Source organism: Numenius arquata, chromosome 5 (genome assembly GCF_964106895.1).
Source record: "Numenius arquata chromosome 5, bNumArq3.hap1.1, whole genome shotgun sequence".
NCBI lineage: Eukaryota > Metazoa > Chordata > Aves > Charadriiformes > Scolopacidae > Numenius > Numenius arquata.
In genome coordinates, this window is record NC_133580.1 from 70,820,861 (window position 1) to 70,964,112 (window position 143,252).

The 143,252-nt window shown below is 43.9% G+C and overlaps 2 protein-coding genes across 2 annotated transcripts; one reads left to right on the forward strand and one right to left on the reverse strand.

Moving 5' to 3' along the window:
- The first annotated feature begins 41,473 nt into the window (after positions 1 to 41,473).
- Positions 41,474 to 96,604, forward strand: BMP2K (BMP2 inducible kinase). Its single transcript, XM_074147488.1, has 16 exons — positions 41,474 to 41,783; positions 63,836 to 63,954; positions 65,674 to 65,779; positions 67,492 to 67,634; positions 67,925 to 68,046; positions 69,016 to 69,097; positions 69,757 to 69,889; positions 71,715 to 71,818; positions 72,385 to 72,464; positions 73,883 to 74,043; positions 75,386 to 75,555; positions 76,531 to 76,626; positions 77,347 to 77,534; positions 79,476 to 79,633; positions 85,531 to 85,644; positions 95,172 to 96,604. The coding sequence occupies exons 1-16, from the start codon at positions 41,621 to 41,623 to the stop codon at positions 96,602 to 96,604; spliced, it is 3,372 nt and encodes a 1,123-aa protein (XP_074003589.1). The 5' UTR covers positions 41,474 to 41,620.
- An 8,024-nt stretch (positions 96,605 to 104,628) lies between these two features.
- Positions 104,629 to 109,365, reverse strand: PAQR3 (progestin and adipoQ receptor family member 3). The gene is made up of 6 exons (XM_074147732.1): positions 109,181 to 109,365; positions 108,934 to 109,096; positions 107,556 to 107,711; positions 106,603 to 106,800; positions 105,060 to 105,150; positions 104,629 to 104,771 (listed from the first exon to the last, which is right to left on the reverse strand). The coding sequence occupies exons 1-6, from the start codon at positions 109,363 to 109,365 to the stop codon at positions 104,629 to 104,631; spliced, it is 936 nt and encodes a 311-aa protein (XP_074003833.1).
- Between the last annotated feature and the right edge of the window lie 33,887 nt (positions 109,366 to 143,252).

Consider the following 143,252-nt stretch of genomic DNA (forward strand, 5'->3'; position numbering starts at 1 on the left):
CACCAATGCTCACTGCAGTTGGTTCTCAAACAGTATGTTCACTGGCCTGTATTTTGGTTATATTTGTAACTGAAAATTGCTCCATTGAAACCTTAAATTGTGTAAGCAAGAGCGCTTCAGTACGATAATCCTAAGGATCCTGTGTTCATTTTAGGGGCAAATCCTAAAATTCGGGCTACCGGTTTCATTACCACTGGTACCTGGTGCCTGCTACCCCTTCAGCAGAGCCTGCAGGAGGCATCTGTGTTTATTCCTGAACTGGAGAGATTTTGCTTAACTGACCTGTACTAAGCACTTGGGAACAGCTGGACTTGTTACTGAAGCCGCTGAAGGTTGTTTGTGTATAGCGTTCTGTTGTTCCTGAAGCAATGAGGACGGTGGCCTTCAGCAGAGGTAATAAAATAAACTAACGAATAGAAAACCCTAGAGAACATGTGTACTAACACAGGTGTTGGCTTGGGATTTACTATGGCCCTGAATTAGACAGCCCCTCTCCTGGGGGGAGCACTGCACCATGAGATTAGTGAGGTGGCACCTAAGCCATGAGGTGACTTGTGCCTCAGAGCAGGGTGGCTGTTAATGCTGATAAGCAACTATGGCATGCTGTTCCCTCCAGGGCTCCAGGTAGGGCTTGTGCTGTAACTTATCTCTGGCAGAGGGACAACTAGACTGCACTTAACGCAAGGCAGAAATTTCCCTGGAGGACTTATGTAAGTAAGGAGCAAATGACTTGTACTTCAAAGTAACAGTGCTGCAGGGACAAAGCTAAAGGAGCTCAGAATGGCAATCAGGGAGTTACTCACACCTTTGATGTATCCTTATCTTATCAGGATATGCAGATAGAAGGCCTCCGTACAGGCTGGCCAAGCAGAAAGTTGTTGGTTGTGTAAAAACTGAGTCGATGGGTCTTGGTTCCTTAAGGTGAGTGAGTCCCAGAGGACTTTAATCCTAGAGCATTAAAAAAATAAAGTGACGTTGCAACCTCTGAACTGTAACTCTCTGCTGTAAAGCAGCAGATACAAGTAGATGGGGCAAAGGCCTGGGTTGGGATACACGCAGCATGTTGCACCCTTGGGGATGTTGCAAGTCCTCCCAGTTTCTGAAGTTCGAGGTCACCATCTCCAAACTCAGGTGGCTGCTCTTTGTAAACAAGATCCTGATCCCCTTGCTTCAGTTATTCCAGAAGAGCCAGCTCTGTGGCTGCCTGCCAGCCAAGGGACTGGATTGTGCTATGCTGGAATTGAGCAACCCACTCTTCAGCCTTCAGGACAGGGAGACTTGTCTTTAGGCTTCTTGAGGCACTTGCTCTTGAATCTGTTTGCTTGTTTCAACCCTCCAGAGGAGAAGTGGTTAATGGGGGGATAACCACTAGAAGGCTTTACTTTTTTTTTCCGGTTTTGTTTGTTTTTTTTTTTTTTTCCCTACATTATCTGCTTAGCAGCTGAACCAGGGAGGTTCTGTCCACCTTTGTGCCTTTGTGATGCTGCCACCCTTACTCTGTTACAGGCTGTGTCTGTGCCACCTCTGGGGATAGCTGTTTTTTTGGGAGACAAAATGGGCCTTGGAGCAACATCACTTGTAGACACGTTACAGTGCTCTTCTTTAAGTATCCTAAGCTTGCGGTGGTTTATTTCCATGATGTCAGGAATTGCCTCATTATGTTTGTTAGAGGTCTGTTGTTTCTTCATCTATACGCTATCAATATTCTAATCTTGTACTATAATATCAACAGCAACTTTGGGAGTGACAGTCCACCAAGAAAGGGAGATATCTTACTAGTTCTCTATTGAAATTATTTTTGAAGGAATAGCAGTGGGACCTTAATGATCAAGGAAAAGTAATGTACTGCTGAAATTAATTTTACTCAATTTACATGCTCAAGCCAAATTCTCAAATAGAGAAATACGTAACGTTGCCCTTTCTTTCCTTCAAAAAGGGAAAAGCCCACAAAAAGATGCCTCATCTAGGTTAAACCATTTCCCAGGAAGAGATGGCATACATCTGAAGCTACCTTCTGAGCATAAGGATGGGCATTGTGTGCTTTATTGCCACAGAAGCACAGCCTTCTGTCCGAAGTGTACTTTTGACAGATACCATGCAGGGCTTGGCAGCCTGATATGGGAGGTGCTCTCACTTGCCCTCCGACCTTCTATGTGAGAAAAAAGGATGGTTAATCAGAGCACTTCTGAAAAGAGAATGTCCTGGTTATCTATGTTCTTTCAGATCAGCTTAATTTTTCAAGTGCCCTCCAAAGATAGCACAAGTGACTCTTGAAACCACTGTGTGATCGACTCTTGAAACCACTGTGTGATCGACTCTTGAAACCACTGTGTGATCGACTCTTGAGCTTATGGTTCTTTCTCTGGTTGCCTTGGCCTTTGACAGCTGAATTGGACCAGAAGCTCTCAGTTCTACTGGGCATTGAGTTCTTGGCTAACCACTAAGCCCAAGCAGCCAAGTTTATATGGGGAGTCGAGAGCCGAGGGAAAGGCTTGATACCTGTTGCAGTGCAGGGTACAGAATCCCTGCCTCAAAGCCTCTAATTTTAAGGCTTCTAATTTCTGTCAGCTCAGGCTGTCAAAGAGCTTCAATAGTTTATTTTTCTCCCTTTGAATTGTAAGGGAAAAGGCCTTCCCTTCCAGTTTGTTGAATCAGTGAGTCCAGTACAGGCTGAATTAGTGGCATGGCACTCGAGTGGTTAACAGGCTTATATTCCCATCCGCATGGGAAAATGACTGTTCCTCTAAAGCTGTTGCTCTGTGCAATAGGCCGCTGTCCTTCCTGACTCTCTGCATCCGGCAGTAACTTCCTCCCTTCAGATAAAGTGAAGTTTATCTATAGAATTCTTAGTAACTGGAAGAACAGGCGAGAGGGGCAGTCATGAGATCTGCTGGTAGGAGCTAGCCGCACACAAGTGAAGCTGAGCACGCCTTCCCTCACCAGTGCCCAGAAGAACAATTTCCTCTTCTAAAGGGGAAATTGATGTTGGGGTCACCCAGCTCTAGGTTCTCACGCACAAGGTTGTCATGCAAAAAAAGTTTAAAGCAGCATGTTAAATTCGATGCAGCAGAAATGTTAACACTGCTGTCTCAGACTTGGTTTGTATACTGACAGTGGGGTCAATAAATGAAGAACTTTGGGGCTCATGTTCTGCTTTGTTACATTTGGATTTTGTGACATGTTTTATAGACCTTAAAATGCACTGCTTTAACCACATATATAAGCACAAATTATATGTACATGAACTGTGCACTTAGCTTCTGGTCATACTGTTTGGTCAGGAGTCAAAGGTAGGGTTTCTGGATGATGGTACAAGTTCTTTGTGGTTCCAGCTTTAAATTATGCTCTGAAGGACTTCCCTGTGTGTTTGTGCCTATTTGGAGGCATTTCAGTACTAGGTAAAGAACATTGGCTTTTCATTACAGAAGGGAAAAAACTGAAAAGGAAAACAGTTTCAAAATGCTATATAACATAAGTAAGATTATTTGGAAAATGGATTTTAGAGTTGCTTTGCTCTGGTAGTGGCATGGGCTGCCTGAACCCTCAGGACTCATGACCTGCCTTTGGTGAGCCAGACAGTTGGAACCTATTTCCTCTTAGTTCTCCACCTCCCATATAGAAACAAATTATTGTCTCTAGTCATGTTCCGTGTCCTCACCAGGAATTTCAGTTTGGTTCTGTATTCCTAGGACCATTGGGTCCTCTTTGCAGATCTTTAACAGATCATATGTCACTTAACACTAGTCTGATTCTGCCACCTCTTCTCTGTGAAGACTATCAACTCCTTGAGACAGGTGTTTCTTCTGCTGTGATAGAGCCTTAATGTCCCTCTAAAGTAGTAAGTTGTCTTAAAAAAGGTAATTTACTTGACGGAAAGAGAGTGTAAATCAAACAGTGGTGTTCTGGTATTGCTCTTCTATGTCTGTCAGAAAACGAGTGGCTTTGTTCTGATGATCGAGCACTCATACTCATTTTCTGATAGTGGTATGAAGGGTTGTACATGACATGGTGTTGTGCAGTGGATGATCAGTACCTGCTGCACCAGGTGCTATACATGGCAAAAAGAGTAATTAGATAGTAAATAGCTCTGAGGTCCCTGTGGCTGTGCTCCAACGCTAACAAATGTCCATTGTTCTCTACTGTCTGACAAGCTGAAAGCACTTTAGTGGGGACTATGAAAGGGTCTCTCTCTCCACTGCCCCTAATAATAATGAAAGTGCAGGACCCTGAAGTCTTTGAGACACCTGTGAAGTGTGAGTTCACCTTTCCAGCCACACTTCATAAGGGCCTCACCTCTGCCGGCAGTCAAGGTAGGGACTTTGGTTGGGTCAGTGTCAATCCAAAGTGGGAAGGAAGCCAATGGGCAGCTTGTACTTGTTCTTTTTGTCCCTGGGTAGGCTGGATTGGTGAGTTACTGAAGAGGGAGGGGGAAGAGGTAAGAAATGAAAACAGCTCTAACCAGCTGGAACTAGATCTCCCCTAGCTGGACAGTTACAATTTGTCACACAGAAACAATGCCTAACTGTTTGCCTTGCGAGTAAACACGATGGGAACAAAGCCTCAGCTGTATGTGTGTGTGCTTGTGAACCTCCTTGCACTTACTTTACTGGCTGTCCACGTGCTGGTCAGTGTGTGGCTTGGATCTTTCATCAAAGACAAAAGGAGAAGGATGGGCAGGCAGCGACAGGCAAACATAACCCTTCCACGCACCGGGAAACCTCCCGTTTGTCCATGCTGGGCCTATGTATGTCTGAAATAGATTTCTGCATGTAGTCCCACATGCTAGTAAAAGCGAAGTTGGAAGTAAGCTCAGAATAATTAGGACCAGCTGGAATTACCCCGTGGAGCTCTACAAACAAAACAGCTATCCTAGTGAGGCTTATGAGCATAGCTAATTTGGTTACCAACATGGTCATTAGGACTGCATGGCAAGAGAGGGTGCAATTAGCAGCTTGGTGCTGCCTTTACGTGTGCTGCAGCGCTGTTCAGCTGCCCACTGTATCCCCTGACACGCTGGGGAGCTGCTTTGCTGCCTTCATCTGAAATTCCCCTTCAATTTTGTGCAAGGGAACATCTCAGCCGTTTATCTTCATCTAGTAAGGCGCAGAGCTGGGGCTGGTGATAGAGAATCTGCTCCCCTGCTTCCTTGCTCTTGGCTCACAACACAGCTACTCTGTTCTGATTGTGAAAGCTGGAGACAGTGAGGTTGATGCTCTATTTTCCAATGTTGTTTTCCACTGTGGAGTCTCAAAACAGTAACAATATGTAACTCGTTTGTCACTGCTCCTAGTGATGGGAGGGAAGAATGAGGGGAATGTGTCCCATGGTGCCAGACTGAACTGGAAACAGAACAGTGAAGTTCTGGTGAAATGAAATAAATTTGTTTAATTAGCCTGTCTGCTCTCTTAAAATTATTTTCTTTGTGTCAGTTTGTCCAGGCTAAATGACATGAGGGGGAAGAACTGATGTATGTCTAGCAGCATCTGGAAAGTGATGACATTAGGGAGGGAAAAGAGGTGGTCAGGGAGTGGTGAAGTGCAGAATGGGGAACAGAAATGCTGGAATGAGAAAAAGAAGTGATGGAGATTGGATGCTCAGTTTGTTCACTTGCAGACAGTGAAGGATTTCTCACTCTGGGAAAGACAAGATGACTTGATGCTTCAATCAGGATACAGCACTGAGCACAACATGTAAAGAAGCTGCCCTCCCCACAGGTGCAGGGACAGGCTGTGTGATTAAGTCCCTGCAAATGGAGCATTAAAATCCTCGCTCATTTTCTGTCTGCTTTCCAAGATCCCTGAGGAAGCTGAAGCACTATGTTCCCTAGTTATGCTTTAGCTATTCTCTTAGAGCCTTTCAGTGCTGAGGTCTCTGCTACAACCGTGGTCTCCTCAGCTGCCACCTTTCGGTCTGTTCTGACCATGAAGACGGTGCCAAATGGCAGCATAAACTGATCCTTGGCTCACAGTACTTGGCAAACCAACCCTGGAACTGATTAGCCTTTAACTTCACTTATCTGCTTAACAGCCCAGCTCTCTGAAGTAAGAGATTGGCAGTGGCGCCAGTAGGCTCAGGAAGGTGACACTGTATTGGCTCATACCGAGTCTATATCCAAAAGGTTTCCTTTAGGGGTATAAGGAACGCGCTTCACCAAGGCTGAAGAATGAATGGCTTATTTCCTGATGTGCATGGGACAAAGCTTGCCAATATCCAAAGGCAAGTGAGGTTTTTGAAGCCCTGTATGATGAAACAAAGGCCTGGGAGCATGGGTATGCTTTAATGGGCTATAAAAAGTTCCCAGCACTAATGAGGCTAACGTTATGTTGTGTGCACTAACCAGGGCCCAAGCTTGTTATCTTAGAATTCAGGAGATGCAGCCACAGTGCTCAGGCAGCGAAGGAGTAGTCCTTGATCCATCCGACACAGGTCCTTCACAGTGCACCTCACTAAGTTCCCCTTAGGTCAGCCCTATCCTTTAAGGCACCTGCATCCTTTTTCCAGCCTGTGTGTTGCAAGGCTGGAGCTGTGCGGGCTGGGGATTTTGCTTGGTTGATCATTGTGGAAAAAGCAAAAAGCTTTTGAAAACTTCCAAATTAAAAGAGGTAATTGTGTCAGAACCAAGAAACAGGGCATTGCCAGGCTCCTGTCATTGAGGGGAGCAAGAGCAGGACAGGGGAGGAGGGGGACATGGAGAAAGAGCACAATGGCAGCTAGTGGCGAATCCTGGTGTGGAGCAAGACTGTCTCCTGGCAACGGGTGGCAATCGGTGGACAGAGCGAGAGGAGCCTGAATGAGGCGCCAGGGTCCATTTCAAGTGTTTTGGAGAAATTTGCTGTTCACTTATTGCAGACCTGCCTAGTTTATTAATAACGCTTCCTTCTGATGTAATCCTCCCTGCTACAGAAGTGCTGACAAGAAGCGTATGTAGGGCACAGATCTGCCCGGGGAAGAGTTGGGCAGCGCTTTTGCTTGGCCCTCTTCTGGACCTGTTCCTTGGCCGTGACGCTGCCAAGCGTTTGGTTGCCATGCCAACTTTTCAGCATTAAATCATAATCTAAGCACAGCAGGAGGCCAAAAGCCTTTTCAGGTCTAGCTCCTGCTCTCTCCCCGTTGATCGTATAACTGGTGGTGTGAGCAGGACTGGCTGGACGCTTTGATGGCTTGTCATCAACAGCGCAGATGAAAACTTACCAGCAGGAAAATGACAGTTCCCTTTGGGAATAGGTACAGAAGTTAACGGGAGTTACGGCTGGAAGATTTCTGGCTCCCCAGCTCTGCCACCTGTCTGAAACCAAGCCCTCTCTGTCACTCAGCTCATGGTGCTCCACTGACACGAGCTGCTCTCGAGTGCCAGGGGAGCACTGTTGCTGAAAACCTGCTCGCGTGCAGCTGAGCTAGGAAGGGATTCCATTTTCCAGGGTCACCGCCTTCATTAATGCCTGTTTAGCATTAAGTAAGACTGTTACTGGACTATTAAAGATGTACTTCAGATTGTCAGGATCAAGGTCTTAATGCAAGAAATACTCTGTTGATAACGATGTGTATTAGATCATTAAAACGTTGAAATAAGTTGAGTGCATAGTTCATGTGTATTTCCCTTCCATAATGGGCCAACAAAGAGGCACGTAGTAATGCTGAAATGGCTCAAAACGAAGAATCTGCTCTGGGAATGAAAGAACTGAAAGGATGGTTAGGAAAGTAAGTAAACTCAGTAAGTTTGCAGATGACACCAAACTAGGCAGGAGTGTTGATCTGCTTGGGGGTCGGCAGGCTCTACAGAGGGACCTGGACAGGTTGGATCAATGGGCCAAGGCCAATGGGATGAGGTTTAATAAGGCCAAGTGCCGGGTCCTGCATTTCGGTCACAACAACCCCAGGCAACGCTACAGGCTCGGGGAAGAGTGGCTGGAAAGCTGCCCAGCAGAAAAGGACCTAGGGGTGTTGGTGGACAGCCGGCTGAACATGAGCCAGCAGTGTGCCCGGGTGGCCAAGAAGGCCAACGGCATCCTGGCCTGTATCAGGAATAGCGTGGCCAGCAGGAGTAGGGCAGTGATGGTGCCTCTGTACTGGGCACTGGTGAGGCCTCACCTCGAGTGCTGTGTCCAGTTCTGGGCCCCTCACTACAGGAAGGACATTGAGCTGCTGGAGCGTGTCCAGAGGAGAGCCACCAAGCTGGTGAGGGGTCTGGAGAACAAGTCACACAAGGAGAGGCTGAGGGAACTGGGCATGTTTAGTTTGGAGAAGAGGAGGCTGAGGGGGGACCTTGTTGCCCTCTATAACTACCTGAAAGGAGGGTGTAGAGAGGTGGGTGTTGGCCTCCTCTCCCAAGGGAATAATGGCAGGACCAGAGGAAATGGTCTAAAGTTGGGGCAGGGGAGGTTTAGATTAGATATTAGGAAGAATTACTTTACTGAGAGAGTGGTCAGGCACTGGAACAGCCTGCCCAGGGAGGTGGTGGAGTCGCCATCCCTGGAGGTATCTAAGAAACGTGTAGACATGGCACTTCAGGGCACGCTCTAGTGCCTGAGATTGTTGGGTTGTGTCTGTTTGTGGGTGGGGTGGGGTGTGGTTGTGGGCGTTTGGTTTGGTTTTAGTGTTGGTGTTCTGGGATTTTTTGGGTGTGGTTTTTTTGTTTGTTTGTTTTTTGGTTTTTTTTGTTGGTTGGACTCCATGATCTCAAAGGTCCCATCCAACCAAAAATATTCTGTGATTCTGTGAAACCTCTGAGCTCTGTTTTAGCCAGACAGGATTTCATGTTATTCTTATCATGCAAAGGTAGCTGAACATATATCATAATATAACTCTGAGCTTGTAAGAGCAGGCTGCTTAGTAAGTGAGGGGTAAACCACTGAGTGGACTCGCAGCAATTCCGATGAAAAAGCACTTGGTTTAAAGTAAGGCTGTGTTTTGCAGAGAAGAGATGGGACCCGAGTTCTCCCACCCAACTACATTTTTTAACTGTTTGCAGCAGAAAGCTTTTTGTTTGTTCCTTTAATGAAACTGAATACCCACAGCTCAGAAATTATCAGGTGCATCAAAACACAGGTCAAAAATAGAGAAGCATTATTAGACAAACTTTGTCAGGAGAAGCAATTTGACTGGCCCTGTCTAAGCCTTAGGATTTCCATCTGAGGTGTCAGGCATCACTGGGGAGCATTGCATAAGAAGTCTCTATTTTTAAAATACTTCAGCTCTCACCCTTAATTTTTGTATTTGTTTTTGTTTTTTGTTTTTGTTTTGTTTTGTTTTCAATTCAAAAATTAATGGAAGATTTCTCTTTGCCTTCCTCTGGTATCACAATATTGGTGTGAAGAGCATCCCAGCAACACAATTACATTAAGTTTTTAATTTTGCTGTAGAGAAATAATCAAACATAGAATCATAGAATCATAGAATGTTTAGAGGTGGAAGGGACCTTAAAGATCATCGAGTTCCAACCCCCCTGCCAGGGGCAGGGACACCTCCCACTAGAGCAGGTTGCTCAAAGCCCCATCCAGCCAACATGACTTGGGCTGTTCTTTCCCTGCAGTGTGGAGTGGAAGCAGAGCTATTTTCCCGTTTACTGTGACGTCGTTCAATAATGATCAACATGATTTCCATGTCAATCTGCCCTAGATTTTACCTGATTTTCTACTTCACTAACTTTGCTAAATCTGTATTTGGAACTAAGGACAGTGTTGGGTAATGCCTGTGCAAGAAAGAGCAACAGCTGTCCTGGCATTCCAGAGACTTCCTTCTCTGTTGTGAGGGAGATAGGCTCCTGGGTAGCTGAGGGAGCCTGCTGATGCTGTTGAACCAAACAGAAAAAAGGTGATGCTGTATCTAAGTCTGTGAAGGACTGAGGGAAAACTGAATCCTATAGGTCAGGGGTCCTGAGTAAGTTTTTGTGTGCTGACTGAGTTTTTCTGCTGTTTGACATGCAGAGAGCACACGTGTGTTGCAGTCCAGTTGATGGTATTTGTTTCCAGCTTACAGACTGTGTGCCATACACCTGACCCTCCACTACCCCTTATGCTGTCATTTCAACCTGCTCAAAGAGGGGGCACAAAGCACTCGGGCCACTTTATGCTCCCCCTGTGCTCCAGCAGAGCCAAATACCTTTCACTGGCATGATCTGGCATGGTGGAAAGCACTGGAGAATCTGGCCCTTGTGCTGTGGGGAATAATGATCTTTTCTTTTGCTCTCTTGTCCGAACTGTCATCTTAGATGTAAACAGAATGAGACGAAGGACTGATGAATACATAGGACAGAAGGGTTAAGTGAGTGTGTGTCAGATGTTACCACTCTGATCCAGATAAATTTTCATGCCTCTGTGCTGGTACAAATGACTATACAAAAAATAAGATGCACCACTAGAGGACAAACCTGTTAAATACCAATACTCACAGAAGCCTAATATTTAAGGTCAAATGCGAACTGCTAACTTTTGGACCTGGCCTGCTGCCTTGGGTCACTGAATTCATGCCATGTTTACAATGAATACTATACTTAACTTGTTCTCACTCTCCAATTCTGTTCAAGAATATGCTAGTAACTGCTGCATTGAAATATCAAACTGTCCTGCAGGCATCAAGTGAAAGGGAGCCTAACACTGCATCTTTACCAAATGGCACCTTTTATTTAAGGTATTGGTAAATGAAAGGGCTCCGTTTGTCCCTAAAAAGGAAATAAGAGTCATGCAAAATACAGGATCCTCTAAAGGACATAATTCCCACACTGGTAGATGACACTGGGAGAGTTTTTTTAAGAACAAATACTGTGGCAGTTTACAAGAGCTCTGGTTGTGAACCAGGACCCATTGTACTGGCTGCTATACCAACACAGAACAAAGACAGTGCTTTGAGTGTCCAAACAGTTTGGTTTTGAAGCTAAAAATACCTATTCAAAGGTTCCAAAGATGCTCTCACTTAAACACATGTTCTTAAAGAAAGTACTAATTATGTGGTGGATGTTAACTGTAAAGGCACATGTTGGGAAGCTCTGATTTCATGCTCTCTAGATAAGTATAGTTCAGTAGCTTGGACATGATTTGTTCCCTTCAAAAACAGAAACAGTCTAGTGAAGCATAAGTTGCAAAAGGATTTGGTAGTTTGATCATAATTGCAAGTGAAAGCTTGCATGCTAGTTGTACATATATTTTTATCTCCCTCAGCTTTCATCTATGATCTACAAAGGGTTTCAAGCAAAATAGTAATTTCTGTTTGACTCTGTATTCCACCTGTACTTTTATACTGTTAATCTTGACATATTTCAATGAATATTGAATTATTAACATATTTGATGTATTTTAATGCAGTACATAGAGTTTTTTATTACATGAATTAAGGGGGATTTTGACTTCAAATGCTTGAAGTCATAATTGCCAGCCCTTGCATGTCATTGTGTAGTTCTTCAGTGCTTGTCTTACAGACTAACCTTCTGTGTTAATACACCGATAAGAAAACCATAGCTACCATGTTAAAAAGAACAAGGCAAAAAGGTTCAGAAATGTGGCTGATGCTTACCTTCAGGGCTCCAAAATCAGAAGAGTGCTAGAGGGAAAAAATCCCTGAATTTTTATTAATGTTGTTTAATTGTTGTCTTCAATGACTGTGTTCTGAAACGTTGATATTGGCAGTACATGAATGTGAGCCCCTGGAAGAGACCGCTTGGAGTTTTGCCACAGCTTTTGGCACAGCAGAGTCAGGCTTTGGCCATGGCTGACTCTTCAGGACAAGGTTTCCTACTTGACTTTAATTACTCTTCAGCTGTTGTGCAGCATAACAGGGTACTGAAAATACAGTGAGAAATCAGAGGAAATACCTGTACTGCAGCATGGAGTAACCACTGTTTGGACTCATGCGTGTACGTTGGAGATCACATATCACAGCTGGTCTGCACTCTTCTTTATTTTCCTGGCGTCCAGGAGACGGTCTGTGCAGCCCCTAAAGCCAGAGAGCAATCTGGGTTACTCAGCCCTGGTTTGCTTTGGGGGAGAATTTCCAGGCAATGTGCTAGGCAAACGCGCAGCAACCGGCTGTGATTGTGTAGAGGTCTTAAGCAGCATGAGGGAAATGCTCAATTTTTCAGTTTCATGACTGGCTGGAGGCATGGCTGGCAGTGTGAGGGTCTCCTCACTTGCAGACCAGTGTCCTGTCTCCCAGTCAGCCCCTACTTCTCTTCTACTCCTACTTCTTTGAGTCAGGGTTCCCATGAACTTAAACAGGAATGCTGCAATAAAGAGGCAGACACTGTGGAGAGGGAGGTGGGGGGTTTTCTTACTGTATAAAAAAAGAAATGTCACCAAGCAAAAACTCCATCAGAGCAAAAAAGGAAGTGAGAAGGAGATTGCCTTTATGTAGCAGCTCTGTTGCTCTGTTTTGCAGAGATGTTGGCATGATTACAGAAGTGTAAGGAGGATCAAAGAGGCAGTCTTGCAGATGACAGCAGCTCTTGCCAAATCCTACTTCTTTATAGCCTTTGCTTCAGGGAACTCTGACAGCAGCTAAAGCTCTCTACTTATCAGGTGGTAGGTTAAAGGAGAACTTGTCTTGCAGGCTTCACGCTGTAAATGCAAGTGCTTTCTTTGCCTGTGGAGTGTGGTGCCTGCCTTAAAGGTTATAGACTTTTATACACCTGATTACAGGGACAACTTAGATAAATTTTCCTGGAGGACTAGGGCTCCTGGACATGGGACCTTCAGGAGAAACAGGATGACAAGCAAGAGGCACCAGGAGGCAGAACTGTCCTGTGGGACAGGGCTATTTGAGTGGTTGGCCATTGGTAATCCATCACTATAGCTAGCTTCAGGACAAACTCTCAGATCTCACGGGGGCAGAGCCAGGCAGAACTGCCACAAGCTTTAGCTAGAAGTTATCATAACCCTCGGTGTGAAAATGGAACAGATCTGTCAACAGAAACGCCATATCAGTAAGGAACCACGGGTAACCTGGATGACAGTTAGTATCTTGGTGGGCACAGGAGATGACTGCAACTGGTCAGACACCCATCCTGGAATGGGTAGGAATGCCTTGCCCAAAGAGGCCCCAGTTAGCAGTACTGCTGCACCTCACATCACTAAGAGGCAGTCCAGTACCAGCTGGAGGAGGGGGTTTTGCAGCATCATCTGTAATGAAACAGTTGAGCTACATGGAGATGGGACGATTTTTGTTTTGTCAGGCAACATGGCTGAAAAAGGACTGTCTCTAGCTGGGTACGGAGTGCTCGCTGTACATTAAGTTCCAGAAGGCTTTTTTGGACAGCAGCTGTTGGAAATGTGTACCCGTTCTGTTTGTAAGTGCTTCCCTCTGTCTTTGCAGCAGCTGTCTGTGAGGCTGTTAGCAGGCAGCAGACACAGCCTGACCACAGAATGCTAAAGAGGGGCAACTTCCAGAGCAGGAACAGAAACACTGAAAACCACCAACGGATTCTCAGTGACACTCGCTTAGCAAAGAGGAAGCCATCCTTGGGCAAGGCTCTGTACTCTGTCAGCCAAGCCAGGAAACAAGTCCGTTTTTCAGCCCTTGCAAAATGCTGTGCGGCACTGGACCTGACTGGTTCAGGTGGGAGTGGGAGGACAGCACGTAGGCCCGGTAGCGGTGCTGGTCTAGGTTCTACCTGAGCCACACAGTGAGGAGTAGGTTGCATCTTAATTGTGCAAACTAATATCAGTGGACATATAATATCTCAATGGTAAGGCACATAAGGCTTTATTCCAGTTTGACACAGAAGCTGTAAATTGCAAAACCAAGCAGGTTGCCAAGCATTGTACAGGACACGTAACCTGTCAGACCCTCGGAAGTTAGCTGGTTCTTGCGGGATAGGTGGGGTGGTAATGAAGTAGTTAGATCCTCAGGGAAGGAGCAAGGGAGCACTGGGAAAATGCAAAATTCACTTGGAGAATGTGAAATAACCTAAAACTAATATGCTTGGTCTTGAGCTAGGGAAAGGAGGAGGAAGGGAGAGGCTGGACCAGCCAGGTAAAGGGGGAGTATAGGGCTGGTCAAGAACTGCATTCTAAAAACATACTTGCACCCTAGTTTTCATTTGTAGAGGAAAGGAGGAATTGAAGCTGCTCACCATTCTCAGCATTTCCTCTAGACTATAAGGCAAGTCCCAAAGGGATCTCACAAGCTCATCCTGTTTCTTCTCCTATCCCAGAGCAGGATTAACTACACCCGTTTGTCTAACCTGTTATGAAAACCTCCCTGTGCTGGAAACATCACCATCTCCCCAGGCAACTCATTCAATACTTAATTATCCTTGCAGCTACAAAATTTGTCCATGATGCTTAACCTAAATTTCATTTGGTATAATTTAGGTACACCTTTATCTGCCCTGATTAAAGGGACCATGGCTGCACAGACTTGCTATTTTTGTAAATAATAGACTATGTACTGACTCTGTCCTCTCTTTTCTGGGCTGAACCACTCCTTCCACTTGATATTTACTCACAGGCCCTGCGGTTTCCAGACTCCTGACGGTTCTCACTGACATCCTCTGGAGTTGATCCTGTTTGTCCACACTTCGTTTTGAAGTGCTACTTGGACACAGCACTCCTGTGGATATAGAATAGAGGGGAAGGGTCACTTCACACCTCTTGCACACTCTATTCTTGTTTAACAAGTGCTTGCCACATGTCAAAACCACACAATACAGCTGACTTGGGTCCCGTCTGATTTGCTGTAACCCCCTGAGCCCTTCCTGCAGAACGCTGGAGTGACCGGTTGCCTCCCTTCCCCTGCTCCACTGCAGTGAGTACTTTACTCTCATCTGTACCTACTGCCCCTCTTGTTTTTCTAGTCACACTTAAATCTAGTTCTTTTTTTCTTTCTGTGGTAGGCCTCCTGGCTCAGTGTCAGGTTTTACGGGCATGACCTCTTTTTTTTTTTTTTTTCACATTAAAAGTATTACCCAGGTTTTTTTGTGGAAATATGTAACAGCACTGGGACAGGAAAATACCCCTCTGGAAACTTGCAAAATACATTCTTCCATCAGGACAGTGAATTTTTAATAACTAGAGTTTTGTAGCAGTTTTTGCACTTCCATTAAGGTATTTTCCCATATGCTGTTTCTTTTGCTTGTTGAGAACATAAGAGCGCCAGGTCCTGGGCCAGAAAGGGAATGCTGCCCTGTCTTTACTTATCTGGACCCTCTCTATGGAGTTCCCAGGATATGATTTGTCGCAGCGGCTGCTTTCCAGGCAGCACTGTGCTGACTGACCCTCGCATGCCTACAGACTTCAACCTGTCAGGATTTTCCTGAGGTGTGAAAGCAGGAAAGCAGTTGTTTGGGGAGTCGTGGCTCTCTTCGCTATTCATATCCCAGCTGAACCTGATGGCAATTTTGGGGGGCTAGGAAAAAGTACTTCTTGGGCCACAGAGTGCACAACCTGACAAATAATTTGGAAATGCTATTGTGCAATAGAAGTATGAGGCCTTCTTTAAAGGTGGATTTGTCATAATGCAATGTACCAGGCCAGCCTGCTCTTCCGTCTCTAGAGATGTGAGTTAGTACAGATGTTGTAGCACTTCTTGCTGAACTGTGATACTAGTATTATTATTTCTCCTAAGCTTAAAATAAAAACACTGTGTGGTTGCCCAAACTAAATGGGAAGATGTCACTTTGCAGCATTTCTCAGCAGCTGGATCTGAGAGCAGTTTCTTTTTGTGGTTGCTGAGTAATGGGTTCAGCATTTCACAGAATCCTTGGAGTTTTTCTTAGCCAGTGTCTCAGGCTTCTCTAGAAATAAGTTTCTCTCTCCCAGCAGTCTGTCAATGAGGAAGAAGACCTTACGGGACTGGTGAAGTGGAGCCCCATCCCAGTCCCCTCTGTTACTGGAGTGGCTCTGGGTAAGAAAAAGGAACATGTTGGTTCCGTAAGAAATTCCCTGCCTTGTGCAGATCATTTATCACAGAGAGCTGTATGACCAAGGCCAGAGATGCCTATCTAGTGTGGCTGTGGAGTTAGGGTTTTTACCCTCTACCCACGCCCATGGAGCAGTAGGGAGGGATTTCATGCTTGTTTTGTCTTGCAGAGTAGGAGTGATATTCACACCTGCACCTACAAACCGACCGGTCCCAGGCTCATGGCTGGGAGGCACCCCTCCTCTGGAGACTCTCAAGGCTTTGATCATGGATGGGCTGGGTGGGGGGAAACGTGTAACAAAACTAATCTGTAGTGATGGGCATGTTCCTCAGCTCCACTTTCATATGCTGTTTCTGGCTGTGTGTTGTCCTGGGTTTCCCTTCTCTCCCTTCCCTTAACGCTGATGCAGAGATGTGGTATAGGACTGGATGGCGCTCACTTGCCAGGTCTTGCCCTATCTTGTTGGGGTGACAGGCAGCTCTGGCCTGTGTGCAACCCTAGGACTCTCTCCAGGTCCAGGAGAGTTAAAAGGTGGTTATGGGCTCGACTGACTAGTTTTCTTATAGGGAAGTACCAAAAAAATGCCAGAACCTTCCCTGTGCTTCCCAGTACTAGGAACTCTTCTTCAACCTAACACCGAATGCACGGTAGGTTGGACCTTGTGCTAATAAAGATGACTGTGAGAGGGGTGTGATGCAAGCAGTGCTAAATCTGAGTGTGCATTAAAAAAGCAGCACAACTGAGAGGACTGGCTCTGCTGAGGGGATGCTTCTGACCTCCCTCTGTAACACACTGTAGAGTAAACGTCTGCTCAGGGGCTCTGGAGCCGAGGGGGCAGGCTGTATCCTCCCTCCTGCCCCTGCCTTCCCTCCTCTATCTGAAGTGTGTGCTCCCCCAGCCAAATAAACTCGGAGATCAGCCATAAAGAAGGGAAGACAGCTATGAGTTGCTGGTCTTTCGCACCCCACCCCGTTCTCACTCTGCTTGCTTTTGTTCATTTCCAACTCCAGTGAGTAAGGCTATGGTTGACCTTAAACCTCCTCAGAACTAGGGCTGTGGGTTGGAAATTGCTTTAGGATCTTCTAAAGTACAGAACCCAGAATCCAAATAAAACAGATATTTCTACAGCAACACATGTCACTATCAGTCCCGTAAGAAAGTGATGATTCGTTATGCCTCTGTTTTGTCTTTTATGTGACACTCCTGGAACTTTCTACCTGTAAGGCTTATAATAATCTTGATGGTTGTCTAACACACCCCAGGTAATGCAGGAGGGAGGGTACTAGATGATTTCCATGTCCGAGATAAAAGGTATCTGCCTCCCAGGGAATGGTCCTTTAATTGGAAGGCAGTCAGCTATGTTACCTAGAGTGACTGATACTGCCTTCTCTTTCTGGCAGCAGATGATCTCATGCAGCTTTCACTTCCATTTCTGGAGGATTTTGTGCTTTACAGAGGAAAAAATATCCTTTGTTATGTCAGTTAAAGAATGTGAAGCTACTGAGGGGTGTGGCAGGTCGGTATTGTTGACTCTATCACTGTGAACCACAAATCTCATGTGAGCTGTTCCTTGTTTGAAATAGCAGCTCTGGGAATCTTATAATTAAGGGAGTGTTTTCTGGGGGATTTTGAATAGGCCTCTTTCATGATGGTGAAGAGAAGCTGAAAAAGCGAATCCTAGAAGCACAAAATCTTGTAAGCTAGGAAATATGCCAGCTTGAAAAAAAAAGAAAAAACACTATGATTTGGGTGGGAGTTGGGACTCCCTGGCTTAACAATTACTTGAATACATGATCTGCCTACTTAAAGCACATTTGAGTCATTGATGCGAGGATGTGGGCATCGCGGAATGGGAGGAACAGGCTAATGGTGTAATGCTAATCAAGTCCTCTCATACTGTCTGCCATTTGCCATCAGTGTGCAGTCCCGCGAACAGAGCACACCCTACTCTTTATATTCAAGTGTTATGGCCTTGAGAACAGGCAGAGACCTGAAAAAATCCTTTTTGCCAAGAGTCATTTCCACTAGGTAGCAGTGAGGATGTAGAAATCTGTGCTTTAAAGCAGAGAGATAATAAACTAGTTAAGATAGTAACACCAAGACTTTTGATGCAGGGTAAACGATTTCTTGGTTTATTATTTTTGTTTTTAATGAAAAGCAGTAGCTCCTGAAGTATTTACATAACCCTTGCTTAAGAAGCCACCAGGCTGTAGTGAATTTAACCATCTGTAGGGTTTTAACATTTCTGCTCTGCTACAGCCATCAATGCAGAAAATGTTACCCATGCCTTAGGAACGCAAATTGCTCGGCCAAGGCTGGGCTCAGAGCTGAGTTACTGCTCCGTGACACTGCTCCTCTCTCTCCCACAGTTGCTTCCAGCTGTCCCTTGAAGAAAAGGATTTCCATGCCATTTCCAAGCTGATGGGCAGCTGGGATGGCCAAAGAATGTCTCTGTCAAAACAAGCCAAAGACCCCATCATGTTCATTTTCTTACTCACAGTGGGAGTTTTGCACTGTGCTTTATTGAATAGTTTCTCAAAAAGCCTATTTTTAGTCAGGCACTTATGTTAGAAGATTTTGAAATGCAGTCCTAGTCCTAAAAGAGACTGGTTAAAAAAAGCGGGGGGGAACCCCATGTGGAACCAAAGTGTTGAGCAGTTTCCTGTGTGTCTCCCTGAAGCAAACCCCAGCAGCTGACAATGAGAAAGTTTTCTTTTGTTTTGTTTTTTTTTTTAACTGTCAATGTTGAAATGTGGGAGCTGACATTTCAGCTCGGTTCTCTTGCGCGCATCCTGAAGGAAAAGAAAAAAAATCTTTCTGAATTAATTAGCATCTCTCACAGGTGAGATGCCAGTGGAATAAAATTCTGCATGCTGTGAATAACAGGACAGCAACCCATTCCTTGACAATGGGAGATGAAAAAAGCCTCACTCCTGTTACTATGTTTGCTCTTCAGCTCCAAGAGGAGTAGAGAAGTAGGAGATTCTCCTTTTGGTTAGTCAGTGGCTCCGGAGGCTCACAGAAAAGAAACAAACACATACGGACTCACTCTGCTGGGTGAAGCCTCCGCTCCAAATTGCACAGGGAACTTATGGAATGATTTTGTACGGAAGCAGGTGTTAGGCTGAAGCTAAAGTCCATGGTCTAGATAGTTTTTTAACAAGTTATGCACATTACAACATGACATGAACAGCTGATGTGTTTCTGACTGGGACTGAACACTTTTGCCTCCCACACGTTGTAGTTCTGGGAGTTACTTCCGACAAAGTAGTTGCTCTAATGTAAAACTTGCTTCCAAAGCAGTACACCATGTGCAAAGTGCTTTAAGATGTGACTCTGATTGTCCACTCTGGAGTTGTTGTAAAATAAAATTTCCCCATGGAAATGGTGTCTGTTTCATTTTAATGCTTTTATTTTCACCAATGTGGACTTTATTACTGATGGAGGTGAAACATATGAAGTGTTTATGGAGATGTTTCTTTCTGACAGATCACTAGAAAAAGCCTCAAAGGAAATGAATCTGGCCCTACTTCTTTCAGTGTCTTTTTATGCTAATGCAGGAAGCAAATATTTTTTTTCTTCTGAAAAGTTATAAAACAATTGTGAATTTTTGCAGGGAATCAAACACTGGAATCGGAGCATTCTTTACAAAAGAGACTTTAATTGTGTGTCATCAGTTTTTCTTTGCAGCACTGCTCTAGCAGACCTTCAGTTTATCTCCTGTCCAAACGTGACACATTGATGTGTCCTGCCTGGCTGCACATGTACATTTGCACATGTTTTATAGCAATTAGCTGTTCTTCTCTTTTCTCTCTCCCTTCCCCCTTTCTTTCCTTTCAGTGTTGAAGCTTCTCAAGTCATCTGCTTCCTGTCCAAAACTCACAGAGCAAACTTTTGCAGAGCACTCTAATAGAAACAGGTATCTAAAAATGCTGTGGATCTGCTGCCTTCCCAACTGTTACAGCTCAGAGCGCACAAAACTTCCAAATTAGCAGATCAGATGGAGCGTTGCTATTTTTCGACTGTTTTTACTGTGTGTCAAATCTTGACACTGAGCCAGTCTGAATTGGCAGCAGATCTCTGGAATAAGCCACGGGGAAAGCAGCAAAACACAGTCATTTATCTTTGAAACAAAAGCACTGAAGATGGAATGTCTGATTCTCTTCTCATTTAGCATGGTGTAAAGCAGGCAAAGCTCCTCCGAAATGGAGAACAGAACTGCAGGAGTAAAGAACTGAGCTCTTGCACTGTATCCTTCGGCAAAGGTGAAAGGGTGATTTTGTATGACAGAGAAAGATCTACTGCCTCACTGGGTGGGAGGGGGAATGGTGAAAACCAAAACCCTTCATCCCTTAGCAAGCTTTTTTAGATTGATTTGAGTTTTTTAAGATGTATGCTCCCTACCTGCCGGTGTAATTCCATGGTCAGTGAGAGCTTCTCTAGATTTCTGATGGTGACAGAGTTCTGTTAGTGCTATTCACTTCTCTCGAGAGCAGGATTTCTTGTCTTAAAAAGTGACAGACTTGAATAATTTGCAGAATGGTGTTTATACTTTCTGACAATGAATCTGGATCAGCTTTTCACCTCTTCTGTCCTACTAGCAATCCAGAGTAACTATTGAGTTGGTGTTTTGCCGTCTGGGTGCTAGTGTAAGATCAGCCCCGGTGCTGAAAATGTCCCTGCGTTCAGCAGGGTGCTATTTTGGAACAATTTGATCATGACTGCCAGGACGTATAATGCGGAAGTGAGAAAATGCTGAGGAAGTAAAATGAGCTGTTGAACGACACAGATCTCATCAGATCTTAAAGGGAAACTCCAAGGTTTCAAAAGAGCTGCTTTGAATAGCTGATGACTTGGAATAACACCTGTGAAACGCAAATCATCTAATACAGGGTTGCATCCTATATTTATTCAACTTGTTATGAAGCGCAGTTCCTACTGAAGGCAATGAATGGGGCTTGGGAGATAGGCATCACTTTCATTTCACAAATAGACGGTCAGGGACTCTGTGCAAGAATGAGGTTTTTTCCAGCATCATCCGGTGAATTAGCAGCAGAGACCAGGCAAACTCAGTCCTGCGTCTCACTACTCGCAGTACAGTCTACGCTGCTGCCAGATTTATAGTCCCAGCACACGCTGTGGTGTGGTTTGCAGTATTAGCTTGTTTCAGCTTCTGTGGTCACCTTGTTAGGTAAGAAATGTAGCTTTTCTCTGCCTGTTTATATACATATGTGTTTGTATATACACACCAGGGAAGTGAGTACCAGAGGAAAGGAAAAACCTCAAATGCAATTCAAGACAGATGAAAGCAGAACCAAATTTTCAGTTCAAATAAGCCATGTATGTTAGATTAAAAATAGCAAATATTAATGAAGAGTCTTAAAGCAGCTCGACCTTTTTTGGGGCTTTAATGTGATCTTTCTTTCTAGGATAAGTGATAAAGGTGATAGAACTCTGGTGACAATGCTGTATGTCATACTTGAAAAGAGAAGAAGATAAAAATCTCTTTTATTTTGCATCTTATAGGGAACTGAGCCACAGTTACAGTTTTTTTCCTAGGTGCTGTGAACTGGGCTGAAGCCTGGGCTGTATGATCATATCATCACTTTCAGCAGGGTTGCCTTGCCCAGTAGACGAGAATCCATAAGACACAAAGACCAACCACTAACAGGCAGACTATGCTTTCCAGTGGATAATTGTTTTGCTCATCTCCAGCATGAAGAAACTGAGGGATTTTTTCTCCTCTTAACTGCCTTTTTTACAGAAATGCAGCTATGCCAACTATGAAATGGGCCCTGTGCTAAGTGCTGTACAAACAAGTGGAGACCTTTTGCCTGAAAAAAACCCCATAGCTAGGTGGGCACAGGAGAAAACAGGGGTTTTAGAACACAAATAAATCCAGGAAGGTAGCAGAAACACAATTTTTGTTATGTCCTAGTTAAGTTTTCTTTAACTCCACAACTGGGTGGGAGATGGCTTGATTGAGAGGAGTCTCTGCTACAGAGTGATGTAAGCTGAAGGGAAGCAAGTAGAATGAAAAAGGCAGAGAAGGCAGATGTGGATTATTTTCTGCATCACTATTAGGTTATTTACATTAGGGAATAAGAAAAATGGGTTATTTAAAAAAAATTCCAAGATTATTTTTTTCTTTCACAGCATTTCCAGTTTAATTTTAAAGAAATTGTGGCTTGTCTACCAAATTAGGAGCTGTGTGGTTACCTAGGAGAAAAACCTGGTCCTACCAAAGGAAGGAGGAAGTCTGCTTTGTCCTGTCCATGCAGCAGACATGCATAAGCCTAATCCGGAGGCAGTTAAGCTGCCGCAGCTTCTCCCATGGAGGTTTTTGGGTTCAGAATGGTGTCAGCTACGTTCAGCAGCTCAGTTCCCAGTGCCATTGCCTGGACAGTTGAACTAGCCTAGGTAAAGGAAGGTATTTCACAATGTGAGAATTAAATCCGGGATGTGAAAGCCTCAACAGCTATACCTTAGAATGGTATTGCCTTTGGCAATTTTTGTACTGTTAAGCTTAAGTCTTACTTTGGAAATGCCTACTGGACCCTGAAGTTTTAAGCACAGACTAAGCTGGGAAATCAGAGCTTGGTACTCACACTTTATACTCTCTGCCTCATGGTACTGAGATCAGACAATACACATGGTGAGAATTAAAAAGGAATAAGAAAAAGATCACGTGCTTTAGACATTTCAGACTAAGCAGATGTATATGAGTTGATGTATGTTTGCTTAAGAGAGTAATCTACTGGTTTTGGCTTTTGGGGAGGGGAGAAGAGGATGCTCTTTCCCTGAGGAACTGTCTGTGGCTTTTTGCATTTTTCAATCTTGAACAAATTTCTTATTTACAATATAAAAATAATAACTAAGCTGCACGTTTTTCATTTTGACATGTGAAGGCAAAAATAATTGTGCTTTGCATTAGTGGCCAAGATGGTAATATGCTTCTGTTGTCTGGGTTCATTTTTAGTTCAGGTTAAAGAAATTCCTTTGCACTATGTCGGGTGGGTTGAAAAGCTCTATTACGGACTTATCTCTGTTCCCAGTACAGTGTCAGTAAAGACTGAGAGTAATTCTGGCCATGTCTAGACAGTGGTGTAAGACATAACGTTGGCATGTGCCATGACAACCTTCCATTTGAAAACAAGGTCAGTGAGTGCTGCTGGCACTGCTACAGATAATTATCTATCTGAAAGTAGATAGCAAAAACAACAGACAGAATTTTTTTAGATTAAGTGTGTTCAATAGGAAGATGTAATTTAACCAGCTATTTATTTGGTTTACTTGGTACCCCTTCCAAGAAAAAAAGCAAGGATTGTTTCCCTTACTCTGCAATGTGACTAGAACATAATTTCCATGCCAGTAGCACAACTGAGTGATAGCACAGACAAGAGAAAATGGAGTATGTTTTCTTTAAGAAATATTTGGCAAGCAAAACAGAAAAACCTCTGTTTGAAAATCTGGCAGCTCACCTTAAGGCATCTTAAAACATGCAAGCAAGCACATCAGCAACTTCCTGTTGCTGGCAGTGCTGTTTAAGTGTGTCCTAACAGTATGGAAAGATAATGCAAAGCCCATCTGGAGAGCATGCCACAGCCTCTTCAGAAAGCACTTTGCCTTGGAACAAGTCACATCCTATTGCTCTTAAAAAGCAGAGGACTCTGAGAGCAAATTGACTTCAGAGATTCTGTTCCCGTGGCAAGAGATGGGAGATCACCTCCTTCTACTAAAAACACATGACTCTTCTTTATATTTGCAGATTTCATGGTGGTGAAGTAAATTGATGCATAAAATATTTTTTTTTTCAGCGTAGGCAGCCGGCTCACAGACTTGTTAGTCTCCTGTCACTGCGGGATGTCTGCAGAAGCAGAAGAGCACCCGGGTCTCCTCACTGTGAGTCCCATGCACGGTTCACTACACTATGTGCTTCTCTACCTTAAATTTCCTGGGTACTGCAAAGTGGGGTAAAATATGTCTTGTCTCTGCAGCCTGTATTTTTCACAGAATAGAAGTCTAGTGATCATGAGCATGAAAGGAGTATAGCCTGAAAAGAGCTTGCAAATAACAGTTTTTTTCCAGTGCAGTCCTGTCAGAGAACTTGTGATCAAGGGAGGAACTGAAAGCAGCACTCCCTGAAGGGACAGAAATGCTGTGACATCTGAAAGATCCTTTCAGGAAGAGTTATCGCATTATAGACGTGCAGAGCAGCATTCCCTACATTTGACAGCCACTCTGCATTTATAGCCCTACCAAAACACTAATGTTTTTTGGTAACTTTATTATCAGAATAAAATGTTTGTTTTAGGCATGAGTGCTGCTTGTTTGGTCCTTCTTGCCGAGACCAAATTCTGAGTTACTTTCAGGGAAGCAAGAAGTAAACATGATGAAGTGCTGAGCCTCGGTCAAGCTTCTTTTCTGAGGTCTGTAGTGCTGCTGCAGTTCTGCAAAACAGTGTTCATGCTGAATTGAACCTTTGGGATAATTTTAATTGGCCTGAGGAGTCATTAACCGATGACAAATAAAAATGCACCATGCTTGACTGACCCCTGTTAACAGATGAAGTTTTTGTAGGATCGCTCTTAGCACTGCTTTGGGATCTGATACTGTCCAAGTCCTGTAGCTTCGGCTTCTAAGGTGCACCTCAATTTGCTTTTGCTGCTGCCGTCTGCAACATGAATCCCTCGGGAGAGAGGAGTTATGAGGAGTTAAAGGGGAACTGCAGAATAGGACCAGAGAAGCAAAAAGGAGAGTCAAGATGAAGGGGTGGAAGCGGAAGGCAGAGTGCAAAATCTGTGCAAGCGCTAAGAAAAAAGAGTAACATGCAAACAGCTGAAGAGAAGGATGACATGGAAAAGGGCTGGATCAAGTGTTATTCAAGAAGGTACAGCTGACAAAGAACAACAGAGGAGGAAGGAGAGATAATTGATGGGTTTTTCTCCTTGGAATGCTTCTGTGATGAGTTATCCTAAATATTCTCTTAAGGGAGACAGGAAGGGAACAAGAGGATGTGGTTTAGGAAGATAGGAGGTTCACTTTGCTGTCCCCTTTATGCACTTCTGACCTCCCACCTCTTCCCCACTCCCCATTATAAGCATTCTAATTATTATCAAACTGATTGCCCTACACATTGAGAGATTTCACCCCTCCTCCTTAATGCTACAAGGCATCTTCCCCTTCTAGGCAAAACCATCCTGTCTGTGCCTGTAATTGTGTCTGTGTTGTTATGGACAAGGGTCTTTTCATTCCAAGACTCAGTGAGCTATTTTGGCCAAGCACACTGAATGAAGCATTTATTGCTTTCCCTCTAATGCAGTTTCCTTTTACAGGACACTCAATTTTTAAAAAGCTGAGATTAAATAACCCAGGAAACGTTGGACAAAAATATTACTGAAGAGATCGCTTGTCATAGCATATAAAATATTCCGTGATGCTATCCCATAGGGAACACTGATACTCTTGCTGAGTCTGAGGTAGATGAGGTTCAAGAGACACACACATTAAAACACACCACTTAAAATAAAACAAATGTGTTTAGATGAAAAGGCGGCATGGAAGGAATCCAGTTCTGGAAAGGACTTTAGAGTGCAGAGAATGGTTTGGTTCATCTCTTTGGGAATAAACAACTCCTATGCGTGCATTTTTTTTTTTAAGCCTTTGAAATCAGGTTATTTTGGGAAGTATCTATTTAGAGGGAGCTGTGCAGCCTAAGTAAACTCACTTCTCAATACTTTTGTAATAGCTTCAATGGGACTCGACCCTGTGGTGTAAAACACATGCCTTCCTCATGGTAAGTTTCTAAAGAGACAGAGGCACTGGAAACTAGTGGGGCAACATAACACACTGGAAGTTACAGATTAAACTCGAGAGATTTGGTCTCCTGTCTCCTCCTAGCCTGCATTATGTCCAGTTGGATACCTCATCTGTACGGGGAGCAAGCCAGTTATTGGCTCTGTCCCTTTTTATGTGCCCTGCTGAAAGCTTGCTGCATTTCAGTGCTGTGGGGTCTTCCAGAGGCAACTGCACCAGCCTGCTTTCGGGCACAGTGGTGGACACGGGCTCGAGGGGAGTTAGCTTGAAACCTGCTATTGCTGTCCTGTCAACTTTTTTTAAGGAAACAGTGTTACGTGAAAACCAACATACTTCAAGAATTTATCTGCGGGTGTGTTTTGTAAGACGGTTGCTCCCTCTCCGCCCAACCTGAGCCTGGGGAATCGTGTTCAGGCGTGCATCAGCACGCAGAGTGTCTCAGAAGTACAACTACAGTATTGCTTTCCCAGGTGGAGTTCACGGACAAGTCAGGCAGAAAGATGTGGCTCGAGTCAGAACTGGAAGCAGGATGTGTATGTTAATATCAAATTTGGAAATAAGCAGGTAGATAAACTGCTGGTGCAAACATGCATAGCTATATTCTACGGTCTCATGCTGGCCTATGGCACTGTGTGGATTTAATTAGCTTCATTAGAGAGAGGTGAGAAATGCCTGTAAAACCCATGCCAGTGGTGTTCTGAGGTCTGCAGTAAGTGTGCCATCGCTGGGATGGAAGAGACCTGCCGCAGGGAAGCTACTCGGGTTTTATCTCTGCCTGTTTTAATGCTGTTCTCCCAGGAGGAGATCAACTGGATTTGTTGGCTCGTGACAAAAAGCAGTATCCACTCTAAAGTAGGACCTAGGCCTCAGGCTCACCTGGCAAAGGGGAAGATAGGGAAGAGCAGTCCCCATGCATTTGAGGGTGCTGGAAGTGACAAAGGCAGGCAGAGGAGCCACCTCCCAGCCAAGGCTCCTTCTGTCATCATACATTCACTTACAGAATGACTCAAGGAGCTGTGCGCTTCCCCAAAATGAGTAATTATGCTCCTTCTTCAAAGAGTTCACCAAGCAAAGGCAAAGGTTGCCAAATGCAAGTTGGAAAAATAAACAGAGGATGTTGTATAGGTTCACAGTGGCTCTGGCTGCCACTTACAGCCAGGACTCTGGCTCTAAGACTGATTTTAATATGGATGGGGTAGCGTTCTTACATGCCCATATAGTGTATTTCATTGCACTTTATTTTTTAACGAACTCCTCTTAGTTGAATGACTTCAAGCTAACGTAATACTTGTGGGAACCTGTATTTTCTATATTTGGGGAATGAGGAGAGAAAGGGCAGCTGTTTTTTTCAGTGTTTCTATTATGGATATTTACTTTGCCATTTATGTTGTGGGGAAAAATTTTTTTTTAAGATACTAAAAGTCCTCAAGTCTGCAAATAGTAACGAGTCTCCATACATATATAGTGTCTGTACAAAATTAATTTCTGCAAGTTGAAAGCATGAACTTATATAAACACAAACCTCACAGCAGAGTAAAAGGCAAATAAAGCCTTATCTTTTACAACAGGAAACAACTGAAGAAAATCTTTGCCAACTTTATCCAGCTCTGCCCAATTAGTATGCACTAACAAAGGTTTACTTCTCCTTTTGGAAGAGATGCTTGCTGGGGAATGAAGAAAACACTGTTCTGTGGGAAGGATAAACCAAGACAGCTGTTTAAATTGCTTACTGTAGTATTAAGCTGTTCTTTGTACTTTTGTTTTATTGTTTATGCATTTATTTTTCTGTAGTTTCCTAACATTGACTGGTGTATGAGGTTACAAAACAAATGGCTGGAATTATAATTGTGAACATGGCTTAATTCTCCACTTGAGCAGGCAGTGGAAGAAGAGGAGTTTGAGATGCGCTGCCTGGTTTAATTATTGTAAGCTTGGCTGGGCAAAGGGAGCTTTGCTTGTTACTAGGATAGCAATCACAGAAACATAAAACAGTATAACAGAAGCTAGCCTGTGTGTTGATACTAGCTGAGAGAGACACCAGTGCCATCAATCTTCATTGTTCAAAGTATAAATGGTTCACAGGAGGTCAAGTAGTCATTTCTGTCTTAAAATAATGCTGCACATTTGCCTGCCTTATGCAGACTTGAAACCTTCTTTTAACTTTCTATCAATTAAAAGCAGACACTTAGACAAGCTATTGTTGAGCTTAACGATAGAATAAAGGTCACTGAGTTTCAGGGTAAGGATGGCTGAAGCTCAATCTTTCCTGAACAGCCCCTTCCCCTCCCTCCCCCCCCCAAAATAAAATTTTCCATTACAGATATTTACTCTGGCAATTAGGATTGTCAACAGTGAAATTCCCACTACGTTCTGCAGCAAAAATATAATTATATATGCCACCAAGGGGGGGAAAGCCTAAACAATGATAATGCCACGTTGAGTCTGCCACCTTTGTGCATTAGTGTGTCTTTAATAATGTGATATATTGTTTCTCATCTAGAATATATTGGGCAATTTATTCTACGCTCTTAGATATGCTGTGTGTTCTGTACTTCAAAGAACATCAAGCCATTCTTTATCTACTTCATCAATGACAGGGCAAGCTTGTATCCTGCTTTTAATGATGCCGCACATGCATTTTTCCAGAGACAAAGCACGTTCAGGGAAGAACTGTAGAGCACAGCTCAGCAGAAGATTCATGCTCCCATCAGATTAGGGTATTGTGGTGGTTGTTTATCAGGCTGGTACTCTTTGTAGCATGTTTTTTAACTTCTCATAGGCTTTAGCTGTAAGATGCTAATATAAAGACCATTTGCTGCTAACTCTGTATTAGATGCTGAGTTCTCCTTCTTCTGTCCCAAGGACACAGGGAGGGTGGCATGGCCATGTGCCACCTGCCTCGTTGGGATGGATGGGTGTAGTTTGTGCTCTGGCCCTTGGGGTGGGAAGGGCCCCCCCTGTTGCATTTGTTTCTCACTCATCACCGTGGTTCTGTCTCCTTTGCTGCCTTTCCGAATGCCCAGGCTCAGCATTTATGTATCAGAATATTTCAAAACCTGCAGATGTAGGCCATCATCAGAGCTGACTAGAGACAGCAGAGGATAACTGCACCCCAGAAAGGGTATAAGCTGATGCTGAAGGATACACTCGCTCTCCTTTCTGTGCCTAAACGATGCTGGTGAATACAAACCCCAGTTTGGTTCTGTGGTAAGAGCCTACGATGAAACTTGTGGGCAAACGCTTCTTTCTGTGCTTTTGCAGAAAACAGCGCAACCCCTCTCAGTCTCCTGTCATTGGTTAGCGGCATTAGTGTTTCTGAACAGCAAAACCACATTTACCAGTTTGTTTGTCTCCAGGTTATGCAACTTACCTCATTTCAGATGAGCAATGATTTCATTTGATAATAGACTGTAGCTTTGAAACTCAGACATAGTTGCAGAGAAAAAGAAGAAAACTTGTGCTGCAGTTAACTGTCCTCAACTGTTTTCTGCCATGCAGATTTTTATTGTGTGCTGGTATTGGCTTCTGTCCTAAACACCTACATGTATTCACCATGGATATGGAAATGTTTAAATTGACGACTTGTATTACGTTCTCCCCTTTCTCAAAAAGCTGAGTTTGTATCATTGCACAAACGGCAAGTTAGCTCCTCACACCTAATCCTCTATTACATGAGAGTTAGATAGCACTAAAAGAAAGAATTTATTTCTTCTTCTCTGGAAAAAAAAAAGAGGCAAATTGCAAATCTCTGTATCAATATCTAAAATGTACAAAACATCCCACTTGAATTCAGTTAGCCTTCATGAACGGGTTCTGCAGGAATAAAAGCCTGGACCCCATTTTTGTAGACTACTCAGAAGTCATATCCACATGTGTCATGGCCACACAGTTGTTAAAGTGCATCACAGTGTGCTTTTCTGGTAGACACGGTGCCTTCAGCAGCAAGCCTATGCTAAGACAATCTAGGCTGTGTATTCTTCCATGTCCTAAAGCATTTCATGTATGAAAGCATTGTGTTCACAAATGGAAGCAGAAGTCATCTTCTCATCAGCCAGCTAGGGTTGACAGAAGCGCAAATAGAGATTTCCGTATCTTATCTAAGGAATAATATTTTTCCAACTTAATACATATTAGGAACAGGGAACTTTCACAATGCAATGTACCAAATGCTACATTTGAGTGTCTAGTGTTACGGTCCAAACACATAATTGAAGGAGCGAAGCTGATGGCAGCAGCAGTGATTCCCTGTACTGTTGCCTGGACTTACAAGCTCTGTGACTGGACATGTTCCACACAAACCGACCATTACAGCTGAACCATGGTAGCAGACACAAAGAGGACTATAATTAAGGCTAAGAAATTGTTCATATCCCAGCTCTGCATAGTTGTCCATTTTAATAAACGAAATGTCAAAGGCACAAGTGCTCAGCTGCCCTTTGCCCTTTAGCAACGCCTGCCTTAACGATCTTTTACTACTAAACTTCTCCCAGCTTCTGATTGCTTAGAGACCAGTGCGGTTTCTCCAGCTGTTTGGTGGATCTAGACCGTAACAGGCAGCATGGACAGGCACTGTAACCTCAAGTTTCTCACAGCCCACACTGTAACTAAGTGCAGATTTGGTCACACACAAGGCTGCTGTTGCCTTCTTTTAATATTATTTCACCAGAGATATTTAAGCGTAGATGCGACTGTCAGTAAGCACCTCTTGGTGATGCAGAAAAGCATGAGGATATGTGGGAAGGTTCTGCTTTCCTAGGTCACAGCCTGTCTTCTTCATTTCCAAGTAACTCAAGAGTTATTAACTGAAAAGTAAAGTGTCTGGCTTCATAAGGACAGTGGGGCTTGAAAAGGCTTTTGGAAATTACGCTTACTGAATCAATGAAGCCAAACTAAATGTGACATTTCTTTCTCATTTCTCAAAGTGTATCTAATGTAAGAATGCTAAGAAAATAATAACACTATTTCCCTCAATAGAAAACAAATCCCTCCAACAGGTTTTGCTTTTAAATAAATGGATCATTTTTTTGAAAAATGTTTTACATCTTATTACTGCTTAAAAATTCTAGCACAGAGATACGTGTTCTGCAGATAGATAAGCCGTTCAGGTAAATTAGAATATTTATACAATATTAGAATATATTGTTGTATGAAGTATAATTTGGTAACTGACACAGATTCGTTTAGACTTTGACAGTGAACCACACCAGATGCTAAACAGGAGAAAGTAAACAATATAAATGGAAATAATGAAGACACTTTTCTCATTACCTGGAATGAAGCACTAGAGTTAATAGTGCTCATTAATGATTGAATAATTTATCAAGATGCTTGAGGTAATTGTCACTCATTATCAAAATAGATGTCTCCTAAACTCTTAATCTCCATAACCTTAGTGGAAGAGCTCTACAGGTTAGTCCAGTATTATATACATACAGAATATTATTTCTATGTATATATGTGTATACCTGCTGTTGTATATTTATACTTTCTCCAGAAGCAGTTTAAACTGTTTGCTTTTGGGTTTAATTGGCTACCTTATTTTTGGAATACAAATACAGAGCATGCTAAGTAAAATATTCTTACATTATTCGTTGTTTTCTATACCAATACTAGGGTCATAGCATTATCAACATTTCCCTGTTCAATCTTTACTGTCTTTCCTCACATCATCTTTTCCTGAAGTTTCTTATAGTAATGCTGACAGATACTAGCTATGAACATAGTTGCCTTAGATTTGGATGTGGCATTTGCTGGTTTATTTTCTAGACATTTGAGTCTGATCTAGAGCAGGACAGCAACAAATAATGAGGAATGCCATGCTACTCTCCTGGCATACCCACTGCTCACAGCAAACAGGAGGAAGCGATCTCTTTGATCACAGATGAAGTACTTGAGCAAGAGTTTGAATAAAGACTTCACCTTGATTGATTTAATTAAATCAGTTTAGAAACTGCTTGAGCAGTGTGCACACTGCAGTGATTTAATTAAGCTCACATCTAAACCAGTGCTGCTACAATGGAGTGGATGTGAGCCCCCAGAATTCAATCACTATAGGCAGTGGTAAGTGTTTGAAACATCAGCTAATGTGTAACACGTTTTTATCATTGCTGGATGTTACTGCCAAACCTGGACTTGGGAGAGTGCATAGCTGGGCTATCCCTAAAATCACAATGAAAGATCAAGATGTCAAGAGTTTCCCCTTGTTCCCACAGGATAAGCAGCTGTGCCAAGCCTCGATCCTTTCCCTCCTAATCGCCTCTCCATGCCGATGCTTCTCTGATGGTGTATGTGTGTACGAGTACAGTCAACACTGAATCAGCTCCCTTTTCCCAGGCACCAGCTCCCCATTCGTGTTGATGAGAAGCCGCCCAATGGAAGCTACTTTTGCCATTGGGATAACTAAGCTCAGTGTTGAGGAGACAGCATTCCCTTTATGTCTTAGCTGGGTTACAGACGATAATCCTGACTAACATCCTGGGCTAGTTGGCATCTTCTTGTCTAATCCCATGTTTTCACGAATGGTCAGAAGTTTGCAGCGTTTTAACTGTGGACAAAATGAACTAGAGATGATGCAGCATGTTTGTGAGACAGGAGGTCTGGAATAGTGCTATCACAGAAACAGTCATAATGCTAAGCAGCTTTTGACAATTCTGCCTATAAGATTTAGGGGACAAAAAAGCCATGTAGAATTTAAATGCTAAAAACCTGTGCATGGTCTGTTTGAAGGTCTAGAGGTGAGTAGGAATCACTCATGAATGATGAATCACTCGCTGCTGGAGAGCCAGGCTCTGGTGGTTGCAGTCTAAAGTGCTCATGTCTTTTTGTTTCTTTCTTCTCTTGTCAGCAATAACTGTGTTTACATGGGCAGCGCCCAGGTTTTGTTCACGGCTCGTTGAATTGCTTTTACTCATCTCCTCTCAAGGACACTGCAAGTCTTAATTCATCACCCTTTGTAAAGATTAAAAGCGTTACTATTATTTGGTGACACTCCAATTAAACAATAATGACTAGGTGCAGGCATTTGCTAGAGACTAATAAAAGGCTGGAAGGAAGTGATGGGCCAAGATCCTGCAGAGAAATTGTTATTGCAATTGTGAGCTGAGAAAAAACAAGGGAAAAAATGCAGAAAGGATTTTTTTAACAGATTACACAATTTTATTGGCATCGGAAAGCCAATGCATGCTCTGAAAAGAATGTATGTCCTGAAAGCTTGTCAGATTGTTTCAATCATCTTTCAACTTCCAAGCCAGCTTAAAGAGTGAACTTGAAAAACATTTTTTGCTTTTGTTAGGGTTTAGCTCACAGTCCCTCCTTCCAAACATATCTTGTCACTAATCTTTATTTATGGGCCGATGCTGGTATTTCTGCCACATAAGTTGTTTTTCCTTCTACTGTTAAACCTAGTTTTCATGTGTTTCAAAAGCTAACCAATAAAAATTGGAATAATTTCATTGGTAAAGTCAACATAGCAGTCTGAAGGCCCATTCCAACCAAGGATAGAGGAAGACGAGAGGAAATAAAAGCAGGCAGCACGTTGCAGGCTGGCACCATTGATTCTTAAATTCTGTGACATCTTTGTTACATGTCCCATGAAATTGGATTGAGTTAGTGTTTCCTTGTCCTGAATGCGTACGTAGAAATACAGATTTGATAAGAACCTGCTCAGCTCCTCTATCACCATGCACTAAGGAATATCATGTGTATGTACAACTCAACTTTAATCATTTTGGAACTGATACTTGTCCATTTACCCTTTAAAAAAACCACAAATGAAATGTTGAAAAGTTTAAAGCTTCTACAACCTTTTTGATAGGGTGCTGGGTTTACTGAGTCGTCTTCTATTGCTTCCTTACCCTAGTTATAGCAACGGTTTTCCAATTGTCTAGTGTAAATTTTCTCTCCTGTAAATTAAGACAAATTATTCTTGTCTTCCTAGTAGTAAATATTGAGAAACATTGATCAACTTCCTGTAATTAACAACCTTTCCATTGCAGAAAATTAACTCACTCCTTTCTTTTCATCTTTCCTCCAGAGAAATATGACTTGTTTAACCTTTCTTCAGAGGACATATTTTCTGAACTTGTTGTATCTGCTGCATTTCTCTGAACTAATTGATGTAAAATAACTTGTGTTAATGTGGGATACCCAAAACGGGATGTGGTACTTCAGATGAGGCCTCAGCAGATTAATTACCTTTGTGTCCACAGATGTAATTTCTTTCAGTATATGCTCGGCTGGATTTTGCCTTTGTTTCTCTGTTGCAGACTTCTATTCAGTCTGTGAGCTGCTGTAGCCCTCAGACCCTTTTTGACAGACCTGCTGCTTTGTGATATACTTCTAATTTTGTACTTAAGATTCTTTTTTTCCACTTGCCCTTAGCTATTGCATTTGTACTTGTTGAATCTTACTGGGTTATTTCAGACCTCCCATTCCGGATTCTCCCCTTCAAATTACTTTCAGCTCCTCTCAGGCATTGAGTCATCAAAACAGCTTGGAAGTGTACATTCTTCTGCCAACCAGGCTATCCAGTAACGTTGAATAAAATCCATCCCACCGGAGCCTATTGCAGTGCCCCAGTTCACAGTCAAACAGGCAGTGGTAGCCCTAACATGAGTTCTTCCATGTATTTATATCCCCCTTTAAAATGCTTCCAACTCAGATTTTTATATCGTTTCCTTATTAAGCTGCCCATCTTTCCACTGCATCAGACAATTTTGCTGCTAAGTCTGTCAATGTGCGTTTCAGAAGTCATCAGGTGTCCTGCACTCCTTTATTCCTTGACTTTCTATCCCAAGGTCCCATCCATAAGTATGTAAGTAATACTTAAATACTTAATGAAGTTTTCCAAAGTCCCTCAGCTGTGCTTTGTCACTACTACTCCTTTCTTTAGATGGTGAACTAAATTGTTTTGTGATCACTTTCATTCAATACACTTCACTCTTCTAGACTTACTACTTTCAACGTATTATTCAAAACCAGATCCAACATAGTTCTTCCCCTTAGAATTTTCTCTGCTTTCCAGAACAGAAAGTTATTCCCATCTCATGCCAAAGACTTATCTATCCTATTTAATATGCACTTGGGCTGCAGAGCATGAAATGACAGTGATTAGGATATGCAATAGCTCTGCCTCTGTCTTTTTGCATACTGGAATAATGGACAGCCTATTTCAGGAAAGGCTATTGCAAAATTATGAGCAATTATTACAATATTTCTGTACCCGCTTAGATTTGGCATAAACTTGCAGCAATTTTCTTTTCTCTGTCTTTCCCACTACTTCTGTTGTGACCTGTAACACTAGTGGCAGATAAAATTCTTCCCTTTCCTTACCCTGGATGCAAGTGCTATTGGATAAACAACTCGCAAAGGTCTTAATGATTTTTCTAACCAAACAAAACTAAAACTGGAGTTCATACCTCCACAGTATTTGAAATGTACTTTCAGCTAACAGTTTGTGAGAGAAAATAACCTGTTTGCAAAATTACACAATTTAGAAGCAACATAACTATATTTACATGAGGGCTTTTAAAGGTACGAGTCAGCCAGCAATGACATCTATAGTCACTGTAGTTATACCATTTCCATGCTTAAATGTGCATCAGCACAAAGACAGTTCAGTTGTGACCCAAACGACATTCTCTCTTTCCAGGCTCTCAGTTCCAAGGATTTGTCCCCCTCCCTTCAACCTTATAAGGCTATATAAAGAAGTAAGTATTTTTAGCATAAGGACTGATGACCAGGAATATTTTTGCAGTTCTCTAAGGCTCAAAAAATACATGGGAGGAATAAAGTGCATTTTATAGAACAACTATAACAGTAAAACCTATCTCTGCAAATAGGGTAAAAAAAAAGATTTCAAATAAAATCATTTCTTGAATCTCAATAGCTGTGGCTCTTTCATGACTTTTCACTGCTAAAAGTAATTTTGAGGCGTACCAATGCCTCTGGGGGATTTCAGTGATGCTTGATTTATTTTTTTTGTGCTATAAAATAATGTATTTACATCTCAAAGGTACTTAAATGAAGGATGCTATATTCTAATTTATATGCTGACGAAATTAAGATTTCATTCAGACTTGCCATTTGTGCTTGACCTTCACCTTTTGTCCTCCTTTTTATCTCAATAGCAGTTGTAGAAGCAGGAGAGCAGTATTAGTATTGGAATTTGGGCATTTTCGTTTTCTTGTACCAAAGTTTAGCTCTCAGGAAGGGGAACTTGTACCACCATCCAGATCTCTGTGAACTGTCAGCAGGGCCTTTATAAACCATGTACCATGGTTTAAGAATTGTTGAGAAAGTCCATGTGTTTCAGCCACATGCAGAACTTTTTCAAGGAGGAAAGTGGATTTTTAAGACTTAATCATTAAATAAGTTAGGATTAAGATCCTTCAAAAGGCTGCACAGACCACACTTCATTCCTACGAGAGAAACTTCTTAAATATCTTTAGGACTGCAGAAGTTAGCTGTTGAAGCAAGGGTGAAACCAGGTTTTGTTTATAAGAGAATGAAATCAAGCACTAGACTGCTGGTGAGATGGGAATAACCACAAACCTGGGCAATAGAAGGCAGGGAAGAGTTCAACTTCAAGAGCTCAAATACGGCTCTAAGAACGCTCTCACAAAGCGAGCAGCAATACATTACCCTACCATACGAAGCAAGAGTCCTGCTCATGAGGACAAACATAGGAGACTTCTTCTCCAGAAAGGAAACACATTATTATTAATGTGAAGCAATTTATCAGGTCAAGATGCAAACAATACTGAGCCTGTTATAACCTCTTTACTATTCCTTCCTCTTGGATTTCTACCTAGAAATCTTACAAGCACATCTGCCTTTATGTTTTCCCCACTTCCCGTTGCTGTTTTGAACTGGCCAAGCGTTGTCACATCAACAAGCAGTTTGTATTTTGTTTGGTCCCAACACTGGCTGTAGTACAAATGACCCAATCTTGCGTTGCAATAAAAGACTCTTGACCTCAGTGTCAATGAGAGCTGCGCTGGGTGTCACCAAAGCTGATGTCAGCTATTTGTACCTTAAACAGTTTCACCAGCTCATTCCTCCGTTTGTTTCCATTTTAATGTCAGAAATCAGTGACTTAGTTGTTTCCCACAGCTCCTTTTGTTTCTTTCCTGATTAGAATAGCAGATAGAAACTGAAACGAATGAAAATTTGTCTCTGTTCACAAGGTCAGTGCAAAGCCTCTACTGCTGCTCAGATCTTCAAAACCGGAGGAGACAGGGAGGAGACACGTCAGAGAATGCACTGGCTTTCTAGCTGATTTGTGCCATCCCGCTGCACCAACTGATTGCTGACTTTTTTTTCCTGTGTCAACATATTTTCCATGCCAACATGTTTCACAACAGACCAAAATCTTTCTGCTATTTTGTATATATAATTAACAAAAAAAAAAAAAAAGAGAGAAGAAAAAGAGGAAAAAGAGAAGCCTTTCATTACTACTACTGCCTCTGAGACTCAGATGTGGAGCTGGGATATGACTCGATCCCAGACAAAAGCAAAACCAAACCCAAAGCAGTTATCTCCTGGGGTTTTCTTAGCTTTTAGCTCATTATAAACATTTCGTCTGGTTTTAGTAACCGTGTCTAAAACAGATTCCATCAGGGTCAGCAGTATGAAACTAAGAAAGAGTATTTATTAAGATAGGAAGACTCTATAGCTACTTCTCTGTGTAAAATGATGTTTCTCATGGCTCCCACGGGACCAGAGGGAAAATAAACATGCAACAATGAGGCGATAAGAAGGGAAAAAGAATTAAGAGTACTTATTGGGAAAACTTTCTCTCTGCCAGTGCTTTCTTTGAAGTGACTGAATTATTACAAAATAGAAAATAACCCTCACATACCCGAATAAGGACAAAAAAAATTTACTGCAGTAATTGCTAAACACTTGAGAGTCTGTATTACAAGGACAAAGATCTGTGTGTTTAAATTAAGGTGAAGGATAATGAAGTGACACTTTAAAAAAAAGTTTCAGTATGTAAAGAACATATTTCTAGAAAATTAGCTATTTTCTCTTTCGTTTCTAACACTCAGCTTGGGTAACTAGAATGAAAAGACTTTGTCCAGAAACAGCAAGAGACATTTCCAAAACAACACACAAAATTTTCCGTTTCTATTTTGCCTTAATAACTACTTTTTGTAAGGGCTATTTAACATTTTTGCAGGAAGCTGTTTTATTCTCATGGGATTGATTTAAAACCAATTTATGTATTGTACAGATGAAAGAGTTACAAGTAGGGAGAGATGTAAGGAGAGAAAAGCTTAAGAAACAGTAATCAAGGTAAAAGGCATTTGAACTGTTCAGCAGTTTAAAGAGGATTAAATCATCACATAAACTCCAAGCACACGTGAAATATGTTTCATTTTCAAGCAGTGTTCTCACCTAGAGCTTTCCTCCATAAATCTTCAAAGCATTTGGCAATGAAGTAAATAATCATTACCCTAATTTTATAAATGGGAAAATTCTTCAGATATGGAGGTGAAGTTGCATACTTAAAACTGCCTTATCCTGATTTTATAGATGGGAAACTTTAGGTGTACTGGGGTGAAGCAGCATGCTTAAGGCTGTGTAGCAGCCAGGAATCACATTTCAAGCACTCTGAAATAAAGCCATGGATGCATTATTGGACACAAGATAGGACTGTCACTATCTTGACACTGAGAATACAGTTGCTCTTGTATTAAAAATAAACTCCGGAGGTTTGCTTTTGTGAAATGAACTGTGAGAGGAGTTTCAAGGTGCGTACTGAATAAAGACAGTAAGTGGAAAAAATTACATGCCATTATAGATCTGCCATTATGCAATTATTAAAAAAGGAGGAACGTATCAGCATTTTAGACCCCAGGCAAAAGGAAGGAAGAAGCAAGATGTACCAATATTGCGATGGAGACATACACAGCATATGAGTGGAACTTTTTTTTCTCTCCTGTTTTCCTACAGTGAAAGTTCACTGTTGACTCTGCAGTCATAAAAAGCAGAAGCTGACCTTTATTGCTCTTTTATTTTTTTTTGCTAATAAAAGCTTAACATCTCCTATGTTTTCATGATTCATCAACTTGAGGGTTTAAGAAAAAAACATTATATAACAATCCTCCTTCTCCCCCTTCCGTTAATGAGAACTGATCTCCTGGCTTCAGTGCAGCCTCTGCATTAAGATCCCCCAGCTTCTCCACCTCTGTAGGTGATCTCTCCTCACTTTAGGATTCATACTTCTGATTTCCTGGTCTTTGTCACTGGATTTTTCTTCACACCATCTACTGTTTCATATCAACCAGAGAATAACTGTGCTTGTGGGTACTTTCAAGGTTTTAAAATTTGTTTTCTGTTTGGTTTTTTATTTAAGTAGTGCAAAGACCTTTCTGATCTGTTTGCCAGACTGTCAAGCATGCATTCCATTAAATAGGTTGTTTTCACTGCAGAAAACTGAAGCATCCCTGCTCTGCCTGAACCAAACCAGAGCTTTCATTTCAGCATGGGAGAGCAAAGTTTACTTCGGATTTCATAACCTGAGTGAAAGAAGTCTCACAACTCTTCCTTTCTGGAAATTAATATATATTCTAGAAATGTCAAAATGTCATTTCACTCTGGTGAGGAATTAAATCAAAGTCAGTGGGCACATACTCACATACTCAGAAGTATCACTCAGTTACCTGCTTGGAAGATCGGGCCCACTGTTTTAAGGGATCTGTCAAAATCGCCTCTATTACTCAACTTCATTGATCTATACTTAATAAAAGGAAATCCTTAACACAAAACCTCCTCACAACATGCTGGTGTCTTACAGTAAAAGGTTATTTGGGTGCCCAGTTTGCCATTCAATGGACTGTGGAACATCATAAATCAGCTACAGCGTGGCTCTTTGAGATTACTCAGGAGAGACCGGCAAGTTCTGCAGCCACCTACACGTTCATGACCACAACTCGGTGTGCAATACTGATACACTTATCTGCCAGCGATGCCTAGTAGTTGACCTCTACGTCCTCTAGTATGTCAAGACAGAGATTAGTAGTGTTAATCTCACTATAACAAGAGCACTCACTTTGTCCAGCCTATAAATACCTCGAGCAATAATTCAGTTTCTTCTTTTAAAAAGAACGAAAATACAGGGGTGGGAATAGGGCCCCCCAAAATAAATAAAAACTAACCAGATAACCTAAAAGCCAATCCTACCCTCTTGCAGTGGCTTTTTACTGAGGATGAGCAAAACTGTGTTACTCACTGGCACTAAACTTACGTGCTTTTAACCTAGCTGCATTTTTTTCTCAAAGACATAACTAAAAGCGTATATCTAAGGGAGTGCAGACATGTATCTCTGTAAGAACGCCCTCATTAACGAAATGCTATTCCTCTCACAGTGCTCTCTTCCTTTCATCTGCAGTCAAAATACCTTTCTCTTTTAAGGAAAACTGTGAATTAGAGTCTCTATATGTTGCTGAAAAATTGATGTCCAGTGACTGCAAGGATGGCAATGACTACAGAAAGGCGACTACTGATGCAAATAGCTGTATAGGTGCTCTCAATGTATGACAAGTTTAACAGAGAAATATTGTCATTTTGTTACTGACTAGAAATGGTCAGGACATCCCACATAAATTTTGTTTTTTATTGTATGATTTAATTCAGTAAGGGGAAAAAAACTGCACGTGTACCTAATTTGTATTTGCACAGGGGGGACTAATGAGGAGAACAGGCTTGGAATGAATTTACCTTTTCAACGACTCTAATCTCTCACCATTTTTGGATTACTAGAATCACTGTTTTAAGTACAAAAACTGGATGACATTGGCATTTTGGACAGTTCTGAAATTGTTTCAGTCTGAATGTGAACTTGAATTAGAAATTTGAGATAAACAATTTGGAAGTGTAGGGTGTTTCCCAAGTGTTGTTTCCAGGGAACTGTGACAAATATTGCCTCAAGCAGCCATGCTTGGCGATAGTAACGTACCTGACAGGCAGTGGCTCGCGCCTGCTGTGGCTCCCGGCCTTTCCAATCAAGCTGGCAGACCTGAGTGAGGGGCTGTGGGACACAGGGCTTCCTGCGGTTCAGGAACCGTTTTTCAAATACAATTCTGATTTTCCTGAAAATTTAACAGGTGAATCAAAGCTTGTGTTGGAAAACACCCAGGGTCGCTTTGTCAGTGTCTCTAGGGGAGATGTCCATGGACGGTACATTTCACAGTGGGAAATGTGCATTTACTGTTTTCTTGTCTGAATCCATCCTTTTCCCTCTTATTTTCAGTCAGTCACCGCCTAACGCTTGGGTGGAGATCCGCCATGGTTAACTTACGCTTGCCTTCAACAGCGATTTCACAGTTTTCACAATTATTTCCCTTACGGGAAGCGCTCGACAGACCCCGGAGGGCCTACAGCCAGCCGCCAGCCTGACCGGGTGCCGCTTCCCCCCTCAGGCCCGTCCCAGGCCCGGGCAGGCGCCATCAGGCCGAGGGGCTCCCGCCCGCCGCGCGCGCCGCCTCACAGAAGGCACGAGGCCGCCACCGCCCCTACCGGCCGCCGCGCCCACGTGCTCAGCCAACCTCACTTCCGGCCGGGCGGCGGGCGGGGGGTGTGTAACGGCGAGGCCGGGGCGTGTGTGAGGGAGCGGGGGCCGCGCATGCGCCCTGGCGCCGCGGCCCCTCCCGCCGCCGCCCGCCTCCCCGGGGCTGTGGCGGGGCTGTGCCCGCCCTCTCCTCCTTCTCCTCCTCCTCCTCCTCCTCCCCCTCCCCCTCCTCCCCCCGGAGCGGCGTCGGGAGCCGGCGGTGGCGGGTGAGGAGAAGCGGGGCGGGGGCCGCGGGCGGCATGTGAAGCGGGGCAGCCCCTTCCCCTGGGCAACGGCCGCCCCTCGCCTCAGGCTCGCCCGGCGGCTTCTTCCTCGGCCGCCCTGCCCGGCGCGGCGCGGGGTCAGGCAGCCGCCTGCGCCCGTCCGGCGGGCCCCCGCTCGCCATGAAGAAGTTTTCTCGGATGCCCAAGTCCGAGGGGAGCGGCGGCGGCGGGACGGCGGGTGTCGGCTCCGGCGGCGGGGGCGGCGGGACGAGCGGCGTCGCCTTGGGCAAGGTGTTGGCCGTCGGGCGCTACCAGGTCACCCCCGAGGAGCTGCTGGCGGAAGGTAACGGAGGGGGGGACGTGCCGGGCCGCGCTCGGTGCCCGTGGGACGGGGGGAGCGGCAGGGGTTGGGGGGGGGCGCTGCCCCGCGCCTCGCCGGGACGGGCCCCCGCCGCGCTGCCGGCCCTTAGGGAGGCGGTGAGCCGGTTGGGCGGGGGGTCTGGGGGTTTTGTGTGTCGGCTGGGGCTCCCTAGGGTGGCTTATAGAGTTTGCTGGCGTGTCGTGGCGACTAGAGCGATACGAGATGGTTGGGGGGGGGGGGGGTCGGGGGTCGGGTCCCTTGGGGCTGGCCACGGCGTGGCCGGTAACCGGCGCCTCGGAATGGGGCGGTTTAATCCTGTCGTAGGCTTTTGCCAGCTAATCCGAAAAAAAAAAAAAAACAAACCCCAAACCAGAAAATAAAGAGCGTGATTTTCCCGGCTGGAATGCAGTGGGTTTGTGGCAGGGTCACGAGTGGAGCAACTTGTGCGGCGGAGAATCGCTGTCCTCCCCTGGCCGCGGGGCCCGGCTCTGCCTCTCCGCCTTCGCTCGCCCCGGGAGGGAAGACCCAGCCGGACCTCCGCCGGCTCTCCGGGGGAGCTGCCGCAGTTCAGGTTGTCACAGAATTGCTGGACCTTGGCGGTTGTACGACTTTTACCAGAGGCTGGCGTGGGGCACCCTCAGAACAGCCATATTTGAGTTTTACTCTGTGTGTGTGTGTGGAGGAAACGGTGCGGTGTTGATCTCCCTGAGCTGGTGGCAGCCCATGTTGTGGTGTATAAAGTAGAAATCACTTCCTAGGTCACTGAGCACAGGGCTAGTCCTGCACACTCTGGAGTTACTGAATTTCGCAGCACTACAACGCACTGCTTTGCATATTGTGGGTAAAATAATTTATTGTTGTCACTTTTATGGCTGTGCATTGCTTAGACTAGTTTATGCATAAACATACTAGTAAACTTTCATGGCTTACGTGTGTGATGAAGATTGAAGATGCGGTTTTAATAACTACATGGAGATACTATTACTATTTAAAATAGAAATGTATAGGTGGTACTTACATTTTCATCACTATCTGGAAAAAGTTTTAGTAATATAGTGGACTTGGTGCTTAATATTTGGAATGCAGTGTTGTGCTTTTGGCCTATGAAAATGAGGCCAGAGCTTAGCCAACTGCATACCTGGTTGCCTAAAATGAGTGGTCTGTGCTGAGGGCGCCTTCAGAGTGATTGTGGTCTGCCAGAAGAGGTCCTTTCTCTGCAGGGCTGGTTACAGGATAGAGACTTCTTACAGAAATTACGGAAATAGGCTCCTGAACAAATTGAGGAGATGACACAAAAACCATATATGTAGTGGAAAGGAGAAAAATTGCATGGTGCTTGGTTTAGTTTAGCATATTATTAAAAGTTTTCTCATAAAGTGCTGTTTTAAGAGTCACTGTAGATCGCTTTTTTCTTCTTTCTGTAGCTTGCAGGAACACATTCAAAGCCCTTAAGGGCTTAGGGGCAGGAGGAGTCCGAATTTTAACAGTTGAGTGTTGTGCAAATTGCCTGCCTTACTTTTGAGGCTAAAAAAGAAAGTTTTCTACAGCTTTTATGTGGTCTTTTAGATATGGATGTACTGGAGATGATAAAGGGCAGTGTAGGCAGTATCTTGGGAAAAGTCTTCAAAGCCAACACCGGAGCTGTTCAGTAGGGAGGACCCAAAAAGGCCGAGAGGAGAAGAAAACAGCAGGTGGTGTGTGGCTGAGGCGGTGGGGAAGGAGCGAGGAGCTGGGGGAACCATACCTGTCGGAGGCCTCTGCCGTCCGGGGAGCAGCTGGGTTAACAGTGTGTGTGTGGGGAGCAGATGTGTGCCCCGTGGTGACTGGTGACGGGGTCACTGTGACCCAGTGTTCAGCTGCTGCTCCGAACTGACCACAATAGTTCAAGAATGAGTAAGTTGCTTTTTATCTAGGAAATACTTCTTGACAGTCGGGTTTTCCCTTGATGTAGTAACCATTAGTAGTAAGTAATCGTATGTTATTGATGTTACATTACTCATATTGCAATCTATTACTAATACTTAACACTTCATAAATCCCCTGCCTAATAATCCTCCTCCTTGGGCAGTGGGGGAGAACAAACTTCTTTTTTTTTTTTTTTTTTTGTCCCTAGTTCCTTTGTATAAGGCATTTCTTCCTTCTTTCATTTTCTGAAACCCAGTTTACTGAGGGTCTAAGGCTTGTCAAGTAGCTCCTGTTAGTCAGTGCTGATGAAATACCATTTACGAGTTACTTTAAGAGGCTCATATCAGAGTTTTAGGTTGTGTAACACGAAGCATTGTTAATAAGTTAATGAATGTAATGAACTTAACAGCAAGCCTATTTCAGAATGGATATGTAATGTTCTGTTAGCAGTGGTGCGGTATGGATATGCTATTTTACTAGCTGTTAGAATTATAAGCATTATATGTCTGTCAGATTCAAACTGCTTAAACACACCAGGCTCCCCCAGGGTGTACCCCTTGCAAATTGAGCGTCTTGGGGAGCTAGCTCTAGCTTTTGCAAAGGACTTGGGCTCCCGGGAACTGGAAAGAGCGGCAGTAGTGATGCCAAAAGGCACGAGTGGTAACACCTTGTTAGGCTGCAGTAATGAATCTGTGGCAGATTTTCCGTGTTGATACAGGTGTTACCCTCAAAATGCTCTTCTGTAGTCTTTCATGATACTGTTTTATTGCAGTGTTTTAAAGGCAAAATTACATAGCATTATAATCCAATTCTTTTGTAGAAATCTGTATAATTCTATCTGAAGCATCTGCATCCCCCTGTAGTAAAGCAGGTATAAAGGTTGAGGTGCTGTGGTTCGAAGGCTGTTAGATGGGTTCTTTTGCTTTAAACACACCTCTCTTCTGGTGACTTCTTACCTCTATGCAGCAACATATTGACCATTGGGTTATGAAGGCTATTTGTTTGTAAGGTTTACTTCTCAGAGCTGGGGAAAGAACAATCAATCTGGGTTGAGGTTTGACGTAGAAAACAAGTTCTTCTCCATTTCCAGGGAATGGTAGAAGTATGCGGGCTAATGACTGCTACAGGCAGAGTGAAGACCTTCTCTCTATATCGTTTTGCTGACCAAGAGTATGTGCAATGCAGCTGAAGACTGGAAAATTAAATCTGGCAAAAATATGGAGAGTTCTGTCTTTTCAAAGTTACAGATGGTGCACAGGGAAATTAGTTATGGTGACTCCAATATTCAAAAAGACTTTCTGGTTCAGAAATTGTAGCAAAGTGGATGTGACAAAGTATGAAACATCCTTTAAAATTCATCTCAGATGTCAATGCAAAACAGTTAATGTTGTGAGGAGTGAAAAGGAAAGTGAAAATTAGCAACTTCCCCGAATATTTTTGGTTTATGTAAGGAGAGGTAGAAAGCCGTGGCTTGAAATGGGGATAATGTTACTTCATTGTTTGCGTTGACTTAAACAGAAAGGACTTATTGAAGTGTAAGAACTTCAATGAGACTAATTTTTCTGGAGACTGTAAGGGTAGGCATTGGGAGATACTCTGTTACCTTATTGTCTTGATTGCTTGGTGGGTATTGGGGTGTTTAAACTGGGTAAACAAATGACTTTTCCAGGTTCAAAGTTGTCTTTGTACCATAGGCAGACAGAAGTAGGCATGTGAAGTGTTGTGTTGAAATTTAATATGTGGATATGTTTTTAATGAGTGCAGATAAAGCAAGCAGAGATAGTTACAGATGTTTAAAAAAAAAAACAAAACAAACCAAAACCAAAGCTGACAGAAAAAGGAGACTGTAGATGAAATGTACAGTAGATTCTCAACCTTCACTCCCAAACGTGGTTGGTGTGGCTTGGAAGCTAATTTTTGGGCATGGAAGGATGATCATCATACTGTTTCCTATTCAGAATTGGTTAATGGAATCATGAGCCATATGCTGTTGCCTCTTATTTAAAAAAAAAACACCAACCAACCAAAAAAAACCCAACAAAAAACAAACCACCAAAAAACCCCCAACCAACCAAACAAAAAAGCCCCAGAAAACCCCAACACAATGAAGAAAACTGTCTAGTGTGTTTTCCCTCCTGTGGTACACCTGTTCTTTATGTCTTGGTCGCGTGTTTAAAGTACCGTGGTTTCGAGGGGTTCTCCCGGCTGGTTGTTCTCCCGTTGTCCAGGACTATTAGTACCATATCTGGACGCTTCCCGATTTCTTGATTAGACTTAGACCAATGGAGAGATGGGGCAACTCCATGTCAGGCAGTAGTCCACTGTTGGTTGTCCCAGTCCTGACCGTCCACCTCACTTGAAGGGAACAGCCTGTAGAGATGTTTGTCCCGCTGGAAGTACTCCATCAGAGAGGCAGCAATCCATACCTCCTCTTGTTCATTAAGCTAGAAATGCTTCAGAAAAATGAGCTGGGACTTGGTCCCCTACTAGAAGAAGAGAGATGATTGAATGTAAAGCTTAGACTGTCTGGGGTTTATACTTCTTAGAGAAGTTAAGAGGGTTGGAGCTCGCATGTTCTGATGGAGTACTCCATGATAAAAACATGATGTGGCTAGCAGGTGGTTGTAGACTTACACACTGGGCCAGTGCTGTGGGACTTGGAGTCATCTTCAGCAGAGAACCTTGAAATAAAAGTAGTAGTATCCTAGAAACAAGCATAAGGATTTTTTTGTGTGTTGTTTTGTTTTTCTGTCACATACTGGGAATGCTAATCTGGCTGTGGGTGAGCTTTACTCAACTGGATTTCACAGGATTATCCAATAATTACTGTTTGCTTATGATTCGGATGTTAACCCTAGTTACAGATGAGGAATGTCCCAGTGTGCTGTGAGTATAGCACAAGAGGGTGATGATCTTGCCCCTGAAAACTTTGTTTTTTGGGAAGGACTAGGCTGACTGTGTTTGGAGGAAGCAAAACTCTTGTCATGAATTCAGTACAGCTTTTTCCATTTTAACCTTCCCACCAGCAAGTGCATTACATATGGAAGTGGAGGTGAGATGATAGAGGCTTACAGGGAAGAAACTGGGTAAATACCCTGTGCAGCTTGCTCTCAGAAGTGCCCAAACTGGATGGCAGGTGGTGTCACTGTGGTTAGAAAAGGCAATAGCCTGCTCTTCCCTGTGTCTTCAAACTTTGGATGGGAGGAGTTGAACCCGACACATGCTGCTCTTGTGCTGTAACTTTATCTGTTTCCTTTGCCCTAGTATATGTGGAAAGAAGTTATGTGGTTAAAGAGGTTATGCTGGGGTTTTTATTGTTCTGGCTGATAAGATGGTGAGTTTGGAGCTGTGTGGTGTTGAGCCTTCCAGTGCTGTATCTTAGGAAGCTGCTGTTTTTCTGAGTGACCTTATATGTAGGACTAGAGAGGTAGGGAAAAAGCCACTTGGGTGATGATAGCTTTTAAGTTAATTAGTTAATGTTTGTATAACACGGGATGTTTGATTCATTTATTTGATATGATGGTTAAAGCATAGTTTTCTGCAAAGAACCACCTCTCAATTGGGAGGACAGGTAAAAATCTCAAGTCTTACCTTTATAAAATTGGGAATTCGTTCTCATTTATTTTATAATGCATCTCACATGGCAACCTCTTGGAGTCATTACTGGCAAACTAGTGAAGGAATCTGCTTCTTGTGAGCCCTACCGTCCTACTTAAATAGAGCGCACAGTCTCTACAAGTACTTGATGACATTTATTATTCAGTCGGTCTTTTATTTTCATACTGTTCCAGTCGAGGCCTAGGAAAACTAGCATCGTAATGGAGAAGAATACAAGTCCTGTTTTGTGACATCTGGTGCTGTGTATTTGTAGATTGTCATGCTGTTTAATTTTTAGTGCAGGTGTCTTTTTCCTGAAGGTTTTCCTTCAACTAATTGTCTAAGGGAAGAAGGGGAGTCTTAAAGTTTGATCAACATCACAGCTGTGGTAATGGCTGAACCAGAAAGGAGGCATACCAAGTTTTTCAAAATCAGTCCTAGTGTTAGGATAGTCTTCAAAGACTTTTTTGGTGGTTTTTGTTGTGTTTGGGTAGGGTTTTTTTTGTGTGTGGTTGTTTTTTTTACCTTATGTGTCTTAGCAATAGCAGTTCAATTAGTAATTCAAATAGATGAATTTTCTGATGGGCATAAGATTCTTTCTGCCCTTCTAGGATACTGTATTAAGCCACGTTTCAACTAACCTTTCATACCCTGATTTTTTGGTCTTTTAAGTTATCTTGGGGATTTGTAACTCTGGCAGCTGCTATAAATTCTGAAGTGTGCTGCTGTACAGCATACACTGCTTTCACTCTTGGGAAGATGGGGCTCGTTGGTTGTGCTTTGTTCTGAAGAGGCAAATAGGCTGAATTGCCATTGTAATGGATCTGTTACATTTAAACGCTTTGAAGTACTAAAGTTGTTGTGGACCGACTTTCTAACCCCAAGATTCTGGGTGTACAGTGGGAAAGCTTATTTTCATGGCAGGTGTTATGAATGTAGGTGGTGCAGGGTCACTTCAGTCCTGACTGTGGCACAGCAGTCTCGTACGTGGCAAGCCACTTGGAAACCAATAATCATTATTGGTTTTCTTCATTAGTGTAGTGGTTATGTAGCTTGTGACTTGCCGCTCTTTGCAGTATCTACTGGTTTATTTTCAGCTGGAATCTAGCTCGGTTGATCATATGGATTATGAGCTGAACGGTTGTGTGGAAAGCGAACTTGTGGAATTTGAGTTGGGATTGGTCATGTTGATTTTTTTCTTTTTCCAGAGTGTAACATTACTGAATCTGTGTTCACACATGCCTGTTACTTGGTCTCAAACAGTTTTGCTTTGATAATATTTGAGTAGCAGAAATGGTTTGTTCAAGTTCAAAAGATAAAGGGAGAAAAGAACAGCACAAGTACTTGAAACTTTGTTGTTTTGGGTAAGAGCACAGTCATACCTGGGCAGCCCCAGCAACAGGCACAGCTGCCTTATCTCAAGCGTAGCTTCAGCGTGGCGGGTGGTGAGATGCTGAGCCCAGTTCTGATCTCTGGGTAATGTGCTGGGGACTGATCTTCAGGCTTTTCAACCCTAACGAAGGCAGCGAACAACTCGAAACAAGAGCATTGCTTTGCCTATTACAGGAGGCAGCTGTATTCTGTGTAATGAAAAAGAAAACAAAGCAGGAAGTAGTTTGGGTATTTGCATGTGATCCTAGTCTTACATGCAGGTAAAAATAGCTTTTCATGTAACATAGCACACAAAATGAATGCTTTAACTGCGGTTTTGTTAGATAACTAGTGTACTGACTGAACTTTGGTGGTACTTTGGGAGGACAGTTGTTCTCGCTGTGCTCTCCAGAGCTGTGTATGCCTCCTATACAGATGGAGAAACAACGAGGTCAGCAAACACCTTTGGCAGGCTCCAGACATCTATTGTACAGCTAAGACCAAGTTCACTCTTGCAGACATGGGGTCTAATGCTCTTTGTCTGTCAGGTTATGAGTCTTTGCATCCCCTAAGGATGCTCCTTTCTGCATTGCAAGGTACATGAACATGTGTATTACACCTCCGTTAACTGCACTAATCATTCCTCTCTTTTTCAAGAATGCTGTCAATTTAACTTCCGTGTGCCCAGAAGTAGTTAAATACTGAGCAAGTACTTTGGAATCTAGTAATTCTAATTTAATTTTTCAGGGTTAGTGGCCAAGAGTCAGATGATTATATAGGAGAAGCAACTTGATTTGTAGCAGTATCGTGTTATTATGATGCACAAGCTCAGGCCATCTTCCCTTTGCCAAATTTTGACGAAAGACAGATGTAACAAATGTGTGAATGTCAATGCCATCTACTTGCCTTTTTTTTTCCTTGCAGATGTGTGTTGATAAGGTATGCTAATGTTCCAGTAGTCATACAAGGGGGTGTGCACATGCAGGTGTTTTTACTATGAGACTCCTGGATGCCCTCAAAGGGTAAGGGGCATGTAATAATAGAGGCTATATTTGCTTTGTCTGTGAAAGAGACTTGGCCTGGCTTTAAAAGAAGCTCTGCAGGATCTTATTTTGGGTGTGTTGTGCTTTGTTGGTTCACCTGACAGTTTATTTTTTTTATTATATCACAGTATTTTGCGTGGCAACAGAGAAAATAAAAACTTTGTTAGGCAATAAAAGCAGAATTCATTTTCAGACAGGTGTTAAGTAGAAACCAGTGATTCTGGGAAGAGTGTGTTTATTTCTCTGGGCTTTTGTTAGTATAATATTAGAGCTGTCAGTCATTAACTAGAATGTTGCCCATATGGAAGTATTTGTACAGTTCTTCTGTGTGTGGAGAACTGGAGTTAATGCCAGAGAGGGGACTCGGTCTCTGCAGAGCAGTGTAATTACAGGCTTCCTTTCCCTTTGCATCTGGGAAGAATGAGCATGCTTTAATATATACGTGTTAGCTGTGCAAACTTAGACATCTCTCTAGCTGTGGATGTTGGTTTGGTTTAGCTGTAAATGTGCGCACGTCCTGTCTGATGAACGTCTTGCTTCTTGCTAAAGAGATTTCTCTTTGGGTGCAGAGGAGAAAGGTTTGAGGTAATCAGACAGGTTGTGCTTCTTGTCTCTGGCATTGCCTTGGTTCACAGTGTTCTCTTGAAGTCTTCATTCTCGAAACTGTTTAATTTCTTAACCTTGGGCTATATTTTCCTTGTTGTGGCTATTTTTTGCCTCCATAATAGCCTTGATAAGTAGGCTATTCCCATAGTCGAATGAGTTGCCGTTTGTAAGCAAACTGTGTTAACTGACACTATGAATGTTCTGTGCCTGCCAAAACGCGGAGTGTGAGAGCTTCAGGTGTGGTTCTAGTAAACAGATTTTATTCTGCGTTTGGAACTAACCAGGAACACGGACATTATCAGTCACCTAATTGTAACTTGATTGCTTGAGATGCTGTCCTTCTCCAAAGAAATAGGTTCGCAGGCACCTGTTTTGGAATGGAAATTTTTCGTTGTGTATTTCTATAGGTTTAGTTTAAAAACTGTTAATATACTGGATGAACAGCTGCTTCCTGAAATGTTTAGAATAATTGCCTCTTTCTAATACCTTAAGCAGCAAGACTGAGGCTAATTTGCCTGGTGATGCTAAGCAGCAGTTCACTGAAGCAGGTCATGTCGTCTCCAGCCTGTCCTTCTGCTGCAGCAGAGATGGCTTGTCTTGTGTTTCTCTCTCCAGTTTAAGAAGTGAGGTGGTGAATGGGAAACCCCTGTTCTTCTGAAGGGCTAGGTTCTGTTTTTTCTCCTCATCATTGTCTGGCTGCTGACAAGGAAGGGAGGTAAATTCCTCTTCTGCTCTCCTGATTGTCTTCGGAGTGGATATCAGTCTCTTGAATGTTTGTCTGCCAGTAAAGAAGGTAGGAACCTTTCCCTTCCTCTCTGATTCACATGTTCCTTGCTCACGCTTGTCTAGGTTGCTTACTTCTTACTGGTAGCAGTGGGATGTCCTGGGGTATGCGTAAGGTCAGTTGTGAAACTGGGTCTCTGAACAGAAGCAGGGTGGAGAGAAATGCACAGAAAAGTACAGGATAACAACTTGAAAGAAAAAAAAAATACTTGATCTTAGGGGTCTGTTTTAATTAAGTATATTTCTCTTGGTTTGAGTAGCAAAAGACACTTTACTGTGTTCATGTCATTCAAGAGCAAAGCAGCAGATGTTACAAAACATTAAGTGTTGTGGAACTGAAAATTAACTTGCAGTGTTCTCCCTGTAAAGGTTACGATGGCCTTTTCTTAGCCTTATTCTCCTTACCTTTACCTTGCTACTCCTGATGCAAATGGTAAAAATACGGAAGAATACTGACTCATGTGAGAGTGAAGACCTCTTAGCATTTTTTGCCTTGCTCTTCAAGAGATGTCAAAGCTGGTATTGATCTGAAGAACATCGCATCCCCTTAGGGCGAGTCATTATCCTGTGGATGGAGGAACAGAGCAAGATGAAGGGATTTGCCCCAAGTCATACAACAAGTCTATACAAGAGATATGTGTAGAGTTTGGAACGTCCTGGCTCTCTGATGGTTTCTTCCTCATGGCTTCTGTGATAGGCTATGCCTTGATTGCCATATACAGAATAATTAAAGGAATTCTGATATTCCAGGACTTAGGGAGATTTTATTTGGAATAATGTGTATAGAATCATAGAATGGTTAGAGCTGGAAGGGACCTTAAAGATCATCGAGTTCCAACCCCCCTGCCATGGGCAGGGACACCTCCCACCAGACCAGGTTGCTCCAAGCCCCATCCAGCCTGGCCTTGGGGTACGTTGCGGTTCCTTCCAAACCTGTGTGTTGTTTTAATGGGTAAATTTGTTCCTGTGATGCCTTGAAACTTTAATGAGCAAGTCTCCAAGAGATAAGTACTTCTGTGGTCCAGTTCTTGGTTTAATTCTTGTGCTGTTTACTTCTCTTTTTTTTTTTTTTGTATTTGTTGTTTGGACTGTGATACCTGCCTGTGCATCTTGTCGTTCAATAGCAGTTCTAATGAGTTATTCTTGCAGCATTTTGCCACTTTTCTTCTAAAACAAAAAATAGTCAGCAATTAATATGATGTGGTTTTACGTTCTTTTGCAATTCCTGTAGGCTTAAAATCTGAATGTGCTTTTATTTAGAAAGATTGTTGCTAAACAATTTTGTTTTGTTTTGGATAATTACTAAATTACCTTCATCCGTTCTCCGCCCAGCCTGTATTTGTGCTTGGGATTGCTCTGACCCACGGGGCAGATAAGAGAGGATGAAGAGACAGTGAAGAAGATGAGGTGGGACAATGAAAATCCTAACATTGATCACCTCAGATACTCATATTGGATATTCTTAACAACTAATTCCAGCCAGTTAATCCAGTTCTGATCATGCTCATGTACAAAAACTGGTCAATGAGTTCACTGGTGATTACTCTCAGATGTGGAGATGGGATTGTGTAGGCTCTTTCTACCAGTGAAGAGATGTGCAGTTCCTCTTACTAATTTAGTACGTGTACGATCCCTTAGGAAAATCATGAACCAGAGACTCTTCCTGTGACATCTGCCTTAGTCTGAAATGCTTCTAGCATTATGAATTGCTTGGTTTATCTCTGCACGGCCTGGTGACTCCTTTGTTTCTGTTGCAACGAGAGGTGGCACTTCTCCAAGAGGCCGTAGCACTGGCCATTTTGCTGGAGCTGGGAACCTTATGCTTCGCCTTGATTCTGTGCCGCGGTGGCTTTGTGGCATTCAGTGGGCGAGTTATTCATGTGTGAGGTTAGAGATCCACTCTGCGACTTTCTCTGCTTTGGATTCTTCTGCTTGCGTATTTAAATCACAATTAAAGTAGTGATTTCAAGGAAAATGAAAGACATATCTCAGAGCAAATCAGAGTTAGTTAAAAGTTTTGTGGGCTTTTTCTTTTTTTTTAATTGGGTGGTAACCATTCAGTATGAAAATGGAGTTTAGTTCCAGAAAAGTTGTGGTGATTATATATTAGCTATATAAAGTGTCTGTACCCCCTGATTTAACTGTTCTGTAGCTGTATTTTTTTAACACTTGTTTATTATATTGGAGTTCAAATCAAGTTTGTTTGTTTTTTTTAAAATATACACTGTTGCATGCATTAAAGGTTATCAAATGACATTTGAAATCAATCTCTAAAATGAATTGAATTCATGGGTTCTATTGATTGTAGTCTCAGTGTTGTGGAATGAATAACTTCATTTTCGCATTTACTCTATATTCACAGATAATGTCATCATCCTGCTTTTCAAACGTCCTATGCTCTCAGTTCAGACTAAACTACAGACAGAGCTGAATTCAGTGAGCAAACAAAGTTGGGAGGGATGGGGGGAAAAAACCTTTTCCATGTGTTGAAGATAAAACTGCTGTTTAAAGGGGTTTTTTTGTGTGTATGGTGGTTTTGTTTGGTTTTTTTTTTTTTTTAAACTGTGCTAGCGGATGCTCGTATTCTCAATGTCTTGGTCAAGTTGAGAAGGTTTCTTGTGAAAAGCTGGGCAGGAAGCACATCCTGCCTGCGGGCATCACCTTGGTTATACCTTGAGTAACAGTCATGTCTAGCATGCTAAAGTTTGAGAGATGAGAGATTTAATGCACAGTGAAGGGGAGGTGAATTAACTGTTCTGGCCCAGGTTACACAGCATAGTCCCTTATGTAAATGTTTAGTCAACAGTCTTGACTTTGACCAAAACCCCACCATGTTCAGGTTGGCTGGTAGGGGTCTGTTGTGTGGGTTTCTGTTTGTTCTCGAAGATCACTGTTTGGCAAGGGAAGCATCAATGACATGAAGCTCAATTTCTTGGAGGAAAATCTTGCTCCTGCAAACAGCTGTCTCTTGACAAGTGTTTCTTGGCTTTAGAAATATGAATTGTGTTTCTTGAACTTCTATTTTTTTATTTTTTTAATTCCAGAACTGGTTCTAAAAATGCCGAGTTAGTAGGGGATGCAGTTCTGAGTATTGTATTGCGCTGTGGATGGGAAACTCAACAGCAATACTTGATAGAGCTTTGTGGGCTTGTACAAAGGAAACGCACTTCAAAAATGCAGCCATGGTCTATAAAGAGAAAGCGTGCTCATTGAAGTATTCTGGGATGTGCAAGAGGTGCATTTGTAGAGGAAGAAAGAGTTTGAAGAAAATGAATGGCTTGGTTGCATAATTGTACATCTTCAAGTGGAAATCACTATGACTTGGAGATCCTTGTGTTGCTGGAAGACAGTGTTGTTCCCGGGCAGGAAGACGGTTCGGTGGGCACTGAACTAGAAGATGCAGAGCTGAATGCTGTTTGCTTCTGTTACTGATGTGCCTGTAAACAAATCGTTGTACTGTCTCTCTACAGTAAATGGCGTAAGAGAACTCTGGCTCGGCTTCTGCTGGAGTGTTTCTTGGCCCCACCAATGCCAGGAGCAGGCTGGATTAATCTCTTCAAACATAAATGCTTGCACTGTTTCTGTGAGAAAAAAGCTCTTGTTCTTCTTGTTAGAAAAGCTTACGGTGCCCCTCCCTTGGTGTTACATTTAACTTTTGTTTTTAATAAATCAAATAGCAAGTGTCTGCATGACAGCATAGCCCTGGAGCTTTAAGAGCTGACTTTGTGAATGAAGCCCAGTGGATTGTGACTTGTTGCCAAATTTCACCATGATTTCCTGCTTTCAGTTTCTGTTCGAATAGATAATGGCCCTGTTTAATACTCTCAAGTAATTTCTGTTACAATGTGATTTTGGAATCTGTAGGTAAAAAAGGTTAATGTTTTGACCTTTGCCATCAATTAATTGAACTGATGGTGATCTACTAGTCATGTTCTGTGCTCCCTTTCTTATTAAGGGAAGGTAAGTATTTGTTGACTCAAATACAAGAATCTATTAAATACAGTTGTAGAAGTCAATGCGCTAAACTTTTGTCCGGGGGTAGCAAGAGAAGGTGATACCACAGTTTTATGGAAGTATTACAGTGGTTGTGATTAATTGAAATGTAGAGAGGCTTTTCATATGTCTTCTAACAAGAGTATGGGGTAAAGAAGGGATCAGTTTTACCCTGAGAAATACTATGTTTTGTCTTGGGTGCATAAGATGTATTACTTACGAGGCGTATGAAATGCTGCTTTTTTTTTTATAGCTTGCGTTAAGTCAGCTATTCAGCCAATGCAGTTTCGTCTTCCTTAAACTTGACAGAATATTGTGGGAATTGCAAGTGTGTCTATTTCAGTAGCTGTGTTTATTTCAAATAGTTTGCAAATTTATCTGCATTAGGAAATTGGGGTGGTTTTGTTTCTCTAGAAGTAGAATAGCTGAAGTGGACAGAAGCAGTGTTGTTGTTATAGTGGTCAGCTGTGGATAGCAAGTCACCTGGATACTGGGAAGCACGATTGTCTTTAATGCAGGATGCTGAGCTTTGTTCCTTTGGCTGTTCATTAGTTCAAAGCTTGAGTGTCTCAACTGGCCAAATGTCTGACAAAACTTGCTTAAATCTAGAACTACAATGTTAGCGCTTCAGTTTGGAAGCCGTCTGTAGTAGATTGAGTTGACAATCCAGCATAGTGCTGTAGGACTCTAGTGGACTAGAACAGGTTTGCTCTGTACAGAACAAGAAGTCGGTATCACCTCATTAAATGATTCCGTGTGTGGGAGGGCATGATCCAGGCTTCTTTCTGGGATGTTCTCACAAAGAAGTCCCACTGCCAGCTGCAGCAAGAAAAATGCCATCTTTGGACCTTGTTGAGGTTTGCCTATTGAAGGGCACATTAGTCATAGAATCATAGAATGGTTAGAATTGGAAGGGACCTTAAAGATCATCGAGTTCCAACCCCCCTGCCATGGGCAGGGACACCTCCACTAGAGCAGGTTGCTCAAAGCCCCATCCAGCCTGGCCTTGAACACTTCCAGGGATGGGGCAGCCACAGCTTCCCTGGGCAACCTGTTCCAGTGCCTCACTACCCTCACAGGAAAGAATTTCCTCCTAGTATCTAATCTAAATCTCCCCTCTTCCAATTCAAAACCATTACCCCTTGTCCTGTCACTACACTTCCTGACAGAGAGTCCCTCTCCGACTCTCCTGGAGGCTCCCTTCAGATATTGGAAGGCTGCTGTGAGGTCTCCCCGGAGCCTTCTCTTCTCCAGGCTGAACAACCCCAGCTCTCTCAGCCTGTCTTCACAGGGGAGGTGCTCCAGCCCTCTGATCATCTTTGTGGCCCTCCGCTGGACCCGTTCCAACAGGTCCATGTCCTTCCTGTGTTGAGGACTCCAAAGCTGGACACAGTATTCCAGGTGGGGTCTCACGAGCGCAGAGTAGAGGGGTAGAGTCATCTCCCGCGACCTGCTGGCCACGCTTCTCTTGACGCAGCCCAGGATGCGGCTGGCTTTCTGGGCTGCCAGTGCGCACTGCCGGCTCATGTTGAGCTTTGCCGGCTCATGTTGAGCCTAATGGTATCTTAGTTTGCTGCTGTCACACAAACACACGCACATGAGCCTGAGGTGAGCGAAAGGGATGGTGCCTGGTGGAAGGGAGGAGAGCAGAGGCTTTACAGACGATAGCGTTTTCAAAACTTAGAGAACTTTACCCAAACAGCTGATAAGTCTATGCATTGACTGTTTCAGGCTTCCTTGCTGGCCCTTAGGGGCCAGGAGGGAACGACAGCCTTGTCAGAGGTGATGGCTAATAGTTGCTGTTAAGGCTCTTTGATGAGTAGTAACTTCACCACTGAGCAAAAACTGTCAAGGTGAGTGCCATAGGAATACTTCCTGGGAATTAAAAGAAGAAAAAGATGTCAATCTGGGACTGATATTTTTCTTGTTCCTCTTTATTCCACCTCCTCATCTGTCTTGATGTGAGGGGATTTCCTGTGATTTCTGGGCAGCTTCCTGGAGCATGTTGTGTAGCATTTAAATTTGCATGAGTTGGTTTTTTGCACTGTAGCAGGTTTTTGGGATCTTTGGTGTTAAGAGAAAGTATGGTTGACATGTTGAACTCTCTAAGTATGTAAACTTTGTTGGGGTTAGAGCTTTACTACTGCTTCATGATAAACATATAGTACCTACTTGCATCACTGGCGTCTGGGTTTTGATTATGACTGCACACTATATCAGTTGATCTAATTATTTTTAAATGGCTAAAAAAAAAAAATCAAGTGATTTGTGCATTTGGCATTTCTATGCTCTGCTTTGCAGCATAGCTGCTTCTGTCTTTCCCATTAACACTAGATTTCCTTTTTTTTTTTTTTCCAGTTCGGCACCTGGGCATGTGTGGTGCATAGGCGGTAATAAATGAGAGAACTTTTCACGGGAACCTATAGCAGACTTTAATTCATCTTTCCCAGAACTCCTTAGTAACTTGAAGTGTCTTGGATGCCCCAGGTGGTCTCAGGTGCTTATGTCAAAGCTTTTTGCAAAGTTGAACAGCAGTTGGTGCCAGGAGAAGGAAAATGTGAGAGTGCCTGCACATCAGCAGGGCTACCAGTGCCCTTGGCAGGTAGAGGTGTGCCCAGCAGACCTGCTTCTTATGGCTGTACTGCTGGTACGTGCTCACAGCTGCTTTTCCCACAGCGCTGCCTTCAGAGCAGACGCTGGTTTGAAGAAAGCAGTGGTTCTTGTCTAAACTAGCCCTGATACTCAGATTGTTACACGGTGGGAATTTGTGTGGGCAGTGGGAAAAGGAACAATGGTATGTCCCTTGGAATGCATTGTCTGCACGCGTGAAGTGGAGAGAGATCGAACTCCAAAATGTGTGTGTGTAGAAATGGTTTGTTTTAAAAGTAGAGAGCTATTTCTGCTCTTGCTTTTGGGAACGCTGACTCCTAAACTTGCAGGCAACATCTGTCAAGTGCTCTTCTGGATGGAGCTGTGTCTCTGAGCCTTGTTTTCATGGCTGAGACTCATGGAATATACTTTACTGAAAATGTACACGCACAAGAGCATATGTATAAATATACAAAAATGTGAATGTGTGTATATATGACTACTGTCATTTCATACTGCCTTTATTCATCAGGATGGCCACTTTGCAGTGCTTTCCAGAGCACGAATGTGCACAGATATTAGGGCTATGGTGGCGGGATGGTGGATGCACAGCACCTTCCCGGTACCTGGGATGCTGTTGCTGAGCTCGGGGCCAGCAGTGACTGGTGCAATGAGGCAGCAACGTAGGCGTGAATAAAGTGGTGTCAGAGTACTGGGATGATGAAAACTGGATGATTTTTCAACCCATGCTCTGGAAGCCAAGCACACAACATGAAGTGTATCCCAGCTGTTGCAGGAATTCTTGTCACATTACTGGGAAACTGATACCTTTCTGAACAGGACGTCCCATCGTCTTCCTGTGCAAAGGTGCTCCAGGAACAGAAAGGCAGAACTGTGGTCATTGGCTTCCTTGCCCTGTGCAGGTTTTGACCACAACTGAGTGCTTGAGCAAAAATCCTTCATAAGGCTTGAAAATTGTGTTACAAGTTTTTGCTAATACGTAGCTTCTCAGCAGTTAGGTGGTGGTTAGGGTCTATTAAACATTTTTCAGTGTTTGAGTTCTGTGCGTTTTTGAAGGTTTCACTGTCGCAAATAGATATAAATTTTGTTAGCTTGAAGAACTAAGTAGTGTTTTGTGTGTGCTTTTAGTCTGTCACTCCCATAAATGTGTCTGCGGTACAGCATCTGTATTGACTAACAGAGGCAGTGCCTCTGTGGAGGAAGGACTTAGCTCGTTATGGGAAGGAGAGAGTTTCTGATAATTTGAAGAAGTGCCGTGTAATTATCCTAATCGGATGCCAGTGAACATACAGAGTTATGGGCATTGTAGCAGAGCACCATGAGAGAAGAAATTGAGCAGCCAGAGAGAAGAGGCAGCTGTGTGATCTGATAGCAGTGTATCAGGATCACGGAAGGATCTGAACTCCAAGAGTGTGCTGTGTTTATTATGTATTGTGTGAAGATGCCATCAAAACCGAGCTGCAATGCGTAGCTCTTGACATGGATTTATCGACAACTGTGGCAGGAAGGAGTTTACTCAAGTCCTCGTAAACGAACACATCAATTGTGGTCCTTACCACTTACAGAAAAAAGGCCTTTCCCAGTGCTGTGTATGGAAGAGCTATTTTTTGTGAGGTCATGCTTTTCTTGTAGAGGAGGACTTCTTCTTTCCTGATGTTCTTCATAAGTGTCCTGTTTCTTTTAGACACTGGCTTCTTTGGTGTCTTGGCATCTCACAAAGCTATCGAGGTCAGAATCGTGGTGTTTTTTTTTTTCTAGCAAAAAGCATGTACTTGGGAACGTTAATGAGGCCTTACTGCTAGCCTTCATTATGGACTTGTAAGAGGGTTTCTGCTTCTCCGTATTGCTTGGAGCCTGTCTGCAGGCCATTCATGCTACTATTTTGAGAGAGTCTGCTCTTAATCTGTATTTTGAATGGATTCATTATCCATAAAATGGCTCACGTTTGTGCACTGGACTTGCAAACGATAGTTCTCGGAAGGCTGTGCAATTTCAGGAGGTGGGTAACTTCTGAAGGAGGGTGTCTCTGGCTACAGGGCAGCCTGATTTTGGGAGATCCTTGAGGCATCTGGATGACTTTTGGCTCTAGAATTAACAGAGAGCAGACAGGTACAAAGTCATCCAGGCATCAGGTGATGCAGAGTAAGACAGTAGTGAAAGTATTCCTAAAGGCAGGAGTTTATTCAGAACACAGATGAGTACACCTCAATTACTGCTGTATGTTAAGATTGTCTGAAATGCAAAAAAGCCAGATCTGGTATTTTAATGCATATTAGTGTGTGGAAGGATAGCAGTCTTGTTGCAAAGTCGAGGGGGGGAGGTTAGCAGCATATGTGTGAGTGGATGGGTCACTGGAAAATAATTTGTGCTTCAACCTATTTATCCAGCTTTGCAGAGAGATGGACACAAGGCCATCATGCTAGCCAAGGTCATATGAAGCTGAGAGCTGAACTTATGAACTGGCTTCAACTTAGAAATAAACTCACCTTTAGGTTATTGGGCTTTATTAAGAACTACTTTACATCATGCCTGTAAAGACAGTTCTGAAACTGTGCCGTAACGGAGGCAGTCGTGTTGGCTTTACAGCCAGATAAAATCCTGATCCTGAAGTTCTGTTGGTCTGAGACTTGAGCACGTAGTCGAGTAGCTCACCAGTTGGAGGCACATTTGGCGCTTCTATATGTTTTAATGGGATATTAAAAAAAGTTATTGTCTGTATATCTAAAATATGCATAACTTTGTTCAGAATATCTTTGTTGATGTTCTTCTTGTCTGTCTTCACAAAACTGTTGGCAGCAGTCTGAAAGATGGTCAAGGTACTGGAAGGTTCTTCAGCCTTATTTTGTTCTACCTGAGTAAGCAAATAGGATATTTTGAATTCTAACAGCTACGCTGTTTCCTGGTTGGAGTTTCAGGAATGTAACATGGTAAAGCATAAATAGAATGTTGAGGCCTGTGAAATTTTCAAGGTTGACCTTAAATATGCATGGGAAAAAAACAGAGTAGAAAATGTGACTGATGTAGAATTTCGTTTAAAAAAAAAAACCCCACCAACCTGAAACGCTGCTAGTTAGCTCATTAATAAGATTCCAAAAGTGGATGGTTAAGATGAAAGAAATGACTGTCCAAGGTAAGAAAGAGTTGTGAATTTCTACTTGCTGAGCTTTGTAATGAGTTTATCTGTCAAAACTTTGGAGTTTAAATTCTGCGAAGCATCTCTTGACTTACATTACTGTAGGTGTTACAGAAAGGCAAGTATTTCAAGGAAAAGTGATTTGTGCAATGTGACTATCCTGTGTAACTTTTGAGTATTTAAATCTTGGGTGAGTTTGATGGATATAAAAAAACTAAGAGATTCAGCTCCTACAAGTCTTCTGTGGTTTAACCCCAGATGGCAAGTGAGCCCCACACAGCCCCCTGGTAGGATGGGGGAGAGGATCCGAAGGGCAAAAGTGAGAACTCATGCTTTGAGACAAACACAGTTCAATAGGTAAAGCAAAAGCTGCGTGTGCAAGCAGAGCAAACTTGTGACTTGACTATATCAGGAGTTTAAGGCAGCAACCAGAATTGTCACGATGGAATGGAAGTGTGTTGAGAAGGTGGTGACTTAACATCTGAAACTTCCTTGTCATCTTCTTACTTGCAATAACTTAAGACAGTTTTAAGCTTGTTTGAATGCATTGCGTTATGGGAAACTGAGCATATTTTCTGTCTTCTCTATATGAGATAATAGAAAATTTTTTTCAGCTTCTGAAATTATTGGTGAAATGCCAGCTCCTATGCAACACTGAGTCTCTGGGCAAAGCAACTACTCATTATTTCTGGATGTGTGTCTGTATGGGACAACACCATGTATGTACCCACCTCCTCCTCCCCTGGAGAGTTTTCCTGAATGATTACAGCATGACATGATTATTGCTTGCTTCGGTGCATTCAGTGAGAAGTTAAATGTAAGGAATTACTTTAAAGGTTTAAATCTGTGGTTCAGGGTTTTGCTGGATAAAGATTCCCAGAATGTTGGTGGCTATTAATTTTCCTGTGAACATTAATATACTTATTGAGGTTTTGTTCAGAGTTATGCAACTTGGCTCTTTGAGAGGAGTTTGATAGTGGTGATATTTACTAAGGGAAAACCATTCAAAGTCACATGTCTACTCCTGGGCAATAGGGGGAAGAGGTCTGCTGCTATGGCTCGTTCAGGGTTCAAGTATTGGTTAATATTGCCACCTAATGGCAAGAAGAACAGTTGTCTGAGAATTTAGATTTCTTGCACTATATTCTACTGATTGTTTTTACCCAGTCATGTCTGCTCTGGTTACATAAAAACAATTGTCAGGGAAACCTGAAATCTGGCTTTTTGTTCTTCTCTTCCTGCTAGTTATAGAGAATTTCAAGGCTATAAAACTAGTTAAAAAGACAGAAGTTATTTTTGTCTTCTAATGGTTAGACTTTTGTGCTTTGCCTGAGTATTGCTTTATATTTTTGGTCCAGTATTGTTGCTTAAAAAAGAAGCCTCTCTTTATTGACAAGATAGTACAAAAAATCATCTACTAATGAATGTCTGCACATCACTCAATGTAATTCCCCAGGCTGGCATTAGGGGAGCCCTGTGGGATCATTTCAGCCCCAGCAGGAGTTCAGCGTTAGAACTTGAGTAACTTCAGAGCAGGTGTCCCGGTACTGTTTTGGGAAGGCCCTATATAAACTATAGATAGGGCCTATAATAGTTTTGCAGGACTCTAGGGTGTTGTATTAAAACTGGCAGTAATTCTGTTTTGACAGCATAGCATCTCATTTGGCTAAATGAGCAATTAAGTTAAAAAATAATAGATACTTTGTCTTCAGGAAAATTTCCTAATAAACCTTAACTTCTTTAATTGCAAATTATTATGTGCACGTTTGTTCAAGCACGTGAGACGTGTATCAAATGAGGTGCATTAAATAAATGCTGCTTGCAGATTGTATCAGGAAACATGAAACGTGCTTTCCAGTCAGCTGCCTGATTATCAGAGCAGTTAATCATTTGAATTTGCATATTTCTGTCCCGATTGTATGCCTGAGTTTTTGCAGTAGTTGAAAGTCCCTGTGTTAGTCGTTGGCTTAGCATCAGAGAGCAGTCCCTTAAGGAGGGCATGGGTTGACATGAGCTCTGCTGTGGGGCAGGTTCCCTAAAGCTGTGGGAGAGCTGTGCGTGTGAACCCTGCGGCGGTGCCTGTGTCATCTGCTGGCGGCCTTGGGCAGCAGTGGAAAATAACAGACGAGAGAGAAAACAGGAGAGCATTGTTTTCCTCTTTGCTTTGCCTGACCGTTTGGACGTACTGTCTGTGCAGGCTGTTTCACTTTGCTTCTCCGTGTAATTCCTGTCTGCATGATTCTCCTCTGCCAGTGAAAAGGAAAAACCTCCTTCTGGGAAGCTGGGAATACATGGAAGCTGCTTGAGTATATGGCTCACAGTTCATACTGCTGTTGGACTAAGAATGCTCCTGATGGGACTAGTTGTGGGAAAATGTTTAATTCCTAACTGCATATTTAGTATGGCTTTAAATAAAACCACTGTTTTAGAGTTGATTGCTTGCACAGTCTGTGATTGCAGAGAGGTTCTATCTGTCTTTAGGCTATGCTGAAAACTTGCATGACTACTTCAGTAACTCTCAAGAGTCTTTTTTTTTTTTCCTTAGTATTTCAATTTTTATGTTTTAAAATGTAGGTTTATGGAATTAATATTTACCTGTTTCAAGTATTGGGGATTTGGAAATTGTGAAGATCTGGAGAATACCTTCATTTTGTTCACGTTTCTGGATGACTCTGAAAGTACTTCAGGGTTGATACCTGAATACCTAGAGTTCTCACTAGGTTTTATAAATTTATTTGAATGTGAAAGTGCTATTCAATTATTTTCTTCTAATATTGTAACAAAATAGTAAGATCCTTATATTTCTGTCAAGAACACTTCATCTATATGGAATGGATTGACGTAGCAAGTCTTTATAACTTTTTAGGTGTTCGTTACTCCTGACTCCATGACTGACATAGACTTTCTCATTCATTTCTTGGTGTGCAGTGATGTTTGCTAGAGGAGTAACAAAAACTCAAGTAGTTTAATTTGCTTGTAATTTTTTTTTCCAGGTGGTTTCTCAACTGTGTTTCTGGTACGTACCCATGGTGGGGTACGCTGTGCACTGAAACGAATGTATGTTAATAATGTGCCAGATCTCAACATATGCAAGAGAGAAATTACAATTATGGTAAGAAGCTCATTATTCATAACTGGAGAATGTATTTATGTATAATATAGGTGCACCCAATGCCTCTTCAATAACAATTGCTTCTAGGCCACCTTTTCTTTTGACCTTGTGATCCTGATTTTGCACTGTTAGATTCAGAACCTAATGCTGAATTTAAGGTTGGTGCATAATTAACTCTAAAGCAGTTATATCTGTAGTACATGTGATAACACTTATGTAGTCAGATGTGAAATAAGCATTGCTTAATTCCACATGCAAAATGGCTCTTAGAAGTCTTTTTTTTTTCCTTGGAACACCTTCAGTTGCTTGTATGTAGTAAGTTTGTAAAACTTTATAATAGTTGAGACTACAACAGTTGTGGCTTTTTTCCATCTGTCTTTTTAAATAACTGTGAGACTGTTTTTCAGTTTAGCTTAGGATGGGGATGGGTAGCTTGATTCTTCCATATCTCCTATGTATCAAGGCTCTAGCTATTACTGCTTCACAGCGTTGGTTTAAAATGCAGCGTTTTGGATGTCTTTGCACTCTCCATGAGTAGCACATAAATGTTCTTTTCTGAGTAGCAGTTGTGGTGTGTTTGATACGTAGCAGTCACAGAATCTTGGTTGGAAGGGACCTTTGAGACCATCGAGTCCAACCAACAAAAAAAACCCCAAAACCCCCAACACCAAAACCAAACCAAAACAAACACCCACCACCACACAGCACACCCACCCACCACCACACAGCACACCCACCCATAACCTCGGGCACTAGAGCATGCCCTGAAGTGCCATGTCTACACGTTTCTTAGATACCTCCAGGGATGGCGACTCCACCACCTCCCTGGGCAGGCTGTTCCAGTGCCTGACCACTCTCTCAGTAAAGTCATTCTTCCTAATATCTAATCTAAACCTCCCCTGCCCCAACTTTAGACCATTTCCTCTGGTCCTGCCATTATTCCCTTGGGAGAGGAGGCCAACACCCACCTCTCTACACCCTCCTTTCAGGTAGTTGTAGAGGGCAATGAGGTCCCCCCTCAGCCTCCTCTTCTCCAAACTAAACAAGCCCAGTTCCCTCAGCCTCTCCTCGTGTGACTTGTTCTCCAGACCCCTCACCAGCTTGGTGGCTCTCCTCTGGACACGCTCCAGCAGCTCAACGTCCTTCCTGGATTTCACCCCATTAATTACAACTCTCTGGGCACGGCCATCCAGCCAGTTTTTTACCCAGTGAAGAGTACGCTTGTCTATGCCATGATTCGCCAGCTTCTCCAGGAGAACGCTGTGGGGAACAGTGTCAAAGGCCTTACTAAAGTGCAGGTAGACACAGCCTTTGTGTCCACAGCCTTCCCCGCATTGAGAAGGCGGGTCACATGGTCATAGAAAGAGATCAAGTTGGATAAGCAGGACCTCCCTTTCATAAACCCATGCTGGCTGGCCCTGATCCCTTGGCTGCCCTGCACTTGCTGTGAGAGCTCACTCAAGATGATCCTCTCCATGATCTTTCCCGGTACCAAGGTCAGACTGACAGGCCTATAGTTTCCCAGATCCTCCTCCCAGTGGATCCAGTCATGGGGACATTCTCCTGTATTCTGCCTTTGTGGTGCTTGCTCAAGAGGGGTGGATGTGGGGTAGGGACTCACTTAACTTGAAATCATAAGTGGTTGTCTGAAAACTTGTACTGTCTTGTATTTGCTTAGATTTTTCTGGCCCGAGGTGTAATGTGCATTTTCTTTTTCAGAAAGAGCTATCCGGGCACAAGAATATCGTGAGCTATCTGGATTGCGCTGTTAACTCCATAAGCGACAATGTTTGGGAGGTTCTCATCCTCATGGAGTACTGCCGGGGTAAGAGAGCGCTGCGGTCTTCACAGGAAATGCAGGGAAAATGTATTGATCGCCTGGGATTTTTAGGTAGAATTGTTCCCTTAATATAAAAGGTTAACATAGGTGTCTCACAGCTAGAATCCAAGCAGTTGGTTTTGGGTTGTTGCTGTTGAGGTGCTGAACTGTTGAACGCTGAGAAAATGTAGAAGTCAAGTTTCACAGGGCTTTGTAATTAAGTGTGGTTAGAAGCAGGGAAATTAGTTGTTGAAGTATAAAGTGAAACTGTTCTGTTCTGCTGTTTGTGCTAATCAACCTGTAGCTAGAACCTAATTTAATAGGAAAGATTGGCAAGCTTTTCACTGCTCTTCTCCCTCTGTTATTTTTGTTTTAGATAACAATATTAAAGATGCTTTACTCTTATCTGACAGGTGATGTGTTATAAATGAGCATAGCATAGTTAATGTTGATAATGCTGGCCAAAAAAAATAATGGTCCTGTGGTCCTGCTTTATAATGTAACTTTTTTTCAAACAATGTGTAAAACCAGGTAGTTTCTAGACTTTTATTTTTTCCCACAACTCACATATGCATTGCAATAAACTTGTCATTGAGTTTAACTTCTGCAGTTTACCTAAAATTCAGGGTAACTGGGCACAGACTTCGTAATAGGAGATGGTGGTTAACCCAGATAGGTGATGGTATTGGAGCAAGTGCAACAAGTATGAAGTAGATATTTCTAGACTAGAAGGAAAACCCACTCCGTTGTCTGTAATGCTCAAAGCATACTTTGAGTTGAGATTTGCATTGGATTATTTGCAGTAGCAGCAGCAACTATTAGAGCTTGTGCAACCTGTACCAGAAAGATCCACAGATAGTCTGGATGTATGGTTTGGGGAAGGGAATAAGGAGATAACTTGAAAACTAATGGCCGTGTTTTTGGCCCTCTACCCTGCTTGTCTGGGTGAATTTCTGTGCCCTGGTCAGAGCTCACTTCTGACTCCCTATTGCAGCACGCTTGCCTTAATTATAATGGTGAATGGCCATAGGGATGTCAGCTGTCAGATGATGGACAGGGTTAGGCTGTTCTTTTTCAAAGCATCCTTGTTTCCACAGAACACCTGCCAAGGCCCTGCAGATATTGAGTCTTGCTTCAGCTGTTAGCTTGAGTGTTGTGGTAGGAGAGCCTAGGATTATCTGGTAAAATTAGCTCAAGAAACAGGGAAATAATGGTTCTTGAGCTTAGAAAGAAACCTATGAAGAGGTTAAGTGAGGTCTTTCTCAAAGTGTGGATTCAGGGCTCTTTATTTTTCTCCCTTTTTCTTGGGGTGTTTTTTTTTTTTTTTAACTTATTTGTCTCCCAGAAAGACAAAGAGAGGAGGTGTCTAGAATATGAATTAACTTGAACTCGGTTGGCTGACAGGGTTTTGGCTATGGATCTAAATGCAGAGACACTTTCGAGGTGACATCTTTGTGTGATGGATGCTTCTTTGTGTTTGTGACAATTTGCCCCAAACAGGATTCAGTCATGGGGACTTTTTTTTTGTTTGAGAGAGTAATTTTTCTGTCTAGGATGATACAAGAGTGTGCATTTGAAAAATCAGGTTTGTTTTATTTAAATACAGTGACTGTAGAAATCTTTCTTGCATCTTATTTGTGGACTTTTTGCGTATAAATGAGTCTTCTGTACATGATAAGAAACACTTTAAAAAAAAATAAATCCTCTTGTTTCTTTAGCTGGGCAAGTTGTGAATCAGATGAACCAGCGCCTGCAGACAGGCTTTACTGAGTCAGAAGTAATGAGAATATTTTGTGATACCTGTGAAGCTGTTGCCCGGTTGCATCAGTGCAAAACGCCTATAGTTCACCGTGATCTAAAGGTATGAACTTACAAAGAGGAACTTCTAGGTTAAATTCAAGGATCTACTTAAAAAGGATTGAGAATATAGGAGGTATTTCACTAAGACAATTCTAGTTAGGGAAGCACTTGCTGATGTTGGAGCTGGAAACAGAGGGACTAGAGCACAGACATCGTTTATTGTGAATGCCAAGTCTATCAGTTGAGTTCTCAGAAAACTTTCCTGTTTTTGAGAATGCGTAGTAACAGTTAACTTGGAAATTAATGCCATTATTTTCATCTAATGTTTGTGTGTGTTGATTTCCTTTCAAGGTGGAGAATATATTGTTAAATGATAGTGGGAACTATGTTCTCTGTGACTTCGGCAGTGCCACTAACAAATATCTTAATCCTCAAAAAGATGGTGTTAATATGGTTGAAGAAGAAATTAAAAAGTAAGTTGACTTTTAAGTGGCTATCACAAGCAATGACTGCGCTGCTAGGAAACTGTGTTATGTGCAGTGTGCATGTGCCTTATTAATATGAGTTGACCTTAATGGTTGAATTCGAACTAATGTTGACATAAATAGAGCAAAACAGTGGAGCTACTTGGTAATATAGATTTCTTCCATTTATTCACAGATTGTTTTTGCAAAACTGAGACTCTTAAGAATAAAACTGTTGGAAAAAAGCATGCTGTTTTGAAATTTAATTGTTAAAAATATATGTCTGGCTACTGGCCATTTTAAGAGTTTGGTATTTTAAATTCGTGCTATTTTAATACAGTTAATGGTATGAGAGAAAAAGAACTGATGTAAATAAGCATTGGAATGGGTTTACGTAGGGTCTTACTTACAGAGTACGGTCTATGTTCATTCTCCTAAGACTGATCAGAAAAATATTTTAACTTTTATTGCAGGCGTACTCTTGAAAAAATGCATCAGTTTAGTTTTGCCTGTTCAGGCTAACTACTGCAGAGGAATAAATACAGACTGCTTGTTCTCAAGTTATAAAGTGATACAAGGTTTTTTTTCCAGCTCTGAAAAATACTTTGACTACCAGTTTAGGTATTATTTCGAGATGGTAGTTTTTTGGAGTCCACATTCTGTATGGATGCAGGACTCTTACACATTCCAAATGACTGGTTACTGCAGTACTTAAGCAAAGTGACTCTTAGAAAAGTACATGTGCTGCAGAAATAACGTTAAAAGCAGATTTTAGCTGACTTAATATTTATTCTTGTGTGTGATGATTTTATGTTGCTGCTGCAAATGCAGTAAATGACTTGAACTGCATAAGGCAATTCCAGGCACGTATCTGAAACTCAGGTGTGAATGGTGTGTGCGTGGCAGATGCAGGAAAGTATGCTTTCAGTTGGGAGGCACGCTTTTCATCTATGTCCTCTTTTAATTATATACTGCTAGGTATACAACACTATCGTACAGAGCTCCTGAAATGATCAATCTTTATGGAGGAAAACCAATTACTACCAAGGCAGATATCTGGGTAAGCCAAAATCGGGTACTATGAAATATGGAATTAATTAACTGGGGGTGTGTGTGTGTAAGTTACAAGCAGCATCGCCTAACTGAAAAACTGATTCTTTGAAAGTGAAGTGTGTCCTGCAGCTACACAGTGCAGGATATAGTAGAGATATCTTTGGTAGTTATGTCTTCTGTAAATAAAATGAATGCCGTGTGTGGTGATCAGTTAGAGTGAAGGGGGACATGGTTTACAATTTTTTTTTTTTCCTTTGTCAGCTCAGGTTGGTGTTTGATAGTCACCAGTGATTTCTCATGGAAACCTGTTGGCAGCATGAGAAGGAAAGGTGTTTTTATTAGGTGACATGCAGTGAACTAAAGACTAAATTCAGTGGAAAGGCTGGTGGTATCTCTGGGTGATATGACAATGTGAATGCAGCTCTGGGGGTATGCTCTGATTTCGGTAGTTTGCTCTCTAACATAGGAGTTGGTGGGAAAGCAAGCCTTTCCGGAGCTGGTTTATATATCAGCTTGTCACATCAAAGTGCTTCGTAATGCAGCTTCTACATAACAGTGTAAGTGTGGCGTGTAGCTAGGATGCAGTTTGTTTCTTGTTGGTGCCACTTTATTGTGTAAAAGGCTTTACTCTCATCCCTTCACAGTGCCTGTATTTGTTTTTTACAGGCACTTGGCTGCTTACTGTATAAACTCTGTTTCTTTTCCCTTCCCTTTGGAGAAAGTCAAGTTGCTATTTGTGATGGAAGCTTTACCATTCCGGACAACTCCCGATACTCTCATAGTATACACTGTTTGATAAGTAAGTATGTGGGCAGCATATTTGTTTTGCCTGGTAAATCAAATAAAACACAGAAGATTCTGCTAATGAGGGCGAGTGACTGGGATGGGTGATGCAGACCGGCTGGGTGCTTGAGGGAACAGTGGGAGTTGCCCTTGGCTACCATCTGTCTCGCAACTCCTGCTCTTGCCCTCGAAGGGAGGCTCGCTTGTCCCTGGCTCAACAGAGGAGGGTACAGAGCTGAGCTGCCAACTTAGGAGTTTCAGAAACCTAGGTGAATCTTCCTTGAAATGGCACTAAAAGTGAGCCAGTACTAGTAAGTCTTTCTCCTGAACAGTTGGCCTGTTAAAATCAGCTACTGTATTCTGGGCATTTAGTGGAGGAGTTGATGATAACTTCAGAATGGAAAGTGTCAATCAGTGCAAACACCTGCCAGCTGAAATTGTACCTCTCACCTCAGAGGAGCTTTGTTGGAGTTAAAAGAACTTCTTGGTTTCTGTGGGAGGCTTGGATGCTTTTGTTTTTTTTCCTTAGGTGGCTGTAAACCACAAAGGGATAAGGGGAAAGAGAAGAGTAGCTCTTAATTTATTCCCAGTTCCTTTTTGCTCTTAAGTGTGTATCTTCTATGGCATGTCAGACCATTAATAGTATTTTCTATCCAAGTTGGACAGTTGTGCATAGATGAATTTGAAGTGCAAGTTTACTTTATAAACATAAATGTACTGAGATGAATTGCACTGGGGGAGAATTTTATAGTTGTTTCATGGTTTATAACAAAAACCCAGTAAGGTTTGTGCAACCCTAAGTGTCGGACATGAACTCTGGGAAACGTTTGAAAGCACAAAGAGGATGAAAGAAAATTTTGCACAACAACAAGCTCTGAAGCTAATGGTTGGTCTCTTATCCAAGTACAGAGATACAGGATCTAATATTTACAGTAATAATTATTTTCAGTTGTCCTTATTTTCAACGGAAGGTTCACTTGAAAGGGCGCAACTGACAGAATATGAAAAATTGAGAAAGTTTGAATAGAAGCTCTTAGAATTTATTTTGAAGTTATGAATGGGGTGACCCCATAGTTTATGCTTTTGTATAATAGGAAATACTAAATCCAAACCATTTTTTTGAGCACACATTCATAATTGAGAAATAGCAGTTACCGCAGTAAGCATTTACCTACTTAATAACTGACAAAATGAGACTAATTTTCAAGTGATTCAGTGCTTTTCTCAGTCACGGTGCTGCTTAGAGAGTACAGGTTTTAATCCTGTCTCCTTGTAAGTGTGAACGCTGATTTATTAAGATTCAATGAACTGATGTGCCAAGATGAGCATTGCTGGCATGGAATATATGTGGGTGGGGAAGAATCTCATCATGTAAACTTCCCTTCTTTCCAGTTGCAATGGAAGCCAAAAAAAGCTGCAGTTGGTCATAAAAGGTATTTCAGGAACTTACAGCTTCATCTCAGCTCTTTTATGAGACAGGGGAGCAACAACCTGAACATTGTCCACCTCATAAATCTAATATTTCAGAATCAAGTGGCAGGAGTCGCTTCTCTTTTTGCTTAATGGGGCTGTTAGCTTAAATCTGCTTTATTTTGTAAAATCCATTAAAAATAAAACTTGCTGTGAACTATATTGGCCATAAAATAATGTCTTTGAGTAAAATTGTAATATCTCTCTAAAATTAATTTAGAAAAACTTGTTTTACAAAATCTCATTTAAGGTTGGCTGTACTACTGAATGGTTTTGGCAAAGCTGCTGAATTTCTTCTTGCTGGTAGCACCTCGTGTCAGCAGGCTTTTTTATATCTGACACTGATAACTTGGTCTTACCAATTTTTGCAGGATATATGCTTGAACCCGATCAAGAACAGAGACCTGATATCTTTCAAGTATCTCACTTTGCCTTTAAACTTGCCAAAAAGGATTGTCCAGTGTCTAATATTAATGTAAGTAGTCTTTAACTTTTTCTGCATTTTTAGTGTATTTTGTAGGTAGCAATGAGGAAGTCTGTCAAATCAGCTGAGAAAGATTATTTCAATTTCTTCATCAACTTGTTCCTAAAGTTAAACACAGAGCAGAGTATGCTTCAAGTTGCTATTGTGTATATCCAGTGTTAGCTCTCTGGAACTTGTTTTGTGGTGGAAGAGCAGAGTGGACTAGAAAACTACTGTTTTATCCGAAGGTTAGGCTTTGATTTAGTTCTTAAACTGGAGGCTAAAATAAGTCTCTGGTCTGTGCAGTTACAAGAAAACTTTGCTGTTGAGAGCTGGTAGTGTGGAAATGAAATAGCTGACAAAACAGTCAGAGCAGTGATGGTTTCTGTGACAGATAATAGAACATAGGGGTACTGTTAAATTAAAACACTTCCTTTAATCTACAGCCATGTGAGTGAGTTCTGCATGAAGCCTTGTAACATGAAAAACTTGAACCCAAGTATTCCTCTTCAATATGTAATGATTTTTTTCTTTCAGGATTTCGGTTTTTTAATTTATTCAAATTTATTTTTCCCAAGAATTCTCCTGTCCCTTCAACTCTTCCTGAACCCATGACAGCTAGTGAGGCAGCTGCTAGAAAAAGCCAAATAAAAGCAAGGTGAGCAGCGGGTGTGCCTTTACTTCCTTTGCTAATATTGTTAAGCTACATGTTTGTCTGAAACCTGTTTTCATATGCCTGTTTATAAATGAAAAATTATCTTAGTAGCAGAGGTCATTAGAATAAATTAACTGCAACTGTGAGAGCTTCAAATCTCTCTCGATTCCACCTGTTGCTTTTTTTCATTGTATTGAGAATCCATGGAGAGAAGCTGAGTCTGTTTTGTGATGGAATAAGTGCTAGTGGTCTCTTCCTGATCTGCTTTATTTCTTCCTTGTGTGATGAGTGAATTTTGAAATAAAAGATTTTTGTGGTAGGTGAGGATAATATGGTACAGGTAAACTGTTCTTAGGGCTTTTATTTAAATGTGCAAATCAAATCTGATTGAAGGTAAGTGGATTTTCTTTAAAATTCCAATTTTTATACAAAAATATTCTTTTTTTTGGTAGTTAAAAGCATGAATAGGAATTCCCAAGGTTTTATTTTTATTTACTTCTGCTGTGGTACATGGTTTATGAGTAATGCTAATGCTGGAAGAATTCTTTATACTTTTTTTCCTTGTTAATGGAAATCATTTCAGTTTTGAACTTACCGACGTGTGTGACTTGGGTACTTTTGTGTTCAGCTGTAATTATCAGCTCTATTTCAACTCTGACTTCATTAGCCTGTTGGGAATAGAAGTAAATGGCTGGGCTCATGTGGGCTGTGTTTGAGTGATGTAGATATATCTGTGTCATTAAAGGTCGTGTTGTGGTCTGAGGTGGTTGGTTTTGGTGGCTCAGATGGTGAACTGTTTTTAAGCAGTTGGACGGTTCTAGAAAATTCATATACTATAACCTGATAACAGGATTAAAGCTCAAAAGTACTTTGGCTTTGAACATCTTTCTTACCCTGGTGGACTGTTATACAGCTCTGAAGTACTGCAGGGAAGATACAAGTATTTTGAGCAGTTTATGGCTGTTACAACTGCTAGAGGCTAAATCTCTAACAAAAAGCAGAAACAAGTTGACTTAACAGATAAGATTTTTCTTAATCTTATTTCCTGTGTGAGTGAACAGTAATCCTATCCCTAGTCATGGGATCGCTGACTCAAGCTTCACATAAGTTTCACTCGCTACTGTGAGCTGAGGAAAGCTCATACAGGGAAATTTCATGCCACGGTCCCCTTGGGAATGAGGCTGTTGTAGAGCTCCTCCTTAATGCTCTCATGCAGCAGTCGCACGTCCTGTGGCTGCAGTGGGTGCAGGGTGCAAGTTTAGGAAAGCAAATTTTGAGGTATTAAAATGCAACTCGTAAGTGGATCAGCACATGGTTAAGACAAAATTGAGTTATTAAGAGATATATTGTGTCTAATTTGGAGAAGAAACAATCTCTTTTTTTTTAACCAAGCCTCTTGTATGGAAACCTTGCCATTTCAGAATAACGGATACTGTTGGACCAACAGAAACCTCAATTGCACCCCGACAAAGACCAAAGGCCAATTCAAGCACTGCCACTTCCAGTGTGCTGACGATCCAGAGCTCAGCAACGCCAGTCAAAGTACAGGTTCCTGGTGAATTAGGTAATCGTGGGCAAAAAGGTAACTCGACAAAGTGGAAAAATGGACCAAAATAAACAAAGAATGAATTTTGTATTTCTTATCCTTCTTGCTCTAGTAGGGATAGCATTTATAACTCAAATTCATTTGCTTTTTTTATATGCCAAAAACCCAAATCTTCTTCCTTTTCAAAAGACTCTAAATGTGCAAGTAGCAAATTTTACCATGTGCCATAAAAACTAAATGCAGATTATTAAGAACTGAAGGTATTTTTTTCATTGTGCTTAACACTGCTTTTGCACTAACTTTCCCACTGTGGACTTGAGAGAAGTTTATTCTCAGTTTTGACTTCCAAATAATTCACTGGAAGCACCGAGCTCTTCTGTAACAAACTGCTTTCATTGTAATAGGACAAACACTTTCCCTGTACCTCAGTAAGTCATGAGATATCAGCACCCTGTAAAAACTTCACTTCCCTATTGATTGGCCGGTGCATTTCACATTGCGCTGTGGGTGCAGGAGAGAGGCAACAGAGAAGTCATTGAGGGAGACTCAATCAAGTGAAATGGGTTTTCAGTAAATCCTTTGTGAGATTTTTCTTTATTGCTTTTAATATTTATCAGTGCTGTAACTCTTTCTCTTAAATACTTTTCATTTATATCTCGAATACTTTCCTAGTTGCACTGTGTGACGTTATGTGTCTATTAGAATACAGGAAGAGTAGCTTCAGGGACAGCATTGGGAAAGCCTCCAGTCAAAAAGCTGCCGAGAATGTTTCTATCCCAGGTGTAAACAACTTTTACTAGACAGGATCCAAATAACATCCGACTTGGAAAGCTTTTCCTGTTATGACAGGAACAGATAATTCCTGGGCACTTCAGAGTATAAATACAGCAGGCAAGAGAGATTGATTTATGTTAGCAACTGCTTACTTAAAAGGCTGCAAAAACAATTGAATGGTGAAATTAATCAGGTGTTCTGTTTAAGGGAGTTTGACAAGTGAGCCAATAGTTCCCTTAAAGGAAAAAAAAACAAAAATGGTATGCATTACATTCATACAGAATTGTATGCTTTGAGGGTTAGGGTTTGAGATAGTAGAATGCACAACGTGTTAGTAAAGCAGAAGCCTTGAACACACCTTGCTCTGTCGTAAGAGCAAAGGAAGCTTCCAGCATCCTGTAAGTAGAAATTGTGCATTGCCAGGCCTGGAATTATTTTGGGAGAAGTGAACTTGGTATCTACCAGCTGTACTGGTTGTCAGGCTGGGAGGGAAGTTTATAAACTGTTTCATCGTTGCGTGTTAAATAAAGAAGTTAATGGCCAGGGAGCTCTCTAGCTATACTGTGGAGATGGGTTTGTCAGTAGCGTTGTCTGAATGTTTCAGGAACCCCGCGACCAGGGAATGGACAAGAAATCTTGCAGTCCCAGGGGCACCCCCCGCAGCAGCACCGGGTCCTGCAGCAGCTGCAGCAGGGGGACTGGAGGCTGCAGCAGCTGCACCACTTGCAGCACCACCAGCAGCAGCCTGCCATGCAGGATGCCTACATTCAGCAGGTACCAGACACGTCATGCTTGTTAATAACATTTGGAATCGTGTGCTAGTTAAACTTTTCTGCTGTTGCTGCTTGTTTTTTTTCCTGCTAGGGGAGAGAGAAAGGGAGCACGGTTCCCGCCCCTTCTTTTTACCTTTGATTTGTCTCTTCATAAGCACTGCAAAGCTTATCCTAGAAAGGTGCTTTTTTTGTGTGCTGTCTTGTTTTTGCAGTTTGACCCTGAATCCCAGCTTGCTTTGATTCACCACCATGTGCCCCAAATACAGGTTTTGTGTATGTGTAAATGTGCTGGAGATAAATGTTAGGAATTACCTAGGTGATGATGTTATGTTTGCAGTAGATGTGCATGTGCCATCTGCGTAGGATTGTTGCAGTTTTTGCTTTCATAAGTTTTTCTTGGTCAGTGAAGAGGTTCCTTTTTGTAGTTGTGCTGTCCACCCAGATTTTTCATGGATGCAGTTCTAACGCTGTCCAGCTTGCATGCAGTCAAGTATAATTGCTGAAGTTGTGTAGTATAAATAACTGCAGATATAACAGAAGAGCAGCAAGGTCAGACCAGAACTTTCCAATTCTGTCCAAGACACATATTGGTATTCCTTTTTTTTTATTTTGCCCTGTTAAGACATGTTATTCTTTAAAGCATGGCTGACTTATTTTCCGAAGGAGCTCAGCACTGGTGAAAACTGCAGAAGTTGGGATGTTAACTGGCCTGCCTTAGAAAAGGCAATACTGAATACGTAGTGTAATTTTTTGTTAAACAAAAACTGGTATTAATTGGGGGAAAAAATGGAAAAGCTTCCAAACATAGTCATTAAAATGCAGTGACTGAATTGCAGGCTGATTCTTGGCTATGTAATGTTTTAGCTGAAAAATGCTGTCGAGTCACAGAAGTGATACTTGATGCTTTTTCTAAATATCTGGATATTTCTAAAGGGGGGATCATGACTCCTTTAAGTCATCTTCTTTTCAACTACAGTACCAACAAGCCATGCACCAGCAGATGGTCCAACAGCAACTGTTGATGCAGTCTGTGTACCAGCAGCAACCTTCCCAGCCTCAGTATCCTGCTATGGTATGTGAAGAGCGGAATGTAGATGGTACAATCTTAAAATAGGTGCTGTGTTTGTAAGTCTGTTGTGAAGATGCAGTAAGAGAAGTATGTACATAGTTGTAATGAGCTATGGATGTGGCAAATAGCATAAAGTTCAGCATCTGAAATGATATTCAGTTGAGGGGGTAAAAAAAGTTAACCCAAACTTGATTGCAAAAGCTTACCTGGAGTGGCACTTCTGTATTAATCAGATGGAGTATATCCTAAACTTCAGTAATTAGGTATATACTGACTTGAAACATGCTTGGCTCTTAAAGTTTCCAGTAGTGAGCACAGCAACAAATGTATGTTCGGCTATGAAGTAATAGAAGAGAGAGCTTTCTTGCTTTTAAAATAGGAATTTGATGACACTAACCGGCATAGTCTGTTTTTCAAAACTCAGGAGAAAAACTAGAAGACTGACTACCGAGTGCTGCAATAGCATACTCTGAGGTGGCAGGAATTAGAAAAAGCTAAGGGGTGTAGTATGTTGGAAAAGAAAAACAATATCGCTGACCTGTGAGGGCAGTTTCTTTTCACCCGTGTAAAGGTCTGGCTTCTTGTTTCTGCTGAGGCTCCCGAGCTGTTCTGGCGCGTGGTGGTGGTCAGTGCACTTGGCTGCAAGGCTGGAATTGTCACTTAACAGAAGACATTCACACCGGCCCATGTGCATTTTAGTGACATGATCATTGTCTTACTTAGGTGCAGCAATATCAGCAGGCTCTCCTACAGCAGCAGATGCTTGTGCAGCAGCAACAGCAGTCGCAACAGGCGCAGTCTCCCGAATATATCACTTCTCCACAAGACTTCTCACCAGCCTTAATCTCCTACCCTGGGTCGCTTCCAGTGCATGCTGGAACTGTGGCAGATTCTCCCTACCCTGCAAGCAGGTAAGTGTTCTGTCAGAGATGTACCCACGGGTTACTTACTGTTTATGTTCCTCGTTGTGAGCAGCACTGCTGAATCCTTTCCTCAGAAATTACTTGCTTCGGTGGTAAGGTATTACTTAAAGCAGTTGGAGAGTTGCAGTTTAGTGGCAAAGGATATTTTGGGAGGAAAGTGTGACACTTGACATGTTAACAGGTGAGCCTGGTACAGCTTCTCCAAGAATCTATTTTCCACTTTTTCTTGTTCAAGAACTTAACTCCAGGAAGTGACTGCTACCCACTTTGCTTAGGATGGTCAGTAGCCTTTGCTGAGTGAGATTATAGGCATGCAAAGGTCAGCTCAGACACTCTTAAGAGAGGCTTTGTAGTTGGCATCGATTTGCTAGGGCTTCTATATCTTGTGTATATTGATCAGAAGTCTGATGTAGGTACCTTTATATGATGGACTATACCCCATGAGTGATATGGTCCCTTTGCAGGGGCCTGTGGACTTACTGTGGCTTAATAAAATATAATAAATGATGACTTTCCCATTAATTCTTAAGAAAAACAGTGTGTGGAACAAAAAAACCTTCCTTTTCTGATTTAAAAAAAAAAATCACAGATTTATCCAGTTTTACTAATATTAGGAATAAGGTTATATATCTCTATAGGTTCCTGCTATACTATATTGAAAGAGAAGCCCTTTGGAGTTGTGGGAACGCTGCAGCCTTTGGTGCACTCTGTCTTGACACGTTTTCAGTTAATAGTGTGACTTAAATGCTTCAGGTGCTGCTGTCATTTCTGGTCTCTTCTAAGTTACAGTGTGTTGAAAGAGGAAAAGGCAAAATAGGCAAAAAACCCAGCTGCTGTAGGCTGGGTTGATATCGTATATCACTGTGACCAGTTTGGCTTCAAATCGCCAATTAGTTTGTCTGATCCCTAGCAGAGAGTGGTGTCCTGTACTTCTGTACTCACACCTGAGACTTACCAGCTGTACTTCTGTCACGTTATTGCCAGAGTACTTTTGTCACAAATCATTTTTGCAAGGAGTCACCCCAGTCTGGAAGCAAATACGTATGTTTCCAGTTTCTCTTCTGTGTGTTTGGCTGAAGGCTTTGATCCTGCTGTTTAACTTCAAGTTAGTGACTGTGAGTTAGCAACGGTTTGCAATGCATAGTTTTTTGGGATGGCAGCACCCAAGGTGACAGGAAAGAGCCCTTCCCCCTTCCTCTTCTCCGGAAGAGATGGTTCCATGTGGAGCTGGGCTGCAGGTGTGGCCTGTTGAGCCTGGCTAGGCATGGAGAGGACTGGTTAGCATGTGGTAACTTGCTGCCTGCTGCTTCTCCAGTCCTTGTCAGACAGAGAAGTGGTAGGTGTCATTTGCTGAAACGTGCATGAAAGGAGAAACGCACCTGGCCAAAGGTTTCCTTATCTGTGTAGATTAGACTGATACAAGCAGAAGGTGTAATGTCAACTGGTTACGCTAATTGTATTAGTTGGATGAGTGGTGGATTCAGAGATGCTTTGTGTGTCTGCCAAGAGAAAATAAAATAATTTGAAAGTGAAGAGAACCGATGAAAACTTCAAACATATGTAGGAGGCTTTTTTTGTGAGGAAAACAAGGCGGTCTCCTATAGCAATATAGAAATGACCACAGGTTAAATACAGTTTTTTTTCCCTTGCATGTGACCTTGATTAAGGATTCTTTGCTTTGGTTACTATTAATAAATTGAAAAATAACTGTCCAAGGATTGCATACAGAAATGATGTGACCAAACCACATATTTCAAGTGATCCATTTTCCTTTATATTAGCTTTCAGATGGTTTTGGGATAAGCTGTTAATGCATGTGTGTTACTTGTATGTGGTATTTTGGTGTAACGAAGCATGTCATAGACTGTCCCCCTGATTAACAGCCCAGTAATGTCTCTCTCTGTTTGCTTCCATGAACTGACTTTACAGGTCAGGCATTCCTGACGCTGAAGCAATTGCTGGTTACCCAAAGCAGACCATCAATAACCCACCTGATATGTCAGGCTGGAACCCGTTTGGAGAGGACAATTTTTCCAAGTTGACAGAGGAGGAGCTGCTGGACAGAGAATTTGACCTGCTGAGATCAAGTAAGGGACGCTTGAAGGCTTATTTTGCTTCCCAATAAATGAGGGCTGTGTAGTTGCTCAACAGTTCCAGCACTGACTTGCGGAAGGGCCACGCAGTCTGTGTACAGAAAATTCTTTCTGAGCATTTGAGGGCAGAGTTGGGCCTCTCTTCTTTCTCTCCCTTCTATTTCTGAAAATGTGTGCAATAAGAACTCGCTGTCTAAAATCAGCAGTTACCTGCTCAAATACTGCAGAAATAGTTATATCTTAGCTCTTAAATACTGCTTGTGTCACCTTGATTGTCAAGAAGCTCTGAACAGCAGAGATGCTTTGTCAGATAGGAAGGACAATTTGGCTGCTTGCTTTGTTCCTTTCCAGCTTTGTTCTTGCACACCAGAACAGAAGATTCTGTGGGTCTGAGATGTCCTTTGAAAGTGCCTGAAAGAAAATTGATCTATTACATTATGTTAATGTTTTGTAATGTCCTTTTTGATGAGTGGCTACATGTAAGGGCTGCTTTATTGTTCTGATATGGCAATAGTTGAATAAACTTCTTCCTCTTGAAGTCAGTTATCTCAATGGTTTTTACTTGGAATGACTTCCTTTTCTTAATTGCTTAACACTTGTTCATTAGATGCTCTTCCTAGAACTGGTTTTGTCAAGAGCAGATTTATTAGTGAGACTTGCAAGATGTGACAATGTCAAAAAACAGATTGTATATACTTGGCTGACTATCAGCAAGTTCCTTGCAATTAAAAATGCAGTAAAGTTGAGTTTGAAGTAGTTGGAAGAAAAAAAAAAAAAAACAATGCCTTCAGTTGAGTCTTTTTTTCTTCTTGGATTTCTGTGTCCTTAAGCATAGTGGAACAAGATGTGCACGTTACCTGTTAATGCTTAAGGAAAGCAACTGGTGGTTTTTTTGTGAAACTCTAGTTGATTGTTTCCACTTGTATCCTGTGTTGATAAAAGAAGACTCCTGTTTGAGATGTGGATGTAGCCTGCACACATTTTACAGCAAAATGACATGCTGTTAGCTGGGCAAAATGGATAATGTACCAGCTGAAAAATAAGCATTCTTTCCTAATCAAAGTTTAGAATTTGAAATTATTTAGTAGTAGAATTGAATATCTTTAGGCTACTTCTAAATACACTTTGAATCTGGAGAGGGTTAGCTTGAGCCAAAAGGTCGGCACAACATTACCCATTTCCAGAGTCTTTAGCTGCCTGTTGGACTCCTGACTGTAGTTCTGGTAAGTTTTATGGATGGATTTGGTTAAGCCACATCTTGAACAAATGTAACTACAGAAGATTATTTTGAACAAATGTAACTACAGAAGATTATTTTAGCAAAGGACGTAATTAAGTGGCTTTACAAAAAAGCTGGAAAATGCTATAGTAGAAACGTGCTTGCCTGCAATAGCTTAATAGGCTGGTTATAGGAAGCTGGGGAAATAGAAAATCATAGAATCATTTAGGCTGGAAAAGACCCTTAAGATCATCGGGTCCAACCATTAACCTATCACTACCAAGTCCACCACTACCTTGTGTCCCTCAGCACTATGTCTGCACGTGTTTTAACCACCTCCAGGGATGGTGACTCCGCCACTGCCCTGGGCAGCCTGTGCCAGTGCTTGATAACCCTTTGGGTGACGATGCTGAATTGCATGCACAGTTAGTAAAGGGTAGAATAACTCGGAGCTACAAGCTGCTAACTGCTGTCTCTAAATCTCCAGCAGAAGGTACAGTTTACTACTACTGTAATTCCATTGACCAGTTTTTGTACTACATGTATGAAAATACTCTGAAGTTTTAAAATCTATTCAGGCGTGGTTTTGTCTCGCCTCTTAGTAAACCTAATTCAGTGCACGGAAGAGCTGGATGTGATACTAGACTTAATGTGCTGTATCAGAAAAGTAAACATAACATCATAGTTTTGCTTGGGGAATTATAGTCACTTGAATACAGAAAATGTAAAAAAAAAAAAAAAAAAATGTATTCACTTGACCAGTAGTACACTAGATGGCGGGCTTGGTTATATGTAAGATGCAGTTACTGCTTTTCTGGGGCCTTTTGGCTTGTTTTCTGTTAGTGCAGTGGAGGGGGGACATGGCCAGTCTAATCTCAGTGTATGTTTGTGTGTACACATGGAAACTTACTTAAAGACCTTTAACTTTGTTCTTTGATATTAAGGATGTTGTGCCAAAGATCGTATGAAGTTACCTTGCAGTGTTAATGCCTTTAGTGCAGACAAAGCAGAAAGATTTATACTTAATTTTGCCTACTGGTACTTTTTCAAACTTAGGTGGGTTAATGAGAAATCGGGAGATTTATTGTACAATTAAGGCTTATACCTATAAAATTGTCTTTAACTGTATAATACGTCTGGTATTTTGTCAGATACTTTAAGGATCAAGTCTTAATTCTCTTTAGATGTAGGCTATCTCTCAGGAGAGAAAACTGCTCTTTACTACTAAGTAATTGGCTTTTCTGCTCAATTTTTGAGTTTACTGTGAATCATTTTGCCATCTAGAGGAAAGAGAATTAAAGATACAGATTTAATAAATTGTTATATTTTTCTGCTACTAAACCCAGTTGCTATCCCGTACTTTGTAACTCACGTATGGTGTTGCGTAAGTTTGTCTTTTTGCGATGCAATGTGGTGCTGAGTAGCATTCAAAACATCAGTCTTTTCTTTCCACTTCCAAAAGCCTGGATTCTACTGTTGGGCTGATGCTTTATACATAAATTTAAAAATATTTTTAAAACTGTCAAATATTTTTAAAGCTGTTGTGTTCCTGACAGTAACACATGAATAATTAAATATACAGGGCCTTTGTTAGCGGATCAATATGTCAACATAATTTGTCAGGCTAACATCGTTCCATTTCATGCATTTAGCTTAATGTCATAGTGCGTGTGGTGATGGGTATTGCTGTGATGATTAATCCTTTAAAAGGGATCTAACTCCTAGCACAGAATACCTTGCTTGCACTTGATGGAAGTTTTTGATGGTAAAAAGCTAACAGTTGCAGTGAAATGTAGCGTGCAATTGAATGAAGATTTCTGAACTGAGCACCTTTGGGGAGAACTGTGGTGTGGAGTTCCTGGTTCTTGTGGACACTGTGGTTTCTCTGTTGTTATCATCGGTATTAATGGTGGTGCAGAAGCAACACGTGATGGTGAGAATCTGCCAATGTTGTGAAGAAAAGGATTTCTTATAGAGAGCTCCTGTAACCACTTCATCTGTGCAGAATTGGCAGCCAAGAGAATAAGTCTGCTTTTTCACCAGGAAAAAATACCAGTGCAGCCTTCAGGCTGGATTGCAGAAGGGTTGTCATTAGGCCCAGAGTCACTGTGGAGCTCCAGCGGAGACACCTGTGGGTACAAAGCCTGCGAAGCCGTGTGCCCACCTCCTCTGCAGCATGTACAATGTGGAGGAACTGCCTGGGCCATCCCTGCAGCACGGCGCTGGGACCCTTACCGGGCATTCCTTGGGCATGAGCGCTGCTCATACTGCACAAAGTCTCCTGAGGAATCTCAGGCCTCTTGCTTGGATGGAAACAGCTGGATTCCTCCTTTGTGGTTTGAAATGACTGCACTTTTCTATGGAAGGCTCCGCTGTGCTACGTGGCACATGGCTGTGTCTCTGGCAGTGGTTTGGGCTGCATTTGTACAGTTATTCACTGAGGGGGAAGAAATTGGATCTTTACTTTAAGGGAGTTGCATCTGAAGCACTACAAAGTCTAATACTGACAGTCCCACTGGAGCCACTTCTGCTTGTGTGAAGCTGGAGAAACCATCTCTGTCTCTTTTCTCAAACACTCCCTGATAGAGACAAGTGGATCTTCTACCAGGTGCACAAATGACACTTGTGCCTCAGAAGACTGGAAAAATGCCTCGTCCTTTTCCAATAGCCTTACATTTGATGAATTGACAAATGTTAAACTTTATTTTCCAGGGAAATGTATCCCAGTACGTGTGTGCCTAGATGCCATGCAGGAGTTGAAACCTTGTATTTACTCACTTTATTTTTTTCTTGCATGCTTTGCATTTCAATCCATTTTGTTTTCTGCTAGCCCTGCTGCTGAAGTTGGGAGATCTGATCATCATCTCAGGGCTTGAACTTGCAGTCTTGTGTGCCAGCATTTGCAGGGGCACCCCAAAGGGTAGTTGAAGTTGTTGCACCCTTAAAAGTTGCTCTAGGGTTGGTTTGCCTGCAAAGCATGCAGCAGTCAGCTGGTTTTCTTCTGGAGGGAGGACACTAGGGATAATAGAACAAAGGCATCCCTCGCTCACTCTGTGTTTGTAAAGATGCAAGTTGAAGGTCACATGCATTTGTTCAAAGACAAAACTGGAAAAAACCTCAAACAAAAGAACACAAACAGCAAAGCAGAACACAACCCTCCCTCCCCACCAAGCCAACCCCAAACAATCAAAGCCCAGACCCTTCTTCCCTGAGGAGAGTCAGGAGGAGGCACTGCTCTTGGATGTGATGCTCAGCAGTTGTTTGTCTTCAGGGCTGAAAGCTGATGGTATAAAACCTAGAGCTGCCAGTCATTTGTGCGTCTGGGCTAGTATTTTGTTCTGCAGGGCTGTGTCACTGCAGGATAATTCTGTTGGAGTCTGTCAGTCCCTGTTTCAATATGCATGCGTTGAGGTGAGGGCAACTACTTTGTGTCCTGACTGGGAGCCCTCAGCTGGGTTTGTATTTTAAGTAAGGGTTGACTGTGGTGGAACAACTCCCCCTGGTATTCCTTTGGAGAGACTAGCAGTAGGTAAGGGTAAAAGAACTCACATTATGGACACCTGAATACGAACAGAACACTTGTCTGTGAAAACTAGCATGTAATTTCACAACTCCTGGGGTTGTCTCAGTAAAGCCTCCCGGTCTGTGTAGTGAAGGGCTGAAGAGAAAACGTTCAGGTAGCATGGGACAGAATCAGAGTGCGGGTTCAGCTGCATCTCCACAGCAGCAAATTGTCGAGAAGGTTGTGCTGCAAATTGTTTGCAAGAGCAGCTGCTTGTGGTGGCAAAGGGGGAGACCAAATGCTGTGTCATTTGGCATGGAATGTGTAGGGTGTTGGCTGAAGGTGGAGCCCCATGTCACGGGGATGTTGTTCAATGGCTGATGGGCACTGCTGGACCCTCCTGAGCTGCAATGTGGTGCTTGGGCTGGACAGTCTGGATCTTCAATTGGCAGCAAAGTTAGAGTAAGAGCTTAGACAGAAGAACTTGTATTTACCATTCCTAGTGCTTTGATTCTTTTTTTGTTGACTGTGTTAAAAGCTTTTTGTATGTCTATGTAAAAAAAAAAAAAAAAAAAAAAAAAAAACAAAAACAAAACAAAAAAAACCCCAACAAAAACAGTCTCTTAAGGACTGAAGACCATACAAAACAGACACTACATTCCTCTAAACAGACACTAAAATTGTTGGGTTTTTCTAGTTACTAACAGATATTACATGTTTAATAAAAAGTACTCATAGCTATTTTTCTGTAACGGTCAACTTGTCTCTTTTTGTGGCAAAGAGTGGCCAAAACTTGGATAAAATGATTTTGTGTTTTAGATAAACATAGTGATTCTGACTTCTAAACCTTAAGAGCACAGAAGACTAGTAGTTTCTATTACGTAGTCTGCATATAACATATAAGAGAGATCCTCATTTAAAGCATTCCATGTCCAAATACATGCTGCTCTGGGTGGGACCAGGGGTTAACAGTAGCTCTGTGCAGGTGAAGTTTCCTGAGAGATCAAGAAGTATGAATTCAAGATGTAGGATATCTTTAAAACTTCATCCTCCCCAAATTGAGAGGATATTCCTCCCTCACCCCATACAGTAGATATCTTTGCATAGGCATAAGACCTGCCATTTTTATTTTATTTTATTTTTTGTTCTGTTTCATTTTGTTTTTTACAGACAGGCTGGTGGACAGGAGAGCATCTTCAGATAAGAATGTGGAGCCACATTCTGCTCCACAGAAAAGTCTTCCTGAAGATCCCTTTGGTTCTGTTCCTTTCATTTCTCACCCAGGCAAGTTACATCTGTAGCATCACTAGCTCCTATATATATGTATACATATGTACATATATATGTGTGTATGTATCTGTTGAAGTATGTACATGCAGTTAAATGACCAAAGAATGATAAAGGTGTTGGCTGCCTCATGAGAGTAGATGGGTTGAAGAGATTTTTTTTTTTAATATGTTGATTACCTCCAATTAAAAAATGCTTCTGCACCCAGTTCCTGGTCCTTGTGCAGTGTACAGGCTACATAGTCCTCGCAGTGCAGACATGCTGGACCAGTGCAGTGTGAACCACTTGCCTAGACTCAGAAGCGCTTCCGCTAAAAGCAAATTTCTTGCCAAGACCAAACTTTGCTACTTCCCTGTAGGCTGTTTCCAACTCACCCTGTTGCTTTAGTTTGGTTCTCCAGCCAAGCTAAGACTCTGAGCTTCTGCTGCATTTAATGCATAGTTTCAGTGCAAATTGGGTCAAAACAATATCTGATGTTATCTGTACTTTGGGGAGGGGAGGAATGTTCAATACTGTTTCAGTTCACCTTTGGCTATCTTTACCTTGGATGGAAGTAAAAATAACGTATGTGGACATTGACTGTGAATGTGAAACTGCATCATCCTGCAACTTAATCGCCAGTTTTAACATTTGCTTGATCAGCACTTTAATAATTTCTGGTACCTGTGGCAAAGTAAAGCCTACATGACAGTTAAATGGTAAATTCAGTTACTTATGGAGCCACTGAGATGCCTACCTAAGCTTTGTTGAGAGTGCTTGTGTGGTAAAGGTGTCTTAATGTGACTTCTTAAACCATTCTTCTAGAGGTTCAAAAGCTCAGGTAACATGCCTTAAAATAAATCACTTGGGGTCAGCCTAAGTGAGCATCCATGTCTCCTTCCGGTTTCTTCTTGCATTCCTGAAGATCTCCTGCTGCTCCCAAGTGCTCCCGTACTGTACATGGCCAAGAGCAAACAGGATAACGCTGGTGTATTCTGCAAGGCAGTTTGTAAACATACCTCTGCGTCCCTGTCTGTTCCTGTTGTGAGAAAAACTGGAATTCATCTTCTTGGTCTGTTACTGTGTTCTTAGTTCCTGGTTTTGTTCTGCTCGTTCAGAAATGACCGGTTTGCCTTCTGTCATCCCGTTAATACTCAGTAGTTCAATACAATGTGAAAGCAATTCTGAAGTGAAGAAATGCGTGCTCTCTAGGTGCAGTCTATAGGAGGGAGTTTGGAAGGATTTACCCTAGAGCCTTCATTAACAAGGTTGCTTTGTTTCATAGGTGAGCGCATGCAAAATGAACAGCAATAGTTAGTCACCATCTCAGATGAAGTATATCAGGTGCTTAGTCTCCTGTCTTCAGTACTCATACACGTGTGTCTAGGGATTTCTTTTTTCTTTCCTTGCTGTAGGTCCTAAGAAATGTATCTGCTCATTGCTGGTTTTCACGTAATAGAGCTTAGATTGTAATGGATGGCCTTGCTTTATTATGTCATGTTTTGTCACTTTGAATCTAAGCTCTGATTCTTGACATACTGAAAAACAAAGGGAGATGCCTTCTTTTACGAAAAAACAAAAAAACCACCCAAGTTCAGTCATGGCTGAAAAGCCAAACTGCTGGAGAAATGCTGAGTTGGTTGTGAACTGTGTTACCTATTTCATTGGAAAAAAAAAAACAACCCCAAACCATATGTTTTTCAATAGCCTTTTTTCTACTGACTCATAATTGGGATACAAACAAGTGTACAGACTGGACTGACTTCAAGGAAGGTATTTTTAATTCTGTGTTAACTGTGTTAACAGTGAACTAGGCTTAGCAAACAAACCTGATACGATGTTTAAATCTGAAGATACGTCTTTTAAAAGCTGGTTTGTTTTCCCTGCGGAATTGTTTCTGGAAATGTCTTGAAATGAGGTGTTGTAGGACAACTAAGAAAAGCAGAATGGTGTTGACTTAAACATATTTTATTTCTAGTTCAGGCCTTCTTAGGACAAACTTGACATATGTCCCTAATATTTTGATTTCCTCTTGTACTTAACACTTCTGTATAATATGTTCTTTCTGGTTTGTTCCTTGTGATTGTAAAAGATTAACCGAGAAGTAAACCACATATGTGCCTTACTCGGGGTGTCAAAGGGAAGGTGAGTGAACAGAAGGTGGAACAGAGGTTTAATACCGTGAGCACAATTCCAGCGCTTGGGTTGGAGACTGTCTCGATCTAGTTAGAGCAGACATTTCACCTCCTTAGTGTAACGTGGCTACAGTGCAAATACGGAATGTGTTATTGCTCTTCACCCAGGCTTCTGACTGCTCAATTTGGACGTCTTGAATTATGATGAATATGATGAAATGTTGATGTTATCAATATAGATTATTTAAAATAAATAAAAAAAGAAAATTTAACTTTCTTAAAAAGTGCCAGTTCCTATTGAAGATATGTTCTCCTGTATTAACAACCTTTGAGTTGGAACTGTGGTGGTCTTCTGATTTGATTTTTTTGCTGTGTGACATAGGTCTCAGGTTTGTAAATGATGTTGTAAATGGACTGTAGCTGAGTCACCCAGAGTATTCTGTTTCGGAGGCTTAAGGGTTCTCTGCTGAAGGCAGCACTCAACTAAAGTAATTTCTATCACCTGATGTGAGATAGAAGCAAGAAGCTGAAGATCACTTATCTTTTGACCTAACAGCTTAACATAGGGTGCTGGAAGTCCAGCAGAAGAAGTGCTGCCAGGTACGTTTACATGTGCCGGGGAAGGTGATGCAAGGAAAGGATGCAGAGGTGGAGATCTGAAACCTTTCATCGTGGCTGGGAAGGACCCTGCGTTGCTGAGAGCTGTGAGCCCTTGGGGTTTGCCCTGCGGAGCTGAGTGCGTTTCAGGCCACTGCTGCTGCAAGGACCACCGGGCAGGAGAACCTGGAGCTGGATGGACTGAGGCTGTTTCTGCGGCAGAACTTCTGTGCTTACTCTTCTCAGGTGGGAATGGAGAGCCAGCAGCAATGTGTGTGTCACTTGACAGGCTGTGTGTGAAATAAACTAACCCACTGTTGGGTTCCTCTCACTATAGTTTATAGGAAAGCAATTTAGAAACACTTAGTGTTACTTGCACTTGGTGTTTATTGTATTAAAAGTGTTTTCACAAGTACTACATGTAAACTTGCTACACACTCTTTTATGCCTAAATGTTTGTGGAGAACAGTAGTGGCTTAGAACTTGAGACGCCTGGAAAAGAAAAGTGGCTTGAGAAATAATTCCAATGCTCAGTCTTATACGAACAAAACTAACATTGGAAACTTGTTAGGAAAAAGAAGAATGCACAGCTGGATAGCCAGTAATGGGGCATTAGAACAGGCACTTGATGTATGGAAAACAGGTTCTGGTTTTTGAATGCCTTGAAAAACTGGATGGTGACAGTGGAAGAATTGGCTTCTGTGGTCAGCATTTTGGAATGGAAGCTTTTGGTTCAGGTGTGGGTTAACCAGCTTGTGTTGTAACGTACTTTGTTAACACCAAGTTCAGTGTTTCAGGAACTCAGAGACAGGCATTTTCTGCTGTCTTCAAATTACAGGAAGGAAATGTCATGAATATAGTACAGTTTGCTGCTGAGTTGTACTCTGTGGCCTTTTGCCATCTTAATGTTTGTTTACACTAATTCTTTCTGGGATTAAACTGGCCTAGATTGCTTTTTGCTTCCCTCAGCTTAATACTGGAATTCAGAGAAGTAATAAAAAGATCTGAGGTAACTCTCAAAATGATTCAGATGGACTGGGTGAGAAGTGGAGATGTTGGGAAACCATGATTGGAATTTCTTTGCCAGTGCTGACCTGAAGCTGTCTGCGAGGTGGTGTGCTCCTGTGGAGGATCTCAGGAGCTGTCTTCTGGCTTGTCTTCAGGGAATAAGGAGGCTCTAGTTCAGGTCATCTATTTAACTGTTCTGCTGGATATCTGTAAAGCTCATCTGTACTGTAGACGTGGTGCTTCCTGTCTGTCTGTAACTGCTGCGTGCCAGAGCCCAGTGCAGTGGGAACCGGCTGGAGACTGGGACACGATACCTTCCTGAAAGGACTCTGCTGCAGTAGCTGAATATTAGTGTTCACTGTTACCGCAGAAAAGAGCATTCTGGTATGAAGAAATATGGGTGACAACCATTCATTTGGTTACTTTGTTATACTGCTTCTAACGAGGTTTCAAACCACTGCGGACTTTTGTGTAAATGCTTGGGAGCCCTCGGACTACTGTGCAGTCTGGAGCTTTAAAAGAAACACAACTCGCTATAATTTAGCAAGAAATTACAAATTTGAGAACAGGAAGTAACAGCAATACTTGACCCAACTTGCTCTGTGACACTAAAATCAGTTCACGTTTCTTCGGCAATTGATGTTCTTGAATTGCTTGTTACAAGATGCTCAGACCTGCAACTTCTTATGGCTGTTGTAACTTGACAATTAAAATTAGTTCATATCAATATTTGTACTCCCTGACAATACTGCTTATGTTACCTTATCGCCTCTCCTGGGTTACAGTTTCAGGTATTCTTCATGCTACTTGCTGAATGCAGGTTCGGGATCTTTCCCTGTCTCAAGATCATCTTTAGACTTAACCTTTTCTAGGTAACACAAAGTAGTTTGAACTTACTCACACATCACAAGAGTAAATAATACATGTGGGCTGTGCCAGTGGTGTGCTCCTTCTCTCCAAAATGATTTAGTGGGGGTTTTTTACTATTATTTTTCAAATTTTAGACCTGTCATGGTCGCCTTTCACCTTTTTTATTCTTTTTTTTGTTGTGTGTAACAACACACTTCAATAAGAAGAATAATTAGAAAGAATATCTAAGCAATGGATACCAGGCAGAAGTGTTTTGTTCTCCCACTTTTGTTCTTCTTGAAAATAAAGGTGGTGAGCAGTGTAAATCCATTACAATATCCAACAGCTGCTGCTCTGGCTGTTGTCAAAGAGGGAGCGCAGATTTAGTTGCAGCAGGCGGGTAATCCCTGGGCCTGACATGTGGCAAATTGTTCTGAAATGATGGTGGCAGTATGCTACCAATTCACAGAGAGCTTAGAGCCCTTCTGCCCTGCTCTTCCGCCACCCCCGCAATACCCCAAAATGATGAACCAGCAGAAGGCATGTAATTACTGCAGTTGTTAGGGGGAATTCATCCTCTTATAATCCTGTGTCTCGAAAAAGAACATCAGAACAGAAAATTTCCTTGAAGATTGGGATCTTCTTATATGATTAAAGATGTTCCACCTGGCTCGCATTTGAGCGAAGAACAATTGTCTCCTACAAGATGCAAACCTGATTAGAAGTGTGGTAATCTGAACAGTACATTGCAAACAGATGTTACTCAACATTTTGCAGCTTTTTTGTATAAATCTATATCTGAACAGTCTCTGCAGCAGTTCAGGTTGAGAAGATTGCATGAAATCAACATGACAGAACACTTCATTTTTAAAATCTGTTTGGCCGGAGCATTAAATTGTCATTAACCAGGGAATTTTCCCTTTGGGGGCGTTGTTTCTATTTGTGGTGCTCTTTGTATTCAGTTTGCTGACTTTTTCAGGAGTGAGAGAGGGGGAGCTTAGAGCAGAAAAACAGAACAAGCTATTGCTGCTCTGGGTTTACGACTGACAGCTCTGAGGAGGATGTTTTGTTTCTCTGGCTTTGACACCAGCCTGCTCCCGTTTTCTCCTTGTTACTGGGACCAAACCAAAGGCACTGCGGGTGAGAAGGTGTGTGCAGAGATGCTTTCTTTAAGACTAGGATCTTGGACTGTTTACCACACCTCAACACAAAGTGAAGAATAAAGCAAGGTACTTGCTTTTTCCTGAAGGATACAAATGTGGGCACAGCAAGGGCACCCCCCTGGAAAAACCTCAGAAATAAAAGTGCTTTCTTCAAAACAGAGCAGCAGGAGCAGTGGCCGCTCCCAGCATCGTCTGGCGTGTGCTCCTCGCTTTCCTGGGGCAGTGGTGCCTGTGGGGTCATACCTGCTGCTTCTGAAGTTGTAATAGTACTGAGCTGTTACCACACCTTGTGCATTTCTAATCACTGCAAAATTCATTGTCTTTTTGATAACTGAGTCTGCACACAGTACAGTAACGTACCTGTCCTGCTGTGATAAAGAGGTAACATTAAGGGCTGAAGGGCTAGAAATGCAGAAACCCTGTTCAGAAATCACTTGTGGTGAAATGAGGGGTTTGGAGCTGGTGAGCTAATGGGCTGTTAATTGCCTGGTGCTGTGATGCTCTTAGGGCTGGAACAGTAAATACACTTCCAAGATCTTTCAGTGGCCTCGGAATGGAGATATGTCAGAAAATGTTTTCTTGTGTGCAGGGACAGACACTTAGAAATGCACAAACTTCCTTCTCCCATGCCGTTCTCCATTCTCTCCATCACAAAGGCTGCTGAACGCTGTATCCAGTGGGCCATGGCCATGGCTTAGCCCCCTTACCTTCAGAACAAGAGGACACAAAACTGGCTAGTGCCGAGACAGAGTGCTGTGTGGAAAGGATTGTAAAGATGAACAAGAACTTCCCATTTTCAATAATCTCACTCGCTGTTGAGGCACTGTCCGTGTCTCTGTCACTGGGTCCTGTGCCCAGCAGTGCCTGGAAGAGCGGCCAGAGCTCCACGTGTGGGAACAAAAGACACGGTGAGCAGGTGGTCTCTGCTGCGGGACACCCATCTCCAGCATCTGGGCTCCTGCATTCCTGGGACCATTGAGAGAGGCTGGGATGGCTCGTGTGCCAGCACTAATACACTGAGTACAGTTTGGGAACCTGCTTTAAGTGTTTTGCCATGGATTGTCACGCCCCGTTTGCTGTGTGTTGAGTCCAGAGAGCTCTGCTGCCCAGCACTGAACACCCTGTGCCTTGAATGACTTGTTGGTGTCTTGTTGGTGTCCTCGGCGGTTTGCTTTCCAGTGAGTGTGACTGTGGCAGCAATTAAATAACATTTAAGCCTTTTGGGAGGTCAGGTATATTAGATACACTGTGGTTCAGCTCTTGGCTTGAAAAAAAATTGCTTTATTAATTGTTTTGTGCATACGGAAATGATGTGCAAAGGTATAATCATTCCTTGGGAGCATAAACTCATGTAGACATTGACATACGGAAAAGGTTTGGGGGTTATGTTGTGTAAGTGGTGTTAACGTCTAACCTAGAAATCTTTCCTTATTCCTCTCCTTTTAAATCTAATTGCATTTTTGTTAACATTAGTGTTTAGTAAACATTGGAAACAGCAGGATTTGGAAGATAGGGGGTTATATAGTGCACTGTGAAGGCTGTACCTTTGGGAAATCTAAAGTAAGCAGCCAAATAATCCAGATTCTAATTTAGTGGGTAAAGCGAATGTGTAGTATTTAAAATTACAGTAGATAAGAAGCAATCTGACACCAGAAGCAAAGAAGAAACAGCTCAAAGCCCTAATCACCTGATGGTTTTAGTCATTCTGCTCATCTTGTTTTTAAATCCGTACATAAAATAAATTGCTGCAGAATTTTTAGTGTTATGTGTGATTGCGAAAGAGCAAAATGGGTACTGGGTGAAGAGATCGGCTATTAGTGCCTGTTAAAAAAACTAAGAAACTGTTCTTGTAAAACTGAATATTCTGGTTTAAACTGGAGAGTGGAAAGAAAAAAAACTGCCCTGGCTCTGGTCCCCTCTGGAGGGTGGTCCCCATGCAGTGCTCAGCCGGAGCGGCTCATACAGCCTGACCTTAGGGTATTGCACACTAATTTTCCGTAGCTGCTCCGCGTCTGCCAAGAGGTGAATTATTATCGCTCTTATTAGTGTTACACGTTCAATTAGACATTCTCAGAGCAGCGTGGCTGCCGTGTGGTCTCTCTCCTAGAGAACAGGGCGTCCCAAGAGCAAATATACTTTCCCCAGCTGAGACAGTGTTGTGCTTTTCATCCTGCTCCTTCTCTTCAAATGGAAGTCCCACAGCAGGTTATGCTCCCAAAAACATCTCTGGGCAGCAGTAGGGCTCCGGGACAGGGAGACATGAGATCTGTGTGAGTCTGATGAGTGCCTCACACTTGCTGTCTCTTTACTTTACTGATGCAAAGCTTTTCCTGCTCCTGTGTTTCTGAGCCAACCACCCCACAGAGGAGCCAGTGGTGAATTGTTCTCATAGCTCTGCTTGTCAGAGTGTAAATAGTGTAGTGAAGGTGATGGAGTCAAATGAATAAATAGATAAATTTCCTTCCCATAGCGACACTGAGCTGACGGGTCCTATTTAGAAACAAACAAGAAAACACTTCTCGAATTTAAGTTAAAGCAATAGCTTTTTTCTGCCTGAAGAGCTACACTAGGAGTTAGAAGGGGCTGATGTGGAGCTTCAGTGTCACTAGAGAAGACATTCTCTGAGCATAGGTTTGCCAGGGCAAGAATTGCTTGCGTGCGTTTGTGTTTTAAAAAAAGGCAAAAGCTGTCCAGTGTTGCTATCGTAGCATCTCTGTCTCCCTGTAGTTACGTTAGCTGATGACCTTGCCCTTTCCTCATAGGGACTGGTGCCTTGTCCCTGTCCCTTTGTGTGCCTCAAAAGACACCAGTGAGGCAGACCCCCCCCCCGAGCCCGGATCCCTGCTGGGGGTGCTGGCAGGCTCCAGGTCCCCCTGCTTCAGCCCCTATAAGGAGTGGGTGTCCCCGAGGACAGGACAGGGATCATGACCTCATGTCATCTTCCCTGCAGCTTGGACATGAACAAACTTCTTTTGCCCAGGCCCTGGTTTTCATAGACCTTAGAGGAGCCTAATTACCATGGAGGTGTTGGGTAGGATTGCCTCATTAGGAAAGCATGGGAGAGGAAAGGCTGGGCACTAACGGTGTCAGGCACTCTTTTCCCTTCTGAAATGACATCGAATATGTCATTCTTGGCACACGTATCTGACTGCGTGGTGAAAGCCTTCGTACAGCCCTGGAGAACCCCCCCAAAGGCACGTGTGAAGGGCTGGGTTTGTCAATAAGGGGCGTTTGCTCTGGTGTGCAGGACCCAGCAGACGGTTGGGAGACCCGCGGAGCAGAGCCCGCTGAGGGTAAAACCGTACCCGAGATCTGAAGGGAATCGTCTGAAATTGCTAAATACTTTTCTTTTGTCTGTGCCGACTGTTTTCATGGCTAGAGCGATACGTTTGTCACAGCAGATTAGCAAAGCAGAAGCTCTTCAAGAAATAAGTATTCTGCTTTAAAAAAAAGTGTCAAACTCGCTGGTTCCTGGGAGCAGAAGCCTAAGGGGTGTGTACAAAGCTGGCTCGAGGATCACCTGTGTCTATTCCCCCCCCCAGTGCCCCCAAAATACTAGTATTGTATTTCTGAACATCTTGTGCTCGAGGAGCACAGCCAGAAGGTCTGACTACTCGTCGGTTTTATGAGTGTTGCTTGAAATATTACATCTGGCTTTACCTCATTTCCCTCAGTAAGTACAGAATATACGTTCCCATCAACTCTTGGTGTGTGGCTGTAGCGAGCGCGGCGTAAGTGTTGGCTTTAAGAGTGTATTTCATGTTTTGTTTTGCATTTTTCTTTGGACCTGCAGGTTCCCCTGGAAAACAAGTGGATAACTTGTCCAGCAATCAAGGAAATAACGTAGGGACTCCAACCAAGGCTGGAAAACTGAGCCACGCTTTTAGAGACCCCCGGCCAGGGAGGAAAACTGCAGAGGGACAAGTGACAAAGGGTGGTGATGAGTCAGAGAGTGATTTTGAGTCTGATCCTCCTTCTCCCAAGAGCAGCGAGGAAGAAGAAGAACAGGAGGATGAAGAAGTCTTGCAAGGAGAGAATGGAGACTTCAATGATGACAATGACACAGAACCAGAGAATTTAGGCCACCGACCTCTCCTCATGGACTCTGAGGAAGAGGTGGAGGAAGAGGAGGAAGAAAAGCAAAGTTCTGACTCCGATTCTGATCGTACCAAGCAAAAACCTGCAGACGGGCTCCTGAGCAGTAGGTTCAGAGATGGCGTGGGCAGCAGTGAAATCAAAGAGTCCAGTTCACTGCATCTGTCCTTGTCTGAGGCGCCAAGCACTGTAACCAAGGAGAGCCCTGGCCAAGAATTTGATGTGTTTGGGGCAGTGCCCTTCTTCACTCTGCAGCCTCAGGCAAGAGAGAAGACGGACAAAGATGTCTCTTCTCAGGTGGCTTTTCCCAACCTGAACCAAGAGCAAGATGACTTTGATGTTTTCACAAAAGCCCCCTTCAGCAAAAAGGTGTCTCAGCCAGATGGCCAAGTGTCGGGCACCGAGCCTCTGCTCTCCCCCACCTCTCCACGGAGCGTCGATATTTTTGGCTGCACCCCGTTTCAGCCTTCCCTACTCCCCAAGACCGGTGGGAGCAAAGAGGACCTGTTTGGGCTGGTTCCTTTTGAAGAGATCACGGGGAGTCAGCAGCAGAAGGTGAAGCAGCAGCGTAACCTGCAGAAACTTTCTTCCCGCCAGAGGCGTATGAAACAGGAGGTCTCGAAGACCAACGGGAAGCGGCACCACGGCACCCCGACCACCACGAAGAAGGGGTTGAAACCCAGCTACCGCACCCCCGAGAGAGCCCGCAGGCACAAGAAAGCGGGCCGCAGGGACTCCCAGAGCAGCAACGAGTTCCTGACTATCTCGGACTCCAAAGAGAACATCAGCGTGGCGTTGACGGACAGCAAAGACCGAGCCAACCCTCTGCAGACGGATGAGAGTCTGCTGGATCCTTTTGGAGCCAAACCCTTCCACCCGCCGGACCTGATGCGGCACCCCCAGCACCAAGGGTTTGGTGACGGCCGCGGGGATCACGGCACGGTGGTAGTGGCTGGTAGACCCAGGCAGAGCTCCTTGCATGGGGCCATTCACGGCGGTGACGGGCTGAAAACCGATGACTTTGGTGCAGTGCCCTTCACTGAACTGGTTGTGCAGAGGGCACAGAGCCAGCAGCAGCAGGCGCTGGAGTTAGATCCCTTTGGAGCCGCTCCGTTCCCTTCCAAACAGTAAATGCTTCCAACGGGTTCCCCCCCTCCACCTCTCCGAGTTACTCAATAGAGGTTTTAATTAGTGGCGTAATTTATCTGGTTGAATTGAGAGGGATGTGGGTTGTACGGTTGGTTTGAGTTCCAGGAGGCATGGCCAACTTGAATGATGAAATTTAGAATGATGGCAGATTCTTACTGGGTTTTTTTTTTTTTTTTTTTTGGAGAGAAACGGAAAAAGCAAACCAGGAGCATCATTTTGTTATGAGAGATGGCTCCCAGAAAGAAAAGAGGAATCAGATGTGAAGGGGTGTCTGTCACTGACTTTGGGCCCTGGAACATGCTGTCCTTCTGCACTTTTACGTGGCCTTTTCACTCCTCTGGGATGTGCTGAGAGGGAGGGGGACGGGCAGAGCCTGTGAAAAACGCTTTCCGTGCGTACAGGTGGGCTCGTGGAACTGCGGTGGTTCTTCGTGTCTCAGCCGCAGTAGACCCAAGAACCAAAATGTACTAATATCCAGATTGGGCTACTGGAAATAGCCGAGTCTTTGCTTCCTAGGTGAAAACTACCTTTATTAATCATAAAAATAAAGAAGCCAAGTCCTCAAGGGGCCGTGGCCCAGAATCCCAGAGCACAGCTGTGGCTTGGCACCTGGCAGACATCTATGCAGCCGCAGAGGTGAAAGCAGATGACGTTTTTTGTGTGCCTAAATGTTCAATTTTTTTATTTTTTTTTTTTTTTATTATTTTTTACAGTAAGTGCCATTAATGTAAAATAGCAAACTGGAAGTTTAGGCTTAAAGATACAGAGAATATAATGGTTTGTGAGAGGAGAAGCCTGCGTGTCGGGCAGTGCAGCAGCAGGGCCGCAGCCGGTGTTGGCAGCGCTTTGGGGCCGCTCAGCACGGGGGAGGAGGCTGGTGTACACCAGGAGATCCTCGGGCACACAGGGAGCGTTTCACAGGACTTGACTGCGAGATGCAGCCATCAGAGTTATTTCATTACAAATTGGGATTTGTGTCTGAAAATACCATATTTTTTTTTCCCTCTTGGATTTTTATTGCAAAGAAAACGTGTGTTCTTTCAAACCTGTTGGTTTGTAAAACAGTAATAATTTTATGCAATGAACCTAATGTTCTTTTAAGTTCTGATGATTCTGTTGTTGTACTAAGTGTATTTTATAAGAAGGTTTTGCTAAATGCACTGAGCTTTGCAGAAACCCCTCTGACGCGGGCAGTGTTTGGGATCAGCGGGAGCTGCGTTTCACACCACGGAGCCTCGCAGGTGGCACCCGCTCCTGCCCCACGGCACCTGGGGGCGCCGGCTGCTGCGCAAGACGGGGCGCCCGGTGCCTGCGGGCGACGGGGAGGCGATGGGAAGAGACTCCTCAAGGAGAAGATCTCGTTACCACGTTGCAGACCTCATGCTGTGCTGGTGGGATGGCTCCACGGGCAGCGTCTGCGGAGCCGGGGGGGGCTCGGGATGCTCCCAGTTGCCTTTTCCGTGGCAATCCCAAAAAGGTGGGGGAAGGAGGTAGTTCCTCTGCTTGTCTCAACTTCATACCCCCTCCACTGAGTGCTGAGGAGTCGATAGTCGGATGTTTATATATGGAGAACATGAGGGTTCCTGGCTGTGTGTCCCCCCCCCTTTCACTGGAGGCAAAGTGAAATATTTAGGGTTGTGCTTCCCTTCCTCCCCACCCCCTCCCAAAATCAGATTCCTGCTGGTTCCACAGTCGCCCTGAGATCTGTGAGGGTGCGGGTAGATCCCTTACAATATTTCTTGAAAACAACACATGAAAACCAAGTCACTTGGCTCCTTTGGGGGTTGGTTTGACAAAAGGCTCCCTCGGATCCCTGTGAGACCCAGAACTGGAAAGCAGCTCATACGTATCTACACCTGCATTACCTTATCTTCCTTGGTCTCCTTTCTCTCCCGAGGTGGAAGTGGAGTATCACAGCTGGATAAGGACGCCTGCTTCAGGCTTAGAAGTTAAGCTCTTAGGAGGTGATGAGTAGAAATGTTTCAACTCTATTTGCACAGGAGTTTCTTAGGCTTGGTGACTGCTGTTCTCACCCGGGGTTTTTGTGCCAAAGGCTGTCAGAAGCGCACGCCAAGTTTTGTAGCATTTTCTGATACTCAGGTTAACTGTCTTGTCTTTGTCGTTGTTGTTCTTTCTCTGCGCGTGCTCACGAGCTGCCTGCCTCCCGCCTCCTGAACTGGCACCTCCTTGCGGAGCCATTGGAACAGAGTGGTATGACAAACAGGGTGGGCAGCTGGAAATAAAATGGGAATAAAACCACAGGCAACTGACCCCCGATCTCAGATGCGGCTAGTCCTCGCCCGAGCCACGCAGCCACGGCTTTCGTGGGGCCGGGAGGGAAAGGCTGTGCTCGGCAGACTTAAGCTGGGCCTAAACATTCAGGTAAATGAAGAATGGAAGGAAGGGTGTTTGGGGTTTGTCTGTTCGCCCCAGGCTGTCCTGGTGGGGCGGGGTGGTTTGGTTTGCGGCAGAGGGTCCGCAGGGGCTGTGTTACGGGACAGGAGAGGTGACAGGAGGGTGTGCACAGGAACCGAGAGACCAGAGAAAAGCAAAGCGTAAACCCGAGTTACGCTGCCGCTGGCATTGTGCCTCTGACTGCACGTGAGTCACGGCCGATGAGATTTGCTTTCTAATGGCCTTAATAAACCTTGTTCTTCGTATTCTAGTTCTGAAAAAGGTTTTTGCATAAACGTAGCTTTTTGGTTTCTAAAGTTAAAGTTATTTTATCCTTTCTTGTGACCGAAAGAGATCCGTATGCCTCGCTACATAGACCTTGCTTGGTATTTGTCGTTGCTACACAATTCAACCCAAGTTTGGGTTTGATTTCAGCTAAGATCCACTGTTCAACAGAGACAAAAGGTGGTACTGTCAGGGAAGGTGATATCCTTTTGCCTTTATTTGTGTGTGTGCCCACGTGTGTGCTTCCCACGGAGTGTATCGTGACCTTCCCCGAGACGGGACAGCCCTTGCTGCGCCAGGGCTGCCACTGGCGCCGTCCTGCCGGTGAGGCCAGGAGCTGGCACGTCCCTTCCAACCCCAACCAGCCACCGATTGTTACAGCTTTCCTTTCCGGCCCTTGAATGAGCGAATCACAGGCCTTTCAGAGTCAGCTGCTTGAGAGAGAGTGTGTCAAAAGGTACTGAGAAGCCCGTAGTGTTTGTGGTTGTTGAGAGGACAGTGAGATGGTGTTTCTCTGCAGACCCTCTAACGGCGTGAGGAGGGGGCAGCTGCTTCGCCCGACCCGCGGGTACCGGCTTTGGAGGAAGTGACTTTGAATCCTTCGGGATGTCCCAGTCAGTAAAACCAAGTACTGTGAAAATATGTTGATATATTTGCTACTGTGAGAATAAGAGTTTATCTGGATTTTTTTTTATACTATAGGGTGTATTTTTATATATGAAAGGTATATATAAAACATACACATGCTCGCACACATCATGTATCTCTCGGAGTTGCTGTGCTCTCGGTAACACAGCAGCCACCATCACTTTGTGTGATTTGAGGGAGCGAATATGAGTGAAAGCTGCAAAAGAATAAAAAATGCCAAGGGTGGCTGCTGCGTTAGTTTTCTGTAGAGCTTGTTTCGAAAGGAGAATCAAGGAAACTGGGTGTTTAGCAAAACTTGTGACTGAGGCATCACCTGATATTAAAGAGCATAAGAACTATTTTAAAATTGCTGGCATTCAGCTTTTAAGTGCACTTTCCTGAACTACACTTCCATTTCTTGTTAGACTTCAAGTTTCTAAAGCTTTTTTGTGTACCACTAAACAGAACTTTTAACTTTTTTTGTGAAACTGATGTACATCATGACATACTTGCAGTTGTTTAAATAAACAAAGGTGGTAACAGTGACTTTGCAGATCTCCTTAACCCTTGCGTTATCAAGTGTTCACCTTTGGGCTTCGGTTTCCTCGCTACAAGCAACGCTGCCTCTGCCGGTGGCGTTGTGTGGCTCTGGCTCCTGTCACTCTTTTAAAATGTTTTAAAATATTTGTATTCGCTGCCCAACTTGTTAAAAACCTGTTGATCGTGTACTATTTTTAATTCCTTAGGTTCAGTATTACTCTTTAAAGCCTTCCTGCAGAACGGTTTCGGAGGGATGTGTCCCGGTTCCCGGGCAGTACCTGAAGCTCGGTCCCTTCTCCACAGCCAAGACGTGAGGGGCAGCTCCCAGCGCCACCCCCGAGCACTCGCGTCTGCAACGCATGAAAATGACATCATTTTCATGTGACTTGACCCCCTTCTAGCAAGCGTTTTCCAGAGCAGCTTACTCTTGTGCTGATCTCACTCTTGGGTAAGCTGAAGTAAGAATGAGAAGGGTGAAGGAAAGATGGGCTCGCTCACTAGAGCGTCGCTCAGTCCTGGCTGCTCTGTCGTCTGCCGAGTGCCCCTTTCAGTCTCGTTTTGTTCCAAGCAGATCCCTGAGGAAATACGGTTTAACCAGAGACCGCGGCTGAAACGAAAACGAACAACCGTGGCATTTAATTTTTGCTTTAAAGTTAGCTCTTCATGGATAATGGGGTCCCTTCCATCTGCCCCTGGTTTGACGGCTCGGCGGCAGGTGAGGGGCAGAGGGCACTGGGCAGTCCCGAGGGCTACTGGTGATAAGGTTCCATACGCCCCTGGTCAGAGCTTTTCTGCCCGAGACACCTCTGATACAGGGGTGGTTTTCAGCCCCTGCAGTTACAAAAGCAGTTAAAAAGTGTTCTGGCTCCAGTTTTTTGTTGTGTTTTTGCAGCGTAAGTGCTGGCACTGGGTTTTGCAGGCAGTGGAACTACTGTTTGGGCAAGAGCAGGTTCACAAAGCGGAGGTGGGAAAGAGGGAGAAGGTGGGAAAGAGGGAGAAGGTGGGAAACGGGTGTTTCAGCCGGGGCAGAGCCAGGATGAGCCTCTCCTCCTTTACACAAGGGCCCAGAAACAGAGATGGCCTGAGCTCTTAAGATACGAACAAGGCCCTGCTTGGAAACTAGAGCTAAAGGGGGGAGGTTGCAAAGCCGAGTTCAGCAGCAGATTCACCTGGAGACGCTCCTTGAAAACACATCTAGAACCCCAAATTAGTGGAACATGCAGAGGCAGTACTGAGCACGCAGCACAAACCCTGCCCTGCCCCTCCCTGCTGGGCCTGGGGAACTCAGGAGTCCCCCCGTGTACTGAACCCCCCGGGAGGTGACAGAAGTTGGGTGGTCGAGCAACTCACATCTGTCCTGTCGCTGTGAGAGGCACGAACGGTGTTATTCCAAGTAACAATCCAGTGAACTGAAATTTATTTACAGGTTCAGTATGTACATAGAAGACCATCATGCAGCTTGATAAAGTTTGTCAGGGTCGTAAAAATGTACAGCTTTGCAGTCAGTTTCCTTATCCAGTGAAAACTGCTACAACAGTTAGAGTTTACATAAAAAAAATACATTAGCAAACTATAAATCAGAATGCTTTCAGTACACAGACACATTCTTCAAATATTATTGTTCACGTAACACTGGAAACAAGCTTTTATACTTGCAGGTTCCTTGTCAGGCGTCAGTAGTAGTAATTAATGCACTTGAGACTTGCTTGGCTGTCAAGTTTAAAAAAAAAAATATCATCAAAAAAAATCAGTGTTTGCACTGAAAGGCTCAAAGGTCTGGGAGTTGCATGTTAAACGCAATGTCAGTTCTTGCCACTACTTGTTTCTGGATTTGAAAAAAAACCAAACCCCAAGCCACCCACTGAACTGAAGAGGCAGTTAGTGTTACTCTCCAGCACACCAGAGAGCTTGGTGTCCTGCCTTCTCCACGCCCGATGAGTGTCCTGGTGCCCGACGGTACTTTTCCATGGCTATTCCGCATCTCCTGGGCATCCCCTGCCCCGCCGAGGAAGCTGAATCCCATCAAGGGAAACCCATCTCTGAGAGGAAAGGGGACACAGCTCAGCAGGGTCAAGGCCGACAGTTCACAAAGGGCTTCTCGTGCTTCACACCCATCTCTTCCTCGGCCTCAGGTACAAGAGAACTGGTTTGGAGTCTTCCGAGGCCCCTGTGGGTGTGCGTTACACGGGCTGTTGTCAGACCATCCCGAAGTGGGAGAGAAGCTGCCGGGAGCCTGTGAAGGCCACACTGCAGGTGAGGGGGGGAGCTGTGGTGAGGGCAGCTCAGGCGGTTTATAAATCCCAGGACAGACCGTTTCTGCCTGTAGTCACAGCAGAAAGAGTTGGGGGCTCTCTGCTTTCTGGCGCCAGCCACGCCGATGGAATCGCGTCCTGCAGCAGCTCCAGTCTGGGATTAGGTCATAACAGCATCTTGGGGCAAGCAGAGGCCAAAGGGCTGCTCTGGCCCCATGTCCATCTCCAAACGGCTAACGCTCCATCGTGCGAAGCGGCAGTGTTTGCTGCTCAGCTGAGCTGTGAACACAGGCACAGCTGCTGCACAGAAGCCACTTTAAAATGTTGATTCTAACCTGAAAACCCCCAAAAATCCAATCCTGTTTGAAAAACCCATTGAGTTTATCACGCTGAGCAATCTAATAACCTGTGCTTCTCACGTCTCCCCACTGCTGGGTTTAGAAGAGATGGTTTCATGGCAGATTCTAAAACCCAAGGCAACCCTTTTTACTGCGGCAAGTTAACGGCAATAACTCACTCTCAGTAGAGTTCATGGCAATAACTCACTCTCAGTACCAAAGTCTGCAAGTCTGGAACAACACAGCAGCTGCTATAAGGCCAAGGGTCAGTGATTCGAATCCCCGGCAGGTTCACTGCTCGGGGGGTGTTACTTCATTCTGCTAAACAAGGGTAACTTAAAAAAAATCTCAGCAACTCTACTGGATTGCAAGGCAGTAACACACATGAACACACAGGCTTAGGGCTACTCCTGAAACACTTTAGAGTACTAATTCCAAATTACCAGAGGGATCTAGAGAAATTTCTTGAAGTAATGGCACTACCCACATTGGGGGAGGCAATTTTTAAGCTCTGAAATTAAGATTTAGTGATAGCAGATGACGTGATCTTATCTTCCAGAAAAAGGTAAAGAGCTTGTCCAGAAAAGTACAAGAGTCCACTGAATTCAGTTTTATCTGTTACCGTACCGATGCTGAAGCGTAAACACGTCGTTCAGACAAAGGCTCCAGAGGATGCGCTGCACTGCTGTGACGGGGATCCCGGAGCACGTCCCACCATCACCACGGTTTTACAAGGACGCTGCCAGGAGCTGTTTCTTAATGATGCGCTCGAACAAAACCTGAAAACCTGGGACATGGGCCCGTTCGCTCAGGAAGGGTAAGTACTTCTGTTGTTGGTGTTTACCAAGCCAAAAAAATACTGCTGTGATCCCAATGCTGAGTTTTATGGCCCACCTCTCATTGCCCCGCTCCAGGAAGACCTGTCGGGTACTTTACTGCAGAACAGGAACTGAACGTTGGCTCCTGGGCAGCGCTGTTGGTTTCTTCAAAACTCCTCATAATACATGTCCCGGCAACTGGGTAACAGTCCACAAGTCAGAAAAGGAACTGCCTCAGCGCTTAACTTCAGAGCTCAGCTCATTAGGCAAGGTCCAGACCCGCAAAGTCAGGCATTTCATCACAGCACCTCTGAAATGCAGCAGGGAAACAGGTTTAGTCACTTACTATTGCAGGTGATTTCCAAAAAATCCAGATCAAGGCTTAGGAGGCTGAAAACCTGACAAAAGCCTGAGGAAAAGGCTACTTGGGAACAGATACTACTGACTACTGGCTATCAGAATTGTGAAATAGAGCCAGAGGATCTGGCAGAGCTGTGTCCAGCCTGTGCAGACTCTGCCCAAGGGCGCTGCAGCCTCGGGAGCCTCATAGAAAGGAGCAGCGCAGTGACGCAGAGCCTGCCGCCAAGGTAACTCCTCTTTCATTTACAGGCAAGTATTAGCCCAGCACTGGCTTGGGGGAAGGTAATTAGGGAGCCTGACTGGAACTTGTGGCAAGTTAAAAGCAGGATCGTTTAACCCAATACTTGTGAGGTATCGTATTCCCAGGCGTACGAGAACTGCCCTACCTCCTCTCACAGGTCTGCGCTGTACTCGGGACAGGGCTTGCTGTGTCGGTATTGCATGATGTACACCGTGGACTGGTGCCACCAGTACAGCATCACCACTGCGAGGATGTGCCACACTTGGTGGCTCGAGCCGAGGTAGTTCAACTGTCCTGTTGGGAAGCAAAAGGGCGAGTGGTTAAATTGCTAAATTCAGCGATAATTTGCGCAATACAATTAGCAATCAGTCCCCTCCATAGCTCAGCTCTGCACTCCACTCGCGGGGAGGCACTGGAAGTTCTTTAAAGAACTTAATCGGAAGGTGTCTGCCTTCTTTTGATGCAAATATACGCAACATTTTACTCCACATGAGAACACTTCACGTAGAACATGGTCAACCTGTTCTCTCAAAGCAAGGACTGTGACACTGCAGGAAAAACACCCAGAAGAGAGTTTCCTACCTGGGAAGTATCTTTCTGGAACTTTGGAAATATAGAAGAGAAAAGCTACAGCAGCGATGAAGTACATGACAACTACACGCGGAGCAAACTCCTGCAAAAGAAAAGGAAGCTCTCCTATTCTGTTAAGAGGGCAAAAACAGGGAAAAAAAGTCTCTAAAGATAAAAAAGAAAAAGGCATGACAAAACTGAATGTTACTTCACTGCCCATGTTACCTGGGGGCAAAATCTAACAGGGAAGCAAATGCCAAAGTTTGGGAAAATCTGAATGGGAAGAAACTCGTTTTATCACCACCTCTCTGCTTCAACACACGAGTACTCAGTGTTTCTGCGCAGACGTGAAATCTCTCAGAACAGGGACATCTTCCAGTGCACGGATCTTATGCGGGATGGCCAGGGTAAGTGAGAAAGATGACCTCAGTGCAAGATCTCCTTTACTGGCTGGGACTGCAGGTGCTAGAACCCAAGGCCATGGGAGCACTACATGCTGGATGGTCAATAATCAAGCAACCCATTCACGAGCTGCTTTTTGTTTTCCTTAACAGAAAGTTTTGTTCCCAGAAGCGGAGCGTTTTTCTGAAGTATGGAACAAAATTTGTACCACACCGGTTAGAGCAGGAAAAACTACACGGGGGGACAACTACTGTTTATCTGATCTTTAGGAGGCCCATTTTATTTGCCTTGTCTAAAGACTATGTATACTCCTAAGTGCTGCTCTTCCCCACTCAACAGCAGCTCTGGACTGGGCTAAGCCATCACCCCAGGTGACAGTCCCCTAGCTGGGCCAGTCTAAGAATGCGCAGTCACTGCTCGCTATGAAAAGGAGACGTTTTCTTCAGCACAATTAGGGCCCTGGGTAATTGCAATGATTTCTGGGGGTTTCACATCGGGGCACACTTCACTGTCTTTAGCTGTACTGCGCTGCTTGTTTTTCAGAGCATAACTCTAAGTGGTAAAACAAGAACAGGAAAATAGTTCAGTAACTTTGTGGTGATGTTAAATGAGGGTTGTGTAAGAGACAGAGGGCTGAGTAGGCAAATACAGAGCTTTGCTGCCAACCCAGGGAACAGAAGAGGAAGCAAATAATCACCCCATCAGTGTCTTCTGGCTCCCCTCTCGTCTGGGGCTGCGGAGGTGGATGGCCCAGAGCGCTCTGCACAGCACCCTGACAGATTCCCATTCCCTTCCTGCAGCCGACTCAGCTCTTCCCTCCTCTCCCTCGCCCTGGGGGGAGCCAGGGTGTGGTCCACCCACACAGCCCGCTCCGACCCTCAGGCAGGTCTGCTCGCTCCCACTCGTATCCAGTTTGCCTTCTCACGGCGCAGTTTTACACCAGTAAATCAGATTTAATCTACTCAGCCTGTGTACTGCTTCTCAATGAAGTTCTAAGTGTTTGCACTCGGATCGTATCGTCCAAAAGAAATTCTGTGCTTCCGGAAATTGTAATTACCACTGCTTCCCCTTCGTTTCCTGAAGTGTAAGAGGACTGAAGGAAGAGGGCAAGTGAAAAGCAACAGGGAATCTTATTTCCTCCTTTTTTCCTTACCTGTACGATAGATGCACCGACGCCGCCGTTGAGCCAAACCCAGTGGATGGTGGGAATAATGCCATATCCAGACACTGAGCAAAAGATGATGGAGCGCAGTCTGTGCCACTGTTGCGTGAGGTAACTGGGATGAATCTGAGCAAAAAACACTGCCAAGATCATTGCCAGCACAGTGATTAAATATACCTGACGCCAGTACTGAGAAAAAAAGAAACAAAAGCAAATTTGTGGGTGTTCTCATCACGTGTAAAAGGAAACTCTGGGTAGGAAGTTTATGTTACTAAACGTCAAGATGTATGAATTCTCCTGTCCCTGCTGGGGGCACAAACCATAGGGTTTGAATGAAGGGACTTGTATTTATCAGCTGACAATGAGGGAAGGGACTCTATCGCTTGGGTTCACCTGGTAGAAGGTCATTTATTCCAAGCAGTGCCTTCACCAAAACATTTTAAATACGCTCTGCCCAAGCGAACTTGTTCCACTCCTAGATCGCTGCATCCCTCGTGGGCATGGATGTAATCCAGGCTGCTGACGGGAGCCAACTTCACTTGTCCTCTATTAGATGAAGATAAAATAAGCCTGTTTCTGCCTCACACAGGCTACCTAGTGGGAAACGATGTTTAAACTACTTGTGATGGGGACACATCCCATAATCTGCCTCACGCATCTGACAATGGTAGGACCTGTAAAGTCTACCCTGCCTTCATATAAACTGAAATATTTTCTTGAGGCTTGTGTGACTGACAGCCCGAAAGGCTGATCTCAATTTGCCTGTCACTTCAACAAGCAGAATTCTGCTCCCGTCAGAAGAAACGTGTTTCCCTTTCCATCTCCATCTCCTGACTAATGTTCTACTTGGATGCCCTGCAACGCTCCCCCTTCCTACGGCACAGAAACAACGACACTGAGACCTTGGGAACTGAGCGTTACATGAACAAGCGCTTCAAACTTACGTTGTTACAATAAAATGCATAGAACACGCCTGACACGTAGCAGCCCAGGATGCCAATGGAAATTCCCGCATAATCCAACGCCATCCATCGTCGGCTGGTCTTCTCCGAGCGGTGGCAGCAGAAAAGGTGGTATCCTACCGAGCAGAGCATACAGACCTACACAAACGTTCAAACAAGGAGACATTAATTTCTTAAAAATTAACAGGGAGCATTGCAAGCTTAAACTCTGAAGCTCAGAGCGTGCCATTGACCTGTTGCGTGTTTTGCAGCGCAACTTGGTGTAAGCAATTATGATTCTTGCCAGTAATCAAACTAACATAAGCTTCTCTGGCGGACAGAAGAAGGAACAGAAAACTTTGCAAGACCTGCTAACCCCAAGATGCACAGCTTAAGAAAGACCACGAGGCCAAGGGAGGAGCCAGCCCGTGAGGGAGCAGGGCCACATCTGCACGAGTACAGTGGGACGATGAATTCTGCTTGGCCAAACTGCCGCAAGCAGAAACCAAAGCCCAAACCTGCCCTGACTGCCTGGCACCCCCGGTACTGAGGGAGCACACAAGAAGTTAAACTTGATGCACAGGCCATTTATTCATTCCTAGGCTGGCATCAAAGCTTTTCCCTGAAAAACGTTTTTTGTGTTTCTCTGCAGCCCTCAGCAGGAGTAGGGAAGAGCATAACAGCAGCGCTTCCCAAGCCAACAAAGGAGTTTTCCCTGCTTCTAGTCAAGCAAAGGCACCCTGTACTCTCCAGGGAATATGAACAGTTCTCTTCAGAGTCACCCTGTCAAGCAGCTGCTGCTGCTGGCCATGCACGCTTTTTTAGGGATAGCATACTGTACAGGAGCTTCAGCAAACAACACACCTGAAGTCTGCTGATGAGAACAGATTTAATCTGACACAGAAGGTACAGAGTTAGAACACAAGCCCTACTGCTGTTCCAGAGCAGCATCAGGCCACAGCCGAGTCTCGTATTGCGGTGGGTGACCCTTTCCAGCAGTAACCCGTGCTGCCTGGGAGTCACATCGGACACTACTGAACCCCAGCGCCCAGCTGAAGCTGTCAAATATGGCCTTAGTTGAATCTGAAAAACAATTTAGTTGTTTTTCACGGACTCCCTCCTACACCAACCACGCTCAGCCCTCCCTGGTTTATTCCAGGTACTAAGCAGCTCAAAATCAATGCAACCACTGAGCTTGCCAGTTATCTTTAAAAGCAATGCCACCTAAAACATGCTGTCCCAGGTCTGACCCGCGTCCGGCAGTCCTACTCCACAACGTGTGTGGAAGCTCTGTGAGGGCGATTCATCGCTCTCCTTCCCAGAGAAGGGGCGCCCCAAGAGAGCTCCCCAGCCCGTGCTGGCTCGGGCAGCCAGGCCCTACCTGGAAACAGAAGAGGCAGACGGAGCAGATGACGAAGTCCTCCCGGGAGGCGCCAGCGGCCGGCAGGACGGCCGTCAGGTCGTAGATGCCCAGGGTGAAGAAGAGGACAAAGCCGAGCAGGTGGCTCCAGATGTTGACGGTCTCGTTGGAGAGGATGAAGAGGCTGCGAGGAGAGACAACAAGGAGCAGTGAGAGGGGTAAGCCGGAGCTGGGCCCCGGGGTGCCATGGCAGCGGGGCCGCCCTCACCTCTTGAGGCAGAGGCGGGAGGGCAGGTAGGCCCGGTAGCCGTCGGTGATGTAGGGGTTGTCCTTCAGGAAGAGGGGGATCTGCTCGTAGGTGTAGAGGCGGATGCCGCGGGGCACTAGCACCGGCCAGTACTGGTACCCGCCCAGCTCGATGTAGTGGGCGCTCCGCAGCAGCTTCTGGTGCATCCTGCCCGCCGCGCCGCCTCAGCGCACCGCCGCCCCGCCGACGCATCGGCCCGGCCCGCCCCGCGCCACCGCCTCCCCTCTCACGGGCCGCCGCCCGCCGCCATCCCGCGCCTCCGCCCGGCCCGGCCCGGCCCGCCGCCTCCGGGACCGGCCCTGAGGGAGAGGACGGGGAAGGGGAGCGACGGCGGCGCCCGGAGATGACGTCAGAGCGCGGCGGCGCCTGCGCTTTGCCGGCAGCACGTGACGCCGGCCGCCGCCGCGCGGGGGCGCCCTTTCCCGCCGCGGCCGTTTCCCGCCCGCCTCCCCTCAGGGCCCGCGGGCACCCGCCCCAGCCGGGGGTCACGGTGAGGCGCTGGCGGGCGCCTTCTCGAGGCCTCCCGAAGGAAGCCCGGCTCGCAAAGCGGGGATTTCAAATATGAGGTGAAAAGCCAGAGCCGGGGGGAGTGGGGGGGATGTCCCGAGTGCCCCGGAGCGGGTGGGAGTGGTGGGAAAGGCAGCGCTGCTGGGCGGCCGTCAGCGTGGGCAGGGCTAATTCGCTCCCCTGAATTAAAATATACAGTAAGATGTTACCTTACTGCCATGGCAGAGAAACGAAACGGTGCTCATCTCTGAGAAGCTTTTTAGGAATGTATTTCTTTGGGAAAGTCAGCCGTTTCTGTCAGGTAGACCTGGAGGACACAGACCTTTCCAGGCCAGGAGCAGAGGTGTGAGGTGAAAACGTGCTGAGGGTTATCGTCACCTGGGGGAGTTGTACTGGAACCTTGCAAGAGCAATCCCTGGTTAATTGAGTAATGATTATTAGCATTTTCTTTTTCTGTGTACTCTATGAAGTACAAAAAAAAGACTACGTAGTGAAGAAGACGACTATTCCAAAAGATCTGCTTTGCCTAAATAAGACAAGTTGGGTTTTTGCCAGTTGCTTTTAATTTTCTTTTCCTAATTTAAAAAAAAGAAAGGGAGAAAGAAATCATTCGCTAGGTATCATCTGGCTCTTGTTTTCAATTAAGTGTGCTGAATGGTAATCCTCATTCGCCTGCCCCTCCCCTCCAGGAATGTGCCCTGCAGAATTCCTCGAAGGTCTTTTGAAGGAGAGAGCATTCCTCCAGGATGGTGTGAGGAGCGTGAAGGGTTTTCCCACGGCAGAGAGGTCTGTACTGTGAGGTACAAGAGGCAGGGTGATGGGCGTTGGAAATGAAGAATGACAGTAAAGACCAGGTGTTCGAATCCTAGACGCGTCGATATAACCAGCTGTGCTATATCACCCCCAAATTTCCACGTCACACCATTTGGTTACCCAAGTTAAGTTGGTTTTCGTCTTAAATATCTCTCCTAATCAATCACTCACTGAGATTTCTTAATGCCAGTGCTCTGAAAACTGAATCCCTCCTGCCTCCGCAGACCTGCTGACCGTTTCTCATGCCCTCTCCCTCCTCAGCTGCTCTGCGTGCTGGGGACGATTTTCTCCTGCATGTACTGCAGGATTTGGAGAGTTACCCAGAGGAATTGTGTTCATAGTAATAATTCAGCAGGCTTAGCTTCAAGAAACTGCCTTGTGTTCTCACCTTTCCAGGGTGTATCTGAAGCATATCTCTGAATGGTTCATTCCTGTGTTACTTACTTTCTCTCTTCCTTTCCATGTGGCTTCTCTGTTTCTCTTTTTTCCCTCCACCTGAACTTGCTATTAATGAAATTAATAAGAATGATTTAGGAAAGATGCACAGAGAAAATGCATTCTGAAAGCAGATCCCTAGACATAGTTCTTTTGATGGGAGGGGAGAGACAGGGCTCATACTGCTGGCTATATTTAGGATGGACACAGGATGTCCCTTCCGCAGGCAGCAGAGTTGTGTCAGGTACACAGGGAAGCACGGTGTAATAAAACTCCTTGAGGAGTGCAGTGCTGAGAGGAGAAAGGTTGGCCGATACTCGGGAGATGCCTCGGCGAGTCTCACACGTGACAGGGTCACAGGAGGACTGAGAATGCAGATACCAGAGTTTCCTGGAAACAAAATCTTAGGAGGCCGCAAGGGTGTTATCTGGTGGCTTGCTCAGAAGGGAAATAATTCATAGGCTGTCGATGTTCCTGTTCTGTGGTAGAAGAACAGTTCCGTTTCCAGCTGACCTATATCAGCTGTGCTAAAAATAGGAAACTGTCCTGTTTTGGTCAGCCTGGTGCCCTTGGACGGTAAAATCTCTGAACCAGCGGGACCAATCTAACAAGAATGGTATCTACATGGGGGCAATCTTTTTTCCTAACAAGCGCCCTACTGGCTTTTCTCTTTGCAGTGCTCAGTTAGAGAATGAGGGAGATAATACGTGTTTATGCAGACACATGCACTTAAAGGAATAAGAATATAGCTGCCACACTAATTCAGGTGGGTGAACTCCGGCTGTCCCGAGGAGCCTCTCTCTGCCATGGTGAAACCGAGCTGGGGAAGTCGCGTTCCTGCCAGCTCCTGCTGATAAATGAGGAGATTCATTGCTCGCTCGAGTGGTGACTCACTTTTGTCAAGCCAAATACTGCTTAGAAAGTTGCTACCAAGTTAAAACCATAATTAGTCTTAATTGTCCGTTGAATCATTAGCTCACTGAGAACATTATACCTGGAAAAAACACTTTGTTTCTATGCCCTGTGCAATTTAAATGGAATCCCAAGTGCTTCAAAGAGTTCAGTCAGAAGGAATCGGAGCTGACAGCACTTTTTTTTAATAAAAGAAGCTTTAATTGGCTGTTAAGTTAAAGCTTTGAAGCTTTGATAGCAGAAGTGTTATAGGTTAAATTAATAGGGAAAATTGAGAAACAATTAGGGCAGCTTTAAATTAATTACTTACACTATTTATTTTGAGCTTATTGAACAATTGTGTTGTATGCGTAAGTGATTGAAATTAGCCATCTGTGCAAGATAGCTTTGACCTAAATTGACCTTCTTGGGTAAGTAAGTAGCTTGCCCTAATTCCTATACTGTATCCCTAATTTTACTGGCAGATAAGCTTAATTGGGAATAAAGATGAATGTGCCTGCGAGGTTCCCTACTTTTCTGTTGAGACTAAAATCACCTCTGCAGACAAAGGTGGGGAAGGCTTTCCGGGGAGATCACAAATGAGTCAAACTGCTTCTTGTTAACCCTAACTGTGCCCTGCTGAGTTCCATTCTCCTGCCGGCAGCAGTGTACCTGTACCGTGCCCTGCTTAGGCACATGAAATATAGCCCCATAACCACTGTTTACCTGCTTTTTGGGGGAAAACCTAGGGAAGAACAGCAAGTTTATTTGTACTATACGGTATCAGCTTTCTAGTACCGACAGGATCTTTTTATGCCTGCTCTATTCCGCTGGCTTTTTCAAGGAGCAGCAGGGGGCAAATGACTTAAAAGAAGAATTATCCAAACAAAATATCTCAATGGCTCATGACAAAGTGGGAGCAAAACCAAAAAGTTGTTAAATTTCAAAACTGAAAGGGTGGAAATATTCTTGGTGTTGATTTTTAAAGCATTGAAACACTTTTTCCCTGCTTGTTTCCCTATTTCTAGCAGACCTGCCCCAGCACTGCTGCAGCTGGACCAGAGCAGGGTCGGTATGGCGGGTGGGTGACAGAGGATCCCAGGCAGTTGGGGGGGGCTGGGTGACTCCCCAAAGGCAGGGGCATGCCTGTCCCCTGCGAGCACCCTGTCCCTGCGCTCATGCTTGGCTCTCCCTCCAGGTGTCAGTCTGGCACTGTGCTATCGCCCAGTGTCCCGTGCACAGGAGCTGGGTGTCCTCCCCAGCTCCAGGAGATGCCTCTTCGCCCACTTTGGAATTAAGGAAGAACCGACAGGGTGATTTGGGCTCTCATCCCGGCAGTGCTGTTTCCTGCAGACCTGTAGCAGTGCACATCAGGTCAGTGCTAGTATTCCCGAAGTAGCTGTGGCTCTTTGTTTGATCCTCCTCTTGTGAAGTGCTCAGTAAAACACCTCCCGATTTTTGTTTGTGCCGTTCTGGCTTTTCATATGTTTGTTGCAACCAAAGAAATGGGAGGTGCCCTGGGACTCCTTTTCCTGCAGTTGGAATCTGCTGGCGTGGGAGAATTTGTCTAGCACCGAGTTTTCCAGAAAAAAACAGTTTAGTACCTGGGAATGAAATCTGTCATCAGTCTGACCTTACTTGAGAAAATACATTTGGGAATGTTGGTCGAAGGTATTGCGTGTCTTTGTGCTCACATCTGTGTTGGTGTACAGCTCAGTTTTTCTTTGTCTGTGATTAAAAACAACTGTGTTTTCCCTGGGGATGGGAAGAAGGAGTTGTATTTCAGAATACTGTGTTCAGGAGTATGTTTCAATGCAAAGCCTATGAATAAAATATAGGCGGTTGTTTATGACCATAGAGGCCATGTATTTATTTATGTGCATAAAGCACTTTTGGTTCTGTATCAATGTGCAAAGAGAGCTTGCAAAGGGCCACGTATAGATTACACGTTTACTGACAGTTATATCAGGAGATAAGAGATTTTTAAAGCCCCTTGTCATGTAAAACAGATCCTGTCTCATCCTTTCTTGGAAGTAACCAAAGCATCTGTGAAATTAACTACTGGATTTTGATATGTGGTGGAGTTGTGTATAAGAAAATAAGGTTCATAGCTTTGTGGAAGTCAGAGTCTCTGAAAGAGCATGTGTGTGCAAGAATAGAAATCCCAGGACACCACCGATAGACAAATTCCTTTCATAAGAAAGCATTAGGAACACTAGTACCTTGCGTTTGATAATTAGAGTGACCTTAATACTAAGAAAGCTTGATTTCAAGGCCCTCTTCCCTGTAGATACATCTTTCTTCCTCGCACTGTCCCCGCTAGGATTCCTGCGGTGAAGTTCTCCGCGGTTTCCTGTAGTGCTCCTCAGTACAGAGCCTGAGCAGCTTCCAGGAGTGCCCGGAACAGAACGCCTGACATCTGCCGTGGGGGGCTCAGGCTCCCTTTCCTCCTCCCTGTGGAGAGATGCATGTGCGATGTGTGCAGTCGAGTGACTTGTTTTGGTAGGGCTCTTCCTTTCTTTTTTTTTCTTTCTTTTTTTTTTTTTTTCCTGCATTTTTGTTTTCTGATTCAATCCCTTTGGCTTTCGGCTCCGGCTTCTGAATCTCAGCATCTGTCAGTGGTGCGATAAATTCTCTTTGGTGATAAGAGAACAGCTGCCAATAGCAAGAGCAAGGATGGCATTTGGGCTTTTTCCTGCCATGCGAGAGCTTACAGTCAGCAAAAACGCACTGTGCACACAATGGAAGAAGGCACCTCTTCTGCCCAGCTTACTATTTTTTTTCCCAATTTAGCAGCATCTTTTCCCTCCATATTAAGCAGACGCACATGAACAATTGTGCAGCATAATAGAGTCCTGAACCAAGAGAACTGGAATTAATTGACAAATGGCTTTTTTCTGGATAGATTCTGAAGGTGAAAGTGGTGAGGGGACAATAAAGGAATTTTTTTGAGAAATTGGGGGATTTTCAGGGAAAGAAAGAAGCTGTTTGGAAAGCTACTTAAGCATGTGGGGTGATGTTTCCTAGTGCGACAACCTGCTCCCAATGAGATTGGTAGGGTGTAGTCCTGAGTTTTTGGAGTTTGGGTTGTGTCGTGTTTGGTTTTTTTTTCATATGTAAAGGTTTCTCTAACTCCAGCTTGCCTATAAAATTTTATCACAGCTGGAATTCATGCCAGGACAGAAGGCATTTCAAGATAAGCTATTTTGACCACAGAGGTTTTGTTTCTGGAGTTGTGGTGAGTTTAGTTGATTTATTTATAATGAGGGTGAAACTCCAGGAATTGTGGATAGCTTTGGTCGATATGGTAATTTCACTCTTGGACAACCATGTGCATTTCTGACTTTGCTAAAGTCCATTCCTGTGCAGGTCTGAGTCTCCCCTCGCCTGGTCAAAGTCTGACAGCAGATTTCCCAAAAGGGGATCATGTTTTTAAGACACTGTTAAAAGTCAAAATAGCCTTTCCGTAAAGTAGTCCTACTTTATAGGATTTGTTGTGGTTTATAGGATTGTAATTTCTTGAGTAGCTTCTCAATAGAGCATGAGAGAGCAGAGAGGCTGGATTTTCAGTGGTGTTTAAACATGTTTAGAGCTGTGTGGACATTCAGAATGATTTCTCAGTGTCAGGTGTTACTTGCCCTTTCCAACGCTTCTGTTGTCAGTCCATACTCTTGCAGACTGACCTCTGTAGGTGTTTGAATGTCCTAAATGTGACAGGAAACACAAGTTCTTATTTGGTTCTGATGAGGATTTGTATGCCTAAATTGATTTGACCTTTTTCAAAATACTTTCCAAACTTTTAATGTACTTCCAAATTTGATCTGTTTTAATCTTAAGCTTTATCTTAAATTTTAATCTAATTAAGCTGCTTTAATCCCAAACAAGGCCTGGGTACTTAGCATTCAGGATCATCTCGCTGCACTTACTTTTGTCTTGTTTTTTCTTTATCTGCCAAGACGAGCAAATGCAAATCATCATTTTGTTTCCTGACGGTGTTGCTGAATGCCAAAATCTCTGCTAAGTAGCAGTGGTATAGTTTGAGAATTGGAGATGTCAAACTAAAGATTTGCCTTGCCTCCAAAAATGCTTTGGGATGGAAGGATCTGGGAAACGGCGAGGAAAGGATTGTCTCGTTTTGCTGACTGAACTGTGGATATTGTTGCCTGTCTGCTAGGATTGGGTTTTTCCCCTTGCTAGTTAGTCTTATGAGGTTTTAGGTTTTCCTCAGCTGTCTTGATAACTAAAATTGGAATCCCATGATCTTCTGAATATATACAGTTCATCTGTCCTCTCTCATCCTGGTTGTCTGTCCAGCTTCTTTAAGTCATCGAGACCTTTAAGTGCAAAGATGTATGGAGGAGACAATGTGTTAGGAAGCGCTGGGAAGTCAGCGAAGAATGACTAGCAAAATCCTGCAATTGTTTGTAATAGATTACTTTTTAATGTCTTTTGTTTGTCTACTTTTTATGCTATTAGATGCCCCAACCCCATCTCGATGTCAGGCTGGGAGCCCTAGAATGCTTCTTTTCAGCAATTCCTCGGAACAAAAATTTCTGCGGAGGAGAGAGGGAAAGGAGCTGGTAGTCTGCTTTTCTGCCTAATTTTCCCCTTTCTTCATCAAATTATTTGACAAATTATTTGACCTTTTCATCAGTTAATTCCACATGTTTAAGCTAACGTGTTGATTTTTATTTTCAGTTACCAAACATTAAGCAAGGTCCATAAAGACTGTTTCACAGTCTTAGAAGCATTTGTTAGTTTTTTTCCTCTGTTGTTTTCCAGTTGCATCTTCCTTGCCATTTCCTTTGGTTCACAGACCATGCTTCGTACCGTACGTATCTTGTCGGTTGTACAAGACTCGCCAGCATATCCCAAAAGCCCTTGAATTTGGCCAACCTTGAGAATTCTGTTATGCTTCTGCTCCTTTTTCTGTAACCTTGGAATAAAGCTAACACAGCCTCTTCTTGCAATGCCGTACGTGGGTAAAAAGAGGCAGTGATTTAACTGCGCTGTACACATCAAGCCATAAGGAGTCAGAGTTCTGGTACTCTTGCCCAAAGCCCATCTTTATTCTGTTTTGTGTTTTCCTACAGTCTGCAGAGCTGACGGATGCCTTCTGATGGTATCCCTGCCTTCTGAGTGACTGGTGGATTGAAAGCTTTTTACTCTGCAACAGACATATCACTGGAGCCACAATTTTGTCAGCCGTGTCACTAGGAAGTGATCTTACAAACACTTGAAGTGTGCCTCTTCCTCTTCTAACATCTTTTGATTCTCGCAGGTGTGCTGAATGATGCGAGTTACGAAAGCTTACAGCTAACCCGCTGCTCTCTGCTGCCGGGGAGGGATTCGGAGCGGTAATTGGAGTGCAGCGTGGATATAGTGGAGCGATAGGAAATGAGCAGAGCTCAACAGCTCTCTTGCTTGTCCTACGGCCATGTGTCAGGGAGGACAATGGGGCTTGGCTATTATGGGTATTTCTGGCAAGCTAGGATGTTTTTCGGCAGCCTTGCAAGGAGTTGAACAGCCACAGATGCTTTCTCCTGCCTGGCGCTGGAAGTTTGAAGGGCAGCTGAATTCGCTAATGTTCGTGCTTTGATACAGAGTGTGAGAAATGTTGATGAGGCATGAGGCAGAACAGCTTGCTCTATTGCTGCTGTATTGACTCTGCAGTGCTGACAGTAGTTAAAAAAATGGCTTTTGTGCATAAGCTTAGTTAATATATAGAACTTGGAAGACAGCTAGGAACAGCTATGGGCAATGGCCACGGTCTCTCTCTGTCTCTCTCTTTTTAATAGAGTCGCTTCCCTGCCCAGAACTGTGCTTTAATTTTCAATCATTTTAGCATCATTAGGAAAGGCTGACATTTTGGGAACATTCGTACAGTCAAAGTATAAATAACAGTGTCCATGCTTTGTCATACAAGGGGATGCGCAATGAGGTCAGGGTTATTTTCCTGGTTGTGAGCAATGGTGACATTTTTGTTTCAAGTATAAAACATGGTGTTCTTTTTGCTGGAGAGTTGGTCCAAAGCGAAGACTCGGCTGGGGTCTTTTAAAACCAAAGACCTGCTGGATGGGCTGTGCTTTCTTGGGTCCCCTGGACATATTTGAGTGCATCCTCCCTTCAACTTCTCTGAGGAAGCCTCTGTTGAGTGAGTTGTGTCTGTTCTGTGCCTGGCCCTCTCTTCTGCGTATGGAGGAGGAAGAGCAGATAACTCTACTGCCGGTGAGAAGTCTGGCTGGGCATGACAGGACAAAGGCCAAACAGAACACGTTTGCCACCTCTGATCTGGGGCCCTGCCAGCCTCCTTGTATGCAGGCAGGCCCGTCTGCGAGTAACCGGGGAGAGTAGATGACTTGGACTGCACGTCCGTCTCTCTGTATCCAGGTCATCTCAACTTCCTGTCAGTTTTTCAGATAATTTTCTCAGGTGATGACTGCAGCCACACCGGCTGTTTCTGAGGTGGGATCAGACGGTGAAGCCTGTCACTCGCATTAGTGACCAGTCACTCCCTTGGTAATCCTGCTGGCTTCAGTGGGAGTACTTGTTTGAGAGTACTGGGTATCTTCCTCCTGTGGAGTACCAAAGGCTGTCCTTACACAATGCAGATGGGTGACTGGTAGAAGCGATTTTGATTTTGTTTTGTTTAGCCTCATAGTATTCACCTTTGTGTTCTCCAAGTTAAGGCATGCGTCAACTCATGGAAGCAGATGCCGCATACCTGTGGAATTGCTGAAAGAATATTTATCACCGTTTGTCTCTCTACCATGTTTCCAAAAAAAAAAAAAGAGAGACCTACAGCCTCATTATTATTTCAGTGTAACTTCTGACATGAGGAGATCAAGCAATTACCTCCTTTTTGAATTTCAATCTCTTGACTGTCAGCATGAAGAGACCAACTGTGGCTATATGTGAAAGCAAGTTTCTCGGCGCGCTACGTGAGGGGCACTGGTGCATTTCTTGTTTCTTTCAGGCTGCTGGAAAGCTTTTTTCCTCTTTTGGTTTGGTTTTTTTTTTTTTGGATGGACTAGTAAATTATTAGGATGTGGACTTGTCAAACAGGCTTGCCAGCTTTTCAGCAGTCATCCCAAGTGGACTGCCTAAAAAAGGGCTGGCACTGCATCACATGGAATGACCGATGATATGTCATATATTTTTAATGGGCAAAATGTTTTAATAAACACTCTCCCTCCTAAAACACTGGATTTTTAAAATAGGTTTTAGCCTTGAGCCATGTAGCTACCCAGCTGTGAATTTTATAAGGCAACAATCTCCACATCATTAGATGTTATGACTGATACACCAACGATTGCAATAGTAAGTATCTCCACACTTTAAAAAAGTTTCTGATAACAGTTAAAGAAGTATGGCTCTAGTTGGAAGACTTTCTCTGCTCAAAATTAAAGCAATTTTCTAAGATTATGAAGACAGGCATGTACTGTCTTCTAGTGAACTGCAAGTATCTGTTTATTCAAGCCATGCTGATTTTTGCGCCTGACGGCTTTGATCACATTGCCTGACACTTTTGAAAATCAAAATTATTTTTCTTTTCATGTGATTTCTCCATCTTTGGCCAATCAAAATTCAGCTGAAATATTGCACAATGAGGCAGATGGACCCCAGCTTGATCTACCATAGTTGTATTGGTTCGTAGGAAAAGCCTCCTTGTTTTTGTTTGGGGATTTGTTTGTTTTTCTGGGTTACAACAGTTTTGTTATTTAGAAGCACTTTGGAAAAAATCTGGAGTTGAAAGGTGATATCTTGACCCCTCTTTGGGCAACCCCAGTCCCTCCTCTACAACGACTTCTGTGCAGTGGTCAGTGAATCATGTAGCCTTTTTGAGGTCTGTTCTCCTCAGTCTACACCTGCTACCCAGTTAGACACTGTCCCTCTCAAAAATGGCATGCCTCTTATCGTGTCTTAAGTCTTGTGAAACTGCAAAGAGTGAAATCGTGGTGTCTATATGTCTGAAAGTCAGCGTTGGTAGAGGTGAGATTCTGCTTTATCTTGTACTTTCTGGAATCCTCTTTGAACTGGAACGATCCTTTACACATGGGCTAAGAGAGTTTAAAAAGTTGAAAAGAAGTGTTGTTTCTGAGATTTTTGCTATTTCTGGTGGGATAGAAAAGTGTATTTTCTGTGATTATTTTTAAGTAATTGTTGATGTTCACTACTCGGGCATTTGTTTACTTTATACAAAATCACCTTTTTTTCAAACAGAAGGCATTCTGTTGCAATTCCAATAGTCAATCAGAAATTCTGCACAAAGTGATTCTTTTAATAGTTTACAATTAGATTCAAGTTATAGACGTCAGTAACAGGCTTTCCGTCCTGTTTCTAAAGGACAGACAGAGAAGCACAAACGTTGCTTGAAAAATCTGACTAGATTTGATTTCAGAGCAGTGTTAATCTTTTACAGCGTGCATAGTTTCATTCAACATCAGTGCTGTCAGCTAACTAATGGACTGGATATATAACTATATTGCATGGTATAATTGTTTAGTTGCATAATGTCAGGTTTTTCTTCTGGTGTCAGTAAAAAGTACTTGTATTTCCAGCATTGCAGGAAGAAACTTTTCATTGCTGGTCACGTGGTGATTCGTTTTTCCAGCAATTATGTGCTCCAGATAGTTAGATTTTTCTTTTCAGATTTGCCATGTCTCTATTTTTGGTGGCTAGCCTGAATAAAGAGATCTTATTTTCACAGGTACAAGAGTTTGCTCTGTGAATATCAGTTCTTACAGAACAAGTGAGCTGTCATGGAGACTGGTACTGCTCCATCTCTCCCCCTGTGAATGGGGCAACGTGTGACAACACAGCGCTTTCCGTCTGAGGGGTTCAAATATACAAGCATTGAATAAGAGCTCTGGGGAATGGGGTCCTAGAGGAAACACCGTGACCAGTTGCTGGTTTAGCAGTTGCTTGATATGATCATGGTCATGTGAAGAAACTGACCTTTAGGTCAATGTCTCCAGAAAATGCTGAAAGAAGCTAAACCAGAAGAGAAGTTTGAAAATTTCTCGTATGGATTCACGTCTTCATTGCATTTAGATGGCTGGTGGCCTCCCTTCCGGAGGTGAATGAGTTGCTGTTCCTCCACAGTTTTGGCATTTTCTATTGTGGTGATGGCCAGAGAGAAGAGACACCAGGGATCCCGAGTGCTAGCTGCTGTAGGGGCAAATGGCAACCAGCAGTCTCCGTTCCACTGAACTTTCAGTTCAAAAGACCCGTCACAGCAAGAGCATTAAAAGATGTGAGAGACAAAGTCACTGCGCTGAATCCCTGCTGAGGGGAAGACTGTTCAGTTTACCTGATGGTCTTGTGCTGCCCTTAACAAAGGAGTGAAAACAACTTTTCCTTACACTGTGGTGCAGGGGAAGACTTGGAAAAGCATGTCCAGATGTGCCTGCTAGTTTCCATTTTGTTTTCAGGTAATTCCCATTTCTCGTATTTCAGAGCTAGTGGCAGCACATCCACAGACCTAAAGCACTGTGGTCTCCAAAGCTCTCCCAGGGATTCGTGCAGCCTTATCACCTTAAATCGTGAGAAGGCTTAGTGCTTTATAGGACTGGATTTGGCACTGACCAGGATAGAGCCATCCTGCAGGATATCTCTTATGATGGGAAGTTATTTCTTGCCGCTAGCCAGGTTTCACTCAGTCCCATATCATTGCTCTCCCCATTCCTCATGTGAAGTCTGTGAGGAGCAGTTACTTAAATGCCAAATAAATCCGATTCCTTTTAGGTGAAAAAAACCGAGTCAGGTAAGTTGCTGCTTGTTTTTGCTTTGATGGCTGTGTGTATTAGGCAGTGATTTCTAGCACTCGCTCCTTGCTGCTCTCACCCCACGTAAATACCATTCCCAGGGGCCTGACAAACTCCCGTGGCACTCGAGAGTGGTGTGGCCTCTCTGCCCCGGCTGCCTAGCCTTGCCGTGTCCCCCTCTGCAGCTCTGGCCAGGAGAAGAGCTGAAGAGCTGGTTGCTCTGCTCTGGCATGGCGTTGAGGGCTACAATGGCTGGTGGGGGGTGAAAAGGCAGTGATGGGGAGGAGAGGCTGTGCTTTTGCTTCTGCTGCACCCACGTCAAAACCAGCTTGGGGGTCGAGATGGAGAGGGAAGGGGCAACACGGCAGGCGAGACAGACAGTGGGCTCCCCTCATGTGTCTTGCTGTGGTCAAAAGACCCTGTGGGCTGAGGAGAGCCATTTGATCTTGAAGGGAAGGGCAGAGGGACGCCGTGGTTTGGTAAGTATCGAGAAGCGACCGTCGTCTCCTCTCTAGCACATAAAGTAGGGATGGGTGAGTTTGCTCCCTCCCCGGAGGAAAAAGAGCTGTGCAAGCACCTCTTTACCTTCTGTTTTACAGCACAGCAGTACCCGACTTCCAGTGTGGAACCGGGGTGGCATATGCTTCCCACTGCTCTGTTTTGATACCGGGAGGGGAGCACTGCAAACCCTAGCACATTATTTGCACAGCCTGTGCGTGGATTCAGTTAAGTCTTGAAAGACTTTGTGGGTTATGACATTCCCCTAAATGTGCTGAGCTTTCTTTAACCTTTCATAAAACATTGTGATCTTTATGGACTGTATCATATTGTGCAGTAATGTGCTTTATTGTCCACAGAATAAGCTTTTCTTAAAGATAATTGGAAAGCTGGAAATGGCTGCTATCGGCTGATTTTTTTTTTAATACATTATTTCTGAAATGGGCCTAGTGTAATAATGACCCTATCTGTTCAAGATTTAAGATTTGTCTTGGCAGAGAAAATTGATCCATTTCACCTTTGTCTAATGGAAAATTTTATCTGGGATTATCTGTTTATGTAAATGAATGTTCCTCTGAAAAGAGAACTTGAGGGGGCTGTAAATCTCAGTGACACTTTAGTTTCATGGGGGGAAAATTGGAAAGGATTCTAGTATTTATCTGACTGAAATTGGTTATAAAAACAAAATTATCTTCATGTACCTGCTGCATCTGATGTTTCCTGGAATTTCATTACCTTTTTGAATAATGCAATGTTACACTATGTACAGGATTCTCTGTGATTAGCCCCGAAATTGTTGGGGGGTTGCTTCCTAGCATTATAATTATCAGGAAAAGGCAGCCTGTTTGGGGCAGTGGGATTCTGATTCAGTGCCCTAATGGGTACCAATTAGCACAGCCACATTATTCATAGCGCTCTGTGTAGAGCAGTGAAAATACACCACATGACTTTTTTTCCTTATCATTTTTTTGGTGTGTTTGTTTTGGTGGTTTTTTTTTTTGGTTTTTTTTTTTTTTTTTTTAAACTGAGGAGTGAATCTAATTACAGGGGAAAATGTCTTTGGCTAATCAGCTTTTGTTTACAGTTTGCAGAGCAGGACTGTGAATGTAGCATTTAAACTAATATTTTAAACATCATCTTTAAAAGCAGTTTCACTGTTAAAGAGACAGACTAGGATTTTGCCAAGTTTCCTCTTGAGATGTAGATGACACAGAAGCGACCAGGTGAGATCCTTGCTGGAGCAGCCGTGCCCAAACCCAGGATCTGGCTGGTGCGTGCTCGCAGTGACCATGGCTGGCTGACACAGCTACTGTGCATGCTCCCTCTTTCTGGCGCTTGCTGGGACTGACAAAGAATAGAGAGCCGAGTTGATTTTGTACCTATTATTGTATTTAAAAAGGTGCTATACAAGAAGAAGCAACTTCTTTATTTTAAATTTAAACAAGATGAAAGCCCCGTATATCTTCACATGAAGCAAAGCTACTTTGTGGCTATCTAATCCTTGCCATCTTTGGAAAACCAAAAAGGACTTCGATAGTTGATGATAGTGTCAGTTGTACGTGCCCAGAGGGAGCAGAAGAACACACACTCCACATAACCTTGCATTTAACACGTGAAACTTTAGGATCAAATTGCTGCTTTCCCGGAGCAGCGGAAAAGCAGTTTGTATCTTCAAGCCATGAAAGAAATGACAGGTACTTCAGAGTACACTTCAAGGTATAAAGTAGTGCCCCATATTTTTACATCTAATTAAGTAAGTGGCCTAGTTTTGGACTGTCTTTCAGAGCTGCTGGTTGCTCAGAGCCTTCAAAAATCCCTGCCCTTGCCTCGCTGCCGAGGTGAGAAATGGGAGCTGAGCTTTGGGGAGTCACCATCCCAGTCTGCCCAGGCTGATGGCAGTGGGAGCTGGGCCAAAGACTTTAATGAAGAGGGGAGTTGGCTACTAAAGGTCATAGCTGTAATCAATGCTGTACTGAGGTGCATCAACACACTTCTTCAAGGGTCCAGCCTAGCATAGCAGTTAGTGCTAAAAAGAATAAAACCACAAGTATTCATAATGGAAAATCAGTGTTTAATCATGGCTTTCACTCTGTGATGTCTGGCAGATTTCTCTTGAATCTTCCATGTCTTAATGCTGCTTAATTTTATTTCCATAAAACTTCAGGCAGCAATGTTCCCTCCCCAAGTTCTTTACTTTTGTGACTTTCTGCTCCACATTTCAGGCAGTCATTTCAGCTGGAAATATACATTATTACCAGCTCATTAAATCCAAAATAAATGAAGTGGAAAATTACAGAACTCCATGGATTACAGTGCACCCAACTCAAAATAGAAGTGTGTGATTAAAAACAAAATGGGCTGCATTTTAAAAATGGATTAATACTTTTGGACCCAGCTGGCAAAATATCATGTGAAATGTGTTTTCAGAGTTGGACTAATGTAAATTAAATCTCACTACGGGCGCTCAAGGTGGGCCTCTACCAGTGCAGGACTTCCCAGTTTGCATTTAAAGCCAATCCAGGAGCCCAGCTCAAATCTGAGGGAGGACAAGGCTTTCCTTTGCCACCATTAAAATGTAAACGCATGTCTAGTTCTTTGCAGTGCTGAAGCATGGTTAGGCTATGAATACCTATTTGTTTTCTTTGAAGTTAAAAACAATAATAACAATTAAAAATACAACAAATAAATTCCTAGGCAAAACCCTGGGTCTTGAGAATAGTTTGGTTGACAGCATTAAATACTCACATACAGGTAAATTAACTCCTGTCAGAAGCAGCAGTTGGAAAGAAGCAGCGTGTGAGTGTATGTGTATGCAGAAAAGGTTTCTTTAATCTTCTTTAAGTTGTTTCCCCTGGTATTGGTCCAGTTTCACTAGAGCTTAAGCAAAATGAAAGTGGTGAAACGGATCTCTTCTATCTCTGTGGCACTATTTAATAGTGAAGAGGAGAACAGAGAGCTAGGAATGGGGAAATGTGAAAAGACAGGTAGATACTGTGCAACACAAAACTGGAGCTCGATTTCCTTGTGGCATTTCACCAGATCTTCCAGGCTTTGTAAAATATTCCCAGGTTTGGGTAAATCTTATCATTCCTCATAAGGTGCACAAAAAGAAAATATTTTACAAAGTCTGGAATACAGTATATTAAACACTAAAGTAAAAATAAAGATTATATAGTTAAAAATAGCACAGGAATTTTTTTTCAGGTTTGTCCTACAACAAGCGTACGTCAGTGTTTAAATGCTGCTGTTAGGTGGTGCTTTGTGTGTGAGCCTGAGGCAGAGAAGCAGGGGTTTGACAGAACAGTGGACAGTAATGCGGGTTGAGAATTTGGGGTTTCCTGATTTCTGTTGAATTTCCTGCCTACCTGGCTTCTCTAGCAGAGTACAGCAAACCCGCATCCTGTCTCTCCTTTCTGCAACCTCGAAGAGCTGTTACATACAATAGAGAAAGGAAGGAGAAAAAAAAAAAAGTGGGCCATCTGTAGCTGCAGATGGGGATTTGTGGACGGAGTACAAGTCGCAGTCACTGAGTAAGCAGAGATGCCCAAAATGTGTCACCCAAATTGACCAATCAGGCTGGTAGGGGGAGATGGGCTGGTCTGCATGGGTGGTCTCACCAGCCCACCCCAGCAACTGTGCAGGCACTGGGGCTTGCCATCCCCTTTGCTTTTCCCGGCAGCCAGAAATCGGAGCTGCCTTTACCTGTCAGCTGAGCTCTACCCTCCTCAGAACAGCGAGCTACATCTTGTTGTGTCAGAACGTGTTGCAAGAAAGCTCTTTGTTTCCTTTCTATTTGCATTGTTTTTTTAAGGGATGAGCTGAGACGTAGTTTGAATACCAAGTGTTGTGATGCTGCAGTTAGCAAATGGATTGTATTTTGTCTGGCCAAGTGACAGCTAGATTTGCTTCAGTTACTTAGATTTCTTTTCTGTTCTAAAAGATGACAAAACCCCCCCAACCCTGCATTTGTTGGGGAAATTAATTCTGAGGGGAGAAGATACTCTTGTCTCTCTCCTGTTCTTGGGGAAAGACTAAGTGGGAAGATGTAAGTGTTCGTGTACATCAAATCAGTTGAATGTTCTCACCTTATTGGATGCCAGTTAACCTTTTTTTTGCTTTCACTTCAGAAGGAGCTCATCAAACCCTGTCTGTTTTTTGTAGAAAGTTTTTATTTCTATTGAGTGTTCCGGGTCCGTGTTGTCCTGCTTCAGGGAGGTGATGGTTTGGCAGTGCTTTCTCTAGAACAGGTTTGGCTGGCGCTGAAGGGGCAGGTTGCTTTCCTGCATGCTGCTGGGCTAGAAATTGGGGTGGTGGGTGACAGAAATTGGGTTAGAAGAAGAGGTAACAGCTGGAGTATGAGCTCCCTAGATGAGGAGAACTTCAGTGAGGGTGATGAGCTCATGGAGTGGTCTCTCGGGTGGAAATGTTGCTACCAGGATCTTTTGAAACCTGGGCAGTACTCCAGAGAACTTCCCATGAGGACCAGACCCGGGCTGGCAAGAGGATGGACGTTCGTCCCTTCGCATGTCTTTCATGCCGATATGCTTCGAATGGCTTATGCTCATGTGGAAAAAGACAACCAGCATTCACTCATATGGTATTCTGTGGAAGCCATTGAATATTAAACTCCCGGGGCAGAAGGTGGGACAAGGCTTGTAACACGTGAAGAGCATTGAGCAGGGTTGTTAGGCAGTCGCTCTGTCAAAGTGCATGTCACTTTGCCAACTACAGCCAAACCCGATGGCAGAGCCGGCAGCTCTGCAGTGGGGTATCTAAATCTACTTGAATGGGTGAGCTCTAGACTTACATCAGCATAAATGAGATCACAGTTTTTCTAAGGCGGCCATAAAACGCAATGAGTTGTAGAGCTAGTCCAATACATTCTTCGTTGCCAAGTCCCCGAGAGGTTTTTAGGGTGTCTGAGTATGTGATATCTTTCCTAGTGAACTCCTGAGATCAGTAAAAGAAATGGTGTGGAGAGGAGAGTGGAAGGGCAGGAGAGGGGAGAGCAGTGCAACTGCTTTTGCGGGTTTTCCTCCCGAACGGTGGGCAGACACTTCCCGAATGCAGCAAAAGGAGGTTTGGTCACAGGCTCAGGTTTCCTCAGAACAACTTTTCTTTGGAGGGGGACCGAGATTAAAACATCTGTGACTGCAGTTGAAGGTCCATTTGGATTTTTAGATCTCGGCTAGCAGAAATCACGGCTCAGGTGCTTACATGGCGTGCCGGGACTGTACTTAGGCATACTGCATTTGTTTGCCCAAGTATCCAAAGCCAGTTTTTATTTCAGAGAGGGCAGTTGTGACCGTGGCAGTTCAGCCTTGCAAGCATTTTCTCCGTTTGTATTTCATGCCACTTCTTCTTTTAAATGGGCCTGGTGTTTTGTGAGCTGTGAAGAGTCTCCGAGCCTGCTTATGCAGGACTGCAGAGCAACAAGCCTCCTTGTAACGCCTTTCAGGATGGCTCCATTTATATTAATTGTGTCACTAAAAATACTCCCTTTTACTTAGGGGAGCATTGTCTGCCTCACAAATCATCCAGGTAAGAACTGTATCCAGAGCGGCTAGCATTTTTTTTTCTAAGGTATGGAATTTTTCTCTGGCAGCTTTAAGATAACACCCACTCTTCACTCTCTTGCAGGAGCTGCTACAGAAAGCTGGTGCGTGTTACTGGCTGGCTCCCGTGTTTGACAGCAGAAGCGGCTGCGTTTCCGTGGTTAGAAACAAAACTGTGAGTGTGAACCAGAGTCATTCAAAGCTTTATCCTTAAGTGATATCACAGAAACTCGGGTACCACTGTGCTTGGTGAAATATGTCACGGTGACAGTGTGCTGGGTTCTGTTTGTGTTACTTAGCTGTTACAGTCATTGCGCGTCTTCGCCGCTCCCTCCAGCCTTTGGCTTTGGGCCCCTGCTCCGCGTTCGGCGAACGCCTGTAGAGCAGTACGCTGCCAGCAGGCTGCACCAGCTTCTGGGTGTTGCTCTCCCCTCCCACTCTTTCCTTCTTCTTTGCTACTCACTCCACCTTCCCCCTACCTCCTCTGCATCCCTCCTCCTCTTCCTCCCCCCACCCTCCCTCACCCAACAAAATCTTAGGTTCTTCCCGCTTGTAATTTGTCGCTAATCAGCTGTCAGTGTTGGAGCAATGATGAGAGGTTCATCTCTTGCTGAGGGTAATGGCCTTAAAAGTCACAGAGTCAATGTCAATGGGATCGCTCCAATTCAATCAGAGACCTGAATGAGAAATGGCCCCCGCTGACATTAGCACTCATTTTGAGCCCAAGCATCTGGGCCCTAGTAAATAACCATCAGTGGGTGGGTCCGGGGGACAGGTCATTAGCCCCACGAAAAATAAATATCGTTTCCCTTGATGGCTGCGAGTAATTTAGCTCAGACGAGGAAATTTCACCCTAGATTAAGTATGATGAGCCAATATCAGTCAGAGGAGGCCAAACAGTGAGAGCTTGATGAGATAGAGGGAAATTTATATGCAGCTGGCTGAATGCAAGATGAGTTTAAAGAAATGATGTTCTCTTCCGCTCTTGAGCCATGTGCAGTGCCAGGCGCTGCGTTTCCTGCGACTGACACCCCCTTCCCGCAGTCTTGGGGGCTCCCCAGCCCATGGGCACGCGTTTGTGCACTGCACGGCCCGTCCCCTGCCATCCCCACCCCCTGCCCCAGCCTCTGCTTTCGCGCAGCTGGCTCTGGGCTGACAGCTCTTGCATGCGATGCCTCCCAGTCAGAACAGCGGCAGCAGCGGCAAGCGGCTTCTGGAGAGGACCTTGCCATGTCCGCGGGCTTGCACACACAAGTCACGGCTGTGGCCAGCTCTGCCCACCCGAAAACAGCGAGGGGGCTTAATTGCTCTGGAGGCCCTCAAGGCCCAACGCCTGCTCCCTTTCTCTTAGCAAGTAACGCAATAAGCCTCCCCTCTATGCTTGCTCTGCATGCTTTTGTTTTTTGGTTACTTATTTAACCCATCAATCTAGTACACGATATGCTTGATGGCTATTAATTCCACCCCCCGAGCCCCTCTTTACCGGGAGCACACATTGGGAATCATGTTTTATGTCTGCTGGAAACAGTAAGCAGGCAGCTTCTCTCTCCCTCATTGGCCCAGCGCTGTACCCTAAAGCTGTGTGGCTGGAGGCTGGGGTCTGTGCCCCAGTTGTGCTCTGAATTCCAATCAGGCACACTGCAGTAACCAGCTCGGCTGTCCCTCTTTGCTGGGTCTTTCACATAGACCCCATGGGTGACTGGGATGGAAGCATGGGATGAACCGGATGAGCTGGGATGCCAGAGGAAAGCTGAAGCAGGCCAAGAGCAAACAGAAATCAACAGAAACCACGTGGAGAAGCAGATTATTTTAGCGTAGGCGGGAAGGAGGTAACTGAGACTGGATGGAAGGAAGAAGCCTTGCTACAGCATGCTTCACTGTCTCCTAGGAGGCCCGTTTCTTGGTGTTGGATCTCATTAATTGTGCTAAGAATAGAAGTTGGACTAGTTATGTGGGGGAGCTGGGTGGCTTTATACTTTATTTCTACCTACCTGGTGTATTTCCTTGTGCCTGAATATTTGTCTCGCTTTGCTTATGTTCTTGATTGCCCCTGTAAAATATGTCAGCCACGAAAGACCAAGCAGTTTGAAAGAGATTTTAAAAAAAAGGTGGAAATCTGCTGGGAATGCAGTTGTTCTTTTACAGGATTTTCCTATTAGAAGCTAGTGGTTTCTTTCTACCAGCTCACCCATTTGCATGCTGTACTCCCAAGTACGATTATCCCCTATCTCTGTGAACTTATTCTGTCATTGTGCTTGAATTTACCACAAGCAGCTTCTAGGGGGTCACTTGGTGATCAGCAGCAGATACGCATCACCTATGGCAATTATTTTTTTTTTTTTTAAGAAGAAACAGTGGTAATTGTTCATATATGTCAGCCTTTTTTTTTTTTTTTATGCCCAACTGAGCAGAAGGAAAAATATCTTTATAAATATTCTGCCCTCCCTTGCAAAATCTCTGTTGAAGTCTGGGTCTTGCCATTGTGCTGAAGGGCTACCCGAACTATGCAGGGCAAGAGACTGAGCTGCCAGAATAACTACATCAGGCATTTAATGTTTCCCCTGGCCTGAGAACGTCTGATCAGCATCTTGGAAGTGTTCCTTCTCTCAAGTAAGTCCTGTGCAGGTACGGCCAGTGGAATTATGTCAGTTTCTTCAAAACAAAGGTCTGGCCAGGACAGAGGGTCTGAACTGAAGAAAAAAAGTGAAAGGCAAAGCTTGTACACATATGCACCCCGTTTCCAGCCACCCTGATTTGGAGTGGTCTCTGGATTACATCCCCAATGCCCAGAAGCGGCACAAGCATAGCCAAATTATGGGGCTGCTGAGTCCCTCGGGACCAGCGGCTCACTCAGCGTTCCTGTGAAACAGCACTGCTCAGCAGGAGCTGGCAATAGCTCCCGCTTTGCAGTGTGTTCCCCTCCTGAGCTCACCTTTCCCCTTGACTTCCAGCATCCCAGGTTAGCCTTTTCTTGGTCAGATAGAGACTCCTTCCATCGTTACGAATGTGACTTTATGCCAGCCCTAACAAGACTGCGCGCACATCTAAACAACAAATGGACTTTTCCTTATTATTGCCTTTTGCTGGGGTGCTTCAGGCTTACATATTTGGTTTTTTGTTGTACATTAAACTACAGCATACCCTGATGGGTAGTAAGTATGGGCTAAATTCTGGCCTAACGTAAGCAGGTGTAAAGTTAGCAGAGTTATAGCCATTTAGGCTAAACCTGGCTTTGGCCCTTTGCCTGCCCTGCTCCCTTGCCAAAGCAGAAATTGCCATTGCTGGGTTTTTTCCCTTTTTTTTTGTTTTCCTGGTCTGTGATCATTCTCTACGATGCATTATCTGTCTCCTGATCTCTTGTGTTAGTACACAAGCAAATTGATGAGCAAGCCATTGACAAAGTCCTGATGGTAGAGGGGGTGATGATGAATTGGGGGCCATTATAGCAGGTATTGTGCACATTCTACCAGCTGACACCGAACTTCCCTTCCAATGCCAGTTGCCTTCTATCATCTGGTAAACGGACTGGATGCAGGCTTCTCCCAATTAAAGCCAGTGAGGTCATATACTTCCTAATTACAGGCTAGCCCATTGTGTCTAAATGTGACAGACATGTGCTTGGAAAATTGCTTTTAATGCCTAAATAAACATGATGAACTAAATGGCAGATTTGAATCGCAATTGAAAGCGCTCAGCCTCTTGAATTTTGCACTGACTTTCTGATAGCCACTTGTACTGCCGACCACCCCCGTTCGGGGGTGCTTTGTTCCTGACACAGCAATGCTCTTATGTCACGTGCAGGCCCTCACCCTTTCCCTTTCTCGGGGACGTCAGTGTTTGACAAACATGTGCAGCGGGATGGCACAATGGAGAGCAGCACAGCCCTCCTAGAGGAGGAGGAAAGGAATGCGGAGAGAGAGACAAGCTGAGTTCACACCAACAGCAAGAGCGGGCGAGCGAGCAGGCCTAGGACAATGCCAGTGCAACATGGGATGGTTAAACAGAGAAGCTCTGAGTATTGCTAAGAAATCACAAGTGACTGCTGTCACCATCCGGGCTGGGAGATGTCTCCACATGGGCAAATTCTGCTCCCAGGTACTTAGGGAGAAATCTGGGGTGTTTCCAGATGAGCAAAACCAGTCACTGTAATTCAGACCAAAAGCATAACATTGCCCTCCTGTGCTAAAACTTTGAACAAGAAAGGATAAGATCTGTGTAGATATTCAGGAACAATCTTTTAGGGATATATGTATGTTAAATAATACACTTTAATGCTGGACCAAAGGCAATTTAAGTGTTGCATTTTATCTGACACCGAAGGCAAAAAGCTCAGTTTCCCAGGCATCTTGCTGTTGCTTGCATATGTATTAGTTTCTATTGGTAGTATTCCCTCAGGATCATCTAAACTGGCTAAAGCCTTGCTTGCTATTTTCCTGTGTTTTATAATGGTTGGCAATATTCAGTGCTCGCTAGCAGTCACAAATGCCTGCTGTGCCTGGCTCTGCTCTGCTTCTGCTCCATTCGTTCCCTAGGGCTGTCTCTTGTCTGAAGGTTTGAATCCGAGCAAGGCAACTGGGATTACTTGTGAAAATCAATAATCCTCCTAGTGGCATCCAGAATAGACGGTGCCATTGCAGAATGAATACAGAGAAGTTGTGACCATAGTCACGACTTGTTCTCCAGCTCCTGTGATCTCAGGTCGTGATCCAGCCAGCTGCTTAGGTGTGTGCCAGGCTTTAGTGGGATGGCTAGCGGGCTTGAGGCTGGGCCTGTGATGAAGTGCTGAGTTCTTTGAACCATTTTAGATTGATGTCCCACAAAGCCCTGAAGTTTTAACTTGAAGGCATGAGGTCTTGTTGGGTCTCTCCGAACCCAGGGATCCCAAAGTCCTTCCTGGCTCCCAGACACAGGCAAGCACTCTGCCTAGGTATGTGTTGGGAGGGGAGGTGAATGTATGTGCATCTCCATGTTTTTCCAGCAACATCTCTTGCTCAGTGTGCAAATGCCACCAACAACCTCAACAAAATCATGCAGATACCTTGAGTTAAACCTGAGCAGGAGGATTTTGTCACAGCAGGACCAGGGAAAAGTTTTTGGACTTTAAGATGAGGAATAGCTGAAAGCCAAGCATTTCTGCCAAGTCAAAGCCCCATAAAAAGAATCAGGACTTACTTAATATAAGGAACCATTTATTTTTGTCTTCCCTTCCAAGCAATGCTAAGATCAGAAAAGGCTTGGATCAGAACAGCGGGTATTGCCTATGGCTTCTATCAGTCATTTTCAGTGCCCGATTACCCCCTGAGCCTTCAGTAAGTATTCTACCCGATTTGATGGGTGCACATATTTGCCTGCTTTAAAATAATATATAATCTAATCAAGCCTTGTTTTGTTCAGACGGAAGCAGCCTTTCCATCAGGAGGGGGGAGGCGATGTTTTTAACTCAGTGGAGTTGGTAAGGGACATGGTGAAATTTGTGGTGAAGCAAACGTTGGATCCCAAGCTGGCTCAGGCGAGGAATATCATTCAGTCTGTTTGAAATGCTGTGGCAAGGTAGTGTCTGGTAGATCCTGTTTTAGCATGCCCTCGTACATGGATACAGCATAAGTATGTGCATAACTAAGTTTGCAAGCAGCTCTCTTCAAATCGGCCCTTGAGGTTATATGCCAGCATAAGCACCCAGATGGGCAGAGACTTATCTTGACAGGTATTTTCCTGTAGAACAGATCAGCGTATTTGCCTCGTGCTTCATTGCCTGAATCCTTTAATGCTGCCTGAAGAGAGTACTGTCTTCCTGCCCCGTCATATGGCCGAGCTCTCTGATGCAGGGCCAAAACAATTCCCTTTGCGAGCTGTTTTTTATCTTTTGAACTGATGGGTGTCAAACTTATGATGGTGTCAAGACAGATGGGAAGTGCTTGGGGCCCACAGTAATATATTGTGCCCTGTTGTTCTATGTTGATAGCACGCTGGTAGAATTTACGTTGGCTATTCTGTCTTACCTTGAACTGTAAGGTAGAGCAGCTGTTTATGTTGTATTTACGGCACTGTAACTATTTAGGCTATGCTTTTGCCAAGCACACACATATTTCATGGTGCTCTGCATCCTCTCAGTCTCCCATAGACCAATTGCCTGGACTGATGACAAGATGCTCAGCAGAAACAGGTAGATTGAGAGAGTCAGAGGAGGGGTCAACTCTCCAGCTGTGGTATAAATTCCTGTTGAAGTAAAATGTTTGTTCTGTCCAACCAGACACCTATTTTCATGACACTTGCAGGAGTTTAACTGTCTTAAAGGCTCTTTCAGATTTGGTTACAGTAGACTGGTATACGCAGAAGTTACCAGAGAAGTGAAAGGTACAGAGTCTGAATGGTTTTTGTTTTCTTTTTCCCATGGAAAACTGGGTTAAAAGTTTAAAATGTGAATAGACTATGGGGGCGTTGATAGCGAAGGTAGGTGGGAGCTGCTGTTGAATCTGAGCTGCCGTTGAATACATTGCTGAATCTGAGCCTTAGATCAGGTGTGCTGAAGCATGAAATGAAGGCTTTATTACCCAAGATGTGTGCTACGTACTGGCATGGGAGAAGGGCTGTTTGTTGCAGCTCTGCAGAGGATTTCTGTCCTTTGCAAATGATGTGACATCAACTCTATTTATTTGGCGCAAGGTAAGGACATTAGAGCTAAAACCAGCTCTTGCCAGTAAGGGCTTCATTCCTAAGGTGTAGATTTAATAGCATCAACCAATCCATTTTAAATGACCTGGCTGCTGCAGGCACAGGGTTTTCTGGAAGACGAGGAATGCTCAGGCAGCCAAAATAACAGCTTTGATCTCTCTTTCTAGGTCCTTCTAAGACTAGGTGAGTGCCATGCTGGGAATGCAGGTGCTCCTGCCTGTGGTGGGTGTATTTGTCTTAGCAGGAATGAAAGTAAGAGTTCTCTGAGAGCACTGGAGGTAAGTCTCCTGCTCTGCTGCAGTTTCCTTGGGTGAGTTTGGGTTAGTCACTTAGGTCAAAATCTTCAGATGTATTTGCACATGGACTTCCAAGTAATTTTCTGTGGGATGCAGAGGCTGAAATGTCTTTGACAGTCTGGGTCCTGCTCTCTTTGGCTTCACCGATGCAATTTTCGCTGCCACACTTGAAATGTACCCAGGCGAACCTGCTCCCATCTGCGAGAACTGTGTTTTCCTCCCTCATCGGGGTGTTGTGACGATAAACACGGCAAAGATCGCAAAGTGCTTACTTGATAATAGGAGCCATATAACTACCTGCCATGGATACGCTGCTCTTTTGTGTGTGTGTCTGGTAAAGAAAAGTGTTATTTATCCTTACAGCATCCTCTGAGAACCGAGAGCTCCCTCTGGGCTTCACCTGATGCCTTTTGGCTGATTACTGCCGGCCCTGCAGTCATCCTCTGCCTTATTCCCACACACTATAACCACCCATTAGCTCTTTTCCCCACTAGGCTTTATATACAGTGGCCACCACCTTCTCTGCTGCATTGTGTGTAGGACTCTTCTTTCTACCTCTGCAGAGCCCCATTGTAAAAAAGCAAGTTTGTGTCTGGAAATTGCTGTTTCTTTTCTGTCCAGATGGTCACTCTGAGCCCCGCTTGACCTCTCAAGTACAGGCTCTGGACTCAAAAGCAGGAATTAGCAGGCTTCATCTTCTCCTTCGCAACAAACTGTGAAGAGCTTCAGCAGGAGGTTGGCTTCAGGGAGAGGCAATGTATCGGAACACATTGCAAAAGACACTTCATGCAAGAGAACATGGACAAGCAAATGAATTATTGTTTTTCTGCCTGTAGCTGGAACTTGCTTTCCAGCAGTGTTGGAGGGCCCAAAGCCCCCTGCTGAAACAGAGACCTCCCTCGGGGGTCTCATGTAAATGTGTTCATCCACAGGGGCCCCTTTCTCCTTGAGTGTGTGAGGTGGCACTCTTCAGTCCTCACTCCACCCCTTTCCAGTCTGTCCCTGAGAGCTCCTTAACCTGGGCAGGTGGAACAGGGGACACCACTCGTCCTGACTCTTTCGTTCACGCCCACAGTGAATGTTGGTGATGGACATGGTGGAGATGAAATTCTGACGGAAAGGGTAGTTCCTGCACCTCTGGACCAGATGATGAAAGCAAGCAGCTGCAGTTTTAGCGATACGGGCAAAACTTGGCCTGTGTGTCACAGCAGCCTCTTGTGCAGGGACTTGAGTTGTCTGTAAATTCCTCCAGCACTGTCGAAGTTTGAGGCTGGACTCAGTTGGAGCATACCTACCTAGTGACAGATAAAAGTCATTATTGACACCACCATTAGTGTGTGGATAGTGGAAGAGGGTCTCTCACATATTAATTCTACCGAGTTAGTGTAAGGCTACACTATGGTTTCATAGTTATCTGTTTTGTTTCTGTATTTTCTCCTATAACGGATCTCTTTTTTCTAAATGTTTTCACATAGTGGAGTAAATAAATTTGTCTTAAATTTATTAGCCTGTGCACATGTGCTTGTGTGTTGTTTGTTCTGTTACCTGTTTTGGGCTCCCTACAGAACATGGTAAGTTTACTCTCTCCTTCAAACCACCAGTGCAAAGTTAAAGTACGTGCTCCTGAGTATCAGAGACTCTTTTGGCGTCTGGAAAAGTAGCATAAAGTTGACAAGTGTAAAAAGTCCTCAAGTAGCCTAAGAATGTGCAGCCACTTGGTATTGCTTGTTGCTTCTTGTTCTCCTTGACTCCTTGCAAGTGTCAGCTTTTTTAGGGGGTTTGTTTTGGGGAGGTTTTGTTTGTTTCTTGGTTTTGTTTTGTTTTGTTTTTTTTAGTGCAGAAGGGAGCATTTAAAGATGATCTCTTGGGCATTTTTATAAAAATAGTCTTTATGGTCACCGTTATATGTTTCAGCCCTGGTTCTGTGTTAGTGGAAGCAGTTGGGAGTCAATTTCTGTTTAGTTTCTGTCATCATAGCACAGTTTTGGATCCTGCAATATCTTCTTTTCCTCCTCTTGCTTGATGAAAGTGTAAAAGCAACTGTTCACCTCAGCAAATCTTAATCAGCTCGAAGTTTTGAAAATAATGGGTCAGAGCCTGCTGTCAGTTTTAGGGCATATAGTTCCAGTGACAAGTTTGTGGCTTGTCACTGGAACCAGGAAGGTTTCCAGTAGGCGTGGACGTAAACCCCAAATTTGACCAGTTTCCCTCTAAATCTCCAGGCTGGATTCTGGAATCAGATGCAAACCTTTTACTAAAACCGTACCTGCCATTGTCCCCAGGCTGAGGTTTGACCTCAGCAGATGCTACGTAAAATCTGAGGATTCCAACACCTGGCCCTGCAGCAAGCAGCTTTCTCAGAATGCAGGTTATCAAACCTAGAAGCCAGCACAGAGAAAACATACTGTGATAGTCAGAAGGTTTCAGATAAGACATTCTTAAATTTCAAGTGTCACTATCGGCAAGACAGTATGGTTGTGCTGTCTGTGTGTGTCAGCTTTAGGGAGAGAATGCCTGTCTCCTGAATCGCCGTCCAATGTAACAGCGAGATCATCCTGTTTTTGAAATGATGGCATTTTAATCAATTGGAAAAAGCAGCTTGAGCTGGCAAAGTTCCTCTTCTTTCTCCCCCTTTTCTTCTCCCCTTTCCAGCACTCATTCAACACAGATAAACTGTGGCCAGAAAGATTTCGCAGAGAGCAGTTCCAACAACATTCTCTCCAGAACCCAGACACCCTCCGCTCCTTATTTCTGCCAGCAGCAAATTTTTAGGAGTGATTTATAAAGTCCCAGGCCTGGGGGCTTTGTAATGGAAATGCTGACAGACCCTTAACTGTAGCATTGTGAAATGCAACGCTGTAATACAATGAATAATATTCATGAATCTGCCATAATGCTGGATATTATCACTCATTACCATTGTAAGAAAGGGGTGATTAAACTAATAGTTACTGAGAGACATTTCTGGTGACAGGAGGCAATGATTAGAATGAACTGACTTCAATATACATTTAGAACTGGGAATAATAGGATGTGGCAGGAAGCCAATAAGTGAACATGGCCCACGGCTCTGATCAATGAATTACTTTTTTTCCGCTTTACAGCAGTACATGGTGTTTAATGAAAAATCAATAGCCCTCTGTAATTCAAAACCGTAATCAATCGTTTGACCTGAAGCTTTCCCTTTTTTCTTTTTTTTCTTTTTTCCTTTCCCCGCCTCCCCTACCAGGGAAGGTGTCTCCGGCTGACGACACCGTTCAGTTGCAAGGCACAGTACTTCACAGGGCTCGCAGAAGGAACCTGACACAGCTCTGCTGCGATTTATACCCGCTGCAACATATATTTATATGGGAAATCTGGGGATGGACTCGGTCAGATGCTGCTGCAGCTTCGCCATCCCTCTGCCACAGCCGAGATCGGCAGGTGAAGGGAGAACTCTTTGCTCCTTCTTTACCCTCCCATCACAGCCACAAGGAATTTCATGGCAATCGGTCCCGTCCAGATCCTGGCCCTAAGCAAGTTGAGAATGGTCGGTCCCTTTCTTCAGGCTGCAGCTGCTCATACAACACAGAGTGAAGAAACACTTCTGCTGCCCCGGGCAGCTGCCTTCCCTGCCCGTGTGAGGGACGGCCCGTGTCTGCCCCTGCCCACAACAACTCTCCAGTGAGTAAAGCAGCCCTTTGGAGAGCTCTGTAGGCATGTCCCCTCAGTCCTCTCCAAACTGCAGATGAGGGCTCATGGTGTTCAGTGATGCTGCAAGCATTGTATGGTTTCTCAGAGGGAAGGTCTTCCCACCAGGAAATATTCGGGCAAAGCAGGTCCTTCGGATTCAGCGTAGCTCTCTCAGTTGTCACCATTGGATCTGACCTGTTAACCCTCTGCTTTATGGAGGTGTGAATTAATTCAGCTTTGTTTTGAGCACAGTGACAGAGGCACAAGTGAGAGAAAAATAACGCAATTGAGTTACTCAGAAAAGTCAGAGCTGAGCTTTTGGCCTGTCATCAGAGCCTTGGGCCTCCTGTGCCTGTCAGGGCTGTCAGAAGGGTTTATTGTAAACCACAGGGGAAGGGAGGAACTCAGTGTTTTAAACAGGGGAAATCCACCTGGGTCATTAGTGTCTGTTGATTTAAGAAGAAAGATACATATCTCTGGGTGTTGGGGCAGGTTCTGTTATGTATTGCAAGAGAAGGTTTTCTATGTGAATTTTGCTGTGAGGTTGAAGAGGTGTTGCCGGCAACGCTATCTGTCCAGGGTGTTGCTGGGCTAACCAGAGAGCAGGTGTGATGTTGGGATTATGTGCAATTGCTCCTGATTTGCATCAGTGAGAACAGGAAGAAAAATAAGTCTGATGTGTCTCAGCAGCACCTTGTTAAAAAGGTTAGTGAAGCTGATGAGCAGCATTTCCATCTCAAGGATAACCCATTTCTATGAACCAATAATAAACTCCTACTCTCAGGGTGGATTTTGGAAAGCCAAGGTTTTATTTGAGAGCTACTTGAGTGGGGTTTTTTCTTCTTTTTTTTTTTTTTTTTTCTTTTTGTGTGTGTCTTTCCTCTCCCTTGCTGGCTTCTTGCTCTAGTCTTGTCACCAACTACCAGAATCAAACATCATCTCCGAGGGAAGAAAAATGAAGCATCAGCAATGGCAAAGACCTGCCAACTGCAGGATTGTTCCCAACAGCCTGTTCCTGCCTGTTTTACTCAGTCTGCTTCTAAACGACTCAGTGACAAAATGTCACTGTTTTCCATTCCAAGACAGCTCATCAATGGGGAGGTTTTTGCTCGTAACCGAAGCTCTAAGATACCATCTTAGTATGTTGGGTTTGGTCCCTCTTTAACCACTGACAAAGCAGTTTTCTTCCTTGATGCATTAGAAAGATAAACGGGTTAAGCTAAAATTTACAGCATCTCTCCGGTTCCTCGCTCCCCACACCCACCCCTGCCCCCCTGCTATTTGTTGTAGCGCACGAGGAGATGAGAGCAAGCGCGTCTCTTGGGTTTGACGGCTCCCTTCTGCTTCTCCATCTTCTGCGGCCGCTGCTTTGCCCGTTAGCTGAGCGGCTGATTGCCTGGCACAGAGACAGCGCCGGGCCCTTGGCTGAGCTGAGCACAGGCAGGATTGCCAAGCAACACTTCCCCGTGGATTGTGTGTGCCACAGCTCTTGCTTGGTGCCATGTGCTGCACTCTTCTGATTTTTCTTTCCATCCGGCGAAAACACATATGCCTCGGGATGTGGGAGTGAGCGGGTAGAAATGGGATCTTACTGGGCTGGGGGGAACACTAGGGTGGAAGGGCCGGGTTTCCTTAGGGGCGTAGATTTAGCCAGCAAAGCAGGTGTATTTTGATCTGTTTCAGAGTGTTGGGTGGAAGCTGGGCTGTAATAGAATATTCCTTCATTCTGTCAACAGTGCTTTACCTTAAATGACTGGTATTCCCTGTGTGACATCTTCCTGACCTCTTTGCTTTGAGAACACAAGTCTCGGTTTGAGGGAAAGCTCCTTGTATTTGTAGACTGCTGTTGGGAGGTATTGGTGGGGGGAAAAGGAGTTTGTTGTGAGGTGAGGAAAATGGAGGCAATCCTTGCAGGACTGCACAGCGAACAAGCTGCAGGAGGAAAACCAGCAGGTCCCCTTTGCTGAGTGTTACCCGTGGGCTGTGCATTTGTTAATTGTTCTGTTCTCATATGGAAAACATTTCCCATCCTGTAATAGCTTGTTTGGTGTTAGACCTTGCTTTCTTCTTGCAATACATTGCAGGTGTGCATGCCGGTACAACCAAGGACTTGCTACACTGTGTGGGAATGAGTTTGGGTTCTGGACCTCGCTGATCCAAAAAGGCTAAAAGGATTATTCCTTGCCCTGTCCTCTTGAGACCTGCAACAAGGGGAGCGGATTTCACCCAGAAGGAACATGTTCTGGGATAGCTGAGCAGCAGTGATTTTGGGGTTGTTCCTGAAACTCTTCCTGAATTGGGAGAGTGAACTGGAGGCAGCACTCAGAACATTGACGATAGTTGTATCTGTCCTGTTGGGCTCTGAAGACGTACTTACGGCTTTTATTCCTCTTCGATTCCGGCAGCCTCAGTAGTGACTCTGTGCCGCTTGCTTGGCACAAGCCGAGCGGTTCCTGCTGTGGCTCCTTTGCTGTCCTGTAGTTCCCAGTCCTTCACTGCTGTTTAGTCTTGACACAGGACCGGACAAGGGCTTTGGGAGCCATGATCCCCTGAACGCAAGGGAAATGGAGAGTGAAGCCATCTTTCCTCGAGAGCTTGCTCCCCACTGCCGCAACCGAGCCTGCCACCAGAACCACCACCCACCTGGTCACTGGAACGGTGGGGACCAGGTACCACCTCAGACACAGCAGGGAAGCAGTAATGCTGCTAATCACAGTGGTGTGAGTCAGAGAGGCAATGAAACTCTTAATCTGGATGTTGCAAACCTCATCCCGCCAATGGAGTGAGTGAATTTGCAATAACACTGCGATTGCTGCAATGGCAGCTTGTCAGGCGGCTACTGTAGCAACGAGAAGCTCTCAAGCTGTGGTAAATACACTCTGCATCGCTATTTTGTGACAGACCACATCCTATCCCCAGCTCCTTTGCTAAACAAAAAGGGCCAGCTCCTCCGCTGGTGTAAATTGGGGTAGCACCGCTGAGGGTGGACGAGGGCTTAACCCCAGGACGACTGTCTGAAGTCTGGCTGCCAATCCCTTCCTCTAATCTCATGCCAGTTAGAGATGAACCTGTATTTTTACCTTCTGCTGCATGACTTAATTGATTTCCTTTTTTTTTTTTTTTTTTTTTTTTTAAATACTATTTGTTAATTCACATTGTGTATTTGGCCGACCAATTATATGCATGGCCATATTGTGTGACTGCAGCAGTCTGGTGCGGTGCAAGGAATGCCACATCATGTGAGACGTTTCATCTCCAGGAGTAACCTCGGCACTGGGGTAAATGAATACATGAATACAGTACATCCAGGAGAGATTAAACGTATTGACCGCTGCCTCTAGTCACCATACAAATGTCATTGTTTTTTAATTCCCCACACCCCCTCTTTTCTTGTTTTCCCGACACATTTTGGTCCCCTTTTCGCTTCTCCCCTTTTCCCTTAAGTAGAGATGACACAGATCAATACCTTTGATGGAAAGTAATAATCAGGCCTATTAAGTGACAAAGGTTTACTCTGTAACAGCTGTGCTGGCGGGAGAGGAGAGCTTGTCTGACTAATGAATCATGAAACAATCAGGCAGTAGCCATTTGTGTTTAGATCTGTAAATATGGTGTGGTTCAAGTGCCAGACCATCTCCAGCACTCCAGCTGGGGGCACAGATGGTCCACATTCAGAACAGCACGAGTGTAAAGAAAAGCTTCCCCCCACTTCCCCCTCTCCTCCTCTGTCCCACACTGCCCCTCTCAAAGGAACAGATCAGCTCGAGGATAAACTTGTGTCGCGAGCAGGAGTTGGAACATTGGCCTTTCAGACGGAGCGGCTCCCAGCAGAATGCACGCTCCCTTGCTTGGCCAAGGGGGGAAAGGGCCAGGAAACCCCTCACATCCTGTGTGCTGTCTAAGTCCTGTGCTTTGGACTAAAAACTGGGGCTTGTTCCTTGCTTTCTACCCCTTTGATTTCTTCTTCATGCTCTGCTGACACATTCCTCCTGCAAGGCTCGATGGTGTCAGCTTGTAAGCTCCTAAAGGGCCAGTGAGTGGCACGTCAGGAACTCAGAGCTAAAGTGCCGGAGCGCGGGACCCAGGAGAGAAATAAAGTTGTGAGGGAGCTGGAGCTGTTTCCACGCTCCCGACCGGGGCTGGGAGTGCAGCCTCAGTACCGGTGGTGGATGCAGCTTCCCCCTTCGCCTCCCACGGCAGGCCGGGATCCCCGCTGACACTGAACGTGCCTCTCATTCTTTTTTCTTCATTTGTTTTTTTCCCAAGCGCTGGTACCATGATGATGAATGTGCTGAGTGCTTTCTCCCCTGCACGGAAAACAGCAAATCAAGTAGCCCTGTTAATGCAGAATAAAAGAAGTTAAATTTTGCCAAGTTTCAGTGTTTTAAATATGGAGTTTAATGCAGTGGATTAGAGACCAGCTTTTCTGCCGTCTTTTACACTGATGGAACTCCAGAGAATCCAAACAACAGGAGAAGGTATAATACAGAAATAATAACAATTTGAGGCCACAAACATCTCCCTTTAATCGGTGTGTGCCGTTGGATGCTTAGATGCTGGATTGCAAGTTAGCTACTACTCCAGAACATTTATTTCCTTTCTCAGCAGGTACAGATGTTGGTGTGTAAGCGTATGCCTGTGCCCTTACAAATCCATGCAGTGTGTGCTCTCCGTGAGCTTCTCCATCCAAGCCCTGTGGAGCTGGACCTCAGGCAGGTCCAGTGGCAGGACTGTTGCTGCAGTGGGGCAGCTGCTGTTGCAGATATCTATTCCATGGACTCGCTTCTGATTTCTTTTGCTGCAAATGGGTAATTTAGCACAAGATGAACCAAAGCAGTAGCTGTATGTGTGGCAACACCAAAATTCTTTCTGGCTGAAGCATGGAAGTGACAGAAGCAGAAATGGGTGAGCGTGAAGCTAAAGACCA

Excerpts from the sequence above, each read along its gene's own strand:
- BMP2K (XM_074147488.1), top strand. The coding sequence starts at position 41,621 with ATGAAGAAGTTTTCTCGGATGCCCAAGTCCGAGGGGAGCGGCGGCGGC. Across the intron at positions 41,784-63,835 it reads CGAGGAGCTGCTGGCGGAAG|GTGGTTTCTCAACTGTGTTT; the intron begins GTAACGGAGGGG and ends TTTTTTTTCCAG. Across the intron at positions 69,098-69,756 it reads CTACCAAGGCAGATATCTGG|GCACTTGGCTGCTTACTGTA; the intron begins GTAAGCCAAAAT and ends TGTTTTTTACAG.
- PAQR3 (XM_074147732.1), bottom strand. The coding sequence starts at position 109,365 with ATGCACCAGAAGCTGCTGCGGAGCGCCCACTACATCGAGCTGGGCGGG. Across the intron at positions 107,712-108,933 it reads TCTGCCTCTTCTGTTTCCAG|GTCTGTATGCTCTGCTCGGT; the intron begins GTAGGGCCTGGC and ends ACGTTTGTGTAG. Across the intron at positions 104,772-105,059 it reads TCCAGAAAGATACTTCCCAG|GACAGTTGAACTACCTCGGC; the intron begins GTAGGAAACTCT and ends GCTTCCCAACAG.